Raw genomic sequence first — 117,961 nt, 5'->3', positions numbered from 1 at the left:
AGCAGGAAGGTAAGTTTTTGGAACGTGTTATAAAGGAAACTTAGACCGTACTCTGTTCTGCTGCCGTTCTGGTGAATAGCAAACTAGAAAAAAATGCAAGATTCCTGGAGAACAGATCATATATAGTAAGTTGTTGTGTATGGTGATGATAGATTAATGCGTAGTCCATCATGCATTACTTTGCTCGCAAGGAACTCTAAACTTTAGCGCCAGATAATCTATTGACTCTCTGGTATATTTTAAAAGCTGCTTCTGTCCAAAGCATATAACAGATTATGCCATAAACTGAATTTTTTAAAACACCTTTTTTTTTCAATAAAGAAATACCTGTTAGTTATAAGTGAACTAAAAGCAAAGTTTCTACTATCCTTCTTGCTAATGCTAAGAAATAATACCATTACATGGCAATTGTTCTGATAGTACAATGGTGTGATGAGCTACATGTGAAAAGTAGATGTTTGAAAGTCTTTTTGAACATTTCACAACAATGAAATTAAATTGACTCAGTATGGAATAGTGAAGCACTAGCCCATATGTACTTCAGAGTATTCTTAAGTTGGGCAAAATTAGTTTGCCCTGGGGCATCACTGAAGTAGGTTGTCATATTGGCATAATTTGAAACTAATAAAATATGTAAGCGACTTAAAGCATGTGTTAAATTGCAAGGGCTACTCAACAGGTGATGGCTCAGTTTCTAGTTTTGTCCCCATCCTTTTAACTTGTCCTATTTTTATCTTAGTGCAAGATAGCAATTTGATCTTGTTTTGAACTTTGGTATTCAGCTCCCCAGCACAAAATTGGAGCTATTTTATATTCATCCATATTTGGCGTAAGGATACATACGTGGCAAATGGCTGGAAAACTATAGGATGATGTTTTGTTGAAATAGACTCTCATGGAAGCTTTAACATTTTTCTTCTGCTGTCTGTGAAAGGATACTGTCAGTTTTCTGTGTGGCTCTTTGGAGGGGCACAGGGTGGTCTTGTGTTGGCTGACAGAGATGGCCATTTAACTGTCTTTGTGAAACCTCTTCTGGCATGTGCCTCATATCAAAATACTAAAATACTAACAACTCACATCTGTGCTAAAACACATAACAGATTAGAGAATTTGTGTTTTAAAATAATAATAATCTTTAAACATATTTGACCTTGAGTTCTAACATCAGAATTCCATGTTTTCTTTGCCATGGTCAAAAACATAGTAGAGAGTGAATGTTGTCCTGTTCTCTGATATCTGCCTTACTAAATAGAGATACACCAAGGAGCAGAAGATGAAATATTTAGTGACAAAAATATTTTCAGGAAAGAAAGCTGAAGTTAGGGAAGATTTTATTAGAAATGTGATCTAAGCACCATTTGAAATATTTTTGAAAGCTACTGGTAGAACAATAAAAGAAGCAGTAGGAAGGAGATGCAGTAATGCAGCCTCCTGTCATAATGTTTGGGACCTATTTCATTTATTATCTGCTATAATAAGTTGATTTGTAAATGTTCCTGCTGTGGCATGGATTAGCCTGTGGAGCTGCTATGTCAGATGAATCAGCTGTGGAACTTGTCAGCCTTGGTGGGATGCCGTTGGAGCAGAGAACCTCACTGCACTGGCACTCAAACATCTAAATTGGGGACTTATCTCTGTAGTAAGGAATGCCCAGATTCTAGTCTGATAATAAATTGAGAGGGATTTAAGCCAAAGTATGAACCTTGGAGAGCAGTGTAGGATGAAAGATATTAATATGGATCATTTCAGTGTATGGAGTAGTTGCCAAGAACTTTCAATAAGATACTTCAGAATGAAATTAACATTGTGATTTTTCTGTGGATGCAAGATGCAGACCAACAGAAGCTGTTTTGTAGTAGCACTCCTGAACAAGCCAGAAGCAAATGCTATGATTAAATGTGGAACATGACTGAAATTCAGCAATAGTCGAAAAAGTAAGTAGTAGGCTTAAAATGTGAAGTAGAAAGTGATATATGTTCATCAGGTGAATGCTTGGCTTAAAAGTAGTAATGATAGCTGAGTCTTCAGAAACTCCGGAAGTGAGGATAGCAACTACAACTGTACACGACTTGCTTCTACAGGCAAAACTTTTTAGGTTTTCCCATAAGAGGTATGTACAACAGAATTTGTCTAAAGAACTAAATTTGATAAGGCAGGGAAGTAATCCACAGAACTAATGCTGTGCTGAGACAAAGGACAGCAAAAATGACAAGAGATACCCGTTGCAAACCTCTCAACACAGAAGTTTTGGAAAGTGGACGAGAATGATTTTGTTTGTTGGACAGGAAAGTGTTTTGTATTTCTGTCTCCAAGCTAAATGGGTAAGCTACACTAGATCTGCAGAAGCATAAAACTTACCTCAAATTCCAGACCTTTTACCTGTAACAGTCATTCTAATCTCTCTTCTGTAGATGTAGTGAAGGAAATAGAAAGGGAATTAAGAACATTGTGAATGGTGGCAATGCATTTTGGCAAGAGCATGTTAAAGACCCAGCACAGGGAGATACTTCAAATAATGTCCGAACCAGAAAGGCCGCTTGTTAGCCAGTATTTGGATTTGTTTGGAGAGAATCTAGTGTTCCAAGTCTCTTGTGAGCTCAGGCTTTGTTTTTGCTTCCAGGTAACAGAGTGATAGAATAATTAACGTAATTATTAACTACCTCTGAACTTTACCTTCTAGTTCCTTACTTAATGTTATGGGATGTGAAGTTGAATGGTCAGGGTGAAAGAAATCTTACATATTTTACCAGTTACTTGTTCACATTAGAGAGGTGCATTATCAGTGCAACATGTTGCTGTTTTTATAAACAGAAGACACGGCCAAATGCTGCTCTGTGATAAAGACTATTATACTTTCCTATGTATACATATAGCTGGGCTTTCATACTATTGACCAGGCCTCATATCACCAGTGTACCGATGCTGCTTTTTAGAATTATTCCAGTGCACCAAGTGTGCTTCTGGCATCTAACTCTACCCTCTTGGGTGAAACCTGTGCACCCAAGTGATAGTCAAAGATAGCAGAGTTCTAAGAGTCTAGGCAAAATGATCTTCCATATTAAAATCAGTTGCTGCCTGGTCTGATCTGAGCAACATTGTTTATTCTGTAGAGGTGTAGCAGATAACATTTTGTTAGTGCTACAATTTGATTTGTTCCTTATATTGATAACTTATTTTGTGGTGTCATCCCAGATTTGATCTTCCTTCCTCAGAATTTGCACAATCCGAAGTTTTCATGATACTCACAGTGAAGCTCCAGACAATTGCTATGCTGCCAGGACTACATATGGGAATAAGGGCAGAATCATTTGCCACAGTGAAGAGGAAACAAACACATTATAGCACATTTATCTACTGCAGTGAGTATTACATAGATCCAGGTCCTGAAGGTGTGGTGCAAGGAGTGGAGGTAGGATGCTGAAAAGAAAAAGCAGTGGGATTAAAGAAGGGATGGGAAGTTGAGCTAGGCTTGGACCAGGTGAAAAAGCAGCGTAAATGAGGAAGGAATTCTGTACCTACGTGCTGAGCTATTTGAGATTGCATTTGGTTCTTCACTGCCAAGCAAAGTAGAAGGCACGTGCACGACTCTGGCCCACCTGAGAGACAGAGAGATGTAATTTCATTGGTGAGTAAAGACCTAGGCTGAATGAGTATTCTGGCCATATTGAATTGTCAAGTCCTGTTCTACTAGAGAGGGGCCATTCGCTTCAGCTGAACCATTTGGAGCTCTCCAGGAGACAGAAAAGTCACAAGTTTGTGTTTTAAAACCTTCCTTTTTTTACTTTTAGCTATTTGTTAAGCAGCTGTTGAGGGCTACCTTTTAGTGTTTTTTAAATACTGCTGGTACATCCGGTAGTTCCTACCATTTTAGGCACCGATGTTTCTCTCTGGTTATCTGCAGAGGAGAAGAATTCTCTTCTATTTGGTTTGTGGTCCCACCACAGTAGAATCTATATTCTTTCTTTAGACAGAAATGCAGTGTTTTACAGGATTTCAAATTTACTCAAATCTATTTCCTTCCTTCACTGCCCACCTTCAGCAGCAGGAGTGTAACTGACAAAAATTCAGTTTCTGCAGCAGTGGGAAAAGAATATTTCTTCTGATTTTGAAGAAAACAAATTAATGAGGAGTCCTGTTACAGAATGTGCTAGCCATATCCTCAGCAGCAAGGGTTGGTTGCAGAAGCTTTTCCTGAGGAGGAACAAAAAGTCAAGTCCATCAGTTTTGTAAGCTTCCTTTTTGCCTAAGCAAGTAACATTTCAAGCAAAGAAATTATTCACTTGCCATTCTACAGTTCTTAACTATACCTGCTGGTATTGCCTATTGCCTTCTTGAGAAGGTGATAAATACTTGTTTTGGTTGATGAAAAAAGACTGTAACAATTAAGTTCTGATTTTTTTTCCATTAGGGGTGAAAAAAAAAACAAACCCAAAATAAATTAGAAAATATCAATGCTAATTTTTTTAATTATTATTTGGTGGCAATTAAGTGTAGGTGCAATGCTAACCTTTTTCACACACTTTTGAAAATATGCTTTATCTTTTTGTATAAATGTATATTATTTCTCTATATAAACATTATGATGTACTATGAATTTAAGGAAATTTTCATGTACTCATTTAAAAATACGTTGTAGGTCAGCCTTGCCAGCCGACTGGTTAACTGAAATAATTGTATATCTACGCAAGACTAATGAAGTCTTTCCTTCAGGTGCTTTTAAACTTAAAATCGGCTGCTTTGGACTAAAGTTTTGGTTTTTTTCTTTTCTAGGACTAGTGGTAAGTTGTTAGAAGTTTTGGTATAATTATTTTCAGTTCTCTGTCAGCTACTACACTAATGGTTTTCTTCGTGAGACATAGGGCTTTTGAATTTGCTGGACAGAGCTGGTTTGTAACAATTTTTGGCAAGCCCACAATTTAATTTTCAGTTAAGAGTTTTCTTCTAAAAGTAAATTCTGTTTAGATCCTGTAGTAACTTTTCATTATTTTAATATAGTGAAGAACAGTCACAATGTGCAGCATAATAGTAAATATGTCTCTACTCTTATTTTATATTTTAGGGTTTTTATACAAGATAATGTGAATAAGCATACTCAAGTTTTCAAATATATTATTGAGAATGTGTTTTAACTTTGCTAGTATCTTTAAGTATGTTGTCTCATTCTGATCTGAAAATAGGAATAACCTTTGGTCTTAAAATTGATGAGAGAATGGAGAAGACTTACGAGAAAGCTATCTTTACAGAAAAAAGCAGCAGCCATCTATTAGCTTTTTCAGTGCCAGCTAAAAGCCTCATTTGTAGGTAATAAAAATAGCTTTTGTGGATAAAGTTCTCTTACCGTGAATTTGTGCTTAGGTGTGTCATGTTCCCCTTCTTCCCCTCGCCCCAGCCCCGAGTAGTTCATCTGAGAACTGACTTTAAGAAAACCCTTAGACAAAACAAAAGTGATATTTAGTAGTGATGCTTGTTGTTGATTACTGACTCTGTTCACTCCCTTTGGCAGAATTGGAAGGAATGGACTACTCCATTATTTGTGACACACAAGAAATGCATCTCTGAAATTGCAGCAGATGTGGAAGAAATGAATAACAAATATCACATAAATGATAGTGGCCTGGACAGTGAAGGAGGAATCTGACATGCAGACTAACTGTATTTGGCTCATGACTCCTGTCAGATGATGGACCTTCAAGTAATTAATAACATTATTTAAAATGTCTGCAAAATAATTTGCCTTGTGTAGAAGCTTTTTTATTAGTATGAAAATGTGTACAAAGCCATTGCAAGGATTGTCCGATCGTCATTGTCTGATTAAATATCTAGAGACCTTCCTCTGATAAGTCAAATCTTCTTTTGCTTACTGAAAGCTATTTGTTCACAAGCCAAAATATAATGTTTATTTAGCAGACTCCTTGGTTATCATGTTTTTTCCTCTTTGTTAGTCAAAATGGTACTTGTTGGGTCACCAGACAGTCAGATGGAACGATACTGGCTTAATCTCATTAGCTGCTACTACTGTGTGGTGCTTTTGTCCCCTTCCTTTCTGTACCCCCCCTCCAGTTTCCTCTTCTATAGATACAGGGTCATCTAGAAGGAGGTAGGGGATTACTTCTGCTTCTGTGTGATGTGGTGGTCCAGCACGAGTGCACTTAATATAACTACTAAATCTAATCATATGCTCAGCTACCTCAGGACCTTACTCTTACAACTTTGATCACCAGATCTTGTCTGTGATCTATCTCACTTCATTCTTTCATGGCCTGCCTTCTAGACCTCCTTGTGTTAATTCTAAGCTCACAGTACTGCTTGTTTATCTGTTGCTGATCATCTTCTTTCCTTGCCCCTTTTTTTCTTTTCTGCTCTGTTGTCCTCTTCTCACAAAGAGCCTCATCTTTTTTCTTGCTTGATATTGTGGTACCAGGAATATTAAATAGCAAAGGTTTTGCAAAATTTAACTAGCTTCAATTTTGCTTTTTTTTTCTCAAAACCCTTTGTTATTATTATATGTAGATTTTTCTAGCTTCTTCCATTTAACCAGACCCTACAATGTAGCTTATTTTTTACAAGGAGGAATGAAATGCGTTTTGCCAATTTGCCACCATTGGTTGTCCTAGAGATGGTGACTAACCTGCAAGTTGCTCTCTGCAACTCTCATCTTCCCAGTGGGACTATACTTACACGTACTCACATTTATTATCTTTGCCTGTTATTCTGCCTCTTGTCTCTTATTAAATCTTTGTACAAACATGGTCTTATGTTCTATATTCTATGATCTGTATCTACTGGTTCTGATAATCTTACTGTCTCAAATTACTGCCTTTGTCTTCATCTTAGTGTTGGCTTGGATACACTGACTTCCTTTTACGAATTGCACTCCTAGATCTGTTGTCTGTCTAGGCTCCAGTGATTTGAGGGGCCTTTTTCAGTGCACTGCTTTTAGTGCCCTGTATTAGTGAGAATCATTAACTGAACCTTCACTCATTAAAGTTCTAAAATTTGCATGCTGTCTATCTTCAGACGTATTAGGTGAGTCAAGGTAACCCCTAAAAGTTCAGGGTCTTTCACTGCCTGGTCTTACTGATCTTTGTATTTGTGTGATATGGAAGTACTACCCTTAGGTTTATTAGCTGGTAAGAGAATACCTTGATTTCTTTAAGCTATGTCTTTTCAGTTAGTTTGTTATTGGTTGTTGGCCAGACAAGGCCCTGAGCAGCTTAATCTGCAATGGACCCTGATTTAAACAGGGGCTTGGAATAGGTGATTTTAGGAAGTCCCTTCCAGCCTAAGTTATTCTGTGACTCGATGATAATTTTTATGTTTTGAAACTTCTAAAACTATTGCTTTTTAAATGCATCCAGTGTTTTGACATTGAGTACACCAGTAACATAGTCTAATGTGATTATTTGTTGGTTTCTTTGAGCTGTCCTGGTCTGCCTCAAGCTTGATGGCTTTCTAGCTTAAAGAAGTAAGTGATGAGAGCAAGAGTCATTATTAAGCAAGACAAAAAAAATACTGGTAGAACCATGGATTGAAACAGAGTTACAAAACGCAGATGTCTCAATCCAGAAATCCAGATCCAGATAATGGAGCCATATTAAAAATTTTTTTTCAACTTAACCGTGTAGTTGATGGATGGGAGGAAGTCACACAAGGTATTTTTGGTGCTGGTCTTCTTATAAGAAGCTGTGATTAGCAGCAGTCTGTCAGGCAGGAAGTGGAGAGCTGCGGTGTTCGCTGCTCTGGCTGGTTCAGGCAGCCACTGGAGGGCGTCTGCAGCCGCAGAAAAGCTGCTCACTTGAAGGCTTGTTTTTTAGATAGAGGGAATTTATGTGCCTAAATCAAATCTCTGTTTTGCATTCTGGTTTACTCTGTTAGGAATCTGTGGGAAGGAAGTACAGATTTTGCAACAATTCAGTGTTTTGGAGGTTTTTTTAATGAATTTTGCTGTCATCTGCGTAACCATAAGCGTCACGTGTTCTCTAATGGGTTTGCCTTTTGCCTGAAGATTTATTGAATTTGTCATCAGTTGTTTCTTAAAATAAATATGATTGCAGTTCAGTTTTCTGAATCACAGCTTGAAACATTGTCATGTTATTAATTGGTTGAGAGTCTGCCTCATGTCCGTGTTTTCAGAGAAGATCTTGTGAAATTACGTGAGTTCTCTTTCGGTTTAGTGAGGTTTTTTTTCTGTTCTGGTGGAGTTTTGATTTTCCTTTTACCTCTGACTCCTCTTCAAAAGGGTTAATACAGTTGGCTAGTTTCCACTCATTTTGTCAGAGATTTTATTTGTAATTCTGACTTTATCTGGCTAAAGAAAGATTAGAACCTTTCCTGTTGCAGATACATTTGGAGTCAGGTATACTTGTTTAATGCCAGCTTTTTGTCTGCTGTTTGTCCCTGAAGAATGGTTTTCATCTCTCAAATGAGTGTATATAGCTTGTATGGAGAGCTAGCCTTTTATCTTGTAGGTAGCCTGCTAGGGAAATGGGAGCATCTGCTAAGGAGTGATGTACTTATGATTTTTATATTTTTTTTTCTGCATCCTTGTTCATGAAAAGGTTTCATGTTGGCCAGTTGCTTTGAGTTAACACCCTTAAGAAGCTTTGCCAGGCTAGGATAAGGCTCAGTTATAAGCATTTTTACATTGCTACTCCACATATAGAGGTAACAAATATGAAAGTTTCAGGAATATGCCAGTTGTAAGCATTATAGCTCTGTACATTAATAAACAAAGTGGTGAGATTCAGAATAAATTTCTTCCATAGCAGCTGACAATTGAGTAGTTATTCATCATGGTTGTTGCTGCATGTTTTTGGAAGCATGTAAGACTAGATTTGATGAATTTTTGATTCGATGTGACAGGTCTTGAACTTAATCATATATGAAATTCGTTACCTTGAGAATGGTTTCGATGATTATTGTGCTGAGCTTTCATAATGTTTATAAATGTGTATTTCTTTATATCATGAAGACACTAGGCCTGGTAATATGAAGAGTCTATGCATATGAATTTTAGAGTTAAAACAATCATCTTGCCTGGTCTAGGAGCACAAAGGAGTCATTCTGCCAGATTAATTTGCTTGCTATGGTAGTGTAATGTTGAAATGGACAGGGTTAGCTTTTAGAACCCTCAGAAAACCTGTCTAGGGCAGATAATGCAGTTTTAGCTTGTTGGACGTTTTCAAATTTCTGTATGAAAAAATGGGTGTTAGGTGATGTTATTGTTGTTATTAAGAAGCTGAAATTCCCCCAGTTGCTTTGACCTTTTAAATGGCCACTGGCCTGAGGAATTAGCTGTTTCCCAGTGGGCTGGTGTTCATGATACAGAATGCTCAGCTTTTATTTGTTCTCATAGCCAGAACACTTTGGGATATGTCTGAAGACTGAGCTGTGTTGTTTCCTCAGGAGGTATGCTTTGATGGAAGACTGAGCACCAGTTTGTAGAGTGAGGAAGAGAAGCTTGTGATGCTGCTGTCCATGGTGTAGGCGCTACAGCAATACAGCCCAGGGGTTTTTACTCTGGCACGACCTCTTAAAAATAAACTGTTTTACATTGTTGTTAATGATATTATCTTAAGTCTAACTCTTACTTGTTTTAAACAGTGCAGTACCTTTTGAGTATTTGGTGTGGGCAGGACTCGTGCTGTGGATTGTTCACAGATTGTTAAAATTGAAGCTGTGATTTGCTCTCTGCTTTTGTTTTAATAAAATTAATGATTCATCAATCTATTTTTCTTGGACTTTTTTGTAATACATATTAACAGATATTCAAGTATTTTGGTTATGAAGATTGTAAGCAACACTTTTTTTAAGAAAAACTTGAATGAAATACATTGAGTGTTATATTAGTGGGGACATCTATCTTGAATACTTGTCAGCTTTTGACATTTCTGTATTATTAAAAATATTCTCTGCCTTTTTGTCTTAATATAGCAGTGTAAGACTGGAAACATCTGGGCTGAATGGACTTTAGCATCAAAAGAAGTTCTCAACTGTTAACTCGAAAAATTAACTACATCAAAATGAAGCAAGTACCAGAGATCCTTGGAAATACCAATGGAAAAACTCAGAATTGTGAAGTGAATCGTGAGTGTTCTGTCTACTTGGGCAAAGCACAACTTTCTGCCACTCTGCAAGAAGGTGTCATGCAAAAATATAATGGCCATGAGGCTCTTCCATTTATTCCAGCTGATAAATTGAAAGATCTAACCTCTCGTGTGTTTAATGGCGAGTCTGGGGCCCAAGATGCCAAGCTGCGCTTTGAACCCCAGGAAATAAAGGGAGTTGGAACACCACCCAACACTACTCCTATCAAGAATGGCTCTCCAGAGATTAAGCTGAAAATCACTAAAACCTACATGAATGGAAAGCCTCTTTTTGAATCTTCCATTTGTGGAGACAATGGTGCAGATGTGTCACAGTCAGAGGAGAATGAACAAAAGCCAGCAAACAAGGAGAGGAGAAACAGAAAAAGAAGCATAAAATATGACTCCTTACTTGAGCAGGGTCTTGTTGAAGCAGCCTTAGTATCAAAGACTTCAAGTCCCACTGAAAAGAAGGTAGAACTTTTTTTTACATTATTTCCTTTGTTAGGTTTGTTAATCATCCTGAGATTTCATTGTTCATATGCTAATCTTCATTTCAGGTATTTCAGTAGGTGCTTCCCACAAACGGGTGACTCTCTATGATACCCTTTCTTTGTCTCAATGAAGGACTGATGCACTCGAGTTCTGGTCTGTTTCTTGCCTACACTAGGAGTACCCCATAAATTCTGTTTCTGTAAAAGTAAAGTAAGTCTCCAGAGCAGAACAGGGTATGTAGTAGTATGGGATGCATGAAACAGAAGCTTCATCCAGACATGCAGCCAAGACCTAGCCAGGATGTGTACCTGGGCAAGGGAGCTCAGGAGGCCTCTAAATATTGAGATGCCCTTTAACTGTTGGAGCATGAGGTATTTCAGCTTCCTAATAACCAGGTTTCAGAAAAAAATAACTATTTCTCTATTCCTGTTTCTGAATTAAAGAAAAATGTACTTAGATGTCAGTTGGCTGATAAGCTAGACTTGGTACCTTCTGATTTTGGCATGTGGTCCGTGCCCTTATTTGTCATCTGAAAAGAGCTGGTTTTGCTTGCTGTAACCTAGTGAATTCTATTCATTGAAAAGGTCTGTATACTTGTATTACATGTCATTAACTTTTGTGGTCAAGTTCATCTGGTTTTTTGCTTCTTTTAAACATGGTCAGAAATAGAAATTTTGCTTTTTTATTTTGCTTTACCAAGTTGTAAATAAGAATGCTGCTGGGAGTCCTTTTCCCCCTCTATTTAGTTTTTGTTGCTAGACTCCACTTAAAGGAATGTGGTTTGGAATCATTTTATCTCAGAGGAAGAAACCTACATAGCGGGGATACTTCTGTGTGTATTAAGTTTCTCAGTGAGTAATTCAGAACAGTGTTGTATAACAAAGGTAAACATTAATGAATGCTTTGGCTAGTGAACCGGCTTTGGCTAGGTCCTGGTTTTACACATCTCAAATGTGAGATGTATATTACAGTTTCCTGTGAACTTCAGGTTTACTAGTTAATATTGATTCTCACTTTCTCCCAAGGTCACACATGCAGAGAAGAACCACACACATAGATGCTGTATTACTGTTTGCATTTATCCTTATTTCTATTAAAACTACTTAATGAGTTTAAAGAACTGTGTAAACATTCTTCCGAGTATCAGAAATATTTATCATTTATTTATGATTTGAGTATATTATTCATCCTAGAATGATCAGTGCTGATGCTTTCAAGAATTTTATTAAATAGTTTGTTTTCTTAATTTTGTTAGGGAGAATAACACTAGTCTAGTTCAGACTTTTCAGAATCACTGCTTGGAGGTAAAAGGTATGGGCACTGTCAATAGTTGGAGTAATTCTTTGTTCTGTTCATTGTTAATGAGGATAAATTGGACTAAAAGGTGATATATTTATTAGCAGCAACAAGTCTAGCATATTTGTTTGGGTTTTTTTTAGAATGAGGAGGCAATATTTAATATGCCCATCTACAGAGTTTATTCTGCAGCCTTTCATATCAGTTGTCAATTAAGGGTGGCCTTTAATTTTTCCTGGTGTGCACTTCATTTAAGATTAAAAGAAAGGTGGTTTGGCTTCTCTGAGTTGTGTTTTGGCCAGAAATGGTCAGGAGAAAACCATGTCAACACTTATTTCCCAGAGTGCTTGAGACTTGATGGCTGGAGTGTGATAGCGTTATTTGGTCCTGTGCCAGAGCAGTGAGCTACCAAACTACGAAACTGAGATCAAGCAGGTGGTTGTCCTAGACTTTGCAATATTATACCCCTATTCTTTTCAGAGTGCTTGAAACAGAGGGTGATGCTTCTGGCTTTTTTTTCTTGCATAGTGCACTTTAAAGCCCAAAGGGCAGAAGGAAAAGCATTTGAAGGTCACAAGATGTTGTTTTGTGATATAACTCCTTGATTGTAAAAGTCTGGGGCTTTTCTTTCTCTCACAGGGAGAGTTTGCAACTGTGCAGGTTCAAAATAAATAAAGAAAAACATAATACTAGGGAACACGCTGAAGGAGATTTTTCAAATGTTTTTCCACATGTAGACTAGTGATATACGTGTTGTTCTCTGTGATCATAATTGTATTATCTTAATATTGGTGTTCTTTGGTTTCAGGCCCTTGCTCTAGCTGTTATTTCATCACCAACATCCAAAGTCTTAATGGTAGTGCATCATACTGTGGTTTTACATAGCTGATTGTGTCTGCAAAGTGGAAGCTGGAGTAAAAGCTGATTAATTTTGCACTTCAGTATCTGTTTATTGTAGGTTACAAGTTAATGTAGAACCTGTTTGTCTAGTTTTATTTCTGGGCAGGTTTCTCTCTCAATTTCTTGTTGTCCAAGCTCTTACTCTTTTGATTTATCAAAAAATGCCATGGTTCAAATACTGCCTTTTGTGTGAGGTAATTATATCTCTGTTTCATGGACATAGCAGATTACTGTTTTGCTGAGGTGAAAGGCATATCATTTAACAAATATTCCAGTGCCCTGTTGTTGGGTTTCCTTGTTATTTGGGCATTTTTTGTTAATATAAAGGGAGGCTGTTTAAAACTTTATCTGCAAGTCAGTTTTCAATTAGGAATAAACATGATCTGGCCAGCTCTGACGTGAGTTAGGTTTCTGTTCATAACCACCACCTTTTCCAGGCCTCCGAGAAACAGCTGTACTGCTTTCACTTTCCCAAGGTAAAGGGAGAGGAAGTGGGACAAGCCATGGCTCTTTCTTCCCTCCCCTCCTGCCTTTCACCCTTCTTTCCCCCACCTCTGGTATCTTTCCACCTGAGGAGTTTACTTTAAAATCCAGGCCTCTTCTGATAAGACCTGGTTTAGCAACTTTTATGCCAAGGTACTACACTCATAGTGGTCTGACACCACCTCCAAATGTTCTGTGTTATTGGTGGTAGGTATCACATGGTAAATGGTTGAATCGACGCCAAACCCATGGACTCCGATAGTTGCCCACTTGATAGCACGGCTCATGAGAGTGGCAGTATGCTTCAGGACTGGATTTTGTGGTGGCTGCTTTTTGAGTCGTTGCTTTTGTCAGTTCCTGCAACATTACCAGTTGGGAATGAGGACTTTCCTAAGTTTTTCTCGCTCAGTGCTTTGTTAAAAGTGAAACAATGCTCCTGTTTGGAGGAGAACGGCGGAGCTTTACCTCGTCTGCTAATATGAGGTAATCCAAGTCCAATCCCTAGAGCAATCTGGAGTTTCTGTATGGGAAACAGAGAGAGTATATATACCTGCAGCTCTTGTGCTGGTGGTCCCAAAGTAGCTCTGTGCTCTCTAACCCTAAGAACAGCTCAGTATGTGATACTGGCACATTTGAGCTTGTTCTGTATAAGACAGCTTGCCCTTTTGGCGTGGCTTCCTGGCATGACTTCCTCACACGGGTGTAGTAGCTCAGAAAAGCAGCAACTCTGCGTCCGGAACAAACCTGGAAGTCCACACACTGCTATACTTGCTAGTTTAGGGATTCCAGCTGTGTAAGATGTACACAAATCCAAAACCTGTACCTTCCACAGAGCTTCCTATCCAGTTTTCTTGCAGCCCTCTTTTAGTATTATACCAGAAACTTGACAGTTTGATATTTTCTGCCGGGTGCAGTCTATAGTGACTTTGCAGCAGCTACGTGGGGAGCAGTTGCAAATTACTGGAGAAATTCCACTAGTCCTTGTCATGTGTTTATGTTGCCATTTCATCTTCGCAGAGCAAAGCTGTTCTGGTCAACTTCATTATATCCAATGTCTACATAATATTAAAGTGCCTTTCCCGGTGAATGGCAAAGATTTAGAAACCCAGTAAGAGGAGAACAGCAGCAGTCTGAGGATTGTCTGCTGCTTTTTATGTTTCAGTGCTAAATAAATACAGGAAGATGGGGACCACTGAAGGTGGTGATGTTGCTCTGATACTTGCATCTAATTAGTAGAGATGAGCAGAAACCACAAGTTCCCTCTGTAAGATTGGAGAGCTGTGCTCATCAGATATTTGATTATCCTGTTATAGCCATTACAGCCAGATCCTGAGGTGGCTTGTTTTGTTTTAATTTCAAAAAAAGTAAAAAGAAAAAAGCAAGGTCAAACAAATATGTCTTTTTCGGAAGGAGGACTTGCTTGGTTGTTTTCCTGGTCAAGTATGGTTACCAAACTTGTCATAAAATGTGCAGCTGAACTACCACGGAAGTCAGGATCTGTAGCTATAGTGTCAAATGAACTCAGCTGCCTTTTTACTAGGCTGTTCTTGAGGTATAAGATCCTGTCTTCAGGTGAGCGATAACATATGCTGTCTGGCTGATGTCATCAGAATCCCAAAGGAGTAGGAGTAATCCTAATAGTCTCTTCTGAGTGATCTCTTCAGGAACAAGAGAAATAACTTCTTATCCTTTTTGGAAGGGTTCCTGAGCTACTATTCTGTGCTAGCTGTTAGTAAAGGATTATTACACCTTGAAAATTTGTTTGGGTTAAGCAGCTCATAATGTGCAGCAGTAATCATTACTTTGGAACTTGAAATTGTTTGTTCTTAAACACCTCATTGGAAAAGTATCTTCAAGAACTACTTGTAGGTTAAGAAGCACCAAAAAGCATACAGCATTAAGAGTAGTACTGGTTTGGGGGGAGATTAGAAGCTATGAGAAGTCTCAGAGTGGCTACAAAATTAATTACAGAAAGCGTAAGTATTTGTTCAAGGCTCTCCATACCAGACTTGCTGTTCTTGTACGTGAAAGTAGCTGAATGAAGTACACTTTCTGCGTAAAACTGTCGTCTCAATATGCAATATGTATTACATCTCAACAGATTGTGTTCCATAGCACAGTTGAGAGGCTAATGACACTATTTTGGTTTATTTTTTTTTTTTTTTAAGTTGACCAGATATAGTCATTGCACTGTCAGTGTCATGATTTAAATAAATACTATCATCTCAGCACCTCCTCTTCTCATTGTATTGACCATTGCCTGTTGGTGTGGCAAGGATTGCTTGTTTTCACTGCTTTTCTGTCCAAGACGTGGTGAAGCCTTTCTGTTGCTCTGCTTCATGTTCTCCTTAACCAAAATAATGCATGCCTGAATTTCATATTTAGCTGAGAGTTACATCTACATTTCACAGTTATGTTACTTGGATGGATTAACAGGCAGATTTTTGGGAAACTTTATTGATCTGTACCAGATGTAATTTCTGGCCCCTAAAGCCCCTTTTTTTCAAGAAAGAAAGATGCTTTGTAGTAACCCTTAGGTAAAGTAGCAGAGGCAAAATATTTTGATCTGTCTTGGAACAGTGATACCAGCTTTCTTCACAAGTGTCCTTGTTCTGGAGTGGATTTCATGTAGGGCACATGAACTTTAAGACCTCCAAAAGAGGTCTTTTTTCACAGATGCTAATTTTATGCTTATCTATTACCATGCTTCATTATCCTCCTATTATAAATAAATAGATCAAACCAGTCTAACTTTTATATTTCTGCTTTTTGTGAATACTTGCAGTACTTACAGGAGTTGTTCTCTTGGGCATCATAAAATACGCAGTGACTAAAACTTTAAGTTATCAATAATAAAGAATTCATTCCCATCTCACAAAGATTATAAAAATTATCAAATGCCTTACTTGGGAAGCCTAGTCCAAGAGAGGAAACTGGATCTTGCACAGACAGTTGTTCAACAAGCCCTGCTGCGCTTGTATGAACAAGGGAGGTGAGTCTGTGGCCTTATAGCAGCAACTAATGCTAGAAAAGCTTGGGGTTTTTTTTGGTGGTGGTGGTGGTTTGCTTGTTTGTTTTAGTAAATAAATGTCAACTCAGGTGTCTGTTGATGATGCTTGTGATGAAGTAAAATAATTTGTGATCTTAGTTGTTGCAGAATTTATAGCACTTTGTTCATGTGCTTCATTACTGCAACAACTGCCCTATTTTAGTATTCATATGGGGTTGGAGCATTTCTGGTTAGGGTTTCCCAGGTTTTCTGTGTATCTTTGTTGCTGAAAATAAGGAATGTTTCAGGGATGTGCTTCAGCATTTCCAAATCATGGTAGTGTCTGTCTGTTTAGGTTTTTTGGGGTTTTTTTTCCCCCCACTTGCCCCTAGGCTGATTAACCACTGGTACTGTTTCTTTCATTTCATCTCTAGAAGAGGAGGATCTACTAGGTATATGTGACAACACAACCTCGATGGAAACCTCTTGTCCTGGCTTTTACATCTGGGGATTAATTTTAAAACTCTAATAATCTCAAAGCCAAAGTACTACTTGGACTGTGTCAAATCATGCCAAATCAGTATTTGTTCTATTGCAGCCTAGACAGCTTCTTTCAGAAGTGTTCTTGTTGCAAGGAAGCGTAGAGATAAGTATCCGCCTTCACCGGAAAACAATGTTCTGTTAATCTAGTTGCCTGTTGGCATAGTACTTGGGCTACGGTTTCTCTGTTTTCCACCAAGAATGTTAGAATTCAGAACGTATACCCATGCTATCTGGGATGTTTGTGAGCTACTGAGAGGAGGATATCTGTTAAGTGCTTTAGGAAAGCTTTCCTACTGAACTCTGTAGAGGGCATAGGAGAGTACTGAGGCTCAGCCCATGATACAAATTCTGATTTTTAAAGTATGCAAAACCATTGTACATGCAGATAACAAAATACATATGGATATGGCATTCTGAAAATCTGTAGGTACACTGAGATGATTTAACTTTCGTTCTGGTATTCTATGTGAAATTCATATTGAAGTTATTAAGAAATAACTATTTCCCATGCCGGACTTCCTCATGGCTCTACAATCATTCTTTGTCCAGAATTCTGTAGCATCTCATATCCACACTGTCTTATACACCCAGATACTGCATCAAAAGTTTAAACTTTTGAGGGTGGGGGAAGGTTAGAGAAGTTGGATGTAGGCAGAAGTCTTTTTCTGCTGATACTCAGTATAGAAGAAGGTTTCATTCATTCTGGTCAAGCTTTATCTAATTTAAATACCTATTTCTGAAACATGGAACGTTTCAGTAATAAGCCAGTAACTTATAATTTAAGAGGTCATCTAAATGTAAATGCAGAAATTCAGTAAAGCAGCTGAAAGAAACTGCTCTCAACCTTTTTAAGAAAGATTGAGGGTTGGGAAGGGTTCCAGAACTCACATCTTACTGGATCTATCTGTGAATGATTGAATCTGTTTCTCTTCAACTCCTTTCTCTGAAAAAAGGGTTGTATCTTAGTTACTAAAATAATATGTTAAGTTTATTTCTAAAATACTTGCTCATATAGTGTTTGTGTAAAGGAATATTGTTGATTTGGATAGACAGATTTGGTTTTAAATGTAAAAGCATCTTAAAAAAATTTCTTATCTGCTGGAGACTTGCTAATGACGGAACCAAAGCCAGAAAAATGAACTTAAATGTAACCAGGATTTTAGTGGTTGATTTGAAATACAAATTTGACCTTTTTATCTTGTTTTAAAACCCGTAATCTACATTATGAATCCCTGTCTAAACTTAAATGGATTTTCATTGTGCTCTGCTTTCTTTCCCTCTTGGTTTCAAAGCCAGCACAGAAAAAAATTTAGGGGATCTGCATGCAAATAGAGCAGTGATTTTCTTCAGCCTTTTTATCATCTTGTTTTATAGCTTTACTATCTAAGCACATTGAAGAAAAAATAAATAAATCCTGGTTGTGGCAGGAAGAATCAAACTTGGTGTCTTCTGCAAATGTCATGCTTCACATTGCCATGATTTGACCCCCTTTTTCAGGTGGTTAGTAATAGAAGAAAAGATAACTTGAAGAAATACTCTTAATGTAATTGTTCTTGAAACTGCATTTGGGAGGTTTTAGTTAAATGTCCGATTAGAAACAATTAGAAATCTGAAAAACTAACAAACCAACCCCCAGTATTGTTTGTTAATTTTTTTTTTTGTTTTACTTTGGACTTTTCTTGTCCTCTTCCCCCTCAGTCTCACTGCACAATATAATGCCTTTTTTTTGCAAGGGTGTTGCAGCTATAATTGTGCAGAGGTTGGTGCAATAGCCTTTGAGGGCTGCAGTCTTTGGATGCTCTACTGAAGTGCCCCTTTGTCTTGTATTGGAGATGGAACACAGCCCATTGTTTCTTTCTTCATGTTTCCTCATCCTTCTCCATTTTGGAGTAATAATTCGGCTTTTTCTCTTATTGTGAGGGTCTGGTTTAGTCTTTGGTCTTCTGCCCGAAACATTCTCTCTGTAGGCAGTGATCTGTTGAATATGTAATCACACAGCACTCTTCCGTTACATAACAAACAGTATGTAACAAGACAAAGCAGAACTTACTCTTAATACCTTCAGTTGCTTGTGGTTTACTATCTAAATATACTCCCCCACATCCCAGAAGGTGGGAGCTATTTGAATAAATATAGGGCCTCTAAGGACTTCTGGGATAAACAATTTTAATATAAGGTATGAATTGTAATGTTTTAAAAAACTGAAAAAAAACCTAAGGTAGCTATGTTTGTGGGATAGTATATTTTTATAGACACAATAATTTAGAATGAGCACTGTCCCTTTCTTAACAGACTGAAGTTGCCACCCTTTTCATTTGAAGCAATAGTGTATATTGAGAGGTTTGCATTGATTTTAATCAGATGTAGTTGTAATTTTTTGTTTTGAAGTGATTTGACTTCATGAGGTTTTTGTCCTCAATCACCAAATGAGAAGAAGCTGTTTCGCTGTCCTGAATGACAGGACATCACTCAGTGGGAGAGCAGCTGCATCCCTCCATTTCCTTTGCCTGAAGACTGAATGGTGATTTTGTCTTTTGTCAAATTAAATTCCTGAATTTTTCAGGAAGCAAGAACTTTCCGACAAATGCAATTGCAATGGTGGTTTTTCAAGGAAGAAATGTTTGGAATTGTTGTCCCACTATGTAGTTTGTTTGCTTGTTTACAGTGACCTTGATCATTGCTGAATTCGAGTGACAGAACAACACTACGAAAATAATCTGTTGTGTTGCTCCCTTTTTCTCCAGACAAGCTAACACCTCTCCTGAGCCTCTTAAAGGAATGGAGTTTGTTCTATAATCACTTCCTTAGTTCACTGGCTTTCCTGATAGAGAGGCAAGAGAAGACAAAATATTTTAACTTTTCTTTTTATTACACAAGTCCATGATAGGAGATGGGAGTATTAGAGGGTGAGACACAGCACAAGTAGATAGCAGGACCAGAAAAATGTGCAGTCTTGGTCAGCAAGCAATGTTATCTTTTTCATAGTGAAGAAACATACTTGGCTGTCGTAAATTTGTATGCTCTAACATTGATTCAAAGTACATTTAAATTGCATATATTCTGTTTAGGGACCTTTATTATTTTGTTTTAGTTTCTTTGTAATGCTAGTAGACCTCCAGAAGTCTGTATTTGTAGCATGGCCTTTTATTATAGTGTAGTCCAGTGGGGAAGTTCTTTGATAAAGGATGGAACTGAACTGAATATGAAAACAGAAGGGGAGATATCTGAAAGTTGTGCAGTTGTACATCCCTGTTGTGCTACACAGAGGAGAGTGCTTACTGGCTTCATTTGTCTTAACTGTTGTCTTTTTTGTTGTCCAATATTAAAACTTTGGTGTATTCTTTATCAGTTCTCAACATCATTCTTTTTGTGACAATTTACAGTTAGGTGAAGTTTTTCTATTATTTCTTTAGCTTTCTAAGTTTGTGTAGTGAAATACTAGCTTGTTGATGCTTCGGGTAATTTGCAATAATTCTGGGGCATTATAATTCCTTGCACATGTATGCACATATACATATATGCACAAATACACGAAATCGATAATTATAACATTAATATCTCTACCACTGATGATTCTAAAAGGGATAAAGTTCTCTCAGTCCGACGCCACCCAGTAAGCCTTCTAAGTGTTTTTTTTATAAATTTACTTTTGTCCCTTGTTTACTAAACACTCATCACTGTGTTTTCATTACAGATTCTACAAACAAATGTAAAGCTCTCAGTGCAGTAAAGACGCTGCCATTAACTACATTTTTCTTTGGTCATTTTAAGATAGTTTTAAACTTTGAAGTTACCTGTCACTCCTGGTATGTTCTTGTGTCATCTTATTCATTAGTCAGACCAGAACTAAATGGAAACTGGTTGGATTCTTTTGATCAGTTGAATGCAAAGTTAATACCAACATTTTCTATGGCCAAACAGCTTCTTTGGGCTGGTAGAATGCTGACAGTAGTGTCATAAATTCTTGTCAATCTGCCTGTCAGTCATGGCTTATGAAAGTGTTGAGAGAAATGACAAACAAATCTGTGAAATGTGAAGGGAAGAGGAAAGGAATGTTAAATTTTCTTTTATTTTGTTTTTTGGTCCTCCTCAGCCTATTGCAGCTGCTGGCCCAGATGAGTTTTTAAGGGTGCTGGTACTCTTCAAGGCATAATTTCTCACAGGAAAACTCCGTTGCAGTAAGGGAATTACTCCATTCCACAGTCCATGCCCCCCTGGACAAAATAATCTTAAAATTGGTCTACTGCCTTTCAGAGCAAGTCTTTCACTTGGATACTAATCCAGAAAGTCAGGAATTTCCATGTCTGCCATACTGAGTAGTACAGAGCCTGTCAAATAGCCCGTGTGTTCAGTGTTAGGGCTGGTATGTGCTCACCCAGCCTTCAACTGCCTGTTTATGTAACTTCCCTGCAGTTTAGTGTTTGGAAGGGGGAAAAAAAAAAGCCACACACAACAGGAATTCACTCCCAAAGTAGAAGACAAATATGATTACAAGCTCTTTCTGTCTTCTGTTTAGCATAACTGATTTAAATTCTGGGGGGAAGGTGATTGAGGGGGTAGCTGTCTTAGAGGCTGCAGAGCTTGCCTGTAATCAAGGAAGGAGAAGGAGGGGATATTCCACAACTAAATGTGTATGTGTTTACTAGTGTCAAAACGGCAGTAAAAGGTAACGGGATGGGGCATGCGCAGAGCAGTCCAGACTTAGCACTGACGGCAAGCAAAGACTGCTCTGTGCTCCTCTGCAGCACTGAAGCCCGACAGGCTTTACTTTGTTGACATTTATGGGTAGGAGATCTAATTAGAAATGAGAAGTTGTCAAAAAAAGAATGCAAAGAGCCAAAAATTGAGGGGAAGGTATTTTAAAAATAATAGTTTGATTTTCTGTGAGCTTCACTTGTGCTTTACAGTTGTGCTCTAAACCAGGAGTCTCCCATCTTCATTTGCTTGCCAAAGTATCATCACATAAAGAATTGATCTACTGCAGGAGGAGGTATTCCCTGTCTTCTGATGCATTCACACAGAGCCCCAAAAGTGTACTTTCCGTCCTGCCTCTCTCACGTGTGTACAGTCAGATGCCCTGTCTGTCTGACTACATGTTGTTAGGAATCAAAATTTGCCTAACAACAATTCCTGTTTTCTTCTGAAGGAGAAAAACCTGCAGGCCAAATTACTTTTTTTCTGTACCACTTTGTAACTTGAATGGTGATTTCCTGTTCTTAAAAATTGCAGAATACAAATGTCTCATAAAGAACCTTTGTTTCTCATCATGTGAGAATACAGATGCCATAAGGGGACCGGGTGGCAAATTTGTTGATAAATTCTCTCTTCCTCCCATCCTATCCCATCAATAATTGAAAAAACCCAAACTGGATAGTAAAGTAAAATCTATGCATATGACTGCCTTCCAGGGTCTAGCATTTTCTGATGTTTTTAAACGATTAAAACACTTAAGCATTTAATGCTATTCTGGCAGTTTACAAAAATATTTTTGAAAGGAAGCATTGAAGAGACTGTTGATATTCTACAGCTGCTTGTCTCAGAAGTATATGCTAAGAATTTCACCTCACTGTTTACTGTTGAGATACCTGTTAAATAGATCAGAGTATTTCCTGGAATGAGAAAGTCAAACTAAACCAAAATGATGTGGGAAGGTACGATGGAAGAGAGTGAGTTCATGGTGATATTTCCTATAGGTTTTTAGATAGCCTCATATGAGAGCTCTTAAAAAAAATTATGTATGTAGAATTCTGTGCTGTATTTTGGAATTCTTTTAAAGTATGTGCATTTTATCAGTAAAAGAAAACATAAATACAGCAAACATTGTGTAGATAAACCTTGCAGGTTTTATGAAAGCCTGTAATTTTCAAGTTTTTTATCATGTTCCAGTATAGTGAAAGAATTTTTGGCATTTTTAAAATGTGTGAAGTCTTGCAGATATATTGAAATGTGATTTTTCACCCCTGTATTGCCACCCCTTTTAGATTATGCTGCAGTAAGAAGCACTGCTAGAGCCTTTTCGTTGTTCCCGCCAGTTCCCTCTCAGAGTGTAGTCGTAAATCTTTGCAGCTTAGTTGCACTTTCTGAAAAATACAGGGACTCATAAATTAAGAATGAGATTCAGAATCCTGACTAACTTTTACATTTCTGAAAAGTTAACTCACTGAAAAATATTTTCATCCCACCTATTTAGTTTAAATGCTGAAGTCGGTTTGTGTGTGTTAGGATTAATGTTTTTCCGGATCTGTTCTCAGCATATGTATTTCTTAATTTTTAGCTTTTAAACATAACTTCTCATGTCATGTTTAACTGCTAGAAGGAGCATTTGATTTTTCACATCTGCTTGGAATCTTAGGTCTATTGAGACTGCTGGACTTGAGGCAAGCTCAGTGGGAGGGGTTTTCTGACAGTCTTACAGAATCCTCAGAGAGCCAAAAACGTTAAGACATGGGAACATGGCTCTAGCTGGAGGCACATGAACCAAGTCTGAATTAATCAGAAAAGCTGAATCACTGGATGAGTAACTGTCCCTAACAATCAGATGACATAGCATCATGCGTGTTTACCAGGCATAGCTTTAAAAGCTTTGAGGAAAGGATTTTCTGAATACATTAAGCTTTACGTTTTTTGACTGGATGTACATCTGTGTTTGAATATCAAAAAAATCTCTATGCTGTTGCAGGGTGGAAAAGATTTTTGATGTTTCAGTTTGGAAAATAATGTCTAATTAGTCATGGTAGTATTCTCTGGGTTTAAAAATCTGTACAAGGTAACCTGATCTGTTCTGATTCAACATAATGCTCCAAATACTTGTTTCCACATTCTATCTTTCCAGTTTCTTACGTGTTCTTTTTTCTTCTCATCATTTTTATTAATTAAAACAGAATTTTGTTCCAGTTCTAACATTAAATCCACTGAAAGTGTGATGTCCAACTTCTGGATTTTGAGCTGGTACTACAGAAGATGAATGATATAACATGTTGCACATAAATTTAGTCCTAAAAAATGAAAAAGCAAATTAAAAAATATGTGGTTTCTTTTTTTATACAGGTATCTCTAGCGAGGCACATCCTGTGCTTTGTAACGTTCAGAGTTAGTGCTTACCAACATTCAGAGTTAGTGCTTACCTAGATAAATGCGTTCATTTTTTATATCAAAATGAAGCCAGATGAAACTAAAAAGACAAAACGTAACTAACTTCATGCAGTGGTTTTAGTTGGTGAATAAATTTCTGTCTTGCTGAACTTTGTTTTGATGCAGTAAAAATGTGTGCCTATCATAGAGGAACACAAATGTCCTTTGTAGTTAAATCTGTCCCTTGAAGTGGAAATAGTTCTGTAATTGTTTTCTAATAGCTAACATAGCTTTAGAGCACCAGCTGAGCACTCACAAACTTTTACTGATAGAACTGGAACAGAAAAAAAAAAAAACCTTGCAAAAGGGTGTGGGGAAGGGCTCGTGTCATGAATTCTCAGTACTTAAAAAGTTGAAAAATGCAGAGTTTGGGGTTTTTTGACTGGTTATTTATGTAGTTTCTATTCAGACAAAGTATTTCAGTCTATTTTAGTTTAGTTTTTTTAAATTTTTATTAAATCTAAGAATGCATTTGTGTGTATAGCGCTTAACTTGATTAATAGTATTCACTATAGAGGGAGGCTGGCTCTTCCACATCTACAGCCAGAGCTCAGTTAATGTGTTTGAAATTAAAGTAAGCCTTCCTAATGGTCTCTCAGCAGCTATGCAAAAAAGATAAAGACAAACCACAGCTTACTTGCCAATATTTCTAACTAAAACCAAAAACATAAATGGAACTTGGATTTTTTTTGCTATGACAGTACAAAAATTATGACTTAAATTTTTTATTACACATGAAATATAAATATTGTTTCTTAGCAAACATGACAGTTCTTTATTCTGGTGAACTTTTTCTTATTTCCTTCATTACCTTTCTCTCTGTCTTTACACATAATGAGAATGTTTAAACAAATACAAGCTGTTGCTTACTTTTGTGTGCTATTTAGTGATCCTAGTGCGTATCTGAAAAAAATATGGTGATGGTATTTCTTTTTTTTTTTTTATCTTTTAAGGCTCCTGCTAAGAGAGATTCAACTCAAAGTACTGTTAAAGAAGACAAAGTACATCTCTTGAAGTATAATATAGGAGATCTAGTGTGGTCAAAAGTGTCTGGTTTTCCATGGTGGCCATGTATGGTTTCTGCTGATCCTGTTCTCCATTCCTACACTAAACTAAAAGGTATGTCAGTGATGCTACAAACATCCAGATTTCTTCAGTTACACATAATCAAAATTCTGTTCTTCGTTTTATCTATTCAGTTGTATTGGTAACTGAATCAGCTCCTTGTTGTCAAGAGGAATGTTAAAATCATGTAAACAGTATTCTTGAGCATGTTTAACTCTGAACATTCTCTGAAAGATACCAAAATTGTGATCTATTAAACTGTGTGGAGTCTTATTAAAAAAAAATAACCTGATGGTACTTTCCCGTTGTTTTTATGGAGATGCATGGAGAAGTGATAGGGGCTAAAAATTTTATTGAAGGCTAATGGGAATTAAATACTTGGAATGATTATGCTTTACTAAAAGCAATCCCTAATTCAGGCAGCTAAATTTTCTGTGATTCGTAGAGTCAATACTGTTATCTACAGACAACATAAGTTTATACTAAATGCAGGGGCTACCAAGTGTTAATAAATTTTTAAGTTGGAATCCACTTCCTAATCTCATTTGCGGCTTTGTTCTCTGTTCTGATACTTGAAACCTTTGAGGCTTATCTGTGCTGGTTGTAGAATGATAAAGTAATATAGGTTGGAAAGGACCTCTACAAGTCATGTGGTCTCCAAGTTAGAGCAGGTTGCTCAGGGCCTTGTCCACTCAAATATTTAATGTCTTCAAGGATGGAGACTTTACAGCGTTTCTGGGCAACTTGTTCCAGTGACTGGCAGCCTTTATGGCAAGAAGATTTTTCCCTTTATATAGTTGAAATTTCCTTTGTTTCAACCTGTGTCTGTTGCCTTTTGTACCAGCACTGTGAATCAGATTGATTAGGCAGAGTTTGCCCTTTGTGAGCATCATGGTAAGAAGGGGGGTTTCCTTGAACCGTTTATATTTCATCAGCCTTTCGTTTTCCCAAGAAAATCAAGGCCCAACCTGCCAGCATCCCACATAGGGACCCTACCAAACAGCCTGCTGTATCAGGATGATTCAACTAACCCATTCAGGAACCCAGACTGACAGCATCACTGAGTCAAATCCCTTATTACAATTATCCAAGTTTCCAGAAACTTATGCAAAGCAAATTTTATTGTATAAAATACAGATTGTGACAGTAAAAGGTTTAGAGATTGCCGTTGATAGTAGACTGACTGCAAGGACAATATGTAATCAAACTTCAGTTATTAGTAACTGCTATCATAAATTGATTATTTAATGCACATAAAAAGAGATTCTTACCCAATAGGCATCCCTATGGGGGAGAAGACAGGTTCAGCCCATTTGCTGACCCCAAAAGTTATGATCGAGTCTTCACTAGGTTTCTCCCCTCGTCAACCTGTTTTTATACTATTTCTTTGTATTTAGATGGAGCTTGAGTGACTCTAGTCGTACATACCTTTATTACTGATTGGTGCAAAATTCTCTCACTTCACTCTTAAAGACCTAGTCAATAAAACAGAGAGCACTTGCTCAGTGAGGAGTGGTCATGCCTTGGAGGCAGGTAGCTTTGGGGTCGAGGTGTGTTTTGGTATTATAATAACATTATAAGGAAGAAGGTTCATCACAAGAGAGTGATTTCACCTCAGTTGTTTGGCCTGGTAACTGCCATCTTTCTTGTTGGACAGCTGCTATGCATGTTGTTGGCTCATAGTACCATCAAGTCCCCATCTCCTGCAAGAGAGTGCTGCAGAGCATGGCCACAGAGCCTTCGTTCCATTCCATGCTCTGCCCGTTCTGTTCCAAGGTAGCAGGTTCTTTGCATGCCAACTGCACCTTTATCCAGAAAGAAGCAACTATGTTTTACCTTACCCTAAAGATTTTTCTTACAATATTATAACTTCTGTTAGAACATAAACATTACTTTAGAGAAACTAATTTCTCCCCAGTCATTTTCCCACAGTGAGTCTGTGCAGGCTATTCCCAGACACCTTCTTGTCTTTCATATGCTTGAGCATGTCCTTTAGGCGAATTTGTACCGTAACCTTGTAGGCATTGAGGGTAAGCTAGTCAGCCTAGCTTTTAGTCCCCCAGATGATTCTTGGATTTTTTTTGAAGAAAGGTGCGATGTTTGCAATGTTTGCCTTTTTCCAGTCATCAGGTATCTCCGCCAATGGCTATGACCTTTCAAAAAGAGATCACCCTTGCAATCACATTGGCCAAGACCTTCAGCAACTTCTGAGCCATTCCATTTGCTCCCATAATCTCATAGATGTCCAATTTGATTAAGTGCTCCCTGACTTTTTTTTAATATACTGTGGGTAGTGTCTCAGTCTTGCAGATTTTTATTACTAGACCAAGGGACCTGGAGGCTTGGGGCCAGATATTACAGTTTAAAAACCAAACAAAATCCTGACACAGAGGAGGCATAGAGTACCCCAGACTTTTCTGTGTCCTTTGTTACTCCATCTCCTGCCCCAGCAAGCATTCCTTACCCTTCCTTTTGCTACTGTTGTATTTACAGAAACTCTTCTTACTCCACATTGCATTCCTCACTAGTTTTAACTCCAGCTGAGCACTGTAAACTATTTTTTACTATGTTTATGCCAAACTGTACTGAAAGTTTGGAAAACTTGAAAACAGAATCCAGAAAACTTGCAGATTAAGAAGAAGTGCAAGAAGTTAATAGGAATATCAAACCAAAGTAGGAGCATGTAACTTTGTTTTGATACTTATCCTTCTAAATACTTTAATATATTTTATTAGATCAAATGAATGTAGCTACTTCCATTGTTATGAACAGAGCAGGGCATTTACTTGTCACTAGTGATTTCAGTAACTTTTAACTAAGTATTTCCAAGTCGGGGAAGGGAGTGTTCTTGTGGTTATGTTTTTGTGTAGTTTTCAAGGGTTGCATTGAGAACTTGGAAAATAGACTAGAATATACATCTAGAATTTGCATTGGAATTGCAAATTTCCAATGTGGAGGGACTGTAAACATGTAGGATTGGAAATCAGAATAATCTTGACACTTTCGAGGTGGAAAAAAAAAGTAGTTCAGTATAAGAGTAAGTGTTGGATTTTTATAGTAGTAGGTGATCAAGCTGGGAAATGAGTGGAAAGCTGCATTTTTGCAGAAAGGTATCTGAGAGTTGTAATAAGCCGTTGTAGTTTTTTTCTGCAGAAAGACCAAAGTCACACTGACATAAATTAATAGTGCTGCTTATAAAAAGCATGAAGTAGATCCTTTGCTATTCCAGTGGTAGCATGGCCTCAGCAGGAGTACTTTCTTTGTTTCATTCTGTTTGGGTCATCTCATTTCAAGAAAAAGGGACCAGACAGAGAAGGTTCCAAGGACAGCGTGAACAGAAATCTAGGAGTCTACCTGTATGGGCAGACTGAAGGAACTGGGGCTGTTTAATCTGACAAGGGGGAGAACCCATTAACTGGCCTTAAATACTTGTTACACATAAAGAAGAAATGACATAAACTCTTCTTTTTCTGGGAAGAAGAGAGCTTAGTAGCAATGAATATTTAGACTACATATTAAGAAGAATTTGGAAGGGATTAAGATGGTGAAGCACTGGAGTGGATTGCCTGGAGAAATGGTGTGATCTCATTCATGGGAGGTTTTTAAAAACAAATTGAATGAGGATCTCTAGGATTATAGCTAGAGTCAGTGTTGGCAGTAAGCTAAATGGCTTCATCAGAACCCTTTCAAGCATTCATACAATTCAATGAATTCATTCATTCAATAACTAGTAGTTCCAGGATTCTGTGAGCCCAAAATTATATCTTTATATATAATGATCCTTAATTAATTCCGTTAGTTTATCCAGAAGCATGATATGAATTCAGCCCACAGAACATGTCTGAAGATTCACCGATAGGTTCAGTGATTCTAGTGGGAGGCACTATTAGACTTCTTTATTAGGCAGTTACAGCTGTCAAGCATTATATTGTAAAACGAATAGGGTGCCTGTGTCTGCTTGGAACTGGGCTGTTGGCTGCTCAGAGGCAGATCTTTACAGGTGGTTGTAAATGTAGTCTGTGCCATCTCTCTATCTGCATCTAGGACATCCTGGTAAATTAAGAAAATTATCCTTTATTTCATCATAGATAAAGTCATCGGAGCTCAGTAGTCCCTAGTTAAGCAACATTTTATTGATAGAACAAAGTAATTATTGTGTGAGACAAGTGTTCCTGACTGTGAATTACTGGAACATGTATTAGACTACTAGATTGAATGTGTGATGCATACAGTCCCAAGACCTTTCCCTAGGCCATTCCCTCTGATCTCAGATGAGTCATTATTTAAGTCTAGAAAAACCCCTAATAATAGCGCATGAAGCAACCAACTAGAAGTATTTGCTGATGAAGATAGAAGACATGCAGTATATGAATAACCTAGCAAAATCTAGATCTAGTTTGAAGACATCTGTAGTGGAGAGATGTGACTGTTACTTGTTCTTACTGGGTAGACATCTTTACCTGATCTACTCTTCCTCCCAGACTGCATGTTAGACATACTAATGTGGTGACACCTTGAAGAACCATAGCTACTGGAGGGATTTCTAGCAGGATTGAATTTACAAACAGGAAAGTGTAGGTCATCACGGTTAAAACCTTCTCTATTTTTAAATGAGGCCCCAATTTGAACACTTAGACAACAAATCTGCAAGTTTTAAGGAGATGCTAGAGAAGGTCTTAAGTCTGATTCTTTTACCTCTGCCTTTTAGAAGTTTGTTGTTAACTGTGAGCTCTTTGATTAGTTTTGGAGGTGGTGTCTTCCCCCTTCACTGTAGAATAGCTGAGATCTTTAGAAAGGGAAGGTTGTATGCCTGTATCTTACTACAGTGAGCCAGTATTCCTTTTTACAAACTTAGAAGAATGAGTTTTTCTTGTTTAGGTTTCAGAATTGTTCTCTTATCTTCCCACTCTCTCTTCTCTCCCTTCCACTACCCAAATACTTTTTGTTTCTTCCTCTGATTCCTTAAAAGCTTGGTTAAGATGAAGTTATGATTGCAAGTGTTAAAACTAGCTGAAGTATGGGTTTTGTTTCAGGGCTATTAAAAGAAAAAGTTTAGGCTAATCAGAGATGAGGCTGAGTGCCAGGCTATCCAAGCTTTGGAAACTTTTTCAGATGTAGCATTTTCAGAAACATACAGGCCTACATGTAAGTTAATCTACATGGAAAGCACTGACAGATGATTGTAACCTTAAGTTAGTTTAGCAAAACATATTCTTCTTTGGAATTAAACTATAGGGCTTTTGTGTCAAACGTCATAGATTATAGCTCAGAGACTTTCAAGATGGTCAAGTGGGTTTTTGAAAGGTTAACCAGTTTAACTGTGCTTTTGTCATGGTAACTGTAGGAGCTTACAAAAAAGACTTCAAGTCTGAAAGTGCAGAGAACATCTAAGTTGTATCTTAAATGCATTCATTTTTTAATTTCCAGGACAGAAAAAGAGTTTTCGGCAATATCATGTTCAGTTTTTTGGAGATGCCCCAGAGCGAGCTTGGATATTTGAGAAGAGCCTTGTGCCCTTCAAAGAAAAAGACCAGTTTGAACAATTATGCCAGGAAAGTGCAAAACAAGCCCTCACTAAAGCAGAGAAAATAAAGGTAAGAGGCTACTAGGTCAGACAAGATTTGCAGCTTTTTGTTTTACTGTTACAAGTATTTATGGATATAAATAGATATTCCAGAAAGCTTAAAAAAACAGCTTGATTTACAGAGGCTTGTAGTCTCATATGTTAGATGCAAAGAATGGGATAATTTACCACTGTTTGTTACTTGTTAAAAATCAGTACTCTTCTGCTTTGTCATTGATTCATGCCTGGTATCAGTACTATCAAAAAAAATCAATTTGGATGTCTGAATTATAATTATACATTACACTTAGTCTCTTGGAACAGTTTTGTGTTAGTGTTGGCATTTTGAAGTATAAAGTGGGCAAATTTCTCACACTGTCTTCTTATCCTGCAGATGTTAAAGCCTGTTTCGGGGAAGCTGCGGCCACAGTGGGAGATGGGTGTTAAGCAAGCAAGTGAAGCAGTAGGCATGACAGTAGAAGAACGGAAGGCCAAGTACACCTTCATCTATGTTAGAGACAGACCTCATCTTAATCCTCGAGTGGCAAAGGAAGTTGGCATTGCTGTGGAACCATTAGAGGAGATAGATGAGTCATCTTACTCAAACGAAGAAACCACTCAAAATCTGAAATCAATGAAGGAGTCTGGCATTCCAAACAAGAGGAGGAGAAGGACATCAAAATTGTCTGCCACTAATGATACGCAAGAAAGCAGTCAGTCGGAGAGTAAGAATACAACTCCTCAAAAGTCATCTGAACAGGCAGAATCCAAAAGAGGGATAGGCTCCCCTCTCAGTAGAAAGAAAACTCCAGCATCTACTCCACGAAGCAGAAAGGGCGATGCAGTATCTCAGTTTTTGGTCTTTTGTCAGAAGCACAGAGATGAGGTTAGTATCTTGTAGCTTTTATTGTTGTTTATTGCCTCTTCTCATTTTTGTACTTAAAGAAATTTCTTTAGTTGACAAAAAAATAGTTGTTACTGTAGAATCCATAGTGCTCTGGGCTTGACCAGGTATGCTTGCATCAAATCTTAGTCTAGACAGGAACAGGGAAAGAAGGGAACATAGATGGGCAATATTTAAAAAAAAAAAAAAAAGGCAGTATAGTGAAATGCCATTGTACTTTAAGCATAAGTCATGTTAGCATCTTCCTACATAATCTAATGGTCCTTTATATTGGCCATTTTTTTTTTAATGTTTGTAAAATATCTTAGATATGTATACATATGCTTAGGCAAACATAACAAAGGTTATGCTCCTTATAGCAATCTACTTGTAGTTAGCTTGTACATTCTTCTTTCTGAACATGTGGCTCAATTCCTTCGGTTTGTTTCTTTGTCTTTGAACTACTCAGAAACTCTATTTACCCACCTAGAATCATTTGCTAAGATTCAAAAGAAGCTAGTTAACAAAGCTTGTGAAAATCCCTGTCAGCATGTAATCTGCTGGGACAGAAACTAGGTCCTCTTGAGAGATTTACACTCCAAGACAAGGCAGGATAAATAAATACCTTAATATCAACATTCCTTAGGAAGACTGTTAGAGGTATACAAGCAGTACTGCTGTTCCAGCTCATTACTTTAACATCATGACCATAATTTTTCTTCCTTAAAACCCTCTGCTCAATTTGCAGTACAATTTTTATGCACTGAAAGCAGTGGGAGCTCATAGTTTCTTGTAGTTGTACCATTCCACGATACCCACAGGACCAGGAAGTTAGTAGTGACTTTGTCACACTCTTTAGCTACGGAATGGTTGACTTTGTTATAGCATGTTTGTGTTATAAAGTTCTATTAATGTTTTCTAAAGAAAAATGGAAAAACAGATTCTGTTGTATGGAAGTCAGTTCACCTTAGGATCTGTTTAGATCATTGCAACTTAAGCTACTGTTGAGAATTAAAATGAACACAGCGCGATGTATGCCTGTTAGTGGTTTTGGTTAAATTGAGAAAAGCATTGGCAGTTCAGTTTGCTGGCTCCAGAAAGGAAAGGATTTTGTTGCCAGACTATTAAATATAGATTTTTGACATATTTATTGTGAAAAGCTGTATGGGTAAATCGTCTGTCTCATGTTTGAGAGACTTGAATTCTATTTCCATTTCTTCTATAAGTAACCTTGTGTCTTGTATAATGTCGGGGGGAATTTCCTTGGCCTTTAAGGTAGGTAGTAAGAAGTCCTATGCAGTATTGAGGGACATGAAATTACTTCTCTGGAAGAAATGAGATTATTATGACTAGTTTTATGGACTCTTAGCTAAATATATCATACCACAGAAGAGACATGCAGAGTCTCTGATGTTATATTTCTGTTTTCTGTGCCAGTTATCAAGCTTCATTCTTTACTATGGGTATACTGTAATTCTCAAATTAATAGATGGGATATATGGAGACTGTTACAATATTTGACATTGAGGAATTGCTTTGTCTTCAGTGTTGTTTTGGGAAAACTGAAAAACTTGCGAAAGTGTGAAAATCACATTGATAACAGTGGCTAATGTTGCACAGAGTTCTCAGTAGGAGGAATTAAGTTTCAAATATCACGTATATTTAGAGAGAGGACACCCTGCCATTTCTCCATAGAATACCTTTAAACAAGATCCATTCTAATAGGTACAGAAGCACTTCTGTGCATAGCACGGAACTAGGTTACAAAAAAGGCAGATACCAGGTAACTGCAGATAACAGTCCCTCTAACTGATCAGGGCAGTAGAGCCTGTCTTTCCTTTCTCTTGATTCAAAGTTAACTGGCAAAATGCACCATTTTAGATGTTCATGCTGCTTAAACAGAACCTAAATTACCTGAGTTTAGTTAGTACTTCCAGCCTGTCACGTCACTTTTAAAGAGGCAGTTTTGTGCCTTCGGTGGAAGCTGGAGACGGTATTGAAAGCAGTAAGCAGCCCCTTCCATTAGGCTTATCTGGTTCAACTTGCATGGTTTGCTTTCCATCCAAGAGTTTCTTTTGTTGCTGTTGTAGATGTTCTGATCCTTCAAAAGGGGTGATAACATTGGCTAAATAACAGATGTCTTTTTGAGATACTGGTATTGGTGACATCTAAGAGTTCAGCATAAGGCTGCTTTAGTATTTGCATGTAGAAACTTAGAAGAAAGGAAAACTATGGATCCATCTCTGGCCCCCAGACTTGGGAAGGGATGGAAGGGAATGATTGAAGACTTCTCTTTTGGAGCCTCTAATGATCGTGAGCTTTCTTAAAAGTAGAGCTGTTTCTGCAGTGTCTTGCTTGGAGTCCAGATTCATATGGTAGTAGGATTCATGTATCGGTTTGGTTTTATTAATTACTACTTTTTATGTTATTTTTTCTGGGGTAGGAGTGTGAGGAATAGTTGAAATTTTCAGAAATGAATGATGGTTGCTAGAGGACTGGAGGAACTGCTGGAAAATGTTTTTAATGATTTAAGAGGCATGCTTCCCTGAGGGAGACGTTGAAAGCTCGGAGCACTTTCATGGTTGTAGTGACACATTAAGCATTTTGTGCTGTTACCAAAGGAGTAAGGGCATATTTTGTACTATTGGAATTCTTATGCATTTCCTCTGTAAAATATAACCATAGTAATCATTAGAAGGGAGTGTCTGACTTTAAATGAAAGTATCATTCAGTGAGAGGCAGCTATACTGTTTATATTAATTAGTTGATTTGGGCCTGGGATCTGTTTTGAGGTAAATTAAGAAATAAGTTCACTAGCAGGGCTTACAACTGAAGATTTCTGCATGCATAAGGAGTTGTTGAACGTCAAGACAAGTAAGAGCATCTACTTTGCTTGGTGAGCTAGGACACATCTGGTCTAATTACCATGTTTCTGAAACCTATGGTGATATTAATTCCTAGATTCAAGAGAAGATCTGCCATGTGTTTTGTAGCATAGTTAGACTTAGAATAAATACCTGGGAGAAGTGCATGATTTTCATGTGCATCAAGATACCAAATATGTAATTTCCAGTATGTATACCAGGATTGAGTATTACAGTATGAAGAATTTGGAAGAGCCTGCTGGGCAGTTTCCTTGGAGGCTGCCTTTAGAAGGATCCCTTAACCATTAAGAACCATGGGTGTGTTTTGCTTGTCATTTCACAGCACTCTTAATCAGCTGAAAGTTGTTTTTATTCATATTTTGGTGGGACTGGAGGTGGTGTTAAAACTCTTCTGTGCGAACAAAGCTAGTTATTTCTTACAGAATTAAATAACTCCATGCCCTAGTTGAGTGCAATGAACTATACACTTACCAGCAGTGGTCAAAATGGCTGCTTTTCCTAAAGAAATTATATTTGTGGGAGGGATATCTTGTGGGTCTATGTTCTTCCTTGTCAATAACTTTTTGGACGTTGTTGGATTTTAATCAAACTTTGAGTAGAGGTCTCCAAAGCTAGTTGTGTTCTGCAAACTTTATACAAATGGATTATGCCAGATAGAAGCCAGAGAACTCTTAGTACTGTACAAGTGGAAAATTACAGCATGAATTTCCCTAGTAGTCACTGAATAATCCCAGTGGAAGGAAGGTGCTACCGCTGTTCTAACCCCTAGAGAAGCTTCAGTCACACTTGTATCTTGTTTGACAACACGAAGTGCAATTTTAAGACACCAAGTTCTAAGAAATTAGGTTTAATCATTTCCACTTATCACAGAAAATTTCTTTTTCTTTTCTGTTGAACGGTGTTACTGTTTGAACATGTGGCTTTGTTGGCCTAGTTTTTATTTTCCTTCATGATTTTGGGGTATCGGTTGCATCACTCCAGTAACAGGAGTTTGGAGAATGCTGGGTAATGAGATGGGACAGGTTGTTTATAAAAGCTACTGTTTCATTTCTGTAGATTGTACAATCTTAGAGCTTTCTGACTTCTGTGATTAATCAAATCTAGTTTTCCTTAAGTACAGGAATACTGAAGGAGCTTGGGAGGATTTTTTTTTTTTTCTTAATACTGGATTTTCTGGTTGTGTTGAATAGCCTTCTAAAAACACTCTTAAATCCCATGTTGATGATTATTATGTGTCATATTATTAAGAAGAGATGCACAGCTTTTTGAATTCCTAATATTGATATACATAGTAAAAAATGATGCATTAATACAGGGAAACATTGCATCAGATGCTAGCTTGTGTAAATTTCTCTGCTGAGATAGGTGTAGTGAGTTCTATGTTTAATGAGTTCTCCTATGAATTGATGGATGCCTTTGTAGGCAAGTATATATTCCAATATTTTTTGTCTGTCTTCTGTGGTATAGATTTAAACTTAATTGAGAAATAATACAGATTTTTTTGAATGATCACAAGACAAGATTTACACTTACTCTGTTTTTTGAATGTTAAAAGGCAAAAAGATACTTCCAAAATTATTCTTAATACTTCTTAATCTGCTAATAGATTTTTTTTCAGAGAGAGAGAGAAAAGTGGTTATCCAAAGAAAAACTGGATACAGACTGTTTTAATCTAGTTCTGTCTACAGCAGAAATGTCAGATAACGTTTGTATCCAGTTCTCCAAAGCAATAGAAGTGTGTACACCATTCTTTTCAGTGGTCACCTTTTTTAATACAACCCTATTTCTGCATGTATAGGTGGTTGCTGAACATCCAGATGCTTCAAGTGAGGAGATTGAAGAATTGCTTGAATCACAGTGGAACATGCTTAGTGAAAAACAGAAAGCTCGCTATAACACAAAGTTTGCCATAGTGACCTCTCCCAAATCTGAAGAAGACTCTGGTAAACGTAAAACTGTGCTAGTGTACTCTAACTAAATTTCATATACATAGTGGTGTTAAACTAAGCTAGGGAAAACAGCTTTCACTGTTTTCCAGTTTTAAGTTTTGGTGTTTGTGCCAATAGCAGAGGAATGCCAATGGTTACAATAAACGCAACCCATGAAGTCTACATTTCTTGCTCATTGTTCTGAAAAGTTGTTATATGTAAACCTTCTACTGTTTAGAGATTGCTGATTTCTCATTCTTCTTCTGCCCATAAGCAGCTGCCATTGCATCCACTGCCTGTTACGAGTGGATGGTGGGAAGGGAAGATGAAGTGTTACTGTTAATAAAATTTGAGTTGGTTTTTTATAAAGTAGTCAGGAAACGGTTTAAAAAATGTAATCAGTGCTGCACCTTTTTTCATACATACCTGAAGTATATTACCTCATATCATCAACAACTCAGGAAGAATTATTCCAAACTTTATTCTGTAACTTTCATCTGTTTGGCATTTTATTGTGCTACTCAAAGTTTTTAGGACATTGTACAAGATTGCAAATACTTTTTTTTTCTTCTTTTATTTTTGTGTTGCTGTTGTTTAGCATTTGATTTGGATAACAGTCTCAATTATTTTACAAAATATTTGAGGGGGTTTGGAGTCACTTATTTGAGAAAGACGGGAGGAAGAGAGTTTGGCATCTGCATGTACTTTATCAAATTTAACTAGCCATCATTTTTCAAATTGAAATAGCTTTACAGCACTGTAAGAAGAGTTCATGGAAGTATCAGAAACCAACAGGTGCTGCTTTGGGCAGTGACAAGAATGAGAGGGAGTGTTTGAAAGTTTGTGAGACTTGGAAAAACTTGTATAAAAATGGCAGTCAGTTTTGTTAACTATCTGTGTGTGTGTGAAATAACATCATTTTGTGGAAAATTGAAAAGTTTTTAACTTTAAAATTTAAGTGTCAAATATTTGGATATCAGTTTTAAAAAACAAAACCACATTCTGTATCTCTCAAGGTTCATCACTGAAGAATATTGGAGAGGCCAAACGTAAAGTGTTTCAAGACTCACCTAAAAGGAGATCAAGATCCAGAAGTAATTGAAATTTGTGTTGTGTGCAAATAGTTCATCATTATAAGTAGCTATTGAGTGTATTTTTTTATGTAATCACCCACGTATCATAATCTCTTTATTTTATCTCAGATGTTGTCTTCCTTGGCGTTAGAATTTTAATGGATCCCAAATTAAATATCTAAACACTGTAGTGCTGAATTTTGTTTACCTTCCTCAGTGTCATATTGCAAGAAATGTAATTGAAATTGTACCTGTACCAGGTGTTTTTAGTACATATATTGTGTACGTTTATAGTTATCTACAGATGAAAATATGTCAGTTCAATTGTTCCCCTACCCAAATCCTCTAATCTTAAACTTGGAAGAATATTGTGGGATTTCTTTTGCTGGCTTTTTGTAAGTAGCAGGTTCTCCTGGAGCCATTTCAGTCTGCTTTGTGGATTCAGTCCTAGATTGTTTAGATAATAAGAACATTAATTTGAAAATTATCCATATTTTCAAGTTGCTCTATTTTTAATATTTACAGCTATTTGTTCCCACTGGAATAGAATGCTTGTAGCTGTAGGGCAATTTTCAGTTAACATATTTGTGCCCCTGGAGCTTGCAATCTTCATACTAATAATATCCTGTAGCTTCCTAAGCTAGAGAGTACTGAAAAGTGTAATAATGGTGTCATTTCATCCTGATGAAACAGACCACTTCTTAAACCTTCATCTGTCTTTGAGGTAGAGCAAGTGCAAACAGTAGCTGAACCTGTGGAAGGGGTGTGTAGGGTAGTCACTGACCTTTTGTAATTTAGCAGCTGCTTGAACTGTACAGTGAACATCATCTAGAATACGTGAATAAGTCTGTTTGTTTACGATGACCAATGTGATTCTGTTCTTAGGACTTTGGTTCACAAAGGATGGGGATCTTACAGTCTCCTGTAAAATCTAAGTAAGCTTGCTAGAGTCTGGAACTGCCATACTAGAGAGAGAGAATTAATCTGTACAGTTGGTGATACCTTCTCTTTTCCAGAGGCCCCTTTAAAGATGTCATCCAGTGTCTATCATTTGGAGAACTTAAAGGAGACTTAAGGACGAGACTTTTAAAAATTAATTTCAGTGATAAGACACTGTTACAAAGTGGCAGAAGAGTTAAAAGCTATATAGATCAATCATGTGCAGTGTGATGCTACAAAAACAGATGTTAGGCAGTAATCAGATCTTAAACTAGTACTTATACAGGTAGCCATCTTTCTAAAATAACTTGAGTATGAAGCAGTTGATTTGGATGTGTTCTAGACTTAGTCTTCAGCACCAGAAACCAGATCTTAAGCATTAAGAGGTCATCAAATTGTGTTAATGTTTAACCATGTTTAAAAAATAATGACTGAAAGAAAAGTAACTTAAATAACTAGATCAGTTCAAAATAATTTGAAAGTGGGTTTTAGATTATTTTTCATGTAAGTTTCCCCCATCCCCCATCCCAAGGTAACTTACATGGAAATAAAAGAAACCAAAAAAAGAGGACAAAGGAACCTACAGAAGATTTTGAAGTTCAGGAAGCACCTAGGAAAAGACTCAGGATGGATAAACAGAATAATCGGAAGGTAATTATGTCATTGGTTTGTTTGGGTTGATTTATAGCAGCACCAATCACATTGCTGTAGTTAAGTTTGTCAGCATTTCCGTTTTCAGGATTTAAAATGTAATGCCTGTACATCAAACCAAACTGTTGTAAATATTCAGAGATACATGTGAGCGTATCGCTGTGGAGGTCTGTTTTTCTTGGGTTTTGAGGATAGAATTATGACAAGTTGCACCTGCTTCTTAAACTGCGGTAAAAATGTATGCTGAGAAAATGTGTTTCCTGAAGGAATGTGCAGAGGCATGACCTTTCTGTGTTGTCATGCTTTGTAGTTCTTTTTCTTCTCTCCTGAATGAGAGCTCAGGGTTGTATACAAGAATGTAAAAAATCCCAACCTGTAGTCAATACTTAATTTAGACAAAAGTAGGGAGGGAGAGGAAAGCAAGTAAAGCAAAACAGAAAAACTACTTTTCAAGAACTGGAAGCTTATACAACGTTTTAGAGTGGCATGCTGACCCATTTCTTAAGTTAGGAAACTATTACAGTATATATACTGCACAAACCACAGGCTTCTTTTCAGTTTAGCTTGCTTGTGTCAATGAGTTTTCCTTACGCAGGTCACTAAAACTATGTATATGGGTACAGCCCAAATCTTGTAGAGACTTAAGCGCAGGTTTGTTTAGTCATGCATGCAGACCAGTGAATTTAAGGGGTTTTACTTGGTGTGGAAAGCTTACCTCACAAGTGTTTCAGATGTTATTACAGTATCATACTGTAAGTGGGAGTATTGCAGACCTCAGCTCAGCACTTTAGTGGTACAGCGATTAAATGAGACAACCTAATATGAGGAAAGGTAGTGGATTTATTTTTAAAATTAATTCTGGAGGTCACATTTGTAGATGTCAGTTTGTTTGTCAGGCTAATTATTTTAGTACCTCTGTTGATATTGCAGATATCCAGACAACTTTTTTATAGTTTGATATAAAGAATATATAGAATTTCAGATAGCCAGTTTTAATGACCTTATTAGCAAGGGATGAAGATGATTCTTAAAGAAATGTTGTTACCTCTGCAGAAAGAAGGGCCAAAAGTGGTTTTTTGCACTTTTCACTCTAACGGGTTAGTTATTGAATATTCATGTTATATTCTAAGAAAATATTTTGGACCCTTTTTAAACTTGTATAATTGATTTGAGTTCACATAATACACTAGGTCCATAATTAAGGAATAATTAAGTTTACTTATTGTAATTAATTCCTGCTATGAAATCCTTGTTTTGACTGTCCCTAAAGTTACTTTTTTAGTGTCCCACCAGCATTCATGTGCTATAATTAGCCTACGTTATCACAAGTAGAATGAAAGGTGGTTGCAGTATAGTTCATGCAGAGAAGGTTCTGGGATCTTTGATGCTGTGATGCAGATATGAATATTAACAGGAAAATCAATAAATAAATGTGATTAATGATTCCCTTAAGATACATACCACTAGTAACACTGACTTAGTAATGTGCATTTGACAAGTGGTGTCCTCTATCTGATCCGTTTATCAGAACTAGTTACAGTGTGTGTAAATATTAGGTAGCTTGGAAACTAATTGCATGTAGCAGTGTTTGTGCTTCTGTCCACAGAAGGGTCAGATATCGTGGAATGGTTGCTTTGTGGTTTCTTTTATGAATTATGTCTAGTCTTTTTCCTGCCTTCACCAGCCCAGGGTACTTCCAGCTGTATATGCTGCTGCTTAGTAAAGTATTTAGTGAATGACAGTGAAAATGTCTATGTAATGATTCAAAAAAGCAAACACTAACCATACACCTTCTGTCTGCTATTTCCAGTTTACCTGCAGGCTTTTGTTAGAATCATTTTGGATAGGAGGAGCTTTAATGACTTTTTCTCATTACGTTTTACTGCTTGCATAAGAGTTGGGCATTACGCTCTCCTTTTTGTCCTTAATTCTTATTATGAAATCTGAATGTTTTTGCACAAAGTGACTAAGTCATAATAAGTACCCATATGGGAGTTCTGCAAAACTAATTTATTCATTGGTGCTTTCATGATGTATATAAAATGCACATTAACAAAATGGGCGTTCTGTAAAGCATGCGTTGAATTTAAGAGTGAACTATACTGTACATTTGTACTTTTTTTTTTTCTTTTTTTTTTTTTTTTTTCATTTTTACACAGAAGTGTAACAGTAATCTTACAAAACTCATACTGGGAGCCTGCGGTGGTAACAGTGGTGGGACATCTTAGTCTACTTTGAAGTCAGTAAAAGCACAGTGTAGCACATATGTAGTACAGTAGCCATTCATATTTATTTTTACAAAGGAAACCAGCTCTCTGGCCTGTGAGGTGTTCGCCTACACATGTTTTGTAAAACTGAATGTCAGGTGAAGAATATGAAGAAGTATGTAAAACCTTCTGTTTGGTAGAATTATTGGTCAGGTGGGGATTGGTCAGGGTTAAGCATTCATGGCTACCATTTTAGTGACTTATTACTTGAATGAATTTGTAACATACAAAAAGAAAGAAAAATAGTGGCATGTTTAAGGAACTGTGTCTAATTTTGACAAAGCTTTGACAAAAAATTCCCCAGTTTTTGGCCTAAACTTTTAATGATAAATTCTCAATTTGGAGTAAATTTATGGGTTGTTTATGCTCCCTTGGAAATAGTGTTTTTATTTTGGAAATGCTGAAACAATCTTAACCATAGTAATTTTTAAAATGGCACTGCTATAAGTTTTGGAGTTAGAAGAGAGCCTCTCTGAGACTTAAAATTCTGCAGAGTGTTTATTCTCAAATTTATATGCTAATTCTGCAGTTCTCCTTTAATAATTAAAGGTTTTAGGATGGATAAGTGGGATGCTGGAATACTGTGTTCTTTAATTCTTCTCATTTGTTTACGGGTTTGTACCCTGTGCTGTAAATGAGTTTTTAAAATCACTTAAATGGGGCTAGCTTAACTACATTACCATTCAGATATTTGTAAAGACAGTTTCTTTCTGATAACATAAATCCAGAAGTAATTGCCAGTTTTATCCAACCACTCATAAATTAGGAGGTTTTTTATTTTTTCATATTTTTTTTTGTGACAGAGGGAGACAAGCAATGACAAAACAGCAAAAACAAACTCTTCTAAGGTCACAGAAACCTCCTCTTCACAAAAGAACCAGTCAGGTAATGTGGTCAGAATAAGTTTTAATGTAACTTTTTCAATTAAATAATTTTAAAATAAACAGGTTGTCTGAGGCAGCCAGCTAAATTTTGCTGATGCAATAACCAGTTACAGCCACTATGCCACGGCTGGGGGGGGGAGTGTGCCCTCTTCCTTCACTACCACCATTTTGCAACGTTATGTTTGACTGAAATTGTGTATTGCTGATTTAGAGCAGCAGTTCACAAGTTCACCATTTGATGGCACCAAATTAAAGCTGTTGCCCTGTGATCTTGGCGAGCAGTGATACAAAGCCTCCCGCTCCAATTTGTCGTTGTGCATTAGCCCAATAAAACAAGTGCAGTGACCATCAATGCAATCAGTTACTATGTGATTTTAGTCCTTTTAACTGATGCTTGATGGGAAGCATTGTGGAGTGCGAGAGGGAATTCTAAATAACCTTGTACCAAAATCCAAAAGTCAGACTTGTTAATGATGCTCAAGTTTAAGGTAACTTCTGTAAGAGCATGTCTCTTTAGGTGTTATAATGATGTGCCGAAGATGAGTAACCTTCAGCAAGTTCTGCACAATGTAGAAGTGGTGATGTGCCATAGATAATGTCTGGTACCTGGCTCCTGTACAAAACTTTTCTCTTAAAAAAGTGCTAGTGGTACTCAGATTGTGATGGGATCACGTAGGCTTTCTAATGTTTATATGAGGAGATGACTATTACCTCTGCATTAAGAGGTCATAAGTCACAAGATATTTTGATTTTAATAGAAATGAGCTGAAAAGAATGGGGAAAACATTCCTTAGCCATTTGTAGTACATATTTGATTAACAGAAACGTCTTTATTTTTAAAATCAAGCCCAAACACATGGTTTCAGAAACTTCGTGTTCTCTCAGCCCTATGTAGGTGCCCAGAAGACCTACCTAAATCATTCCTTCCTTTATCTGAAGGAATATTTTAAATGGCTTCAGGGAGATAACGTTTTAAAGTTCCAAACTTCACTTTGTAAACCAAAATTATTTTACAGCAACGAAAAATCTGTCTGATGCATGTAAACCTCTGAAGAAGCGAAATCGGGCTTCAGCAGCAGAATCTTCAACTCTTGCTTTTAGCAAGAGTTCATCTCCTTCAGCTTCCTTAACTGAGAATGAGGTAAAAAAAAAGTGGTGTTTGCACACAGCCATTTGATTATAGAAATTTTCAGGTGTGAATCTTGTTTAAAAACAAAAATCAAAGGCGAATTCTCTTAACGTTGGTGCTCTAGACAAATTACGGTTTTGGCCTCTGTGAAACCTGTTAATGTGTGCATTGCAAATTCATTTATTGTAATACGAACGTCTGATTTGGGGACGTTGAGATATTATTGTGGTTTTTAATGTATTCACCAACAAAGTTTTAAAATTGTAACCTTCTATTAGAGGCAAAGTAAAATGCCAGTGTGTTCTGTATTTTCTTCTACAGACTTTATGTAAGTGTACTACGTTAGTTACATTATGTAACTCAATATTGTCATGTTGCCATAGCTTTTATATTGAAGCAAGTTTCCTAATCCTCTTGTTTGATCTAGAACTGGACAGTTTTCTGAGCAGAGCCCCTTTAAGCTCAAATTAGTTTTCAGGCTGTTTAAGTACTGTTTCTTTGTGATGCAAATAGCTTCATCCTCAGTAGAGTTAATCAGGCAGTGAAGGGTGTATCTTTTGATACTTACTAATCATAGTCTTAGCTCTGCATATTTGGATCTGTAATTCTTCTCAATTGACATACAATAAATGAAATGTATGTAGCAAAAGCGTATTCATACAATCCATTAAATGATTCCCCAAGTCATCTATACTATTGAAACCAATCAGCCAAAGAGTGGCAGCATGAGGGTGAAGTATGCATGCTGTTTTGCAGATGGATTCAGAAATGTAGTTGGTAGGATTTAGTAAAATATCCATAGACAAACAGCTTCAAGCAGTTTGTATTACAGAAGCTGTAGAGAAGCTACTCGCCTTCTGACAAGGGAGTAGGGCTTCCAGCTATGCTAGAGACTTTTTCGTCTCTCCTAACATACGCATGAGATGCTTAGACACTATAATGAATGCAGTTAAAATATCTAGACAGTGTTCAGTAAATGGTTTACCTTTGGGTGCGGAAAAAAGATTGCATGTTAATGGCTGTATATCTTACTGTAACTGGAAAAATATTTTAACAAAAAAAACACAACAATTTCTCCCCCTTGTACCCCAATAAAACAAGCAAAGGAAGTCCCACAGGAAGTAATTCCAAGGCAGCAGTCAAGTAAAGTAATACTTGCTCTCATTTTGTTCTCTCAGTTGAGAGACCCCCATCTATTGGCTTACCAGCTTCTGCTGTTTTGGCTTTACTGCTGGGACTTGCTGTGTAATGGCTGGTTGTGTTTGGGACCATCTATTCAGCCAGACCAGTTTAACGAACTACTGTCTTTTTGGTTCTAAATGCATCTCTAAATATTGTCATCTCAGGAGAAAGATTCTTCTACTTCTACCTAATGTGTTTATAAAATGAAATCTCCAGAAATCTTTCTCAACAAAAGGCTCGTTTTCATAGAATTTTGGGTTGTGACATAATGGTTCACGTGTTAAAAAAAAAAAAAAAAAAAAAAAGATATCGTTATATAGACCGAGATGGAAAATTTAAAACTTAGCTCTTAATTTACTCAGCTACTGCTAAGGAGCAAAAGATGTGAGAAAAATTAACATCATACACTGCTCGTAGAACACAGATACGCAGACTAGAAAGTGAATTGTTTTCAAGGGTTTTAAAGGTTTTAAAATATCGAAACAATCCCAATCAACATAACAGAAAATACACCCTGTCAAATAACAGATTGTGTGGGGCTGGTTGCAGGGGGGAGTAGATTAGTAGGCTAGATCCTTAGATGGTTTAAAGCTACACTGACCTGAACTTGTACCAACTAAGGATTGCTTCCTGTGATATTAGATATATTTTGCCTTTAAATAAAATTTTCAGGCAGGTGTTTCTGAACTTACTATTGATCTGTTCTGCAAAACAAGGAAAGATATAAATTCTGGATTGTGTGAGTGGCTTTAATTTTTTTTTCCTTTTGTATTCTTATTTAGCACTTGTCTAAATGGCTAAATGTGTGTGCCCTGAGAGTGTTCATCCAGAGAGAATCCTTTAAGAGCTTAAAAAATAAACACAGTCATGCAATGATGAAAGCCTTGCACAGCTAATTGAATAGGAAGTAATTCTTCTCAACATTAAATACATTTACTGATTAACATTTATAATTCTGTGTTCACTATAATACTTCTAAGTGTTGGCTTAGATGCTCTCTTAGATGCAAGATAGAAGAAATTCTGCATATTCCACTAGCACATTCACCTCCACAAGCAATACTAAGTGGATTCTGGCCTTTTTTTTTCTCCTTTCTTTTCCCTCCACACTATTTGTGGACAGCTGGTTCCAGAATGGAACCTGTATATGACTGTTATATGTCAAACAATGTTGCTAGCTGCACACCTCTTAAATGTCAGTACATTGCGGCTGAATTCTAGGAAAGGTGTGTTCAGTAGGAAGAGTGTGCTCAGCTTTTTCTTGTTTGAAAGATACATCTTATTTGACATTTAAAAAAAAAGAGTTTGGATGCTTTTTGTTGTTATTGGGGGTATTTTCTTAATGAGGTTTATTTGAAATATATAAAATTGGTTGAGGCCAATTTTAAAATTAGTAAGTTACTTTGGATATGTAATTTACAGGGGAGAGAGATGGGGGTGGAGGTGTGGACTTCTGCCTTAAGAGCAAACAAACATTTATAGACCTGACATATCAGAGATTAAAAGGTAGGCTTTCACTCCCGTTGAAAAATTGGGCTTTGAAGTTGTTTTAAGATGGATGGACAGAAGCAGTAAGGTGTTTATACATGAATGAGTAGATTTCATACCTGCATTTAATCTTGAAACAAAATACTTAATTTTACTTCCAGGCACTTGACATCAGTAGTCGTTTTCTCCAGTGCTTCATGTGAAATACAATTTTTTAAAAAAATCTAATTCTTAATGAGCAACTGGTAGGGCCAGATGTGAGAAAGATACTCAACACTTTGGAGTCTGCAAAAGCTCGGAGTAGTTTTTTACTGCCTATGTAAGACTTGGTGTAACCATCCAAAAGCTCATGATATTTGTGAGAAGAGATACAGGTTGTGTATTCTCATTTCATTTTTTACCTTGGCTCTCCACCCCCCAATAATGTAGTAGGTGCCAGTAGAGTGTAACCAGTATTTTTTTAATAAATAAAAAAGGCTTTACATTACTGCTGGATTATTGGCACGCCGTGTGTTTACATGAAACATATCTGCTTTAGCTTTTCAATCAATTTTTGTGGTTATTGGCTGGCTTCATTAAATTGGATGGATTTGTTGACAGCAGTTAAGTGTCATAGTATCCTGCAGAGTCTAAGTACTACTTCTGAACTTTGTCAATGAAACTGTAATTTTTTTCTAAGAGAGGACAAAATAAAGAACATATAATACACTAAATTCTTAGCTAGTCTGTCATTCATCATATCCTCATGAAGTATGAGCTGACCAGTAGATGGCAGTTTAAAGAAGCCCGTGAAAGACTTTGGAGGTGTTGCTTTTATCGTTAAGTTCCTTATATCTTCTCTAGAGGGAATTCTTTCTTCTTTCTGAAACATCCAGTGTCAAAATGAGCTCAGTTGCTGGTTGTAGCTACAACCTCTTGCATTTCCAAGGCCTAATAATGCAAGTTATAATAATGCAAGCCTTAAGTTTTGCTCTTTTTCTACATACTAAACAATATCTTTTTTTCTCATTACTGGTTTGAGGCAGATCATTTTTATTTGCATTTTTAATGGGTATTAGCATGTATACACAAAGGAGAAAGCGTGTACAATTCTTAAAAGGTAAGGTATTAGATTGAGAAGGCAGTCATGAGACATGTAAGACTTGCAACTAAAAAGGTTCGTCAGCTCCGTTTACCAAAGTCTAGTTTGTACTACAGTATACAATTAAAATATTATAGACATGCTTGCTGAAGGTAAAAATAACTGTCTTTGAGATCCTAAGAACAGGAAGGAAGAAAGGAATACGCGTTGTTTTAAACAAACTACTACTTAAAGAAAAAATAGTTGAAGTTAACCTTGCAGGTTGTTAAACAAAATCAGTGTGCTACTTGTGTTTCATTCTAGCTTCCTTCGAAGATAATTTTCTCTTCAAAACAGTACTTAAGGATAATTTAATATATAGTGCCACTTTAAATCCTCGGACTTAACAGACAGTTGTTTCCTGTGTTTTTTTCTGTATGCCTATAGATTTTTTTGTTTCCTGTTTCAAAGCACCAGAAAGCAGTCAGGGGTGTGTTTTTGTGGAACACTGCAAGTAATTGGACTTGTTTCTTGCTAAACCTCTGCTAAAGCCTCCAACAATTGAAATTACCTGCATTGCCCACCAGATCGTACAGTTTTGTTACAGTGCTTCTACTTTCACATGGAAAAAAGTTTAGGCTTGACTCTTGTTCTTTGGCAGCACGTTCTGTGTAGAAAATTAAGCTTCTTATGTAATTATTCTCACTTTGTGTACTACTTAGGCTTCAGAGTGCAGAGAATCTGTTTGTTGAATGTTTACGTGATACAGGTTTTTATTCCACATCCCCTACCAAAGTATAATGAGTATCTGTGGGCAATTTTATAATGTTTTAAAATGTTCTCCAGGTTTTAATTAACTTTCCAGGCAAATTCAGGAATGCATAATATCCTTATCTGAAACGTCTAACTCCTGCTAATAATAAAAATGAAACTTGTCCCAGGCCGTCTTTTTTTGCTATTATAGTACTGTGTACACTTGTGGCACTGCATACTTAAAGAATTTATCTAGTCTAGCAGTATGGGCCAAAATATCATTCTTCATTCAGTTCAGGAATTCTTATACTGAAATAAAGGAAATGTTAACTGTAACTCAATTGGCTCTGTCAGTTTTTCTGTCTCCGTGTGGGTGCACCATAGATTGTCTTTTGAATACAGTCTGATCTGTTGTTTGTATGTTGCTTATTGACTTGCTCTGACGTAAGTTAATGTTTAGATTTTAAAAAAATCCCAACCCTCTAGCCACTGAGATTTTGTTAATAAGAAAAAAAAAATGCAGTTGGGGTTTGTCTGTGGAAAGACTAAAGAATTTGCTTATCAGAACATGCATACTCCAGACTTTCTAGAGAAAGCTCTTAGCCAGACCAGACCACTTCCTCCTGGATGACTGTGGTACAGCAATCACGGACTCTAAAGTCGTGTCAGGAAGTCTGAGCTTGTAGCAGTGTCCTTGGTTTTAAGCAAAGTGGAACTTAATAGCCAACAGACTTCAGAAGTCATAGAAACATGCTTCTAAAGTGCTTATAACAAAGATGCGATATATCTGTTAAAGATAGCAGACAACCTGAGAGAGGATGCCACTTAAGCAACTGAGTGTCTTAAGACAACTCTGGGGGAGTGGTGGGTCCCTCTTTGTGAGACCTTGCTTCTATGGATCCTGCAGATCCTGCTGTGGAGGTGACTTGCCTACCAAGCCAAAAGCAGAAGGAAATTATTTTCTGCCATGCTTTGTTTTCATTTTATCTACCCCTAACTTTAAAATATGTATATATAGTGGATTTTATTTCCATTTGGTGTTCTACAGCTGGGATTATAAACCAAGAGATGCTCGAGTAAAACAAGGGAAAGTGTGAAAGGGTTAATTTTTTTGGCTCTGGAAAAATTTGCCCTTTAGATGCTTAAAAAAAATTTGCCCTTTTAGTGCTTAAGCACAACATGACAGAACACCACCGTTGTCTTGAATATGACTAAGAACGAAGCTTGTATTCTTCGTGCTTAAGAAGTGCTGTTAAGCAAGCATATGTGAGTAATATAAGAAGTGGTTTTTTTAAGACTGAATGAGTTAATAAAGCAAATTTTCTGAGGAAGAAGTTTTTAATGAAAGTTGCACTTTGGTAGCTAGAAAAGTCTGAAAAGGTGTGTGACTGGTGGTGTAGCAACTGTTGGAGGCCATTCCAGTGCGGGCACTGTAGATGCATAAATATTAGCAATTTTTTCACTGAAAATTTACAAATTTATTTTGAACCTTCAAATCCTGGGCAGGGAAAGCTTCTCCAGATTGGATCTAGGAGAGGAGAAGTCCTAGTGAAACTGATAAGCACAGAAGTGTAAGTGTTGTTCACTTAGTAGTTGCTAACACACAGTGAATAATATTTGAAACTTGCTTCTGCTCCATGAGGCATAAGTTTTTACCTTGACAAATACTGATGCTCGAGTCCTTTAGGACATCCTTTAGCTGGGAGGTACTTAAAGGGAAGAAAAGAAGACACCACAACCACCCTCTCCTCACCCCCATGATAGCACTGATGCTTTTATAGATCATCTTTTAAAAATGAAGACTTAATCCTAAGCCTAAAGCACATTTAATAGCCAGGTCAACAGCTGACGGAGGGCCAGTCTCAACAAGCAGAACATTGCATTTTATGTTCTTGCTATGGTAACTTCTTAAATTTTCAGGCTGAAGATTGGATGAGTGCAGCCATTTATTTTTCAGACCTAGAATTTCTGAACCTCTTTTTTTCCTTGGAATTGTAGCGTAATGGTTTTGCTGGCACTGGTGTTTACTATTTGATTTTGGAGCTGAAAGGAAAGAGAAAATTTTAAATGAAAAAAAAATTTTTTTTTTCCTCGAGTGAGTGGATGGAGCAAATGTCCACATAAGTATTTCACTTCATCCTCACCTGCTTCTTTGAAACACAGGATCATTTGAATTTTTAAATTCCAGGCTATCCTTTCTTGTATCATGTATCAGTATGGTGGGATGCCAGCTTGAGAGTATGTCAGTATCTCTCTTTTTTTTTAAAGTGAAATTTCAACCATCCAGATGTGGAGCTGACTATACCATTTGCAGAGTTCACCCATGTGATTCTCGAAACATGCAAGCTGAGTGCACATACCAGCTTGATGACAACTTTTTTTTTTTTTTTTTTTTTTTTTTTAAAGCCACAGGGAATGAAGAATTGGCTCGCATTTCTGCTGAGGTGTGTGGCTGAGACGGGAATCAGGTACCTGGTTGCAAAAAATGCTTAAAAAGTTGTTGTAGAATTGAACCAACATTTAGATATACTGAATGGTGTGAGAAGTGTTTCCTAAAGTTAGTGCTTCTCCATTCACTTCTGAATGCCTTAACTGATGGTGCAGTGAACTGTGCAGTTAACTGAAACTCAGTGTTGCAACTGAAGAAAGTCTTGAAGTAGGAAAAACATTTGAGAAGTGATTCTGTACACGATGTTTCTGTCAAATCATCTTCCTGCCCCTCCCCTTAATCTTTTTAGAGCACTTTAGTCAAAACACAAAATTAGGAATATAAATATATTATGAACTCACAAAATGCACATAGCTGACTCAATTCCTTTTAATACTCTTAGTGTCTTAAGTCTTATTTTAAATGTACAGTCGCACACATTTTCTCCTCTTTTCTTAGCCTGCCCAGCAGCCTCCATCAAAAACAAATTCTTCTTTACTCAACATCGTAATGAGAAGGAAGCTCCATTATTCCACAAACAGTCCTTGCATCTGTATGCAAATTGTATATCCCTTTTTGCAAAAATGGGGAAAAGTAGTTCAAGAAGCAGTAAAAACAAGTCAATCTCATTGTTACATTTGGCAATTAAACAATTACCCAGTCTTCAGTGGCAGTTGCTGGTGTAATCTGACTTCAGATGTCAAATATTGCAGTATGCAAAGCATCTTCATTCAGTTAAGAATTAATGCTGAAGATTGCTTTTATAAGCATTCTTATATAGTCTTTCTAAAAATAGGTTGATGTTTGTCTGAAAGAATCCATTAAACACTTGTTTTGGTTATTGTGAAGAGCAAATTTTAGCATATAGTTCAAAAGAAAATGAAAAATACTTTGGGGATACAAGCTCTTGATATACTGATTCCTGTACCGTTGTGGGTCTGAGTAACTTGCCCAAAAAAAGTTGAAATAATATAAGACGTATGATCAAAATGCCTTGAGATGAGTAGACCCAATTATTAAACTAATGACACATGGCCACAATTTGTATTGTTTCACAGGTAAAAATATAATACTAAACCCAAAGAATTTACAGAGATGCCAAAATTTTGTCCCAGTTTGACTCGATAACAAGTATTTTTCCAATAACAGAGCTGTAGAGAACTTGGAAAAATGCAGCAATGCGTCCTTACATGTTCCCTTCTAGTCTTATGTGTGTGAGTAGTGAAAAATAACTGAATACACGTGGGAAAGATTGCCTTGGGAGCCTGACAGTAAATTCGTTGCTTCTGTGAGCAGCTGTATTCTGAACTTTGTTAATCCCTGAAGTATGTTCTGGCCCAGCCCAAATGAAGAGCAAAGCTCCTCGTGAGTTGGTTTTTAGGCCAGTTTTTTCCCTTTCTCTCACTTGTGTACGCAGATGCATGGTTTCTGAAATCCCCCTCAGCTGCTCAGCGTTCAGGCAGCGCGGGGTGAAAGCCTCTGCAGGCGAGTACTCGCAGAACAATGTTGACCTTCAGTAATTGAAGGAAGTAGGAAGGAAAGCCTGACTGATGAGCAAAATGTAGTTTCATGGTGATTGCGGTGAAACAGAAGAAAGGTATCTTCCATGTTGCAGCATCGTTAATTGCTAGTGAGAAGTGGAAGTGATTATAGAGTTCAGGTACGATTTCATTGCAGAAACTTGTCCCTTGCTATAAAGCTGAAGTCAACAGCCTTGTCTTTTTTCCTGTAAATTTGCACTCTTAAAAATAGTAGTTTGACTTTATGAGAAAAAAGAAATTATTTAAAATGTAAACCAGAACAAAATAGCAAACCAGCAATTGCTACAAATTGCTAATTAACAGGTTTTGCCACTAATCTAAATGTTGATTACTTTGAACCTTGGCCTGTCGGAAGAGTTAATTATGTGCAATTTATTTTGCTAAGGAGATTACATTACAAAAGTAAGGACAAGACAAGCTCTGGCATGATCAGGAGGGAAAGGTTTATGTTTGTAACTTAACAATTAAAGAACCCCCCCCCCCAAAAAAAAAAAAAACACAAACAAACAAACAAAAAACTGCTGTTTTTTATTGAATGCTGTGATTTGGGCACTTGCATGTGAACTGTTACATCTCTCATTACGGAAAGCTGCGTTAACAAACCACAAAACCGTTACGTTCACTTTTAGAGGTGGCTGTGTTTCACGTCAGTGTGAACTGATTTACAGCAATCATCTTGTAAATCATCTTTAGTTAGTGCCTGTTTTAATCTAAAGGTATGTTTATTGGAAAACTCAACTGTCCCCTTGGTGAATCAGAACCTGTCAGTGCTGCTGCAGCTTGCCTGGAGTACAAATACAGTTTTCCCAACCATCTTGTGCTCCACTGTCATTAGGTTGTAAATCTTCTCCAAGAAACGTTAGATGAACGTTGCCTCAGCCTCTTCTATGGCCCTGAACAGGACGGGCACTCATTTTACTTCCCTGATATTTCCATCAGCTTTTTCAGGATAACTTCAGGAACTGAGTTGAATTCTGGCTCTCTTCGCAGAGGGAACCTTTCCCAGAAGATGGCTATATAGAGCCGAAGTTATTTGCAAAGGGAGATGGCTAGTAGAGGGTGTTTCGCCTTCTATAAAATATAAATAAAACGAGATAAAGGTCAAACTGAATTATCCTAAAGAAATGCTTCCCTCTCTTATACCGGGGAATCTGCCAGCCTCCCCTTTATTAGCCCCCTAAAATTAGCTGGTGTGAAAGCTCTTCACGTGATGGTGGAGTGGATGCAAGCTGTGCGTGAGTTACACATAACGTGGCTGTTGTGATGGCTAAACCTTTGCTCGTGAAGGATGAAGAGATGCGTTCTGCGGCAGCTTCTGAGTGTATTGATTCTTGGGAGTTGCAATGGCCATGAGCAGGTATCCAGGCTTGTCTGTGTAGTGCAAAACTAGTGATTTGTGAAGTGCGTGAGGTTCCTGACAGCCATAAAGGAGACATCTTGAAAGATACTCTCAGTCTGGCAGCCATACGGTTGATGAACTAGAGGTGTTTTGTTCCTGCTATGTGTGTTGGTATTCACGCTTGAAATCCGGCATTAATCTGTAGGCAGGTGTGAATTGCCAAGTTTTATCTTGAACGGGCTTGAGAGAATTTGGGTTTTGTGGTTGCATTTGTGATTTAGAGTTTGATTCTTGCCAGCGCTGCTCTGTTTTGGCTCAGTAACCGTTTAATTTAAATGAAGGGCGGCACATTCATTCTGACGCAGTAAAATCTCAGTTCTGTAGGAAAATGACTGTCAACCTGTGGTTCATAAATGGCTGGGATTTTGTGACCTATATCTAGGGGGGTTCTGAAAAACTGTCCTCTGCCAAAAGGTTACCTTTCCATATAAGGTCTGCATCTTTCATTTGAATATTTTATAAATATATAAACCAAAGGAAAGCTGGGAAACCATTGCTTTGAAACAAACCTCGTTCTCTTGTGACTGAAAATATTTGTCAGTGGGTGTGTTCTGTTTCTCTGCTCTGCCTTCAAAAGTAGTGAGCTGGGGGAAGAGGAGTGCTCTTGAGGTGTGCTGCTCAAGTGCTTTTTCTCGGGGTTTTAGGTGTACTTGGTGGTGTGGGGAAAAAGTGGGGGACAACCATAGTGTCAAGTTAACATGAGACCATTTGTTTGGCTTAGAACATAAAGTGGTTTGGTGGTGGTTTTTTTAGTAGAAAATAAATACAGATCTAAGACCTTCCAGCTTATTTTTTTCTTTTTTTTTTTTTTTTTCTTTTCTAACCATGACTAATTTTGGCTAGTTGAAACAGGAGGATAATGAAGTACTAAAGATGTTAGAGCAGTGCACTGCTTATACTAATTAATGTTTCTGTGGGAATAGTTTAAACAGAAATAAGCGTGCATGTAAGTTTACTTAAACCGTGAGGGAAAATGTTGTGTTTTTGCCCAGCTCCCACACTACCTTTCTTTATCTGCCCCTTGCCAGCAAGAACTGACTCAGACTCAAGAATGCACTCAGGTTGCGTTTGCAGTTTACTGTTTCGTGGCTCATTCCAGGGGATGGAGATTTACTGGTGCCTAAACAAAGCAATGGTTTTACATGCAGTTTCTTTTAACCACTTCTAAGAGGGTTGGGCAGAATCTCCAAATCACTCCAGTTATAGAAATATTAATAGATGAAGCATAGGTTTGGTAGTATGCATTTGCATGGAGGAGATGCATTTACACCCATGCAAGTAATCTGGAAAAAAACCCCTGCCCAACCAACAATGGCAATCTGATCCAATTTACAAAGTATTTTTGGACATGGTCAAGGAAAGCAAATGTTAATTGGAGGAATCCAAGTTAGCTGGCAGCAACGATGAAAAGTAATCGCTCAAAAGCAGTGTTTCTAAAGGGATTTGATAAAGGCTAATGCTAGGTCGGGTTCAGCTCTACATTTTTCTCTCTGATTTCAAAATAAATCACTTGAATAAATTTGCACATTACATGGAGATTGGCTGACACGGAGGGTTGCACATAGCTGTCTCCATTACTTAGTAAGGTGGGCCATTTGTAATAAAATGTGTTTTCATATAGATAAATATAAGATTGTATGTCTGAAAACAGAAAGCAAATTCTTCATATAAAAAGTGGGGTGTCTGTATCCCGACAAACAGCTATTGGCAAAATGATCTCGAGTGCTGCGGCAACTCACAGTGACTTTCAGTGCTGTACTGAAATGTCACAGGGAGATCCTGACACAGCAGAGCAGAAGCGGTGAAGAAGAGTAGCACATTGGTTTGCTTTGGATATTGTACTTATGAGACTTGTAATGGGCTATTGCCTCCAGTTCCCATGCCTGATTTTTCAACAAACTTTTCAAAGTATAGTTAAGGTTTAGGGAAAACCCACCAAAATTCTCTTGATGCTGGAAAAAATTCCTTAGGCAGAAAATTAGAAGGCGTTCTGGGCTTACCAAAAAGGATTGAAACAGGCTTAATTACAGCATGCTTCCACAGGAGGAAAATGTCCGGTTCCAAAAAGGTTCTAATATAGCTGAGATACCTGGAGAAAGCAACATCAACTGGGAGTTGCAGTTAAGACAGCTCAAAATGGGCATGAGGCAGTATTTTTGATGGTATGTGTGAATAACCATTAGAACAAGCTCAAAGAGAAGCAACAGGTTTCTTTTTCAATTGCAAGCGGTGATGCTCTCCTGGAGAATGTACTTAGCCAAATGCAACTCACTGACTATCATCTAGAAGCAACAAGATGAAATTCTGCATCTTCTGCTGTAGTGTTAACATAAGACAAGTGACTCATTTGTCCATTCCCTCCCCAAATTCTATTGAACTGAAAGCTGCCCTGTATTTTCCTTTCAATATGTGAACTGGTTGTTGATTTTTTTAAGTAAATTGTGAATATTTTTTAAAAATCTTACATCTTTAAAACATTAAATCTGTTATAAGATTTATCTATAACAGGGTTCTCTTGTGTAGCATTTTGAATTCATTGTTAGCTATAATGTTCCTCAAACATATTTAGAGAGCCACTTCCTTCTCTCCTCTTCTCCTCCTCTCCTCCCTCTCCATGCTCTTCCCACTTTCTTGGAGAATATTTGGGTCAGAGACTTTCATATGCAGCTTGAAGTTTACCGAGTTTCTTTCTAAAATTAACTGTTACTCTCTCATAAAACACTTATTCAAACTTCAGTCAAGGGATTTGAAGATATCCCTGTGTTGCTGGCTAGGCACTTCTAGATAACTATTACAGAACTGAGTATGAATAAAATACCATATTAAAAAGTTCTGGTGTTTTGTTTTGGCTGCTGTTGAGTTTGGTGAGGATGATTGTTATATAGTCCTTTTGATGAGACTTCCACAAATGCATACTCTGGTTTTAATCAACTTTTTTTTTTTAAAGGTGAGGGAAACAAACCTGAAAGAGTGTGCCTAAATCTGCTAATCTGAATTGCAGTTTGTTTGCTTCCTTCAGTTGATATTCTGTACAAAACTGATGATACATGGCTGCTTTCTCTAACATGTATGTTTAATCTTCAGATCTCCGATGGCCAAGGAGATGAGCGGTCAGAGTCTCCCTATGAAAGTGCTGATGAAACTCAGACTGAAGTGTCTATATCATCCAAAAAATCTGAGCGAGGAGCAGGAACAAAAAAAGAATATGTGTGTCAGGTGAGAGATGTTAGCTGGGGCAGTGAGCCATATTTTCTGAGGTTTCCTAGAAAAGGTCTTGTTAAATATGAAAATGGCAATATTGGGCCAGAAACAGATTTATCATGTGTGTCTGAGATGTCTGTTAGTGATGAGGGTGCCGTGGCAGTAAATGGAATTCTTCATTACTAATTATTTTTTTTCTTGACCTCCAATAAGTGACTTAGCCTTTCTGCTTGAGTTTCCAGATTTCTAAGAGAAGCATAATTTGTACCTCAGAGTAAGTGCATGAGTGTTGCCAGGTAACTAGTTAAATGATTGAGAAGAGCTGCTCGCTTATCTGTTAATAAAGAGGAGGCAGTAAAACCCGGTGGGTTTTGTGCTTCTGCGAGCAGCAGAGATTGCAGTGATGCGTTGGTAACAGCGTGCCTGTGGCATGCTAATTGAAAGCAAAAAGCTTTCTCAAACTATTCTGGAAGAGTTCTTAGATTATGAAGTGATAACACAATACAAATGGACAAAAATTTGTTCCCACGAGACTGGGCAAGCAGCTGTATTTCCATTTCTTGTATGTAGTGACGAGGAGGTTAGAGCTATCTGTCAACGTTGGCTAATCCCTTCTGCCAGCATTGTTGTTCGGTTCATTTTTAGCTATGCATGTGTCATTGCTAACCGCTCAGACATAGAAGTGTCATTGTGCCACCTAGATTAATTTCCTTTTGCCAAGGAAAAGGAAAATAAGGGTGTTTTTTAACCCTACTCGGATGCATCAGTGTGCTCAGGGAAAATTTCTTAAAGCTTTTTTTTTTTTCTTTTCCTTTTTTTCTGTCAGGTTGTATTTACTCATGAGTCATGAGTGATATTTCTAGCGGTTTAATGGCTGTTTTCTGTTTCAACTGGAAGCCAGGGCACATGATGATGCTTGTAAAATGATCTTTCACTTGTTAAATTTGATTTCAACAATGGGAAAAAAGATTTTGAGGAACAATATATGAAAAGGAATAAAGAAAACAGTTTTTTCCACATATGAACTTTTCTTTAACGTTCAATGCCTTTGTGTTGTAAAAGCTGTGTGAAAAAACAGGTGATCTCCTGCTGTGTGAAGGACTTTGCTATCGAGCTTTTCACGTAAGCTGCCTTGGGCTCTCTGGAAGACCAGCAGGAAAATTCATTTGTAGTGAATGTACATCAGGCAAGTTTGTCCCTTTCTATTAATAAGAAAAAAAATGTTGTAGTTTTCCCATACCTTGTTCTAGGAAATCCTCCTGGACAGAGTATATATCTCTGGAGAAACCATATTTATCCTTTGGTGCCTGACAGGGTGGGAGTTCATATAGTACCATGAACAGTGCCCTGTTTAGAAAGCTCACTCTGCTTTCAGGGAGCACTCTCTTGGCTGGATTTAGTCTGAATTCCATTGCCTTGACAATTGCAGAATATTTGCTCTCTGAGTACAATTACAGATTAGATTTAAAATCTGTCACAAAGTGAAATGTTTTAAGTCCTTTTTCAGTCCTTTGTGTGTCTTTTGCTTTTCCTATTAAAAGCCTACCTTATTGCTATTGATTCCATTTGCTTTCAATCCTATAATAACTGCTTGGAAGTTCTTAATCTCAAAATTTTACGTGAAAGATTTGCGTTCTTGCTCATAAGCTCAGTTCAGTACAGGCGGTAAACCTTGTTCGAACAAGGCTGCTTCAAAATTAAGCTGTTCCAAGTGGTCCAGAGAGAAGCTTAAAGGATGCTTGTCCTTGGTTTGCAGACCTACTTTAGATTTCACAGGATCACCAACAACACAACATCCTGTTTCATTGCTTTTAAAACAATAATAAAAAATTCACAGTTATCCTGGCATACTGAGGCTTATAAATAAGAACGTAAAAGCAGATCGGTGAGGCTTTGGGTGGTGCTGTGTACATTTTAACTGCAGTGGGTTTGCATTGTAACTTTATCTGTATCTGAACAGATTAATTTTTAACACAGAAGAGTTAAAGTAAATAGATTGCTGCATCAAATAACCGAATTTTATTTGAGTTTGTTTAAAAAAAAAAACCTACGGAAAAAGCAACTCCCCCATGTATAAGAAAAACTCACAATAGAAGTATTTTAAATTCACGTTTGAATGAAAAAATAGTTTCATTGTTGTTATTTTTGCCACTAGGTGTGCATACCTGTTTTGCGTGTAAAGAGAGAAAGGCAGATGTGAAACGCTGTGTCGTATCTCACTGCGGAAAATTCTACCATGAAGCTTGTGTGAAAAAATTTCATCTTACTGTGTTTGAGAACAGGGGTTTTCGATGTCCTCTCCACAGCTGCCAAAGTTGTCATGTTAGTAACCCCTCACATCCACGGATTTCAAAAGGTAGTTTCACGTTACATTTTTCTGACTGATGAATTAAGTCTATTTGTGGCATGTTAAGCTACAGAATGTGGCCATTTAATAGCTGCTAGCTGCAATTTTTCAGCCATGCATGGATTATTATTCAGAATTTTTGAAAAAATAATTGCATCATTTTTAGACAATATTAGTATTTACCTTTTGTGTTATTTTTTTTAACTAGCTTTCAATTATCTATAGTTAACCATGTTTTCTTAAGAGAGAATGAAATCTAGTATGCGTAGATGATGAGAGACACGCTGAGCAGAGTGAGGGCAAGACCTGTGAATGTACAAATACTGCAGCAAGGCTCGCTGAACGTGGAGACATTTGATTTTGTACATATTTTTGGCTTTGGGCAAGATCTGTAGACAAAATTGCATGACTGAGGAAAGCTTGTCTACCCTGGTGTGTATAGTTAAAGCCTTCATATTTAAATATTACAGTGCTTTAAACTCGGTGTAGGGTTCTTTAAAAACCTTTGTTAATTCAGTATTGTTGCTAAATGCAAATATGCAGACTTTGAAAACATTATTGATGGTTTTTTTTTGTGTGTATATAGGCGGTCTCAGGCAGTACTACCATTTTTTTAGCTCAAATAATAAATCTTTTTTTTTTTTCAAAAATAATATGGCAGTATTCTGCTTTGCTAGGAAAGATGATGCGTTGTGTTCGCTGTCCTGTTGCATACCATGCTGGAGACGTTTGCATTGCTGCGGGATGTGCAGTCATCGCTTCCAACAGCATTGTTTGTACGAATCATTTCACTGCCATGAAAGGAAAAAGTCATCACGCGCATGTCAATGTGAGCTGGTGCTTTGTGTGTTCAAAAGGTAAACTGACGTCAAACTCTTTCATAAATGCAGCATCAAAATGTTTTATTCTTCAATTTAAATTTTAGTTTACTAATCTGTTTATAGAAAATTATTAGAAATGTGGCATATTAAGTTAGGCTCCTTTAGGTATTGACATAACTTCAGGTTGGCTTGTGCTGCTTCAAGTGTTTGAGTATCCTTTTTTTGCAGATATCGTTTATTAAAGAATGTTTTTACTTGGACTTTGTCCAGCAACCAGAAGCCTGATTTAATTCTTTACCAAAGGCACGTAATGAGAAGTATTTCTCTGTTCTTTCCCCTGGGTTCAATGTACTGAAGCTTTCTGTGTTCTTTATTGCTAATACGTAATACTAATAAACATAAATATTTCAAGAGTTGCTTTTAGTTTAGCAGCAGACAGCAAATTGAATCAGTATTAGTTGTTGCTGGGAGTGCTGCTAATTAAGGGTGTTTTGTTTTAGGTTGTACAATAAATTTTTTTCTTACTGAGAACCACAAAATGCATAGTGCTGATTAAACTGTAGCAGAGAAAGTTTACCTGATTTGTTAACAAATTAACAGCAGCATAGCAGCTTGTTAAGCTGCAGCTAACTTTCCACTTGGTAATTCATGGAACAAACTAACAACCTCATTCCCTCTCCCCCCAGGAAAAAAAACATAAGAGAAATCTGCTGTTAAAATTTTGCATACAGTGAAATATTAATATATATTAAACGATGTTAAATATATTGTAGTCATTAAAGTAAAACAAAGTAATTATAATTGGCAGTGCATTAGTCTGGATTTTTTATCACCAGCTTGCTTGTTATTTTGTATGTATTACTAATCCGGGTCTGCCAGGCATTCAAATTAGTGCAGGATTTTGGGGTTTTGAACACAACTAAATTGTATGTATGCTGCAGGCCAGCATATTTTAACTGTTGGGTTTTGTTCTTTTCTAACTGAACCTACCACACGTCCTGCACCGCTTTGAGCCTGGTTGGAATGCAAAACTTTTACTTTTGTCTTGATGTTTTTCACCTTTTTTTTTTTTTCTCTCTCTCTCTCTGAAGGCGGAAGCTTGTTGTGCTGCGAGTCGTGTCCTGCGGCGTTTCACCCAGACTGCTTAAACATCGAAATGCCGGATGGGAGCTGGTACTGCAATGACTGCAGGGCAGGGAAGAAACTCCATTTCCAGGATATTATTTGGGTTAAACTGGGAAATTACAGGTCTGATGAACAGATTTATTTTGTTTTACACTACTGGAATGTTTGTTTAAGGATCATACAATTGGTCGCTTCTGTAGGCCAGCCTTACTGCACACAGATTTCTCATTCCTCTGTGAATTAGGGACCCCCTCTCCTTGCAGGCTTCAAGTTCAGAGACTTGTCGCTTCACTGTTGCTTTCTGCCAAGGCATTACCCGTACAGGACTCCTTGTAGTCTGCTTCTAGTGTAGGAGCCTTCAACCCCTTTTGTTTCAGAGATCTCTTCAAATAATTAAGCTGGTATAACTTGTAATTTGCTAAATTACTACCTTGCAGGCTGGGAGATAAGTCACTCAGACTGTCAGTGTTTTACACTTCATTGAGCTTTGTGTGAGATAGAGGTGGGTGGGGTTTATCCTAGAAAGCATTAATAGCTGTTATCAACTGTCTTCTGATTTTTGACAATTGCAGTGATTGCAGACCTGATGATGTTTTTGCTAACCAGATGCAAGGAGCTTTATGTATATGCTTATCTCGCAGATGGGCAAAAGTCCAACAGATTTGAGTGTCAGGCTTTCCTTTTCTAGTCCTGGCATCTCTCCTTGACTAGTGAGTGTTGGGGCGAGGACTGCAGGGGGAGGATTTTAAGTCCACTTGGATCTTGGAAATAATAATCAGTTACTGCTGCTTAGGGTGATTTTGCCAAACTTTCACTTGCAGAAAGAGCTTGACTAAAATGCTGTATTTTTTTATTTGTACTTCTGTGCTAGATGGTGGCCTGCAGAAGTTTGCCATCCGAAAAACGTTCCCCCAAATATCCAGAAAATGAAGCATGAAATCGGAGAATTTCCTGTGTTTTTCTTTGGTTCTAAGGATTACTATTGGACGCACCAAGCACGGGTGTTCCCTTACATGGAGGGAGACAGAGGGAGTAGATACCAGGGGATCAAAAGAATTGGAAAAGTCTTCAAAAATGGTACTTAACTAAAAGTAAACAAAACCAATCTTGTGATATGCATGCTTTACTTTCTTCACACATAGTCTTGCAGCTGCTTTTGTACATTTGGTTTACAATATTGAATTTAAAAAATTGTTTTGGTGTCTGGGGCAGCAGGCAGTGTTACTAACTTTGAATGAAAGCATTATTTTCATGGCTTGTAAAAGACTAGCATCTGACTGGAACTGATGATTTTCACTTTCTGTAAAGGAAATTGTGAATGTAATACATTTGGTTTACAATATTGAATTAAAAAAATTGTTTTGTTGTCTGGGGCAGCAGGCAGTGTTACTAACTTTGAATGAAAGCATTATTTTCATGGCTTGTAAAAGACTAGCATCTGACTGGAATTATTTCTGATGATTTTCACTTTCTGTAATGGAAATTATGAATGTAACTGGGAGACAGAAAGAGTAGAATTGATAGATTTGTTAAGATTATTAACACCCCAGAAGCACTGTTTGCAGGAAAATTGAATTATGGGTCTAGGAAGTAAATTATTCTTTGTTTAACGCACATGGGAATGAGCAAGTCAACTTGGGGCAAGTAATCCTCTTTCTAATATTTGTGTTGATACTACAATGTTTTTTAGCTTTGCGAGAAGCTGAAGCTCGATTTCGAGAAATAAAGCTACAGCGAGAAGCCAAAGAAACCCAAGAAAGTGAACGTAAACCTCCACCATACAAGCATATTAAGGTAAAGTTTGAGGAAATTACACTGGGTACTCAAAGGTCTAAGCCACCCTTGGAGAGGAAGAGCTGAATGGTGAGGTGGGGAGGAGAGGCTGTAATGATGTGCTGGTAATTGTGCTTTTAGAGTCATGTGGTGATGAAATTTTCCTTCCATTGGAACACCTAGTATTGCAAAACCAAATTAGTAACCACTGTGATAACTCTTATGATAAATTCAAGGGGTTTAAAGTGATGTTTGAACTATTTTAATGTATTTTTCAGGTGAATAAACCTTGTGGTAAAGTGCAGATATATACTGCTGACATTTCTGAGATTCCCAAGTGCAACTGCAAACCCACAGATGAAAACCCTTGTGGCTTTGATTCTGAGTGCCTAAATCGGATGCTGATGTACGAATGCCATCCACAAGTTTGTCCAGCAGGAGAAAGGTGCCAAAACCAGTGCTTCACAAAACGTCAATACCCTGAGACAAAGATCATCAAAACCGATGGGAAAGGGTGGGGTTTGGTCGCTAAGAGGGACATCAAAAAGGTATGAATCATTCTTGTCTAGCAAAGAATTGGTGACTTGTGATGCTGTTTGTGGGTTTGGTATATACTTTACTAGTGATACTTGGTATCTTTCAGGGAGAGTTTGTGAATGAGTATGTCGGTGAGCTGATTGATGAAGAGGAGTGTATGGCAAGAATCAAATATGCACATGAAAATGACATTACCCACTTCTATATGCTTACTATTGATAAGGTAGAGTATTTTACATTTTATTTCATTATTTAATTGTAACATTATTTTGATCTCTTTTCCTTCTGTTGATCACCTTGGTAGGGCACTCTGCTACCTGTGATGTTCCACAGTTTCATGTGTTCATAATGTATCTTCTGTGCCTGCTTGCTCCATTCAAAAAATGCATCTCATTAGTTCTAACTATATAATACAATAAAATATGTACTAAGGTCTATAAATTGTGCTTTTCTACTTGAAATCAAGTACGGCAAAAGTACTTATCTGCCTAGTCTTAAAAGGAAGTATGAATTTCAGGAAATAGAATCATAAAATGATTTGGGTTGGAAAGGACCTTTAAAGGTCATCAAGTCCAACCCCCCTGCAATGAGCAGGGACATCTTCCACCAGATCAGGTTGCTCAGAGCCCCGTCCAACCTGACCTTGAAATTATAATTGTATAGTAACTTGACCTTGAAATAGTAATGATACAACTGAAAAAATTAGTTAGCAATCCTTTTACTAAAATTTCAGCAACAAAAAATAAATTCTCCCTTGAGAGTAGTGTGGAATATAGTTGTGAAGCTGTGTCCTATATTGGGCATTTAATCATTTTTTGCAACTATCTGTCCCTTTCTTTGTTTATAGCAAAACTATGCTTGTGCTTTTGTAGAAACTCTTTTCTGAAAGCACGATCTGTATTAGTAGCAAGCCAGCACTTCACAAATTGATTCTGCAGCAAATTAATCCAGCAGATTAATTGACACAGCAAATTAATCCAGCATCTGTGTTCTCGGTACACACCTGAGTATTTTGCTCCTGAGAAGGGGAAGACAGTGGGGAACCCAGACAGTAGAGGGTTATATATATATATTGATTATATATATTATATAGCTTTAGTCCCCAAACAGCTGCTTAGGAGAGAAACAAGAGCTGGCTGTCAGTCCTGCATGTTTTTTCAGTCCTAATCACCTTTCTTTTGCCCAAGACAGTCCTCCTCTGTATTTCCACAGCTGCTGTTCTCATTAGTCCTGTAACTGAGGAGTTCTGCACAGGAGTTATCACCTAAGAAGGATGACACCATGTTTCTCTGAACACTTCAGTTTCTCACCAAACTGCTAAACTGACGCACAATGTCAGCATGTTACATATCCGAACTGAACACGTGTGCAACTCTTGCCATAGTTAATGAATGATCACTGTGGTTCTTTCACAAATGCCCGTGAGGCTGAGCTGTACGTGCAGTTAGAGTGGCTGGATGTGCACACAGTCATGACAATCGCACATTATAAATATGAGTTAGAAGGAAACTGTAATAATTGTTCATAAATAAGCAAAGGTGTCTTAAGCAGCCCTGCAAAGAATCACAGTTCCAAAATTCTTCTGGCTCTTATAAGACTTTGTTTTATTTTGTTAATGTCTGGTATGCTTGGTGGAGATAGAAATTAAAAGGCAATTGTGTGTAGGGATGGGATTTTTTTAGTTTACCAAGAGCTTGTTTTTGTTTAAACTAGGCTGATATGGGGAAAGCAAGCTGGTGAGAAACCGGTAATCTCTGCAAGTAATCATGCAGTGACTTGATAAATACCATAAAGCACAGTATTTGTAAATGCGTCACAGCTTTGTGAATGCAAAGTAAAAGGTAAATGGACCGAGTTTGAGTTTTGAGGCTTTTTGGAGGGAGGGGGTTCTTAATATGACCACCACAGCGCTCACAAGAACACTTATCCTGCCACGTGGCTGAGATGAGTTCTGGGAAAACGTGAGCTAGAGCACGAGTATTGCTTTGGGAGTGTCACATCCCAGGCTACATGGGACACTACAGTTTTCAATACAACATGTACCACTGGTTTGCTTGTGTGCTTCTGGGTAGCAACACCATGGCTGTTTTGAATGCAGCTACTGAGATAATTTATGGTTTTGGGTTGGTTGTGTTTTGTTTTTTTTTTTTTGTGAGGGGGGAGAAAAAACATTCATTCTGTCACTGGTTTGATCTCTAGGACCGTATTATTGATGCTGGCCCCAAAGGAAACTATTCTCGTTTTATGAATCACAGCTGCCAACCAAATTGTGAAACTCTAAAATGGACAGTAAATGGAGACACTCGTGTCGGCCTGTTTGCTGTGTGTGATATTCCTGCAGGTATATCAGCTTATGTTGGTTTTGTTTTAATTCCCTGAGTTAAACTTTATGCAAGGTTATGAGTGGGACAGTTGTGGTTCAACTGAATCAGTGCAAATATTTTTGTAGAGATCTCAAACAACATTTCTGTATCTTTTCTTCAAGTGACAATAATAAGGAGCAGGGCAAGAAGGATGTTTATATATGTTCTGGTTTGTGTACGTACACATACACACACACACATCTCTATAGCTATGATAATAGATCGGTGAGCAAGTACAAAACCAGAAGACAGATAATGAAATCTTAGTTTGTAATAATTTTGATAGACTTCATTACCTTGTCCTTCACAATGAAAGGGTATGTCTTATCTCACTCAGGGACAGAGCTGACTTTTAACTACAACCTTGACTGTCTGGGCAATGAAAAAACAGTCTGCAAATGTGGTGCCCCAAACTGCAGTGGATTTCTTGGGGACAGACCAAAGGCAAGTAATACATCAAGAGATTTTGACCATGTCATGTCTACTAGCCTTGTTTTTCTCTTGGGGTATGCGTTGGCGGACCAGCTTTGTGTTATGATAAGGGTTGATGCTGCTTGAACAGATGCTAGCTGTCCTCTGAGGAGAAAGCTTACTTACTGTTTCCTGTGCTGGGAAGATGGAAACATTCTTTTGCCAAACATAACCTTGGTGCTAAATAATACATTTTTATGCTGTAATGGTGCAGCAGGCAAATACTGCTTTTGGGAATATCCTAAAATATTTTCTCCCACTTTCTCTGATGAGAAATTACTTTGGGTCCTGAGTAAGAAATATTGCCAGCTACTCATTTGAAGGGTGGGGAGGGGAAGGGTTGTAGGAGCTAGGAACTGACGAAGAATGAGCCTAACTATAGGCGGTGAGATTATTCTGACATGGCAGTTTATATTTCCCCCATCTGAACCTTAAAATATTATTATTTTGTTAAGATTTGTTAAAAATTTTTCAGTTGAACTGAAGAACTAAAAATGTGAGTTTTGAATGAGGAAAAAATTATACCAAATTATGTCAAGAAGTGGCCTGTATGATTCATGTCAGGTCAATTTAAAACCCGTAATCCAGCAAAAGTTGATGGGAATTCCTGAAGGGCTTGCATAGGAGCACAAGGGAAGGCATGAGTACATTCCCAAGAGAAAAAAAATCTCAGCTGTGGATGTACAAAGGCTGCACTTGTGATCCTTCACACTGCTCAGTGTCAGGCACATCAGAGGGTGGACTTAAAATCTCCAGAATTTGCATTGCTGGTTTCTGTTAAGGGAGAAGCTTAAGTGGGGTTTCACGTAAGCTTGTGATCAATTTATGCAGACAGCCACGAAGAAATTAAATGTTACAGTTCAGTTTTGCAAGGCTGTGGGCATTGGTAGATAGAATGGGTTAATTTTGAAGAAAGAAGGTAATGATTACTGGGGTGAGCAGGAGGGAATAATGGTAGAGATGTTGAAAAAACAGCCAGAATGGATTTTATATGATTTGGTGAAGGAGAGTTGAAGTTCAAGCAGCAGAATGCCAGATTGAAATAGGGATAAGGTTTGGTATATTCTTTCTAGCATTATGGGCACAACTACCGTTCCTGAAATTCTGTTTTCTGTTCCTAAAAGAGAAGCAGAGACTGTTTTTAGCAATTCCAGCATGAGTATACACCACTGGAAGAGAAGAATGGATATTGAGGTGAAGCGATTAGTGGTGCAAGAACAAAATGGGGGTAAATTAGCTGCAAGTAGATTAGACTGGAAATTGGGGAGACCTTTTTTCAGTTATAAGAAAGTGGAAGAGCTTTCCAGTAGGAAGGGATTGTAGAGACAAGATCTAGCTTTAAGATGACTTATTACAGGGGTCACTGTGGGGTTTTTTTATCAATGCAGATTGGTATGGTGAGGCACTGGACACATGTGGACCAAGTCGAATTTTTGCCTGCGTGCACAGGCATGCCAACAGTTTTGCTAGGTTGTGTAATATTTTTCCTTTGTAAAACTGACATTTACAGATTTGCATCTTACTCTCTTAGAATTCTTCCACTTCAGAAGAAAAAGGCAAAAAGACCAAAAAGAGAACACGGAGACGCAGAACGAAAAATGAAGGGAAAAAAGAATCTGAAGACGATTGTTTCCGTTGTGGTGATGGAGGCCAGCTGGTATTGTGCGACAGGAAATCTTGTACTAAAGCTTATCATCTCTCCTGTCTTGGTTTGGTGAAACGTCCTTTTGGTGAGTCAGCTTGCCTCTTAAGTAAATAAATAACTTGTGCAGGTACCTCATTTATTGCACTAAAACCTTGTCAAGAGCGGCTTCTCATAAGCATTATTTTCATATGGCAAGAACTTTGTGCATCACATAGGAGCTCTTCTTGAGTATGGAGACAAAATTATAGCGTTCCTCCTGCCTCTGGCAAAATGAGCCTTCTGTTTTACAAATGTAGGTAACTGAGTACATCACCTGGTAGGAGCACTGTGGCCCTGTCATAGGAGAGTTAATGGTATCTAAGAAATGCTGGAGCAAAAGAGCATCTGTAGGTAAAGCCCATCAGCCATCCCTGAGCAAAACTTGCCATAAATAGGTGAGCATTGTAACGGTAAGCAGCAGTTGGCTGGACATTTGGATACTCTGCCAGCCTGCAAGTTCTGTAAAAACGCTCTTGAGTAAAGCCTGAATAATTTCTTCTAGCTGGAGTTCACTGCTGTATTTAAATGAAAGGATGTCAAGTCTGCTACTTACTGGTGTCAGTTGAGCTTTAGAAGTATGATGTGGCATTTTGATTTTTTGAGATGAGCCACAGTAGTTGCTGTCTCATCTGGCTTTATCAGGAAAGTCATGTGTTGATCAGCTGCTAAAACACAAAACTTTTACAAAATTATGATATGTTTTACTCTTTACTAATGTGCTCTTTGGTTTTGATCACAGGGAAGTGGGAGTGTCCTTGGCACCACTGTGATGTTTGTGGCAAACCTTCTGTTTCTTTCTGCCACTTCTGCCCAAATTCTTTCTGCAAGGAACACCAAGACAGGACAGTACTAAATTCTACGCGGAATGGACAGTTATGCTGCTCTGAACATGTTCTTGGGGTGGATTCTGTTGAAACTCGGAAGACTGAGAAACCCCGCAAAAAACTGAACAAGTTGAAGCCTAAGAGAAAGCAGAGGAACAGATGGATGAGAGCTGAATGCAAATAGTCATGGACTGCAGTTTCTACTGCCAACACTATCTTGTAGATACGTTGTGAATATGACCAGGGAAGGACACAATTTTACATATATTCTGTAAAGGTTACATGGGGGGGATTTTTTGTTTTGTTTTGTTTTTATAAATCCACTGAGCCAACCACAGCAGTCTTCTGCTGCTTCTGCACTGATAACGAACTGCATAGTTCAGAAAATTTCAGGACAAACCAAACTTATTACTCAGCATTACAGTTACACTTGAATTGTTACGAATGTAAAAGGTTCCCTCCAAAATATTTTCAGGTTGGAGGTAGGTTAAAATCAAACCAGGTAGGCGTAAACATAGGTTTTTTGAGATAGTATTTGTCATCCACCAGATGTTAAAAATAGTGTATCCTTGAAAGAAGTTATTAGCTCTCAAGTCCTTTTAAGTAAGAAATGTCTTGGTCTGTGGTCCCAATGAGATTTGCTTGCCTTTTGTGTTTTTTTGAGCAAGTGCTTGAATGCCATTCATGATCCAGGTGCGTATCTCGCTATAACCACACCCATAACAATTTGTGCTCTTATAATATAGCTCTCCCATGATTCTTAAACATGTTTTTAAATGTCCTTCCCCCAAGAAACATAGTGCATGGTGGGAAAGGCACACCCTGTACCAGAGAGGGGAAATCTTACATTGTAAGAGATTTTTTTCTATACTGTTTTTTCCTGTATTTCATTCCAGTGAAACAGAAGTGACTTGATCTTGCAGAGCTGTACAAGTCTGGATTTAAAGGGATATTGTCTTGCAATCCAGGCCCAATAATCTAGGATTTTTGTGTCTTAATAAAAAAAAAAAATCATACAAAACCTATTATTTGAAAAAAATTACTTTATTTTTTTTTTTCAATGTCAAGTAAAATGCGAAGGCAAACACTTCTTTGGAATGCTTGGAGTCCAAGCATTTCAACTTTTTGATAATACAAAAAATGCCCCCAATGAGGAACAAAAAAACCCCCATGAATGAAACAGAAGGTGAAACTTGACTAAAATGCAAAAACTAAATTCAAAACAACTAAAAGTGAAACAGATGTTTGAAGAAGCAATTGTAAGGAACAATTTTAATGTGAAATTTAGCCTGACTGTTCCTTTTGATAAAGTTTGTGTAAAACTGGTTACTTGACTTGGCAGACTGTTTGAAATCATTCTTTAATTTTTTAGGAGCTCTGCTCTCGACTATCTTATCGCCACTGCGTTGTGTCATCAAAGCTGTTTTGAATTCTTTGTTCCCTTAGGTTCTCACATTTGCAGGGAGAAAAATATACAAGATTTAGTATTGGTGGAAATAATATTAGAACTAGGAAAAAATGGTAAAGAAAAATGTCTTTACCTGTTTTCTTCCCAGTGCATGTCCTTGGTGTGTGATTAGGCAGCGTTACAAGCGATTTTTGACTTGTGCCATTGTTATCTAGCCTATGTAAACACAATGTGCGCCTTCATGTCCATTGAGTAATTTGTGTATGTTCTAGCTTAGTTTGCCTTTAATAGTGCAGAAACTCTGTGTAGCCCTTTTGAAATTGAAGCCTTGCTATATCATGAAAATGTATGTTTTTTTCCAAAGTGTTTCTTCTGGATTTGATTGCAGATTTAGTTTTTGGAATTACAAAATTCCCATTTGTTTCCAAAACATAAAAACTTTGGTTTTATTAGCAGATATTACTTGAAAGAGGTTTTAAATGTAGCATTGCTCTGCCCTGAACTCTTTGGTGTCTGTTTTGTGACCAAACTCCTTTGTTCTTTTAATCAATTTTTGTAAACACTGTTGGAAGGTTAATTTTTTTTCAGATAATTTTGAAAAAACAGCCCAGTTCAAAATAGGGGGAAACGTTACATGTTTGCATTGTTAAAAGTGGTATGCCAAGCCGTGCACTCAAGGAAAAAAAATCAAGGTTTCGTATTTGATCTTAAGGGAATCTTTCCCTCTGTAGATTTGTGTTATATCAGGACTGAAGCATAGGCCTGTGCCTAAAATCAAAACCAAAAAATGGTAATACGTATGTTTCTCTAATAGTGGTTTTTGAGGGGAGAAAATTGAGATCAGGTAGTAAAGCAGAAAAATTTTCCTATCTCTTTTAAACAAAATGAAGGAATTTGATGTCATTGGGACCATTCTCTGAATGCTATACCATGTAAGGAAGGCTTTATAAGAATACCTTTAAATAACTTATTATAAAATTTTACCTTTACATTCCATTGCTTTTATAATTTGTTAATTTTTTAGTTGTTTCGTTGCTTTTTCCTCTTCATATATAGGTATAACAGCTCTGGCACCCTGGAACCGTTATGCCCCAGGTCCTAAGAGGCAGATACCCACTTCCAGAAGCCACCATGTCAAATAGTTACCAATTGGCACTTCTGCAGTTACACCGTCAGTTTTAAGGCCGGTCGCAGAGCCTACAACTCCTGCCTGCCTCTCAGGTGGGCTCACAAGCACATTTAGTATGGCAGGATGCAGGACAGCCACCCATTTTGTATCTGTCTGTGGATAAATAAAGACTTTGGCGTTCGAAGCAACCCCTCTCAGCGCTCTTTTTATAACAGTAAATTTACACAAACAGATCTTAGCGAGTGGCTGCTTGACTTTCTGCTTCCTTCTACCTCTTCTCTGCTCTCTACTACTCAACCCTTTGGGCCAATGAAGGCTTGCATCACTGAGACTGCAAACGAGCAGTTTGCTTTTGAGTTGCTAGTTCATTCCTTCTGCTGATCACATACATTGGAGATGGATCTTTAAAAGAAACGTGGATCAACTTCTCCCTTAATATGTACTGACCATGTAACCCCATGAGCTCAGCTAAGTCACTCAGGTGGTGATCTGGTAGAATTTTAGTTTCTGAATCAAGAAAGGTGGTTTTCAGGTGTCTTTTAATGAAGGCTTCTGTACCTTACTCTGCAGCACTGGGAAAATAGGCTGGAGGTTTTGTTTAAAAAAGAAGACAAAATAACAAGTTGTTTCACTATTTTCCTTCTTCCACTGTTCAAATACAAGGGAAAACAATCTTGAAAAATTAAGCTTTCTCATGATGCAACTCAATACTTTATAGCATTCAGCAACTTAAGAGATCTTCTGTTATAAATTCACCTAAATAACATCTAAGTATGACCTATTATGTGGCATTAAATTATGTACTTAGTGTCTTGCCCATAGAAATAGAAAGATGTCTTTCCTTTTCCAGCAAAATCTTCAAAGCTGGTACATGATAGCCAAATTCAGAATTTGTTGTTATCACATGAGCAAGCATGGAAACAATTTTCAGTTGAATATGTTAGATGTATTTTCATACAATCTAGGAAGAATAATCAAATGTCTGTTTTGATCAATAGCATTGTGTACATGGTCAGTTTTTAGGGTTTTTTTAATTTGAATTATTTGGAAATACAAAATATCTTGAAAGACGTATTAATGGGATTTTTCCACATTGTTGAGTCACATTATTCCATGTCTTGACTGCTTGAGAAACTTCAGTGTCTTATTAAATATTAAAATTTATTCCTAGTTATTTAAGAAGTTGCTAATTTTATTTTTTTGTATAACAGCTGTATATTGTTATTTTTGCACCAATCTTTAAAGAAAAAAAGTGAAATGATACATACTAAGCAAGCATGGGTTTGGCAGTGAGGGAACTGGATGTTGTTCTTCTGTAGTGAAAACTTACACTCCAGGACTTCCTAAGAGACTCTGAAAATAATGTTTTAAGCTTATATCGAGGTGATAATGATTCTGCTTTGGTTTGGTTTCACAGCATTGCTTATCATAAAAAATATTGACACTTTTTGCAGCACAGCTTTTCCTGTTACAGTGCTGCTTTCTAGGGCTCATGATTTTACAGGCTTTAATGGCTTTGAGCTGGACCTGTGCAGTCCTACCAGTTCTGAGCCCTTGGGTTCATTTAGCTGTCACGGGTGCTGCTCCTGCTTGGTCAGGGCTGAATCTAACTGCATTTTGCTTTTTCAGCCGGGTTTTGGCTTGGGTCTGGTTTGACTTCATAGGTGGAATCTCCCGTGTCTGAGAGCAGCTACATTTTTTTTGTTTACAGCGTTTCAGAAAATGCTTTGATACTAATGGATTACTGTTCTGCTCAGATCACCTGGTGCTGTGCATCAGGATTGTGTCCCTTCGGTGCTCCTGTGAATTGCTCTACAATTTTTTCCAGTTGAGAAACTTAACACCTGCCCACTAAATCAACAGCTTGAGAGAGACCCTTGGGGAGGGTGCAGGGAGCTCTGCCCAGGCTGTGCGTGCCCCGGCCCCCAGCTCGCGAGGCTGGACAGCAGGAGAGAGTTGCAGGCGGCATTACCAGCACTGTGAGCACAGCACAGAAGCTACGAGGAGGGGATCCCACGCTGTCCCCAACTGGCCACTGCTGCCAAGGCCCTATTTCTTTTCAGAGCTGGGAAAGCCCTGAGAGACACCAGATTTCAAGTAGGTAGATAGGAGGGAGGAGGAGATGGAGAGAACAGAATGAGGAGTGCGAGGAGGAGGTAAGCAAGATCCAGTGAGAAATTTGACTTGGAAACAGGTGGCCAAAAATGAGAGTGAGTGATGGTTTTAGGGCAGAAGGAGGTTTGGGAAATGCTGAGGGAGCTGAACATAAGGGGACATTTGGGGAGTGGTTAGAGATACTATCCGTGTTGCTGCTGATCCAGATTAGAATCACAGAATGGTTTGGGTTGGAAGGGACCTTAAAGATCATCAAGTTCCACCCCCCCTGCCATGGGCAGTGACACCTCCCACTAGCCCAGGTTGCTCAAAGCCTCATCCAGCCTGGCCTTGAACCCCTCCAGGGATGGGGCATCCACAGCTTCTCTGGGCAACCTGACTGACAACAGAGGATGCTGTACCTCTCTTCCCATCCATTTATTTATCTGACATAGTTGAGAGAGATCAGAGAACCGATATATTTTATTATATTTTTTTTTAAACACAGTAACGCCTCCCCCTGGGAGAGGAGAATGAGCAGCTGAGGGCAGTAACCACTTAACCCCCAGCAGCTGGGTTCCTTCAGCTGCCTCTGCTGCTGCACTGGCCTGGTGAAAGACTAATGTGAGATGTAACACCTGCTGCCACTCAGTGCACATTCATCTAAAAGTGTAGATCTTTTAATAGAAGATACTATTTTTACTAGCGCTGGTAGAGCTGGTGATGCCCAGCACTGTGAGGAAGGGTCACAGCTGGCTGGTCTGTCTGGGGTCACACAGCACACCTACTACAGCGATGGATTCGACCATTATTTTAGTTTCACATGTTTTCGCCCAGCCAAGCAGAAGGGGAAAGCTTTGTGCTCCCTTTCCTTGACTTACCCTTGCTTAAAGTAATGGTAAGTTTTCAGAATGACAAAAAAAAAAAAAAAAAAAGAAGAATTCTTAAGAGGAAGCATATTTGTGTTAGTTCCTGCTGGGGTGGAAATGATCATTGTATCACAGAAACCTCAATAACTGGAGCAGTTGATCCTCACTCCATTTGTGCAGCTGACTGGAGAGAGAGAGAGACACATTATTGTTCATTGGTTTGGTTTTGGTTTTTTTTCCTGTGGAAAGGAGAAAAGTATGTACGTGTGAATGAAGCCAGGAACTGAAGGAGCAGACTTTTCCCATCAGCCCCTTTCAGTCCAGCAGGCAGCGGGGTTGGTTAGCACAAGCAGACACAGCTCAAAAAATTGAGTTTTATTGCTCAGCATTTATTTTCACTATACAGAAAGAGGTTGGTTGATGATTAAACACTTTCCCCGTACACATGTCCTCCTCCACTACCAGCCGGCATAGACTGGCTCTGTGTGCTCCGTCCCCCCGTAAGTTGTGTGTTGTCCTGAGCCTTGGGGCAGCAATAGAGACTTCAATGATTTCTTGCTATATTCTTGTGTTCTTCTCAGAATTACCAGAAAGACAGCAAGGATTGCACCTGGAAGGCAAGGAATGGTAGCTATTTTCAGACAGAAAAAGTGTCAGGTGTCGTTTGCTCTAGGGCTTCCCAACTCAGCTATTCTCCTCTGGTGAGTTAAGGGGGTTTTTTCCTCCTCCATATTCTGCACAAAAAGGTTTGGCTAGCTCTAATAATAAATACTCAACTTTGACATTTCTGCTTTACTCTGGAAGCTGTGGAGAATAACAGCAGGTTTTAATGAAATAATTTAGTAACTTGCTTCCTACTCCCATTTACTACTCTCTGCTCTGTGGAACTATTATTCCCCACTGGGCATCTTATCCGTTGCTGATCCCACCGAAGGAGCTTGTTGAGAAATGAGTTTGCTCTGTGCAGCACTTACTCACACTGAAACACAGAAAGTAACTGACCTGGATTAACTTTGAGTCTAGACTGTCAGGAAAAATTACTTTTAGGCTGGGCATAGACATGGAAATAATTGGCAAATATCAAGTGCTGCGACATTCTGCTTGTTTGTTTCTGTCAGAAGCACAATCAGGGAAAATTGCTCTTAACAGAAGAGCACAAATCTGTCGCTGTGCTGCAGTATGGCCAGACAAATACGTCCAAATTTAGGTTGCAGGAGCAGACAGTCTCATGGTAGACAACTGATCCATTAGACCAGCCGTGAAACGCTCGCAGGTCCCTGCGTGGGCCATTCCTTTCACCCCTCTTCCGAGCGAGCTGTGCCACAGGCAGGACCTCGCTGATTGGTGACCCTCAGGCTTGTTTATGAGAAAAGCCAGCTATGGGCCATTGTCCCTGCATGCACGGGCTTGTCAGATGCCTCATTTTAATCTACTTTCCTTAATTAATACTTGCTTCAGATGGCATCTGTTTTGGCAGATTGTTGGACTAGAGCCTGGTGTGGGCCAGTGGAGGAGCTTTCACGTGGTTCCAAGCCCCAGCTTGTGAGAACGACCCTCGTCCGCTCCCACCGGCACATTCCAGCCCCCAGAGAAGAGCAGCCGGCCAGCACTGCTTCAGCTGCAGCTCCTCAGCCCCTGCTGTCCTCTTCTCCTGCGTATCCATGGAGTGCTCTCCTCCACTGCCAGGAGACGGGCTTGATGAGAACGAGCCCCGCTTTGTTGCTGGAGAACCAGTTTGCTCTCTCTCGTTCGTTGCAGAGAATAACACAGCTGTTTTCTCTCCCTCGTGCCTTTCAACAAGAGGGAGCTGCACGGGAGAGCAGGGCTTCAGGAGGTGGGTAACTGTTGAGCTTACAACTCAGGAGCCCATGGGTATGGGGCTTTAATTCCTTATCCTCAGATGACTTAGTCATCTCCAAGTCATAGCAAAGAAGGGGGTTTCTGTTCATCTGCCTGGGCAGAGGAGAGGAGTCTCAGCTCAAACATCTCTCTTCCCAGCTTGCTCTTCTCCCATTTTTGCAATCCCTAGCAGTGAGAGTTGCTCATTTGCATCATAACTGTTATCTCTGATTAAACCTCCACAAACTTTGATTAAAACCTTCAGAAGTCTTATTTTTCCCTTTGCTCAGACTACACACAAATGCATAGTCATTGTTTTGGAATGAATATTCATGGTGTCGCTTCCAGGTGGAAAAGCTCATCCATCCATTGGCTTGCCCTGATGAGCTAATTCTAGCAGGTGGCATCGAGGATGAGGGATGCTCCCCACACCCAGTAGGTGCTGGTTGTCTTTAATTCGGTTGGTTACAAGGTGCACTGCAGCATCCACACAACCAGCGCTGCCCAAGCTGACAGCACCCCGTCCTGCTGGATGCTGCGGCAAGAGACACGAGGGGGGATGATGCTTTTAGGAAACCTGAAGTCTCATACCAAAAGGAATTTGTCCTTTTTCCTACTTTTGGGCAGGCAGGAAATTCCTGGTTTGGGGTTTATACACGCACCTGCTTCCCATGGACAAACAACAAACATTCGGCGTTATCCTAACCTTCCTTCAGAGCAAACACAGCACCATCCCTACCTAAAAATGGGGAAGGGATTACCATCTGCATTGAAAGCAGCCAGGAAGACTGTTATGAGACATCCAGGTTTCCAGAAACATAAAACACACCATCCAGAGACCGCTCTTGGCATTTATGAAGGCACCCAGCTGCAGAGGGGTGTCTAGTTTTACCGGAGGACAGAGAAGATCGACACTTACCCACTGAGCAGATGGCCAGGAGCACGACCATCAGGGGGGTCAGCTGGCAGGAGTCCCCCACCTTGTAGAGAAACACCTCCATGCAGTACGCCGGCTCTGCACTGCCCGCGGGACAGAAGGCATCAGGAGGGCACCTGACTGGGGTCACATCGGGACTCTGCCCAAGAGAAAAGGCAACTCAGCACCAGCCATGGGAAAGACTGCAGAGGGTAACGAGTGTGAAGGGAGGTGGCACTTCAGCATAGAAAAAACAACCAAGAAATGAACCTGCTGTCATTAAATTCAGCCCATCTGCCCCTGTGGTGTTACTCAAGAGTAGGGCGAAGAGCAGAAGGTGTCACTATACAGCATGTCCATACATCAAACCCCCTCACTGACGGACACACCATCCTCTGACCTTCCCCCGATGGCCAGGTGAGCCCAGGCAGCTCCAAGGGTGGCCCAAAGCCAGACTCCTGGTGTCGTGATTTTAACCATCTCCCTCCATCAGGGCTCTGTCCACATTAAAGTAAATAGACTCTGATAAAAATGGTGTTAACTGAAGTGTATTTAGCTCATCACAGGACAGTTGTAGTTGTTAATCCAGGCTGTCAAAGCAGCTGCTGGGGACTCACAGGGCAGTAGTGATTTTCTGGGCACAGGTCGCAGCTCTCCTTGCCCCACTGCAGTTGGTATTCTCCTGTCCTGCAGAGCTTGCATTTGTTGTCACTGGGACCTTTGAACGTACCTAAAATAGCAAATAAGCACAAAACTAAGATCTGGAACTGGACCCCGGGGCCTTTGCAATCGCATATGGATGATTCAGCTTTCAAAGCCACAAGGAGAAAGACGATTAAACACTTCATGTGCATAACAAAAGCTGAGCCTGGACTTCAGTCCTTGCTCAGCGGCAAAGGCAGGAAAGAACAAAGAGGGACAGATGGACGAAAGGATAGCTGGGGTTAGTTCTGGCAAAGGCAGTAGGCACGAGCAGGAGTACGGTGGGAGGTGGGTTTAGGAGTGAGCTCTGGCTTTAAAGCAGAAGGAAGGTTGGAGCTGGAGGTCAGCAGTGTTTCATCCTCTCTAATTCCGGATTCAAAGATCTTCTCCAGCTGTTTGAAACTTTCTGAGTTTAAAGCACGGCTCAGTTTCCTAAGCTTTGTGGAAATGATGGGGCTCATAAGTCCCAGGTCTGAGTAGTAAATGATTTTCTGCATGTTTAAAACACAACTTGACTACAAGAAATCCCTGGTGCTGTCCCGGAGAGGAGGCTCGCCACTGGCGGTTGTGGGGGCAGCGGGGGCACTTTTTGCTGACTCACCAGCTGCGGTTTGACATTCTTTAAGACAGCCATGGAAGGAGCAGAGTCATTTCCTCACGTCCCCTCATTGACTGTCCCCTCTGCACTGCTGCTTCCCAGCCTCAGGCAGCCCCCTGTCCCCAGTGTCCCCTGGGCCAAGGGAGGTGAGTCTCGGGAAGAAATCATTCCTTCTGCTGCTGGAGCCCTGCGTTCCCAGCGGGACTATTGCAGCCCCCACCCTCCGCTGCAGACGTTACCTGTCCGGCAAGGTGTGCACTCCTCCGATGCCTCCCGCAGAGCCTCCTGCCCACCGGGGCAAGGCAGACACGCCGGGCAGCTGGTGGTGCTGCGGTGAAGAGACAGACAGTGACAGACAGACAATGCTGTAGGACAAGCACTTCCAAGCCCTGCCCAGCCCACCAAAGCCAGCTAACTCTCTTATAGAATCATTTAGGTTGGAAAAGACCTTTAAGATCATTACAGTCCAACCATAAGCCTAACCCTGCCACGTCCCCTGCTCAACCACGTCCCCACCTCTATTAAACACCTCCAGGGATGGTGACTCCACCACTTCCCTGGGCAGCCTGTTCCAGTGCTTGACAAACACTTTCAGTGAAAAAAATTTTCCTGCTATCCAATCTAAACCTCCCCTGGTGCAACTTGAGGCTGTTTGCTTTCATCCCGTGTGCACAGGCTGGATTCTCCAGGAACTAAGCTTTTGCCATGTTGTGGGCACTCGTGATGTCTCTCCCCAGTGTGGTTTCTCCCATGTCTAATTAAGGCTGGGCACATGATGACATTTCTGTCCTCTCTTTGGTTGCATGAAACTTGTAGGAATTAGCTATGTGCTTCTGCACACCCCAACTCGGGATAAACAAGCCATCAGCTCAGGTTAAATCTATAAAACCCCCAGCGAGGCTTAGCTGGCTCCCTGCGCCAGTGTCCGTTTATCAGTGGGGTGCAACGCCCACGCAAAATGGTGACATTGGAAAGCAGGGATGGCAGAGGGGGGCTGTGAGCTGATGCTCTGCTACCTCATCCCGGGGTACCTCCACATCCAGCCGGCATCCTCCCCTTGTCATACCATCCCTCTCTCACCAGGCTCAGCACCAATGTCCCTACAGCTGAAATGGCTGCAAACGGTGACTTGCCTTTGCCCACTACATTGGGTGTCTGAGCTCAGTTGCTAAAAGAAAACCACACCTCCCTGTCTGCATGACAAATAGACTTCTTACTTGCAAAATGATCCAGGCAGGCAAGGCAGACAGAAAGCTGCATTTTGCTGGGAGCTAAAATACCCTGAAAAAGAGAAGAGTAAGGCTTCAGGATCCCTCCTACACCATCGCTGTCCCTCATCGTTGTGTATTTCCAGTGATCCCAGTACTGGCTCCTGGGTTATTCAGCTGGAGCAGGTCTCCAGCCAAGAGAAACCCTTCCAGTCACCCTGTTGCAAGTGAAGCTAGAGCTAGTGTAACCAACACCTACCAAGGCAGACTCTCCTTGGGACTGCTGACAAAAACTTTTTAATCACCTAAGGTTTGTTAGATTTACCCCTGAAGACAGGATCATCCTGGGCATGTTTGGAGCAGTCAGCCAAGTTAGGGATTAGCACCGTCCCAAAGTGACCTATCCTCATCTTAATATATTTCCTGATTTCGGTGGCAACCCAAACCCTTCTAGGGGTTCCCCCACCCCAGGGAGTCTGGGGTGCATATCCTGACCCCCAAGGGATGAACGTGAGACCCACCACCCAGGATGGCTCTGCTTTTGGTGGCATCTGCCATTTGCTGTCCCTCCCTGCTCCGCCAGGACCCTGCTGGGCAGGAGGGACGCAGAGACCCTTCCCCAAAGCACAGCAATGAATGAAATGCCCCGAAACACCCCTCACACGGGCAGGGACAGGCAGGACCCAGCTGTGAGTCCCTACTGCACCGACGGGAACCTCTAAAGGCAGGAGAACAGCATGGGTGCGTGCAGGGGGCTTGGGGGGTGCCTGAAGAGCACTAACTTGTCACTGTCGTGGGTCGCTGGGGGACAGAATGAGGGTGCCCATGTTCAGAGAGGAACTGGAAGCGGTGTGGGCAAGATCTGCCTTAGCCCTTCAGACTGGCCCAGATTTACAACAAGCAGCAGAGGCTGCAGTAGAGCAGGGTGAAAAGAAAACCACCTCCCTCTCCCTGCAAGGAAAAAGGAGCTTTTTTTTTCCATTTAAAACAGCACCATTTAGGGGCCACTCCCACAGGCTCCTTTGTGTGTTCACTTTTGCTGAGTGAAGGGAGTGACAGGCCGCAGCGCTGTCACCAGTCTGGCGTTTTTCCTCGCAAATTTAGCCAGCGATAGCTGAGATGTAGGTACCAGCCAGCCCCTTTGGTGGGTGGATTGTCAAATGAGCAGTTGTGCATGCATGAGGAGCACTTCATTTGTGTACAGAGTACTTGCTGCATTGCATGTGCTAATTGGGTTTTTGCATAAGTAAATGCTGCTCTGTTCTGAACACTGTTGTTACACTGGCTGTGAACGCGTTGTGCCAGGCTCAGATTGCACTGGGCAGGTGCAAAGCAGCTGCTGAAAACCCAATCTTTAACGTCTGGGGAGTAAGGAGAGTACTACACTTAATATTCAGACTACCGAAGATTGCCGAAATGAAAACAAAGATGGTTTGGATTCATTTGTGCCATTAAAAATAGGGGAATACTTTTTATTTTTTCTGACACCCTCCCCACCCCATGTGCTATAACTGAATTTCATAAACCTTCTTTCCTGACTTCCTGGAAAAAGCTTTCATTGCAGTGTTAGTATTAGCTTGCTGCAAACAGAAGCACGCCTCTGATTCAGATCTGTTCTTTTCATTTTAATAAAACCGTCAATAACAGAATGGGAAGAGATCTGCTATTCTATTTTTAGCCTGAACAAAATAACCTGTTTACTCTTCGGTGCTTTTAACTTACCTGGTAATTACATCTGGCCGTGGGGAAAAAGCATCGCAGAGCCTGATGAAAATGCATTTGGGTTGAACACAAAGCCAAGCCTACCTTTCGCACAAGCTCTGCAGGCTGCAGCCCCACTCTCGTTGGCGTAATGGCCAGGTGGGCAGGGAAGGCACAGGGTGCTCCTTGTGATGCTGGGAGAGAAAGGAGCAGAGGTTGGTGCCGGTTCAGGTCACCGCAGCCCCTCTCCGCTTTAAGAGGAGAGAGCAGAGCACAGCTCTTTGTTCCACTAACAAGTCTAGAAATAGCGTCATTATAATGAAGGAGTTCAGGCAGAAAAACAACTCGAACTCGCCTGAAGGTTAAAGGTCCAAGTGAAAAAGTTTTCTGTATTATTGCAGAATTTCTGTATTATTGCAGAAGTCTGGTGGACTTGACAGCATTAGGTTTATGGTTGGACTTGATGATCTTAAAAGTCTTTTCCAACCTAAATGATTCTATGATTATCACTAAAGGCTTTTGTGCCTGGGGGCTGTAAGGGACTCGTTTCTGAGTCTGAAATCTGGGTCTTGAAAAAAATGTGTTGTAGCCAGGCTTAAAAACCTTGCTTTAAAGTCAGGCTTTTAAATCCACACTTGGAAATTGAATTGAATTGGAAAGGTGCTTGATGTTCAGCATCCATCAGCAGTTTTAAAAGGAGCCATTCTGTTGTTGAAAGTCAGGTCACTGAGGAGGCGAAAAAAGGAGGTAAACTGCAGGCACTGATGTGTGAGAGCCCTGACCTTAAATAACAGGGACTGTGGGAAAGGGGATGTCATACATTACATAACCGGGAGAAGGGGGAGGAGAAGAGGGAAAGGCAGGGAAGGAGGAAAGCTGCTGCATTCATCGCCAGCAGAGCCAAATCCCCAACAAGAAGGGTGTGAGTATAAGAATTTGTGAACGTACTCAGGGATGCTTTGCAGGAAAACAAGGGCTTGCTCTTTAATTCCTTCAGAAGCCCCAGGGCTGAGTGAGATTGGTGGAAAAAATAAAAATCAACTGCAAACGTAGCAAACGCTTTGCTTAAAACAAACCAATACAGGGCTTGCACCAGCCAGAGCTGCTCAAAGCCCAGGGGAGCCTGGATTCTCCAAATACTACAGGAATGTTAAACGATCCCATCGGAGCCCTGGAGGCCCAGGCAGCTGCCATGGAGATGGCCATGCACATGCTATGCCAGACCCCCTCCCCTCTGCTTCTCTGCATCCCACCTTCTTCTGGTCCCCTGGCATGCGTAAACCCCACCGCTGCTTGCTGACCCTTCCTGATCCCCAGCTCTGCATCTCCCAGCATCCTAAGAGAAGCGTTAGTGTGGTGCCCTGGGGACTGATCCTGATTTTTTTTCTTTTTTAAATGCTTGTGGTGGGGGGAAATAAGGTCAGGCAGGTCTTCACAGCACAACCAGCAAGGGGGGAGTGAGCTGGGGGTGTTCAAACTCGGGGGCTGCTGCAAACAAACCGCACAGTCAGGTTGCCCATCCCCATGGCCAGGTTTTGTTCCCTCTCCCCTCTTGCCAGAGCTGATACGAATGGAGCCACTCTGCCAGGGATGCAGCCCCGGGAAGCTCTCACCACCCGTCCTGTCTCCACAGCCACCCGGGGGACAAACCCCGCTTGTAGAAGACATCAGATGCACCGAGGGAAAACCCCATGGGAAATGGGGAGAGCAGCACATGTGTGCCCCCACAGCCAGAGGACACTTGCACAGCATCGCCGGTGACATTGCAAGGCTGGGCTTGTGGCCGGGATGTCGTGTTAGCTTTTCCACACTGTGTCAGCCAAGGATTTTGCTTTAGTTACCACCGACTTAAATGTAATAAGATCTCTTCGAGGCAACAAAATAGAGGTGGAGACAATAATTGGGCAAAGGACAGAGATGAAGCCAGTTGGCCAGAGTGTCCCGGAGGAAAGCCGAGGAGATGGACCCACACTTCACTCCCAAGCAGCCCCATCACAAAAAAAAAAAAAAAAAGAAAAAAAGAAAAAAAAAGGAAAAAATTGTATCCTCTCTTATTACATACCAAAGACCATGGAAAAAGAAAAAAAGGACAGCCTCAGAGAGCTGGAGCTGGCTGCTGGGAGACCCTTGGAACAAGGTGTTTTCCCCTGGGGTTTCCTGGTGAGAGGAGCTCAGCATCAGGGCAGGGGGGGCCCCCCTGCACCCCCACCTGCCCCACGGGGACCCCCGTTAAAGCGCAGACCAAAGGCAGCCTGGGGCTTTCTCCAGGGTTTGGGCTGCCTGGAGGTTAGTCCAACAGGCACGAAGCTATTTCAGCTTTGCGGCAAGCGAGCTCCCTGACCCCGTTTGCCATGAGCCCCGTAAGAAAGTGGGGAGCCCCCAGCATCTCGCTGCCACCAAGGGTTTTGCACTGCAGGTGGGTGCTGGGGCAGCGAGCCCCACGCTCCTCTTTCTCTCAGGAAAGCAACACCCTGTGCTTCCCACCAAGAATCCACCCTGGCAGCACTTTTTCCATAGCCCAAGGGAGGGGGTTTTGCCAGCTGGGAAGTGTTTTGAGGCAGAACATCCAGCACCGCACACCTCAGGGCTCAGTCACTTACTTGGCGTAACGCCCCGGCGGACAGGGCAGACACGACAGTCGCCCACTTTCGGGCTGGTAGTGGCCCAGCGGGCAGGAGGTGCAGGCACTGGGGTCCGTGCACAAGCCCCCCGCACAGCACGAGCAGCTCAGGGTGCCTAAATTGGAACAGAAAAGGTCAGGATCAGGACTGGGAGACTTGAGTCGAACTGCTTTGCTTGTCAGGACAGGTCACGGCAATGAATGGAGAAGTGTTGGGGTGCAACCCCTCCCAGCAAGACAGCCCCAGGGGGTAGAAAACTGTCATGTTGATGCCAATGATGCTGCAGTGCATTGTCAGCAAGCTGGAGAATGGCCATAAGATGATCTAAGGTCTCAAGCCTATCAATATGGATTGCTGGTAATTAAGGTGATTGCTTTTTCCTCTTTTACTTCGAGCAGCCAGGAGGGGTTTCCTTGCTTCCCCACCAACACATAAACAAACAAATAAGAAAACAACCAACCCAGCCCCATACTCCTTTGTTTCTGAGCCACGCAGGGTAACTGTGGGATTTGCTGTAGCAGCACACATCAGACCTGCCGCCCCGCTGCTTACAGGAACGAGTCCTTGGTGCTGCAGCGCCCGAGCTTGGGCGAGAGGAGAGGATCCCATGGATGAACATCCTGCACACAAGGGTGGTGGGAATCACCTCCTGTCCTCTGCAGATTAGCCCTAAAGCATCCCAGCTGCTTATTCCTCTGTTTAACAGTGCCCTGCAGTGGGGGCAGTAAGCAAAAAGTATACGGCTTGTATTGGAGGGATGTTTTTATTTGGGTGTGGTGGTGGTGTTTAAAAACAAATTATAACCACGTTAAAACACCAATAACTTCTGGAAAAGGTAATATTATGCACACCTGACCACAACAGAAGTTAACCAGGTGGTTTCTTAAGCTCAAGTGAGATTCTCTTTCAAACATTCGAGATGGATAGTTGGAAGTTGTCCGTGTATTTGGCACTGTACCTCCAAACAACATCCTCCTGCCAGTCAATCACGTTGCGCTTGTGTTACACTTTGCAGCCACAACCCTGCTGCTTCTTCATCCTACTGGGGAAGCTTCAGGCAGACCAGTGAACAGCACGTGGCCAGCAAGGGCCCAATTTTTGATTTCAGAAAGGTGTAGAAAGCTGGGAATGAACTGCTGCCTGTCCAAGCCTTCAACATGAGAACGTGCACCCATTTCACCTCCCTTGAAAAGTCACTTTTCCACCTAACACGAGAGCCGGGGCGAGTGGGGGCTCTTACCTGTGTTGGGAAATGTCCCTGGGGAGCAGCGGGCACAGGCTGTGACGTTCACTGTGCTGCAGCTCGAGGGACTGGCGGTGGTGAGGAACGGAGCTGCTGATGGGACCCCAGGAGATGTGGTCCCACCTGGAGGGGACATGGGGGTGCTGGTGGATGCAGCCATGGGTCCTGTAGATGTTTGAGAGGTGACCATGCTGCCAGAGGTGAGGAGAGTCCCATTTGTGGTGGGGGGCAGGGTCTGAGCAGGCTTTTCTGTGCTTGGGTCAGCAGACGACACTGCCGTGGATGTGACAAGGCTTGCAGTGGCGGATGCCACTCCAGTCGAGAGCATTGCAGAGCTGGTCGGGGGTGCAGAGGCCACGGTATTGGTTGCACTGGGAGGTGCTGGGGTTGATGCAGTGGGGACCTCGGTGGTGTTTGCACTGGGAGGTGCTGGGGTTGATGCAATGGAGACCTGGGTGGTGGTTGTCTGGCCTAAAGCAATACCTAAGAGAAGAAAAAAAACATCATTAGTGGCCAAATTACTGTTCTCCTTTTAATGGAGGCTTCCCATTAGGTCTTTACGAACTACTTCACCTGGATATCTTTGCTCAGTGTCCAGAAACTCCCTTCTGCTCCGGTCCACTACAGAGCAACACAGAAACAAGGAAGCAAACAGCACTGGCAGCGTCCGAGCATCCCTGACACACGAGAGATTTATCAAGGGAAAAAATTAGCAGGCCCATGAAGCCACAATTTAGTAGATGCTGATGTCCAGGAGGCCTGGCTCTCCCAGATAAAAGGCTGTGGGAATTGCCTGAAACATTTGATTTTGTTAGGGGCAGCTCCTTGAGGCAGTTTGCCCTGAGGTCCCACAGCAATCGGATTTAGGATGCTTGTCAAGTAGCTGGCTGTTTTATTGCATCTCCGTTAAAGGGATCAGTAAAGTAAATGGGTTTGGGTTTTTTTAAAGCTGTTCTGGAGGCACATCCCATAACCAGAAGGAAACCTGCAGGCCAGGACTTGCTTTGATTCCAAACCCCCCCGTCAGAGCAGGGACAGCTGTCATCTCCAGAGAAAGGCGGCGTTGCTGCAGTTCGAGCGGTTTTGCTGTGGTAGGGAGGGGACGGAAATGCTGTCTGCTGGTGAAAGCCACCTCTCGGCACACAACCACGGGGGATGGCTTCTGGTCTCTGGAGGAGAGACCCATAAAACTACACATGAAAAGCAGCAAGTTTCTTTTAATTTATCAGTGTGATAGTAAGCAAAGGAAAGAAAGCAAAACCAAAATAGCCAGCTCCTGCCACAGCAGCTGCCACATCATCTTGGGGCAGAAACGCAGGGCAGGGATTTATTCTAAAATAGCTGCAGCTTCTGAACACATCCAACTTCATACAGCATCGGGATGCAGCTGTGGCTGATAACAGGGTGTTCACACGCTCACACCAGCACAAACCACAGCGAGAGGGGCTGCTGAAATGAAGAGGCCATTGGCAGAGAAAATAAAATAAAAACCCCCACTATATATGAGTTTCAAGGAGCCCAAAGAGTGCAGCTGACATCCAACAGTGAGATGTGGATGAGCAGGACGAGAAGCTGGGGACTCGGAGGGGTCAAACCTTTGAGTGGGGACAGCACAAGTGTCAGGTGGCTGCAGACCCCATGGGTCCCCACAAGGTTTTTCCCAAGCCTGGTTCTCCCCCAGCCTTTGATTTCTCCCTTACTTTGGTCTAGACCACACGAGGCCGGGCACCACAGGTACCAGTGCTTAGCATCACCGTGGGATGAACAACAACACGTGGAACAAATTGATTAATAACTCCAGTTAAATTTCTCCAGCGAGATCAGGGCACTGAATAAAGGAGCCCTTACAAAGCTGAGGTCACATGGAGAGAGCCCGTTGGGAGTGCTTCCCCCTCCTGCTTCGTCCTCTGAGTGTGAACTCGCCTTTCTGTAACTACGGAGTGCAGCAGCAGATGAGCACCCAGCCGTCTGGGCCACTGCCCACATTTTCTTGCTGTAGCCTCCAAAACAGAGACGCTGAATTTAACAGTGATCGTTTTGTGGCATATTTGTTTGCCCCAGGCCCAAGTCCAAGTGACCTGGAGATGCCAGCGTTGGTCCTGGGCAGGGAGAGGAGCTCTGCAGGGCCGGCAGAGGACCTTGGCTGTGCCTCGGTCCAGGATGGAGATGCACCATTTCCCGTGTCTGACTCACCTGCCCCAAGGGTTGAAGTCAGTCTGCTTCTCTTTCCTTGTGTCTGGCAATGAGCTGAGCGAGTCCTAGTTCTCACTAAACACCAGGAGTAAGTCAAGGGCACCACCAAGTTCTCCTGGGAAAAGCTCTCAGAAGGACCACAGGGGTCAAAGTCTGATCTCCAGAGCAGCCTGTCCCCAGCATGTGCTCAGCTCCGCCAGCCACAAACACTGCAATGGATTTAAACAGCCCCAACTGTGCACAGCAGGCTTAATTTTGTTTTTTTGTTTTGTTAATTTTTTTTTTTAATGTTGCCTCTTTGTAAGTTTTCCTTGGTTGATTCTGGTGCTAAATGGTGGTACTGTTAAGATGGATTTTTAAAAAATTGAAAATGTTTTTCATAATGTGTTACTAAAATAGCCATTAAAGTGTGACTTGCAAAACTTCAGTAGCCATCAATAGCCTGCAGTAGCCAGTACTTTACAAATTGATTTAAATAACTTCTGAAGAACAAAAAGAGGAATTGAAGCTGGGAAAAAAACATTTTGAGAAACTCGTAAAAATGGGTGATATTTTGTTTTAGCAATTGTAGTATCACAGGTGTGGAAAAACAACGCTCAAACAACCTTAGCGGCCTCAGACCATTTTCTCTCTGGCACTTACACTGTCTACAGCAGGGAGCTGTGATTTTGCTTTCTAGTGACGTTTTTTCTTCAGGAGCGCTGTGAATCAACAAAAGTGTCTCCAGAGTCACTTCAAGGATGGGTCTTTGTGTGACGCCTTTGCACAATGTTTCACTCCAAGAGCCTTGAGAATGGCAGGGACGGTTACTGAAATCCATGCAGAGCTAATCCTTCCCCACATGTGTGGCAAGCAGCCCTGCTGACCTGCGAGACAGATGGATGCTGGCTGGGAACCCACCAAATGCGGAAGTCGGATGGACACGCCCTTAGTTTTTCTTCCCTCAATCTTGCACAACTGCCCAGCCCGCTGTTCTGAGAAACCAACCCCTCGAGCCAAACAAAACACAACTGAGTCAACGGTTTCAGATCTCGGTGAAGATAAAAATCATCTTTGGTGAATTCATCAGGTGAATAATTGGCTTCTGCAATGGAGAGTTTCCCCAAATTGTTTCATTTCATGAGGGTGCCAGACCACTGCTCCTACCGTTCCCTGCCCAGGCTGCTGAGACAGGGCTCGGCCGGTAATTGCTCTGAGCAGTTCTGCCCCTTGCCAAGAACTCGGTAAAATGCCAAGTGCACCAGCAGGGCTGATGGGTTTGTACTCCAAAACCAGAGGTGGCCACAGGGCTCCCTACAGCCTCTGACCCCCCCAGTGCAGTGAGGAGGGAGAAGGGCAGCGTTGCACCCCCAGGACCTTCCAGCTGCACGCAGCCAGACTTGCTATGGAAGGTGCATGGGCTGAAGTGCAACAAGTTTTGCAGATCCCACATAGGAAAAAATTAATTATAAGTATACAGACTGGGTTTTTTTTTCTTTGGATAGCTAAGCGGCACAAAAAGACGAGAAAAGCAAGGAGAGGAGCAGATAGAGGCAGGATTACAAAAATATTCAGACATTTTTTTATATGCTCTTTCTCTTATAAAGACCCAGTTACCAAAACAGTCCAAGAAAGGGATCATACTGGGGCACCCTGTTCACTGGGGTTTGAGATAAAGCCACAAAGAGGCCACTGCAAGTCCTCAATATGCAAAATAACAGGGCTCCATTTTTCCTTTTTTTTTCCTGGTAAAAACCTTTATATTTACTGTGTTCAGCCAGCTTCCAACACTGCACCTCTTCCAAACACTTACTGCCTTCCCTGCCGCCGCCCCCACTCTTGCCCAGCCCTTCTGCAGCACCCCAGGACGGTGAAGCCGTGTGCTTTCGCAGGCGCGTTACCGCTTCATCCACCTCTGTGCTCCCGGAGAAGAGAAATGCCACTTCAGGAGGACTTACCTGTTAAACACGCCGTGGTTAAGCTCCAAAGCAGAGGAGAGGGCCAGGCACTCATTTTTCCCTGAGGAATAACACAGCTTGTCAAAAAGCAAGATCAGCAGCTAATCTCCGACACCCAGCTGTTTTTCTTCTCCAGTTTTGTGCCCAATATCGTCACCTGACTCTGATCATGCGGCTCAGTCAAGTCAACCTCCCCCCCAACAAAGGGAGGTTTTATATTCAGAGACTGCAACAGGTCTTAAGACGCTATTGGCCTTCTCAAAGCATAGTGCAAATTGAATATGGAGCAGCAGAGCAGATCTAAACCTCGCAGCATGCAGATCTACACACAAGAGAAGCATCCTGGAGGAAGCAAGGGGCTCGTAGAGAGGAATGGGCAGGGCCACGCGGGAGCCCTGCGCCTGGCGGCTGGCCAGCCCCCATGACTGCGTCAAGTGAAAGGATTTCATTTTTTAGACACTCAGGATTTCCTGCAAGAAGAAGAATAAGAAGAAAAATAACCCCAGAAGAGCCCACAGTTTCAAGCAGCTCCCATTTTAACTTAGACCAACCAAAACTCACCCTTGGGGGAGTGTAGAGCTTTCCAGACAGCATTTAACCCACGCCTTGTTGCCCCCAGGGTGTCAAACTCGATGCATCGAGTTTTTGTGATCAGAATTAAACTCAACAATCCTGATGATGATGATCCTGAGATGAGGGCATTCAGTTTAGCAAGGCATTTTCCATGTGTTATCTGGTGGTTATCCTGCTTACTGTTCATGCCCCGAGGCCAGGTCCTCATGCCTGTGCCCACGCTGCCCAAGGACACAGGGGTCCCCATGGTTTCCTCACCTTGCAGCTCTGCTCCCATCAGTTACCAGTCAGCATCACCGACCCTCCGCTGCGATAGAGGATCTCCTTTTGCATCCCACTGAATGCCACATCGCATGTTGCCCAGGGAAGCTGTGGATGCCCCATCCCTGGAGGTGTTCAAGGCCAGGCTGGATGAGGCTTTGAGCAACCTGGGCTAGTGGGGGGGTGTCCCTGCGCAAGGCAGGGGGGTTGGAACTAGATGAACTTTAAGGTCCCTTCCAACCCAAACCATTCTGTGTATGTCACATCTTCCCCCAAATCCAGGTAACAGCTGGCTACTCACACAGGACTGTGGATGCTCAAAATACTGAGCCCACACAGCTGCTCGATGATCAGATCAGCCACTGCCACATGCTGCCCTGGTCTTCTGCACTCCAAAATCCTCCATCAGGCTTGACATGGTGAGCCAGCAGCTAGTGTGCTTTAAGCCAGCCCCCAGGCTTTCCTCACAGTAGCACAGGTAGGGTCAGTTTGGCACCACACACGGTGCCCTGACAGCCCTGTGCTGCATGTCCTGTGGTTCCCCCACGTTGCACAGCTGCCACACGGGCTGGGAGGTTGTGCAAGGGAACTTCTCTGATGCAACCCCTGTCTGCACAGCCCAGCACAACCTGCATGGAGAGGTACAGCCTCTGCTACAGAAGACACGAGCACCCACCAGTCCCTGCTCAAGGACCTTCTCTGGTACCCGAAGCTCTGCTGGGGACACTCCCTCATCCTCCTGTCTCCCACAGCAAGAGATTATTGATGCCCTGGCAGAGCTAACATGCCTTATGGGAGCTGCTGGGAGACAGGGCTGCCTCTTTGACTCGGGTATGACCACTTTGGGTGCATATAGGCCAGTCAGCAGCCAGCTGGCTTCCTCCTGTCAAATATAACCTTACCCTGAACTGCTCACTGCCAGCAAGCAAAATATCAGACTTAAAGACACAGCCCCAGGTCCAGCAGTCAGCCCCCACAGCTTTGCAGGAGCAGCCCCTTGGTGTTCAGGGCGAGGCAGGAGGTCTGCCCCGTCCCTGCACGGGAGCAAGCTCTCAACGTGACATTTCTCACCTTGGCTTCATAGGTCTTACACATCTCCACGCAGGATGTTTGATCTCCATCTCATCTGTGTAACTAACACAGCGACCTGGTGCACCCAGACCCATGGGGGGCTGAGGGTCTGCGGTGGTAGGCAGCTTCTGGTCAAAGCAGCCCTGCACACTGATAAAACACCACCAGCAACCATCCAGTGATGTTTATTCCATTGGAGGAGCTGAGGGCAGATCGGTCCCTGCCATACCATACTGCATCCCTTGTTTTGGGGGAGCCTTCCCCACACCCTGAAGCCCCAGGAGCAAGTTACACATTTCCTGAGCACTCATGTTCACTTGCAAGTCTCAGACACATGGAAGAGAAAGGGAAATTGCATCTTAAACCCCTTCCCCTGCCCTCAAAGCCCCCTTTGTGGCTGAGCTACCAGTTGGGAGGTGAGGCAGGTTCCTTTCAGTTACTCTAGCAACAGGGCAAGTTGAAAATACTCTTCTGACAGGAAAAGCCTGATGCCACTTCAGGGCAGAGAAGTACAGCAAGGTTAATTTATCAGCTTCTGACCTGCCCTGGCTCATCTCTGTTGAGATTACATGCTTTTGTTATTTGATGCACAAAGTGTCACGGCTGATCAAAAGCAATGTCCTAGGCTGGCACAGGGCCTTCTTCTTGTCACTTTGGTTACTCTTCCATGGGTGACAAACCTTGTGTCCCCAAAAAAACCAGACGCTGACCTCAGCCTTAGGGGGCTCTCAGAAGTTGGCTGGCTCTCTTACAGCGCAGAGGCAGGAGCGGGGACCTCTCTCCAAACAATACGCATCCTGCTCGCACACTCCAGTGGTTCAACTCTCCCATGTCCCCCCAGCCTCCAGAGAACAGCTGCTGCTCAAGGCTGCCTGGAAACACCCCTCCATCCAAGCTGGGCCACTAAAATGTGCCCTTAGAGATTTCATGTGCTGAGGGTCGGCTTGGATTTCTGAGCTACCCAGGCGTTACAAACCTGAGGGCTGCCACAGGACCATGCAGCACTTGGGTGTTAGATATCTGAGTGACCTGTTTACAAGGAGAGCTACTTACTTATTTAATAAAAAACCCTGCACAAGGAGAGCAGCTTTTGAACACCAGCCCTCTCTGCAATGTCAAGTGTAAGCTGTGAGTATGAGCAGCATGAGCTGCCACCACCCCAGCTTTTGTTAACTGGGATGTGATGGTGAGTACTGTGGGGGTGAAAATCCCCAGGTGAGGTCCCACCTGCAGCCAGGATGGTGTGAAGGAGAGGAATGCAGGACTTGAGCCAGGCTGCACTTAGGCTGCCTCTGTTGTCTGAATATCTCGCTCTTTTCCAGGCAAAGTGCAAGCTGGAAAATCACTTTTCTTCAGGCAATGGCACTTGCAAGACATACCACAACCTGGCCACATAGAGGAGGTACTGGCAAGCAGGTACCATTTCCTCCTTTGCAGAGGAAAAAAAAGCTCTGAAGCAGCTGAGGGAAGTGGGGTTGCTTAGTCTGGAGAAAAGGAGGCTCAGGGGAGACATTACTGCTCTCTACAACTATGTAGAAGGAAGGTGTAGCGAGGTGGGTGTCCATCTCCTCTCCCAAGTAACAAGCCTCAAGTTGCACCAGGGGAGGTTTAAATTGGGCATTAGGAAAAATTTCTTCACTGAAAGTGTTATCAAGCACTGAAACAGGCTGCCCAGGGAAGTGGCAGCATCATCATCCCTGGAGGTATTTAACAGATGCGTAGATGTGGTACTTGGGGACATGGTTGAGCAGTGGACTAGGCAGTGTTAGGTTTATGGTTGGACTTGATCTTACAGGTCTTCAGCAACCTAAGTGATTCTATTCCTGACACCCATGGGACGCAGTAATTCATGGGCTGGGAAGCAACTGAGGATCCAGTGCCTTTCAGATGCAAAGTTTTTCCAGTCCCATCTATATAGATTGACTCTCATAAAACAGGACAGGACAGCTCAGAAACACAGGTCAACTAGTCAACAGTCTGCACAGCAGCAGTGTAAATTCAGCTCATGCTCTGAAGGCTCTTCAGCAGCTTACCTGCAAAACCATTACAAGCATATGCAGTGGAGTGGCCTCCCACTCAGGAGGACTTTTGCTACAGAATTACAACCAGAGTCCTCAACAGTTCTAGGTAGATCTTGAACTCAAGGAGCAGGAAAAAGGCCACCAGGAGTTTCCTTAGTTTCAGGTAAGGAGAGAAGCTCTCCCATACTGTGCTGCTCATGAATGATACCGAAACCAGCTTTGTGCCCAAGAGGAGGGCCAAGACACTTACACACAGGTAAGAAAGAAAAAAAAAGCAAGCCCAAGCCAGCAGTGCTCCTGAAGGAAAGCAGACTTTTTTGTGCTCTGAACAGACAATAAAACCTGTACCTGACCAAATGGCCACATGATGGCACCACAACTTTGGGGAGCAAGGACACAGCACTGTGCTTGAGAGTCCAGAGTAAAACCTCTTAACCAAAACCAGGTAGTACTGCTCTTCTCAAACTGCAGCAGCAGAAACCTCCATCATCGGTGTAGTGTAGACAGAATAGCAAAACCTATAGAAGGGGGCTAAAGGAACTTAAGTAATAAAAAGGCATTATTACACTCATTTTGAAACAAATAACTCAGAACTCCTCAAAAAGGTGTTTCTTCTGGGCTTGGATTTAGAAGGAATAAATTAGAGATAGACAAAGGAAAGGTGTGGTAGTGCAGCAGAGATCTGATAATTTATGCAACCAAAGGCATGATAATATGTGAACTTAGTCCAGAAGTTTTCTCCCAAGCAGTACCAAACATTTAATTCTTAATTAGTCCCCATCAGTTAAAAAGAGAGTCTTAAAGTATGAAGAACTCCAAAATGGGCCAGTGTGCCTTGGGTGTAGTCAGTATTAAGGATGTAAGTTAAAGCACTTCAGGCAAAAAAGATAAATGATATAAATTGGTCATCTGCCTTAAAACAGAATACTCAGAAGAAAAGCATGATTTAACAAAATAAAGGTAAAAGGGAGTAAGTGTGGTTATCCGAACTGCAACTCTCTCTTGAGCATTACCAAGCTAGGAAGGTCGCTCATCAGCAACTGAAGACTAACACATTGCCCATGTTCCTGTAGGTCCCGTGGGGATATAGACCCCTGAACTTACAAACCGAAGATGTCAGGTTTTTGAGCAGCAGCAGCTCCCAGGGCAGGGCCACAACCTGCTTCCTTCACAAAAAAACCAGAAAGCATAAAAAGATAGGGGCTCCCTACAGTGCTCCAGCTCTGCTGGATTCAAACCATGATCCAGAACATGGGACTGTGTGGAAGGGGAGACACATTTGTCAATACATAGCTCAAAAGTCTCAAGGTAAGGTGCCTTGCATTTTCTTTCAAGGCGTTGCTTGTACATACACATTCATTCTCTGGGCAGCTTTCAGCCCTCAAAAAAAAAAAAAAAAGAATGGAGAACTGCTCTGGCACTGCTTCTTAGCTGGGCAGCTCAGGTATGATGGATCACCTAGCATGTCTACATCTCCAACTGTCAGCATTCGTAAAGTTTGGGGAGCTAAAAGGGTAGCTGATGGTCTGTAAGAGAGTAAACCAGAATACTTCAGTGAAGGGGATTTCACAGGCACCATTATCACAGAAGACACAAAAAACACAATCTGTTTCTAACTCAGTGGGACAGCGTTTAACAGACAGCACCAAGGTCTTTGCAGAGAAGAGACTGCAATGTTCTCCAGAAGAGCTATGTTCTACCCAAAAGAGGAAAAAGGCATTTAAAAAAATCAGTGCAGGTAGTGCTGCTTCTGCTGTCCATGCTTGTAGAATTTTGGGGAGGGAGGAAGGAAGGAAATAAAGTTGATCTTCCACTTAGGCACAACTTGGGTGCCATCTAGCCAACAGCTCTGGATCAATGCAGGACATGACCACAAAATTTTAGCACAAGCAAGATCAGTCACGAGAGCTTGTGTCTCCAACTCTTACATGAAGAAACAGACACTAAAATATTTTTTTATTGAAAGATGAAGAGAAAAAAAGTAGACTATGGACTTTAATGACACCAAATGATGCATCAGACACACTAGAAGCAAACTTTCATGCTACTGAGGGTTTAAATCAGCTACTTGTAGAGAAACAGATTGTCTTCCATTGTTCATAGAATTTCTACCAGGAAGGAGTAAGTATATTTTAATATCACATGCTACTAAAGAACCATGTTCCTGAGAGCGAGATGAAGGAATCTCTAAAGTTCCTCAGGAGAAGGTCTAGTACCATGCAAGAGTCCCGAAACACAGCAGGTTCTGACAACAAAGTCACCTTATCTACTTTAGAACAATCACTTTTTGCTGCTTGCCTTATTTTTCCTTTCCTGCTCTCAGGAGAGCCTATCCATGCACACCTGCATGCACAGGGGCAGGGAGAAGAGGAAAGGCTGAGACGTTTTAGTTTCTATCTAAAGGGATCAGGAATACAGGTCAGCTTTAGGACAGTATCTGACACTAGTTTGTTCAGGTCTTAAAGAGGTCAACATTAGTCAATCATCAGTCATGAGAGTTTGTATTATAGTAGCATCCTGAACATTAAAAAAAAAAAACCTACGTGCTTGTACCAGCTAAGCCTGCCCAAAATATCTAGTGACCCGGAGATAGCTAAAAATGACTGGGTCTGATTCCACATAGGCCATTCTCAGAAGACAGGCAAAGTGGCACATACCCGTCCGTAAGAAATGCATCAGCCAGTCACTCATTTGAGCACCAGAAAACGTCTTTCACAAAGCAAGCACTCTATGAAATAAAAAACAAAATGTGTGTCTCAGCCTATTCTCAAAAGCATTGTCCCAAGCGTTCTAACAGAGCAGTTGACCTTGATATTTGCTAAGGTTGATCCAACAACAGAAAAGAAAAAACCTCAGACTGTGTCTGGCACCACACCACCACAGGCAAACATAACAGAGCCATGTCCCATGGCTGTACATAAGAAAACTAGAAGGAGCCCAGCCACACGTCCATGTAGCTCTAAACATTTAAGATAAGCCCTCATGTTTATCACAGGATGAACTGGACCATAGAAATGGTATCTCTGAGCATGAAAACAGTTTCTGAAAAAAAAATAACACCACCCCCAAAGCAAAACCACCAAAACCCACCCACCCTCCACAGCAATCTAAGTTTGAGTGAAGCCACCATTGCTGCAATTCAGCTAAAGAAGATATAAAAAACCCAACTTTCATACCACGTGGGCCATCCACAGCACTGGTGAACAGCACGTCCTTGTACCATCACGTCTAGGCTGTGGCTCAAGTGTTTCCATATACACACAGCCACACATGTGGAGACACATCACCGAAGGTTAATCAGTTTTTAATGAATCTGCCCAAAAATAAAGAGCACGTATTTTGGTAACACCTCCTACTCACAAATATCCTAACCAGCAAAACTAGCCTACGGCAACTTTGCTTCTGTAGGTGCATTTTAAAAGTTGACATTTCAATGTGACATAAATCTGAAATGGATGCATACTATCATGCAATGTGGCTGCTTGGTCTCAGGCTAGTGGTACTCATCACCAATTCAACCGTCAGTACCACATACAACTTGATTATTAAAAAGAGTATCAGCCCATTTCCTTAGAAAATCTAGATTTTTATTATACATACTGTATTACACAGAAAATACGTACCCAAAGACAGAATATTTTGAATTTACAACTGTACAAAAAAAAACCAATAAAAAACATACGGGCTATGGTATAGATGTAACATGTTACAAAATGACAGTTCTTGTTAAAGGCACCAGATTCCCAGAGGGCTCTGGCTTAACATTTTTTAGTCTTTTTTCCAGTCAGATCTTACTATGAAAATGTGACTCACTCTTGAACCGTGTAATGTCAAAGTCTCAAGCTTCTTACATCTAGAGAAGTGGTCTGCACTTTGACACAACTTAGTGAGAGAAGTGACCAATTTCACATGGAGATATCAAGCAACTGCCAAAGGCTCCTCCCCATTGCATCCAGCATCCTATGATATTTAACTGAAAGATTAAATGGCAAACCTACCAGTGAAAAATCAAGTTAGTCCACAAAATACTATCCCAACACTAGCGTGTTAACCATTCTAAGCCTTGGCTGTTTTGTATGGAGATAATTACAGAGCACTAGAGTAGGAAAAAAAATGTTCTATGATCAGAACTCTTGCTCAGCATCCTCCTTGGGCTCACCTTCTTCATTACACTCATTTCACTGTTTGTGGTCCTCATATCACTCCTGAAAGAAAATGAAGCCTAAAGAAACCCAGCACTTTGGTATAGGGCAAGTTGTTAAAGAAGCCTGGGTATGCATGTATGTGTTCTTTCTCCCCTAAGAAAAAAAGTTTAAACAGGACAGGGAAAACAAGCCACTTTCATTGCTTCTTTCTCCAGTATTCCATAGTCTAAAATCAAACAAGCTAATCCATATCATGCCCAGGCTTGCACAGACAGGTGCTTCTTCACAAGCAAGGGCAAGAGAAGCTGGGACATCCTGCCTTGATGAGGTACAGTAATGCAACTGAACGTTTGGGCTTGCTATTTCCTAAAACTTCATGCTTGGATATAAAGACATAAAACAAAGCTTTAAGAAAACTCTGAACTACCCCTCCTCCTCTGGTCAATTTGTCACTACATCTGCAAGTCATTCTAAAGTCAACAGATGTTTTTGTTTAATCTTACAGCACACACTGAGCATCACTGAATAGAATCCAGCTAACATCCAAGTGACTGAATATTCAAGACAAAAAATATTAAGTTCCAGGGCCAGATATTGTTCTGTATGCAACAATTCCATTATTTTGGAATTTAAATGTTGATGCTGTCCTTTCTGAATTGTCTGGCATCATCCCTTAGTTTCAGGCCACTGGTTCAATTATTTCATTCTCTGAACCAAAGAGCCCCATGTAGTTTTACTTCTGACCATATCATTTGAACAACATTGCAAAAACTTCCCTTTCTTTAGACATTTAAAAAACCCCAACTTTCTAGATTCACAGATCAAGCTGAAGTAATGCTCTGGTATTGAGGGTCATAAAGTCACTTTTAAAAATAAATTATTTTTGCAGTGTTAAATTGTCTCATCTAGTGATTTAACAGAATTAAAAATATACTATGCTTCTATTTAAAATTTCAATTTATTGCATATGACTAACTTTAGATAAACAGGCCTTGAGACCACTTTGTTACGCAGCAAATACAAATAGGTAGCAGCATGGTTAAGCTTCCTACACACTACTGCACTCAACTGAGTTCTAGAAGGGCTTCTTGAACAGGAGAGGGACAGCTGTCTCTGTTCTGAGAGCACAGGTCTGAAATGCAGACTAAAAGTTTAGCGAGGGACCCACATTAAATCTCAAGTAAGCCAAAAGAGCCGTCACAAAGCAGCTCTCGATCACTACTGAATTGAAGAGTCTTGCACCAACAATTTACAATGACAGTACATGCCCCTTAAGTCAGCCAATTTTCTAAAATTCTTTCTTAAAAATTAGATTTGGTACTTGCAGCTTATCTAGTAAGCTGGAACAGTTAAGACAGAAGTATCAAACATGCTTACAGAAAACTGGTCATCACAAGAAAAACTTTAAAAATCTGAATGCAGACAAGAAAAGGAATGTCACTTTTCTTTAAACCTTTCTTTTAAAAGATGAATACTTTCATATTCTATTGTTAGCCCTTACTGGGTAAGATACTATAGTCAAATAAGTTATAACCATGAAAACGCATTCTACTGAACTCCTAAAAACTAAAACCCACTACTCATCCTCACTCGTCAGGCTGGTTTCTAGCCATTTAAAGAAACAAAAAAAAAAAAAAAAAATCACAATCAGAACCACAATCTACATTGCTTCTGAAAGGGGGCATTTATGTGGAGGAAAGCCCCCAGTGTGACAGTTACATGCGAGTAACTTTCAAACTAATTCATGCACAACACTCTTAACGGTAGCAGGTACCATCAAATAACTTGCTCACTACAGGAGCTAGAACATTCTGTGTACTTGCTTAAATAAAGTTAAGAAATCTATACTTTTGGTCACATCTTAAAACACTGTAGAATACAGATTTAATCTTATTTATACTTGCCCTGTCCTGTTGGATAAATTGTTTGAAAAACTAAAAATAAAATGCAATAAAAACTTCAATACAAAAAGACTCTAATCAACCACCTAAATGTTTTTCTTTGTTAGTATATAAGTGTACTTATGGGATTTGGTCTGCTTTCTTTTCAGAAGAAAAGAAGAAAGCCTAATTTTGTCCTAAGAGTTCCACTTTAACATGAACCTCTACTCAGCCCAAGGTACCTCCTCAGCACCAGAAAACCATTGTGCTACTCATCTTTGTATTTATTCCTTCTAAGCACCGTTCCCAACCAAGCACAGCTCCACATTCAAGTACTGGCAGAAAGCAGATGTTTAATCTAAGTCTCCTTCAAATGATGAAACCGAGCCTCCAAAGTATGAATCCTGAACTATGTACATAAGCCCTCTCAATAACTATACGCTTTACTTTACTATTAAAGCTAGATTATACCAGTGGTGTGAACACAGTTATAAAGACAAAAATGTGCTTCTACTAGAAGTGGACAAGTATAAGGCACACATATGTCAGTATAATTGTGGCCACATTAGTGATTACACTGATCTAACTACACTGGTAAGAACCACAGCTACAGTCATTCAAAACTTTTTGGATCAGGGCTTGGCAATAAAACATGTTACAACTGCTCAATCAATTAACACTGCCTCAAGACAACAAATCTTCCATCTATGTTTAGATGTGTCACTCAACCATCTCTAGGGCCATTTTTAAATTAGTCTGCAATTGCTCTTGAGATGCAATAGTTTCACTTCCTCCCAGGTTAAGTTATGCTGTTCAAAGGGCTTGCTATGCAAGAGCCATAGATCAACTTCTACCTTAAGACTTGCATGACAAATAGTTATCACTTCCAGGCAGTGACAAGCCATCATTACCTTTTAATTCTGACTTTTTTCTTCAGAAAGTTATGATACTCAGTTTCTCTCAAATAATGCCAATATAGATTAACTCATGTTGGGCATGAACACTGACGATATAGCGAGTTAACCTCAATCTCATCCTATGACCCTAGCATAAGAAAGCTAAACATACAGTGGGTATCATTAGACACTGGACGTCTACCACCTGCAATATTTAGTTATACTGCAGCTGAATTACAAAATAATCAAGCACCGGCCTATGGTGCTTTAAATGTCCATTCTTACAATAGAACCCATGTGGCCAAAGAAAATATTTTTACAATAAAGATCTGTGCCCTTGTTTAATGGTAAACCGCAAATGACTGTGCAGTAGTCTTGTCTTCTGGTACTCAGAAGTAAACTGCTCCCATCTGTAGTCTTTCAGTTGTGATCTCCTTTTCCGGCATCTTGAACTGTAGGAAAACAAAAGCACACCAACAACCTTGCCCCCTAAGATCACCTTTCCCTCTCCCAAGATTGTAAAAAAAAAAGTGAGTTTGACACCATCTTCTGTGTTCACTGAGCCCAATTAGGTTGAAGAACCACAACTTCTACTCTGGAGGGTAATAAGAAACGTACACATGAATGCCATTTTGTACAGTTGACATACTCTATGAGCTGGTTGACTCTAAGCTTGATTTGGTCCAGTCTGCTGTTGCTGCATCTCTTAGGAAACGTTAGTTATAGGTTTGTACTTCTTGAATCTGGTCCATTCCCCTGTAGCATAGTTCATTTCAAAGACTGTATCAACCAACATAGTGGTGCTGCCAGTGCCATCTGCCTTTGGTAAATCTTCTGTATGCTCACTAAGTTTAATTTGGATGATGTCACCTTGCTCTTGGCAAGGATTCTCTGTGAAAACAAGAGTAGGAACAAAGTATACATTACAATACTGTATTAGAAAAAGTAAAGAGCACTTTATAGAGATTAGCTTATGCTGAAAAAACCCAAAACCCCAAACAAACCCCAAACCCAAAACTGAGCAAATAATATTCCTAATGCACATAGCCACACAGAGATCCTCCTCCCTCCATACATCACAGACAGTCTTAAAGATAACAAAACCAGATCCCAAAAGGTTAACCCCAAGGCTAAAGTAACTGTAAGAACAACAAAAGGGGGAGCAAAGCATGCCAGTGTCATTTCTGCCTCAAGACTCATAAGAGAAGCTTATATTTAAATGGGAGTTGGTAAACTTGAACTACAAGAGTTACTTTACTTGGGATACATTTTGTAATTAAAAGCCTCAACAATTTTCAGCTGTTCTGGAAGCCCAAACATCTTCACTGAAACAACTTGTCCAAGACTCAGTTCCATGCCAGCAGAAATACTAAATGTTACATTTCAAGGTATCGGAATTGCACTCAAGAATATCACAGTTGGCAGATATTTACCCAGCCTTCAGAAGATGCTGATATTATTACTGAAGGAATTCATATTATTGTATACTTATCTATATATGCATATATGAATATAGAACACAGATGCACAGACTTCAAAAACAATATTTTACCTTGCAATACAAAAAACTGTCCATTTATAATATTAAAGTACACCCTCCTACTGCAATTTGAAGTAAGAAGTATCTTCAGTAATGTATTGCATTAATCCAAATGCATGAGCCACATTTAGGCTCCAGCACTCCAGTGATAAGAGCCCTCAAATACTAAAATTAGAAACCAGAGCTAGTGCAGATGATAGAGTTCACTTAAGGACTCTTAAGACCCTTCTCATCTTACATCTGATAATCTTCTGGGTAAAACAGCCAAGGGCAATATATGACAGGATCTAGCTATGAGACAGCTTATCTCCCTACAATTCACAGCACCTGTCGTTACCTAAAGTCTCTGAGACAACAGTTGCTACATTTCTAATGCTAAGGCATTAGCAAGGAGGCTCTGTACTACCCAACTTGGACCTCAGCTTGCCACAAAAGAACTTGCAGTCACTGGTCTTCTAGACAGACAATGAGGATCTAACCATCTGTTCACTGTTCTGTTTCAACCAGTCCATTACATACGTTCAGTTACATATGTATTGTCTTTAGCAGCTGCTTTGACAGACTGTTTTGGCTTATTGGAAATAGACCCTAAAGACCCATTTCCAGGTAGTTAGAACTAAAATAGTTAGAATGATAATCCATAATAGCACACACAGTCTAGAGTAAAGCAAAGAGTCCAGTATATATAGAGCAAAGCTAAAGCAAGAATTTTGCACTCCCATATGCACATTTAGAAATGCTAGGTTGTATTTCAGATTTGGGTATTCAAAAGCAAGCTAAATTAGTCTCAATACATGCCTCTGGATCCTGCCATGAATCCAAGGATAAGAGCCTTTTCTGGCCTTGTAACTTTGTTTGCAGTCTTGAACATTTCCTGTGCAGCATACATTTGCTCCCTCTGCAACAGATACCACAAATATGAACTCCAGTGGAGAAAACACTGCCCAGAGGTACCACATTAATACCCACAGACAAGCATAAAAGACTAAGGTGGAAGTTTGTAGACCTATAAAGTTAAACAAAAAAAAAGCACCTTAACCTTCAAGGCTCTTCCCTCTTTAATGTCTGTACCTAACACCTTACAGCAGTGACAACGGAATTCTGAAACTGGAAAGAAAACCCCACCTTTAAATAGTTACATAAACATGTGCTAAGAGACTTAATGTTTACATTATCCATTTTGTGTTCTTTATGACATTAGGAAAAAATGAGAAAATGCCTAGTGCTGCTTCTACAGGCCAACAAACCCAGACTTGCAATAAGTTCAGAGGAATTTTTTTTTCTTTAATAGATGAAGTAGAGGTACTGGAAAGAAAAAGTCACACAGCTTCTTAAAGTTCAGATCTTGCAAGTGAGGCTTAGAGATCTGCTTAGCAAGTCTTCAACTCAATTGCATCTTGAATTAGTTACCTGCTTAACTTCAAGCATGCACATTAATATACACCAACATACTAGCAACAAGATGATCAGAGGGCTGGAGCATCTCTCCTATGAAGAAAGGTTGAGGGAACTGGGCTTGTTTAGCTTGGAGAAGAGAAGGCTCCGGGGAGACCTCATTGCGGCCTTCCAGTACTTGAAGGGAGCCTATAAACAGGATGGGGAGCAACTATTTACAGGGGTTGATAGTGACAGGATGAGGGGGAAGGGTTTTAAACTAAGAGGAGATTTAGGCTGGATATTAGGTGGAAATTTTTCACTCAGAGGGTGCTGAGGCATTCGAAAAGGTTGCCCAGAGAAGTTGTGGATGCCCCATCCCTGGAGGCATTCAAGAGCAGGCTGGATGGGGCCCTGGGCAGCCTGCTCTAGTGGGTGGCAACCCTGCCCACAGCAGGGGGGGTGAAACTAGATGATCTTTAAGGTCCTTTTCAACCCAGGCCATTCTATAATTCTATAATTACTGTTGAGTTTAGTTTCCTCCCCACTCTCAGGCTTTACAAGATGTGTAATGGGAGGTTGAGGGATCAAGAAACAAAAGCTTTCACCTTTGAATAATCTATTGATACCTTTTCTCCTACCATGACAATGACAGGATCCTTTTTAGCAGCTTACATTATATGCAATTGGCTAGTCAACACCTCTCCTGGAAATACACCCTTCTCCCAAAATTCTTTAAAATGAGTAACCCAAATTTATTTTACATAACAAATAGCAGTAAATAAAAGACATCTTACTGTGACATCAGCACTGCACAATTAAAGGTGTTGTGATTTACATTAAGACAGCAATGATAAGAAAGCCACAAAACACTTCTGTTATTTTTTGTTATAAAAAAGCAGCCTCAACCACTCCATGATCTAAAGGCCAGGAACTGCCAACATACTAAATGAGATCAGTAATAAAAATTAGTGTTTTCCGATCTACATAAAAAGCAACAGTCAAAAAGAACCTAGTTACTTACTGTGAGAGAGAGGCTTTTTTTCGGTGGTGGCTGTTGCTGAGTTTGGGGGGTGACTTGCGGTGCTTGTGCTGCAGGGGAAATGGCAGGAGGTGTGGTAGGTGTTAGGGGTGAGGTAGGTGTAGCTGCAGGTGGATTAGAGTTACTATTGTACATGGGTGTTCTTTGTTTGAATTGTGCAGGAAGAGTTGCAGTAGCATTTGGAGCTGCAGGCTCTTCAGTCTGTCTGTTAGTCTGCAAGGCCTCTCGTGCAGAGCCAGCTGCAAAAACAAATCAGGGTAATTAAAAACATCATAATCCAAACACAGATTAGCATCACCAATGGCCTTTAAAGAAAACTAAGAATTCTGATTATTCTATTGTAGCACCATGCTTCAATATGCCATCTAATATCTCTATGAAAAATTGAAGAGCTAATGCTCTTTCCACTCTATCTTCAGCAATAATTAGACAACTGAGTGACTAGCTGTCCAATATGGATTACACAATATTTAGCATCAAATTTTAATGGATATCAGATTTATTAAAAGCTAAAAAGTAAATAAAGCCATTCAATTTATTGCTATAACAACTATATGCTGACCCTACCAGGATTATTACTGTGCTGTTATGTAGAAGCCAAAACCATAAAAATATTTCATCAGTTTTCACCTATGTAGGAGCAGCTTCCAAAGGAAATGGTAATTAAATCTCAGCCACTAACCAATACTGAAAATAGACAAATACTTAAACAAATCACAGAATTAAATGTAGTCTTCACAAATCACTCATTATTTAAACAGTAACTGCTAAGGGGGTTGAAACCCCACAGCACTAACAAGTCTTAACTGTTATTCTCAATCCACTCACCTGCACTTAAAGGAGCCACTATTCTGAACCTGGCTGCAGGTGAAAGTTACATATATGATCAAGTCACTGTGATTTCATAAGTTACGATCTGTCCAGCACAGAGTAATTACCCAGTGCACACTCTAGCCAGTTACATAATTTTGCAGCTTTTAGACACAGGCACAGCTGCTTCAGCACCTTTCACCAGTCTCATGAGGTTTAAGCTAACCTACTCACACTGTGTTCACAGTACACTAAAAGGCAGATACAGACCAGAGCTACACTGATACCCTTTGGATTTGACCTTAGAAAATGAAAGGTCTACCAGTCTCCACCCAGGCACAGACATAGCATTGGTCTTAACAATATATGGCTATTATCCAGCAAGATGGGGAACAGGACAGCAAACACTTAAGAGAACAAACATTTGTAACAATTAGTTACCCCTTAATTTTGTATAAATCTCTTAAATTTCATTACTAGCTTCCTCTCATGTCAGAATAACTGAGATGCATAAAGTAACATGCCTTAATTTTGCAACCTCAGGTTATATGAGACCAAATCTATGGATCTTCTGTGTGTTATCTTACATCAAGGAAAAGGTTTTATAATCCTTGCCCATAAGAAAAGCTAGATACCCCATACTCCAGAAGGAAAAAATAAGTTAGAAAAAAGAGAACAAAGACAGAATTTTAAACTAGGCTTTTTCTGCCAAGGCTCTGGAAAATAATACTAGTTGCTGACAACGCTGATGTGCTCTTGGCTGTGTTCCTTCTGGAGATGCCAATTTGCTGCCAGAGAAAGAGTTGCATGGACCTTGAGAGAGATTCTGAACTGTTTCAGGGCCAAGTGAAATGATGAGGTTTTGCATACGCTTTTTCTGTAATGCCACAGCTCACAAACATAAAGACAAACACTATAGTACCAAATCGCAACAAGCGAGAGTAAAAATAATGCATTTAACTGAAATGCTGGTTCTCTGTTAACTGCAAGGTCTGGTGATGAATCCTAGTCACGAGCATCTGTTAGTGCAAACCAATACAGTCCTTTAAGACCTTACATGCAGTGGGGAAGGAAAAGTAAAAACAACTGTGTTAAAATAAAAGGTGTAGAAATAGAGTATTTGTATGAATGCTATTTTTTACTATAGGTAATTTTCTAGAATTGAAAATAATGTAGCACTTCTCAAAATATTCAGGAGCTCAGCTATTATCTATCAGACTGTTATAAAAAGGTAAAAGGAAAGTGGATGGCTTGATCCCAACCTGTGTAAAAGCTAATATGTACTTGCCTCTAAAAACTTATCTGACTCGTGAAAGCAACTGTATGCATGTGGATGCGTACATGAAATATATACTCTAGACTTACGCGTATTGCTAGTCTCTTTAGGGATTAAAAAAAACACTGGATTTTCTATTACAGAGTAAGAAAAAAACCCAAACAGTAAATTGCTTTGCTTGCTTAACTAGACATCATTTTAAGACTTTAAAACAACAAGCATTTTCTTTATTTAGGTTAAATGATATATCTGGTTACCAAAACCCAAAGGCTGGGTTCCTGCAATGGATTTTTAGACTGATAAGGTTAAGTTTCAGTGGAGTTGAGGGACAGTAGGTTTGTAAATAAGAGCTAAAGAGTAGAACTGTATAGAGTTGGAGGTATTAGGTCTCAAAAGCAAAAAAGCATCTTTTACCTGGCTGTGTTTCAGAGCTTGGGATATATGAGGAAGATGGTACCACACTGGGGGTAGCAGGTAAATAACTTGTAGAAGGTAGTGCAGGCTCATTGTTCAATGAGCCAAGTTTCTGTAAAATAGAAAATAAAGTTTAGCCATACTGCGTATATTCATGCACTGCTTCTGCATTTTAAATACAATTTCAATATTAGTTCTGCTACGATATTCCTTTTGGGAACTTAATTACGGACTCCTCTGCTAAGGCAAGTTTGCTCTTTCAACCCAAACTCCCTATACAAACTTCAGACATTAGAATTATCCTAGGAGAGAAAAAGCAGCTTTTATTTCCCCTCACTTCGATTGATGTTGCTTCCAAAGGCACAATCTGAGCTAGGAAAAAAAAATACTACTACGGAGAATGTACTTCTGCAAAGAGAGTCAAGCAGTTGTGCCTTTGTCCCATTCCTCAGTAGGTAGTGTGGAGACTAGATGATCAAATTTGTGCAGATGGTACCTCTGAAGAATTACACTATGGAAATAAGTGATCTTCTGCCTGAGCAAACACGCTCTTCACTATTAACAAGCAGAAACCTGTGTTCATCCATGGGCAAAAGGCCTACTAAAATATCACCGAGGACAATGCAAAGGCCTCTGGGACATAAGCAAGCAGAAGGCAGCAGTAAAAGCACAGGCAAAACTGTTTCCATTGAAACAGGCAGTCAACACCAACACGACAGATGTTGTCTAGGATCAAGCCAAAGAAAATGCCACATACTGTACTTAACTGTACATGATACTGCACACACAGCTTAAAGATAACAGCATGGTATCTCTAAAAAGATCTTCACTTTGGTCCAGTCCAGCCTTATAAACCTAAGGGGCTGACAGAGGAAAGAAGTTTTTGGGGAATAAGTCTACCAGACAAACCATTTAAGGTAGCCTTACTAGACAAAAGCAAGATGGATATGCTGTAAAATATGGAGCTTGCAAACAAAAGACACTCTTTGCCTGTCTTTCTGCAGAATGCTGACCTTCACTACTGACACAGGCCTACCAGTATCTGCCTATATGTTTTTTTTTGGCATGTGTTCCACAGATTGCTATTGCCATAACCATGGGACCAATGTTGCATGTGCCACTAAGTTCTAGAGGAAAAAATGCCTGGCTCATCAACCAAGCCACAGGTCTTAAGAGTGCTCTCCAAAGGCAAGCATTGCACGTCAACATATGGATTTTAAGAGGCAGAGGTAATCATGACTACTTTAAATGTGTACCAAGAGAAGACACTTAAGATTGAGATGGACTTCTATTGTTCCAAGATGCTTGCAAATGCTGGGTGCAGCAAGCAAATTATCCATTAGTATCTAAAGAACCCAGTTGTCCAAATTAATTCCAGGCCAAGGCTTGCTGCAATAGGACAGTTTCTAACTCAGAAGTGAGGGGAAGAACTAATGTTCTTGTAAAAGCTATGTCCTGACTGGGACAACACAAAACCGCATCGCAGTTTTTCCAGTGCCTCATATCTGAAAGGATAACTAAAACCCCTATAAACAACTCCTCCCACTGCTCCCACCCCTCAACTCAACTACCTCTAGCTACAGATTAGGTTTTTCAGTAAATCCTAAACAACTGAAAAAAACCACAACTGTTAAGAGGAGGAGTGGTCACCTCTGAACATTGTGTTTTAAGAACAAATTTATAAACCATACATAATTTGTACAGAGATCAATTCCACTGTATTTCTCTTCCCCTTTCAGTAGTAATGAGACTGGTTAAGCCTAGCTACAGACAGGTTTGGACACCTCAGAAAAAGCTGCCTTCTGGATTAAGCATCAGTTCTCTAAGATTACAAGCTAAAAATGGAGAAAAGAACCACAGAAAGGTACTAGCATGGCAGTTCTTTTCTCAAGCCAGAAGACAGATGAGTTGTAAAGACTTCTTTCTTACTTGGCTGCCTATATTCAGCTATCCCTCCTGGGCATAGGCCAGTGACAAGTGCTCCTCACTGAGACTTCTGTAGACACCATTCCACTAGGGTCACAAAGGATGCACACAGTGAAACCTGCAGGAACTCCTGAAAAGTACTCTACCTCTCTAGGGCCTGATAGCCCTCCTACCCTTTTTATCTCTGTCAGAAGGCTACAATCCTCAGTTACAGAAATACCATACCCCATTACAAACTTAAAATAGCAACAAGAAAACAATTAAAAAATTACCTTTATCCTGCTTTGAAATTTTTACCTAGTTTGGTGAAAATAGAATGGAATTTTGAAATACTTCTGTAAAGATTTTTACATTAAGAGGTAGTAAAATATCATTACAGTGTTTAAGTGTTTTAGAATAGCATGCACCATGGTTTCCTCATCTTTTTCTTTGTTTTGGTTTTGTTTGGTTTTACCTGTGTAGATACAAGGCCAGCAGCATAATCTGGTGTAGCATTTTCTACTACTGTTTCTTCTTTGGCTTGCTTTTCCACAACTTCTGTATCTATTGCATAAAAATAAGTCAGTTCAAGGAAATTTTCTGAAATATTGAATTAGTTATACTTTTTTAAACAAATATATAAAAATTTATTTCTCAGTCTGCTAAAAAACACTTAAAAGAGGTATATGCTGAAACGTTGGTAGATACAGTAATCTTCATAAACTTTTTATAATCAATGCAATTACAAACTGAACCACACTATATAACCATCAAGGTACAGTAAACTGAGTAACTGGGTAGAACTGGCTAATTTTGTGACACTAGAAAGCATCAAAACCCAAGCAAATATATAATTGCAATTACTACTTTTTTCCAAGATGGTACCTTTTTCAGTGACAAATACAAAAAGGTTGTTTTTGGGCAAATATGCTGCCTAGTGTATCTTCTTGATATAGTCAAGTAGAGCACTGTGTTGTCACTTAAGAGCAGTATATCAGATATTATTCACTTGTTAAGATCTCTCAGCCAGAGTTTTGGAGAGCACTATACATTTATTCAGCATTACTTTCAATTAACTTACTTGGCCACACAGCCAGTAGAAATAAGAACTGACTAATTCAATCCTTTCATGCAACTAAGTTATTACCTAAGCACATGTAAATATGATTAGGAGCACTGAAAAAAAAAGTTAAAATCTTCCCTTAAAGTGTTCTCGGTTTGGATTTTTATTGCTTTTTTCTCTTCTTTTTTAAAGTTTAGATGAAGATGAGTTTTAAGAAATGAAGACCAAAATGGTAGATCTAGATCCTACTTGCAGGTATATTAATAGCCTTTGTAAGTAGCATGCTATACCAACCTAATGTCTTTCTTCTTCTCTTTGCTTCACGGCCAGCACCTACCATATCCAGCTCAGAGATATCTAGAAGCTAAAAAGAATGACCATATAGAACTTAATAACCATTGTTAAATGTATGCATTTGATAGCTAAATATTGTCCTAAATTTTTTCTTTAAGATATTGATACCTGATTCAAAACAGCATCAGAAGTTCACTTTAGATCATGGAGGAGAACTGAGCAAGAAACAAGAGACTAAGAAAGAGCATTCCTACCTTTACTCCTCTTTCTTTGCGCAAAGGTGTTCTTGAAGGAGGAATAGGAGTTCTGTTTCCAGAAGGACTAAACACACTAGGTGCTGAAGTACTCCTGAATGGAGCTTGTTTTGGTATTCCTTTGAGTGGTGCTTAGGGAAGATCAAAAAGGCAACAACTGTAATATATGTTTACTTAGTTACAAAAACCAATGAGCTATTTGGCTTTTCCCCTTCTTAAATGCACACACCCCCTCCCCTTTAACTTCACATGTTTATTATGTGGAGCTCTCTATAATACACTAAGTATTCCTGAAAGGTCAGATCAGGTTTTACCCTTCAAACAAGCAGCAAGAGCCAATCTCTAGGCTAATGCTTGCAATCCCATTCCACATGAAGTAATCAAACAGGTGCACTGCTATCAAAATACACTTTTCCTACACTCCTACTTATAACAAATAAACTTTGAACACACAAAAAGGAATTAGGCATGAATGTTACAAATCCAATTATTGACAAAGCTGCTCTTTGAACTTTAAGATCTAGTTACTTGGTAAGACTGTATTTAATCAAAGATTCCTAGCCACGCTTCTGCTGGGCTAAGGGCTAATAATCTACTGGAAAAGTTAATTACTTCTTCACACAGGGGTTTGAAATTCTGGAGCTGCTGTTTGCACTAGCAGAAGGATCCAACTTGGGTCGCTATTGCAAACAGAATCTGCTGTGTCAATACTCAGTAGAAACTGCCATCCATGTAAGAAGCTGTTCTTCCCCAACTTTACACTGTTAACCTTCCACATCACACTTAATGTAAGTGCTGAAGAAAGCATTCTTTCATCAACTGCTAAGAAATTAGGGACACCTTTAATATCTATCAGGTCTTTGAGCCTTCTGACAATCTCATCATTCCCTACAATTTGAAGATAAATACAGGATTTTATTGAGGTTAGATACTCTGTATCTCTCTATATCTTGTACTTAAAACCTTTTTACATGGGTCAATCCTCTCTGACCAATGCAAGTAAGTTTCATCAGAATAAACCCTAGCTGGTCCCATAACTCATACTTCTAGATACCACCTGGCTCTGAAGGCCAAATCTGAAAAACTAGCTTTATCACTTCAACAACTAAAAAGAACGCCAAGAACTACTAATGATCAATTCCTACACTGGGACAATTTTTAGTTCAAATTATAACTACGCTTTCTGCACTTCCTGCATGAACACGTGGCCAAACATTGGTGCTCAAAACCACATCTTAAGTACCACCAACACAAAGTACTTCATAGCTTCTAGCAACCACACCAAGAAATCACTCAAGTTTTAAACCTCAGCATCATATTGGTGGTCAGAAAAGCTATAGCTGCGCAGTGATTTAAAGCATGCAACTAATTTTGAACCCTCTTCTTGCTTCTAGTCAAACTTATTTGAAAAATTCAAGCAGTTCAGGAACTTCAGCAAACAGCTGAAATCTATTAATGCAAAAGTTGAAGAATGATTATACATCTTTGTCATGTCCATTAACCAGAAGTCACTGCACAGCATTAGCTGCAGTGAGCATACTGTCCCCTCTTCTTTCTGCAAGCAGAGAAAGTCCGTTTCAGTCTACTTCACAGCATTTCAAAGAGCACAGCAGATTACTGTGATCCACTCTGCTCCCTTTTGGAGGAACATGGCTTAGTCAGGAGTTATTCCTGGAGGGATGTAAATTAAATTCTTACCGAAGTCTAAAGGCACAATCTATCTGAGTACATTTTAGAAGCATGGCAGATATACTTGCCATTTAAGAAAAACCCCCACACTCTTGTTCTTTCTGACAAGACATGTCAGAAAGATTTAAACATCAGAAGAGAGGGAGGCAGAAAGGGAAAAATCCTTTGCTTCGTAAAGAATTAAGTTTTTGTAAAAACTAGACAGTTTTATTCTTCATCAAGGCTATTTTATCAGATTTTCTTTCTGATAAGGGATGAAAGAGAACCATACTTGTTGTATCTATCTTTTTGACCAGTCCCCTGCCTTTGGCATGGAAAGGCACTCCTGCAGTCTTCTTGAGCTGTTGTGCAGTTTCTGTTGCTAAAAGAAAAAGAGTTTTAGTTATTATGGATTCTGTGCTCAAAAAATACCATACGTTACTTCTTACATAAAATGGTATTAACTAACACATAAAAAGATGGGAATAGCAACAAAGAAATAATTACATTTTAATTAAAAACCAGGTCATTTATGCGAGGTAAACACAGCATTTGAAGAAAATGAAAAATCAATATAACTGTGCAACTGACAAGATGGCCTAAGCTAAAATAAATTATCAGAGTAGACAATTTACTCATTAGATTGACATACTTAAAGAAGGTCCTATATAACATCATAAAAAGTTACAAATCCTGTATTTAACCAGGCCAACTACTCAAGTCACATGCAAGAAAGAAGCAAGCTGCTGCAAAAGAACAGCAGGTACAGTAAACTATTTTATGATTGCTTAGTTGAAGCAGCTACCAGTACATACATTTACATATATGTTGCCTTTTGTTGGCTTTCACACCCTATATAGCCATACTGAGGAAAAGAAAGCATTCATTAGCAGTTCTTGCTCCCTGTTGCAAAAACATATGGCAAAATAAAACTAGGTTCTCATTTCAGTTTTTTTCAGGAGCTTTGACCAAAGCTGTCCCTCACAAGTCTTCACAACTCACTGTTAAATATATCCACAAGAGAATATATCTGTGCTTTAAAAAGCTACAGCTTTTTGTATGCCTTGAAATCTGAACAGCATTTAAATTAAGATTAGTATTTTAATGTAATCACGGCCAGAATAACTTGCACCTGCTCTTCCACACAGATCAGTCTATCAAAGAAAAAAAATCAGACAGAAAAGCTCCTGTAACAGAAAATTTTAATGAATATCCCCCATACTAGAGAACAAGACTGAATATGGATTTTCCTTTCACTATTTAATTTGTTACTCAATCTTATCAACTAGCTGTAATACTACTTACACTTCTGCAAGAGCTCAGCTCTGAGAGTAGCACTTTTAGGTTTCCTTTTCAGCTGGAAGTGTTTCACTGGGGGAGTAAGTGGCCCAGCTAGTGTTGTCAAGGCATTTTTGTTTAAGTATTGACATTCCAACGGCAACATAGCTGAAGTTTCACATTCACTTACTGCATAAAGAGTTAACACAGTACACATGGTTATTAGCACCTCTGATAGCTAATTACAAAACATGTCACAACTAGACTGTACAGGTGTTTTTGTATTTTAGATTACTTGTTTAAACACCAAGAGTAATTTAAATTATTACACAGTATATAACCAGTTATTAGATGTTTGTTTTTTACATTAGCTTCATAAGAGCTTCCATGTTAATTATCCCTAGTCAAATTGTAGGAATCTTAAATATGCTACTACTGTCAGAGTAAAATATGATAAAAATCATTATCAGATTCCTTAAAAAACACACATAAAAAGGAAACTACTAACCAGAAGTCCAAACCAAAAGTGTGACCAGACAAATGATCATTTGTTTATAGTAAGAAAACAACATGCTTCCACCTGCAAGTCATTTCATTATTGGTCTGCTGAATGGTCACTCCAAGACAATGTCTGTTTGTTGATGTCTGATGGCTTTTCCTAAGCAATGTGCTAAATCAAACCCACTGAAGTAGGAGTAGCTTTGCATCATCATTTACTACATTGTTTGAAGCAACAACTGTGCAAGTGCCTGAGTCAGTATTTTCAGCTGCTAGGCAATCCATAGCTAGTTGGACATCAGCAGCATAACTCTTCTTGTTATCAGTCTCCCCAACAGCATCTATTATTTGTTGCCTAGAGGAGGACCTCCAGCAGAGATGCACCCCACCTGCCCACCACAACAGTGGTCATTCCACACACACAAGGCTGTCCACACAAGCACTGCATAAATAGAGCCTTACTGTCTTCTTTAGTACTACAAGACAGAGCAATATATAAAAAAGCTCAACTTACTAAACCGCAGTAAGTCAGTTACTACCTATCAGTGCCCATACAGGCTGTCTACAATACTGATGAATCCATATTAACTTCGATGCTGCCCTTCACAAACACTCAGGGTATACCTGACACACAAGTTCTGATGATGTGTGAAAAGATAATGTAAGAAGTTACCATTCCTCAAATATCACAGTTCCCAGTCCAGTAACATGCCATGTCATGACCTCTGGCAGTTAGAAGACAAGACATACTGATTATCCCGATACCAATACTGTTAAGATAGCAAGATAGCCTGTGAAATGACAAGTTACTTCTGAAAAAAAGGCATCATATTTCTGTAGTTTTCACCAACAGAAAAGGCTTACCTTTTTCTCTAAGCTCTCCTAAAATATCTTGAACATTTGGATTCTGTTCTTCAAGATCAAGGTTAAGGGAGCCAGTATCTGGAAAGGATTTTAAAATATCAGCTACCATTAAGACCCAGGGGTCTGAATCCAAGGTAGCGAGCTGGACAATTTCAGTCAGTGCCCCTTTCATCTAACAAAAAAAGAAAAAGAAAATCAACCAATTGGAAACAGTTTTAAACAGTTTATATTTGGATTTTTCTTTATTTTAAAAAGACACTAGCATAAACATGCACAATGTTTTACTACCGGGGAAAGGAAGAGGGAAACTGCTTCACCACAGTTATACATGAACTCTAGAACTAAGTAAAGAATGAACCAAGATAAATTTATTTTTATATTGCTTTTGGTCAATCTAACCCAAGTTTGTTTTGAGCTTTTGGCAGCTTGAAGCTTTGTTTAGCACTGAACTTTTTTACTAAAAGCAAAAGGCCAGATTCTTGCATTACTGACTCCTTATGTTTGACATATACTCCCAGTATACCCACATCTTATATTCAGTGATAAAAATACATACCTAGAATACAATAAGTTATTTAGAACAGGCATCTAAATTAAGATGTGCCTCCTTCTGGCTACAGAATAATAACAGCAGACAGACCATATCTGCATCATACGAACACAAACTAAGTCCTCAAAATTGTACTTAAACTTAGGCCAAAATAATGTGTTTCTCTATTGTTTGACAAAACCTGCATATTGCAGAAGTACACCCAGCCCTCTAATGTGCCACAAGCAACAAGATTTTCCATCTACTCAAAGTTTCTACAGTCAGAAAAAAAAATTCATTTTCTTTAAGCACCTATCTTGAAAAAGGTGATACAATGCATAAGATTAATTAAAAAAAAAAAAAAAACAAAACATTGTCACAGAAATTTTTTTTTCATTACTGATCAACAGGTCTGTTGGCACCATGAAATGACATAAAAATCATGGTGAACACAGCCTGGGTTTTACACAGTGAATCTTCTACATCGGTCGTTTTATTTAATTTAAAGGTAAGCTTAAACCCCTCAAATAAAGACTGAATAATTGCTTCTTTTCTTAGCAAGTAAACTTTTATGTAAGCATTAGGTTCACAGAACTATGACATTTGAGATGTACTGTGTGTCTGTCAAGCCACAAAACATAAGAGTAAAACCACACAAAGTATTTAGCCATACTCTATCTGTATGGTATTAACATTGAAGCATTTATGAGCAAATATAAAGCAATACTTGAATTTTGACTTTTCAAAATCCATTGTGGCAACTATAGCTTAGTTACAGTCTACATGTTTCTGAATACATGGAGACAAGCAAGAGATTAATCTTCACCTTCATGCTGTACTTTTTCCCTTTATTTAGGACCAGCCTTTTCTTATACAATAAAGTTTCATAAAATAAGCTTATTCTACTCATGCAACTCTAAGAAATAAAAGTTAAATTCCTGCTCTTTTTCCTCCCAAGCACTTCTAGACCTCAGCAGTCTAACATACTGACATTTCTCAATTCATTTCACTCACACTATGCTATTGCTTATTTCACTCACACTTCAGAAAGGCTTACAAAGTGCAATATAGGGGCAGTTTGTCCCTTATCCATCCCATGTTTTAGCACTCATTAATGTGCTTGTGAAATGAAGCAGATCAGTTCATCTTACTGAAAACTACCATCTCTGTATAGCTTTAAGCTCAATCAGCCCCTTGGTGTGGCATGCTGCAGTCACGCAAGCACCAGAACCAGGAAAAAAGCAGAGCAGAAAGGAGACACAACAGTCAGATGCCATCTTCAGTAGCACTGATTTGCTTTGGATTAAACTGACCACATAACCAGGACCACAAACTGTTTAACAAGTTGTCAAACTTAACCAACACTTGCCCAATTGAAAGAATCAATTTCTAAAGTTCTGATCTTTGTCGTCCTCCATTGCTCATTTCTTTCTCAGTAAACATTAAAAAAAAAAATCTACCCAGACTCCACACAGACTTGTCAATCTCTGCTCTAACCCTAAACTGCTCATCACAAGTCAGTTCTACTACAGCAGAAGACAAGTGCGAATATTACTATCCTATCTATCCCATAGAATCTACAGTATTGATTTAGCACAAAACACACGAAAATTTAAAAGATGCCATGAAAGCTGATGAAACTGTGGTTTATTTATAGCTCTTTTACAAGCTTTTATCTGGACACCACTAATGCAGGTTAAGTGTATAGAAACATAATTTCCTGCATCAAAGCAAACTCAGGCAATACTTGGAGGAAAGATGTCTCCTGTATCCTCTCAATTTACTTTTCATATCTGCTCCACAAAACTCCTATTTGGACCAAAAATTCACAGAGCTACACACCTAGACTATGTAGGTTCCCATGGAGCTCTTGTCTGGGCATGCATCCACACTACTCTCAGGGCAGCTAAAGTTCAGACAACCTACTTATGCCACAACCCACTGCTTCACGTGACTTTGGTTCCTTCAAGAATGGAGCCCAGAAACAACTTGTTTGCCTAGCACTGGGCAAACAACACTATCACAAGGCCTCATGGTAGAAAGAACATGGCAAAAGAACAGTCACTGTCACAGACAGGGAAGCAAAGCACACTAACAGGTACTGTGAGCTAACCAGAGACACTGCCTGAATATGGGTTTGCATTTAACAAGCCTGGATTTGAGCTTTGACTCCGGTTTGTCTTCACATTGCAATTTAAATATATGTTCCCAGTTCACTGTTGAACTGGCAGCTAAAAAAAACTTGTGGTTTGAAAATGCATGAAATGCAACTCAAAACAGAGAACCCTAGGTACAGTTCTTTTGTTACTTCAGAGCACAGCCATAATCCCAAACTCTTAATTGTATAAGATTGCAACACTGGGTCAGTAAGAGTCCCATCAGCTCCAACCAGTGTCTTGTTAAGCGTGAATGTCAAGATCTGATGCAACATGTTATGGCATTTCTCTCATCTAAAACCTAAGGATCTTAAGTATTTTTCTCAGCCTGCACAAAAGAAAGCATAGAGCACAACTAGAAAAAATTAACAAGAAAGGATCAGTCAGGATGGAAAAAAGTCTGGGAACAGAGACAAAGGGAAATTAATAATGGCTGTGCAGGAAGAATATACAAACAGCACCGTGGGAAGGGGTAAAAACGGAACTGTTACTAGAAATATGCAAAGTGACAGTTCCAGGATGACTTCTGAATTCCCATTCATTTGCTTTATATTACGCCTAAACTAATTTATGTGACTATATCTATATAGAATTGCACCAACAATTGGCTAATAAACTCAATCAAGTTTTAATCTTTCAGGGGCCATAGAGAAGGTGATATTTAGTAGGTATCTATATTATTATAGAGTGTTTTCATTAAGCTAAAAGCATTGGATTGAAAGTACAGCATTAATATTTATGCAATACAAAACTAAGATGGATCAAATATCACTATTGTATATGTTCTGCTTTTTAATAGTGAAAAAAAATGTAGAAACAGCCAAGGGTAATATCAGATTAAAATATACCATGTCACATCACAGAAAAATTAAGAATACTAAATGCAGGCCAGAAAGATACATAGCAGCTTGCCTGCTCAGAACAGAGAAGAAAAAGCAAATGTCATACACCCTCTTATTCCTTTCCACCAGCACTCCACAATTCCCTCTTGTATGAACAGAAGACTCCTGATCCACATAAGCAAGCTAAAAGAAACAGTCTTGACTTTTGCTCTCTTGCAGCTACTGTAATAAAAGGACAGACCACTGCCAGGATGGGATCTTCCTCTCAAGATAATTCAGAGAACACAGAAGCCTCATTCCAGACTTGACTGTAACTTCATACTCTAACTCTGAACAAATAAATGAAACACTGTCACAAAAAGAAAACTTGTGCTTGCCATTGGGAATCAGGTTAACAAGAATATAATATACCAAATAAACACAAGTAACTGTTCTGCCAAATTCACAACTGAAACTCTGGTCAGCACCACACGGAGCTTCAGGCATCATTTCAAGTAAGCACAATTACCTAGAAAAAAATTTAGCAAATTAAAAGCTGGGTGGCAGGGAGATTCAAGAGTTAGCAAGTTCCACCCAGAGAATTACAGCAGGAAAGGATATTTTTGATAACTGCCTATAAAACACACTTCACTTAAAACGAAAATGGGAGACAATTATTCTTATT

General features: G+C 39.8%; 2 protein-coding genes across 2 annotated transcripts in view; one reads left to right on the top strand and one right to left on the bottom strand.

Moving 5' to 3' along the window:
* The first annotated feature begins 9,929 nt into the window (after positions 1–9,929).
* WHSC1 (Wolf-Hirschhorn syndrome candidate 1) lies at positions 9,930–68,476 on the top strand. The gene is made up of 21 exons (XM_010088145.1): positions 9,930–10,559; positions 24,876–25,041; positions 30,415–30,581; positions 30,945–31,436; positions 36,117–36,261; positions 38,791–38,909; positions 41,980–42,061; positions 43,077–43,201; positions 56,124–56,255; positions 57,303–57,426; positions 58,396–58,596; positions 59,265–59,444; positions 60,500–60,656; positions 61,405–61,610; positions 62,224–62,327; positions 62,585–62,854; positions 62,950–63,066; positions 65,043–65,184; positions 65,544–65,650; positions 67,209–67,407; positions 68,101–68,476. Exons 1-21 carry the CDS (start codon positions 9,963–9,965, stop codon positions 68,367–68,369), a joined length of 4,101 nt encoding a protein of 1,366 aa, XP_010086447.1. The 5' UTR covers positions 9,930–9,962; the 3' UTR covers positions 68,370–68,476.
* Positions 68,477–100,026: 31,550 nt separating this feature from the next.
* NELFA (negative elongation factor complex member A) overlaps positions 100,027–117,961 on the bottom strand; it is a 20,933-nt gene continuing 2,998 nt past the window's right edge. The window contains exons 2-11 of the mRNA XM_010088147.1: positions 113,771–113,942; positions 112,436–112,597; positions 111,423–111,512; positions 109,463–109,593; positions 109,209–109,278; positions 108,327–108,415; positions 105,947–106,058; positions 103,429–103,685; positions 101,829–101,928; positions 100,027–100,381 (exon numbers count right to left, since the gene is read on the bottom strand). Of these exons, the coding sequence (XP_010086449.1) occupies positions 100,197–100,381; positions 101,829–101,928; positions 103,429–103,685; positions 105,947–106,058; positions 108,327–108,415; positions 109,209–109,278; positions 109,463–109,593; positions 111,423–111,512; positions 112,436–112,597; positions 113,771–113,942 (1,368 nt within the window). The 3' untranslated portion in view covers positions 100,027–100,196. The remainder of the gene's footprint in view (positions 100,382–101,828; positions 101,929–103,428; positions 103,686–105,946; positions 106,059–108,326; positions 108,416–109,208; positions 109,279–109,462; positions 109,594–111,422; positions 111,513–112,435; positions 112,598–113,770; positions 113,943–117,961) is intronic.

The sequence above is a fragment of the Pterocles gutturalis genome, unplaced genomic scaffold (assembly GCF_000699245.1).
Source record: "Pterocles gutturalis isolate BGI_N339 unplaced genomic scaffold, ASM69924v1 scaffold1652, whole genome shotgun sequence".
NCBI classification, from domain to species: Eukaryota; Metazoa; Chordata; class Aves; order Pterocliformes; family Pteroclidae; genus Pterocles; species Pterocles gutturalis.
The sequence above is the reverse complement of the archived record's forward strand: the minus strand, read 5'-3'. Positions and strand labels throughout refer to the sequence as shown.

What these genes read in the sequence shown, in the direction of transcription:
- WHSC1 (XM_010088145.1), top strand. Translation starts at nt 9,963, where the DNA reads ATGGACTTTAGCATCAAAAGAAGTTCTCAACTGTTAACTCGAAAAATT. An exon ending in CTAAAGCAGAGAAAATAAAG is followed by an intron (nt 30,582 to 30,944) that starts GTAAGAGGCTAC and finishes CTTATCCTGCAG; the next exon opens with ATGTTAAAGCCTGTTTCGGG. An exon ending in CAAATCTGAAGAAGACTCTG is followed by an intron (nt 36,262 to 38,790) that starts GTAAACGTAAAA and finishes CCCCATCCCAAG; the next exon opens with GTAACTTACATGGAAATAAA.